The sequence below is a fragment of the Pavona decussata genome, unplaced genomic scaffold (assembly GCF_977016875.1).
Source record: "Pavona decussata unplaced genomic scaffold, jaPavDecu1.1 SCAFFOLD_114, whole genome shotgun sequence".
Taxonomy (NCBI): domain Eukaryota; kingdom Metazoa; phylum Cnidaria; class Anthozoa; order Scleractinia; family Agariciidae; genus Pavona; species Pavona decussata.
In genome coordinates, this window is record NW_028145528.1 from 1,637,511 (window position 1) to 1,778,707 (window position 141,197).

General features: G+C 39.0%; 11 protein-coding genes and 2 pseudogenes across 17 annotated transcripts in view; 3 read left to right on the forward strand and 10 right to left on the reverse strand.

Annotated features, from left to right (window-relative positions):
• Window positions 1–2,838: 2,838 nt before the first annotated feature.
• LOC146470107 (uncharacterized) lies at window positions 2,839–4,390 on the reverse strand (annotated as a pseudogene).
• A 5,291-nt stretch (window positions 4,391–9,681) lies between these two features.
• On the reverse strand, window positions 9,682–10,189 carry LOC146470108 (uncharacterized; annotated as a pseudogene).
• A 2,209-nt stretch (window positions 10,190–12,398) lies between these two features.
• Window positions 12,399–22,624, reverse strand: LOC146470109 (uncharacterized). Its single transcript, XM_085122184.1, has 4 exons — window positions 22,507–22,624; window positions 22,087–22,376; window positions 15,006–15,255; window positions 12,399–14,224 (listed from the first exon to the last, which is right to left on the reverse strand). The coding sequence occupies exons 2-4, from the start codon at window positions 22,374–22,376 to the stop codon at window positions 14,039–14,041; spliced, it is 726 nt and encodes a 241-aa protein (XP_084978310.1). The 5' UTR covers window positions 22,507–22,624; the 3' UTR covers window positions 12,399–14,038.
• A 13,935-nt stretch (window positions 22,625–36,559) lies between these two features.
• Window positions 36,560–48,028, reverse strand: LOC146470110 (uncharacterized). Its single transcript, XM_085122185.1, has 7 exons — window positions 47,891–48,028; window positions 47,389–47,672; window positions 43,786–44,032; window positions 42,515–42,797; window positions 39,694–39,824; window positions 38,156–38,339; window positions 36,560–36,797 (listed from the first exon to the last, which is right to left on the reverse strand). Exons 2-7 carry the CDS (start codon window positions 47,670–47,672, stop codon window positions 36,748–36,750), a joined length of 1,179 nt encoding a protein of 392 aa, XP_084978311.1. The 5' UTR covers window positions 47,891–48,028; the 3' UTR covers window positions 36,560–36,747.
• Window positions 48,029–53,478: 5,450 nt separating this feature from the next.
• Window positions 53,479–56,890, reverse strand: LOC146470111 (uncharacterized). The gene is made up of 3 exons (XM_085122187.1): window positions 56,703–56,890; window positions 54,982–55,251; window positions 53,479–54,517 (listed from the first exon to the last, which is right to left on the reverse strand). The coding sequence occupies exons 1-3, from the start codon at window positions 56,752–56,754 to the stop codon at window positions 54,180–54,182; spliced, it is 660 nt and encodes a 219-aa protein (XP_084978313.1). The 5' UTR covers window positions 56,755–56,890; the 3' UTR covers window positions 53,479–54,179.
• Window positions 56,891–58,689: 1,799 nt separating this feature from the next.
• Window positions 58,690–62,155, reverse strand: LOC146470112 (uncharacterized). The gene is made up of 3 exons (XM_085122186.1): window positions 61,854–62,155; window positions 59,989–60,264; window positions 58,690–59,610 (listed from the first exon to the last, which is right to left on the reverse strand). The coding sequence occupies exons 1-3, from the start codon at window positions 61,906–61,908 to the stop codon at window positions 59,270–59,272; spliced, it is 672 nt and encodes a 223-aa protein (XP_084978312.1). The 5' UTR covers window positions 61,909–62,155; the 3' UTR covers window positions 58,690–59,269.
• A 2,373-nt stretch (window positions 62,156–64,528) lies between these two features.
• Window positions 64,529–67,561, forward strand: LOC146470113 (uncharacterized). Its single transcript, XM_085122044.1, has 2 exons — window positions 64,529–64,727; window positions 67,101–67,561. The coding sequence occupies exons 1-2, from the start codon at window positions 64,679–64,681 to the stop codon at window positions 67,472–67,474; spliced, it is 423 nt and encodes a 140-aa protein (XP_084978170.1). The 5' UTR covers window positions 64,529–64,678; the 3' UTR covers window positions 67,475–67,561.
• A 315-nt stretch (window positions 67,562–67,876) lies between these two features.
• On the reverse strand, window positions 67,877–73,190 carry LOC146470114 (plasminogen-like). The gene is made up of 8 exons (XM_085121963.1): window positions 73,101–73,190; window positions 72,010–72,141; window positions 71,284–71,525; window positions 70,462–70,561; window positions 70,224–70,301; window positions 69,840–70,035; window positions 69,214–69,363; window positions 67,877–68,379 (listed from the first exon to the last, which is right to left on the reverse strand). The coding sequence occupies exons 1-8, from the start codon at window positions 73,162–73,164 to the stop codon at window positions 67,980–67,982; spliced, it is 1,362 nt and encodes a 453-aa protein (XP_084978089.1). The 5' UTR covers window positions 73,165–73,190; the 3' UTR covers window positions 67,877–67,979.
• Window positions 73,191–74,125: 935 nt separating this feature from the next.
• Window positions 74,126–77,006, reverse strand: LOC146470115 (filamin-B-like). The gene is made up of 2 exons (XM_085121991.1): window positions 76,827–77,006; window positions 74,126–75,371 (listed from the first exon to the last, which is right to left on the reverse strand). Exons 1-2 carry the CDS (start codon window positions 76,854–76,856, stop codon window positions 74,910–74,912), a joined length of 492 nt encoding a protein of 163 aa, XP_084978117.1. The 5' UTR covers window positions 76,857–77,006; the 3' UTR covers window positions 74,126–74,909.
• A 718-nt stretch (window positions 77,007–77,724) lies between these two features.
• Window positions 77,725–91,995, reverse strand: LOC146470116 (endothelin-converting enzyme homolog). The gene is made up of 16 exons (XM_085122188.1): window positions 90,736–91,995; window positions 89,684–89,746; window positions 88,906–89,109; window positions 88,331–88,455; window positions 87,358–87,580; window positions 86,608–86,706; window positions 86,316–86,393; window positions 86,003–86,106; window positions 85,391–85,449; window positions 84,874–84,925; window positions 84,202–84,269; window positions 83,804–83,928; window positions 82,565–82,630; window positions 81,986–82,081; window positions 81,564–81,640; window positions 77,725–80,609 (listed from the first exon to the last, which is right to left on the reverse strand). Exons 1-16 carry the CDS (start codon window positions 91,555–91,557, stop codon window positions 80,510–80,512), a joined length of 2,361 nt encoding a protein of 786 aa, XP_084978314.1. The 5' UTR covers window positions 91,558–91,995; the 3' UTR covers window positions 77,725–80,509.
• A 2,497-nt stretch (window positions 91,996–94,492) lies between these two features.
• On the forward strand, window positions 94,493–97,755 carry LOC146470117 (uncharacterized). Of its 3 annotated transcripts, none has more exons than XM_085121967.1 (5): window positions 94,493–94,626; window positions 95,130–95,215; window positions 95,635–95,750; window positions 96,468–96,603; window positions 96,684–97,755. In XM_085121967.1, the coding sequence occupies exons 1-4, from the start codon at window positions 94,542–94,544 to the stop codon at window positions 96,499–96,501; spliced, it is 321 nt and encodes a 106-aa protein (XP_084978093.1). In that variant the 5' UTR covers window positions 94,493–94,541; the 3' UTR covers window positions 96,502–96,603; window positions 96,684–97,755. The 3 variants fall into 3 exon arrangements, with proteins under 3 accessions (XP_084978093.1, XP_084978094.1, XP_084978092.1); XM_085121968.1 differs by having other exon boundaries at window positions 97,409–97,755; XM_085121966.1 differs by lacking the exons at window positions 94,493–94,626; window positions 95,130–95,215; window positions 95,635–95,750; window positions 96,684–97,755 and adding an exon at window positions 95,902–96,362 and having other exon boundaries at window positions 96,468–96,598.
• Window positions 97,756–103,218: 5,463 nt separating this feature from the next.
• Window positions 103,219–122,708, forward strand: LOC146470118 (leucine-rich repeat-containing protein 71-like). 4 transcript variants are annotated; one of them, XM_085122205.1, is made up of 17 exons: window positions 103,219–103,410; window positions 111,340–111,501; window positions 112,390–112,569; window positions 113,058–113,133; window positions 113,852–113,929; window positions 114,185–114,253; window positions 114,859–115,006; window positions 115,759–115,842; window positions 115,970–116,047; window positions 116,135–116,208; window positions 116,732–116,792; window positions 118,735–118,771; window positions 118,996–119,090; window positions 120,010–120,121; window positions 120,646–120,758; window positions 121,853–121,975; window positions 122,381–122,708. In XM_085122205.1, exons 1-17 carry the CDS (start codon window positions 103,272–103,274, stop codon window positions 122,390–122,392), a joined length of 1,641 nt encoding a protein of 546 aa, XP_084978331.1. In that variant the 5' UTR covers window positions 103,219–103,271; the 3' UTR covers window positions 122,393–122,708. The 4 variants fall into 4 exon arrangements, with proteins under 4 accessions (XP_084978331.1, XP_084978332.1, XP_084978333.1 ...); XM_085122206.1 differs by having other exon boundaries at window positions 112,393–112,569; XM_085122207.1 differs by lacking the exon at window positions 103,219–103,410 and adding an exon at window positions 104,132–104,371.
• A 265-nt stretch (window positions 122,709–122,973) lies between these two features.
• LOC146470119 (methanethiol oxidase-like) overlaps window positions 122,974–141,197 on the reverse strand; it is a 31,259-nt gene continuing 13,035 nt past the window's right edge. The window contains exons 1-11 of one of the 2 annotated variants that reach the window (XM_085122209.1): window positions 134,748–134,816; window positions 131,558–131,721; window positions 130,015–130,085; window positions 129,592–129,706; window positions 128,547–128,667; window positions 127,689–127,868; window positions 127,057–127,235; window positions 126,315–126,393; window positions 125,277–125,398; window positions 124,506–124,717; window positions 122,974–123,423 (exon numbers count right to left, since the gene is read on the reverse strand). In XM_085122209.1, coding sequence (XP_084978335.1) covers window positions 123,237–123,423; window positions 124,506–124,717; window positions 125,277–125,398; window positions 126,315–126,393; window positions 127,057–127,235; window positions 127,689–127,868; window positions 128,547–128,667; window positions 129,592–129,706; window positions 130,015–130,085; window positions 131,558–131,721; window positions 134,748–134,760 — 1,443 coding nt within the window. In that variant the 5' untranslated portion in view covers window positions 134,761–134,816 and the 3' untranslated portion in view covers window positions 122,974–123,236. Of the gene's footprint in view, window positions 123,424–124,505; window positions 124,718–125,276; window positions 125,399–126,314; window positions 126,394–127,056; window positions 127,236–127,688; window positions 127,869–128,546; window positions 128,668–129,591; window positions 129,707–130,014; window positions 130,086–131,557; window positions 131,722–134,747; window positions 134,817–141,197 lie in introns of those variants that run through there. The other variant, XM_085122210.1, reaches the window with a different exon arrangement.

The following is a 141,197-nucleotide window of genomic DNA, read 5'->3' on the forward strand; positions in this document are numbered from 1 at the left end:
CTTTGTACACAGTGAGATGAACTTTGGTCTCCATATGGGTCTTAAAATGGAGAATGCAACCTGTGCCTTCCTGCAACTGGCCTCAACATCTCCCTCAGTGCCACCAGAGGTGGCGATAAAGCTTCCGAAGTATGTGAAGGCTTAGTTCGTTGGTGCATAGACTTGGATGATGGTAGTGTTCTGACGCTTAGACTCAAACCTAGCAGAGATAATCCGCTCAGAGATTGGCTCCCACTCTTTCAAACTCTTTTCGGCCTCCTTTGACAGGATCAATTCCACACCCTTCTCGTGTGGTGCATCATCACCTGCCAGACCAGAGTAAAGCACCGTCTCTCCAGTCGTCAAATGGACCTTCTCGGCCCCTGTCCATCTTGGTTTGCTAACTCCCAGGATAGCAAGCCTCAACCTCTTTATTTCCTTGGCAACTTGGTTCGTACATTCCATGTCCTGATTCAGGTACGGTACTTGGGGGACAATAGCTTCGGCCTTGACAGCATCATAGGTTTCCCCCTGGCGGTCCTGACACAGTTCACTTCACAAAATAATACTGAATAACAATATTTCAAGTTGTGACCAACATAGAATTAGATTCTTTAAAATATGTTTAAATTAAATGTCTGTTCATGATCAAACCAGTATCACGTTTTCTCACATCATACAGTTTTGAGTTGCAACAAGACAATTGGACAGACAAATATTATTTTTCAAGTACAATCATTAAACAAATCTATCTGGGTAACGAAAATCTGCCCTCAGATGGTCAGCATAAAAATGGGTTTTGAGTACCAATTGGCATGTTTGGTATATCGCACATAAATGGTTTAGTTTTCTTTGCTAAAGAAATCACTCGACATTTTTTCTTGATGCCCTCAGAGCAATCTCATCTTTGGACAAAGGCACTTTGAGTTTGTGTAGTTTTGACGAGGAGAAAAGAAAAATGTAGGTGGCACTTCCCCCTTTGTTTAAGAAATTATTAAGCTCATGTGTTTTCTACTAACCTTTCTGCCAATTTACTGCGTCTTTGAATTCTAAACTTAGGATTCGACATGAAGTTGTGGAGATTTATAGAAAGCCGATCGTTGATCGTAGCTGAATTCTAGCGATTATAAGTACGAAAATCTAATAGAGAAGCTTCAAGGCCGATTGCTTTTATTCCAGTCTTCACCGGGGACAAAAAAAATCGTCCCAGGTCTCGATTGTCCTCCGCTTTCAACTGAGTCAGTTACAGAAGATGAACTCGACAGCTAGATAGCCTGACTTGGTTGATGTGCTTGTTCAGTATTAGTAACTTTGCAAGGATCACTTGCTGGAGCTTTGCTTGCGTAGAGGTCATTGACCAATAAAAATGTCGGACACAGGCTTTTCTCCATCGACCAACTGCCTCCATACCTTTCTCCTTTTTTTCTTTTTTTCATTTTTGCACAAGCTATTCATAAGTCCAAAAAACACCTTAACAGTACTTATACAAAGAAAAAAAAATCAATATTGCTTACACGATAAACACGCAACTATACAATAAAATGCAAGAGAGTATCTAATTACATTAAGTTAATTGTAAAAAAAAACTATTTCCGTTCAACTAATATTGAACAACAGGGAGCAGCTCTTCCATTTCGTGTTATGAACTTCTAACTTTTTATTCTGTTTAGCTATGGAAAGCTCTAATTTGTGGGTTATTTTTATCTTGGCTTTGAATAACGAAAGGGATGGTTTTATATTAAGATTTCGGCATTGAAAAATTACTTGCTTACAAAGGATGACAATACGATTTATTAAAAGGAAATCTTTTCTAAAAAATCGAAATGTTTTATTACTAGCGCTTAAATTATAAAGGTAAAATAATTTTAAGCCATTCCATCACTGAAAGCCAAAAACTGGAGGTAATTTCACAGTGAATAAATAAATGCTCAAGGGATTCCTCAAACTTTCCACAGAATGTACACATAGATGAGGAAACCGTACCCATTTTGTAAAGGGTTTTATTAGTGAAAACAATTCTGTGCAATAATTTATACTGGAATTCTCTGGTTTTGGTGTCAACAGTTACGCTTCTAGGAAGAAGATAAATTTCTTGCCACGGCAAATCAGTTGTTGGAAACCACCCTTCACATTTGAATTTTGGTGTTGGGATAGTCTCGACGTTCTTCACAAGATCCCAATATAGCACCCTCGAAGAAGTAGGAAAAACAACGTCTTTAGAATCGTGGGTATAAGTATGTGCCATTTGTAACTGTTGTTTTAAAATAGTTTTCCATTCTAATGGAATAGCCCTTGCAAAACAAATTCCTAGCTTTCTGGCAAGTTCTGGAAGTTTCTAGAAATTTCTAGAATGTGACAGCTTTATTCCAGAATCAAATTCCAGCTTTTTTCCAGAAAGATTTTTTTCTAGTTTTTGCAAGTTTTGGACTCTGTCAAAATCTGGAAATAGCTGGAATTTGACACATATACCAGTTGCTGCAAGACATTGACAGTTTATTCCAGGCTTGATTTCTTGCAGGAAACGGGAGTATACCAGAAACAGTTTACAGCTCATTGAGATTTAACAGAAATGAAAGAAATTTCCAGTATATTCCATTTTTTTCAGATATTAGAACTAAAAGAACTGAGTTAAGCTGTCAGCTTGCTATGTATTTAAGAAGTTCTTTATTACAACTAAGAAAAGTTACAATTTATATGTGACTGTATGATTACAGTCACATTTTAACTTTAGCAAAGCATTTGATAATTTTTTCTTGTTCCTATTAGAGTTATTTATAGTGGTGTACACTGATCATTGATTGTATTAATATCCTACAGATAATAACAGTTTACTTACTTTTTCAATACATTCAAGCAATTTCACCGGCAATGGCCACAAAAATTTGGAGCCCTAGCCACACATATGTGGTTTGGGTTGACAGAAAGGTAAAGGATTTTCTCAAGGATACAGTCCACTTCCACAACAGAGTCTCTCCTCTTCACCTGCAATCCTGGGTAGATGCTTTGGCTTATCATTCACAAAGAAAGGATTCTCAAAATCTAAAACAATTCGTAAAACTACAGCAAACACAGTTTTTAAGTCTCTTTCAAACAAAAAGTATTCAACAAAGGCCATGTAGTTTCCTCCATTGTGCTCTATAAGGACTGCAAAACCACAATGTTTTTTCATTCTTTCATAGATCCCTGAATATATGACATGCCCATTCACGATCACACGCTTAGATGTTAGGAAAACTGGTCTATCAGAGTAATTTCTATCAAGCAGTAACGATGCCTGTTCATAGATCTCATTGTTTACTGTCCATTTTGTAAGGGCTCCAGCAACCTGACAATTTGCTGCACTCTTCACATTCCGGAGGCTTCTCACACCAGAAAGCATTTACTTCACAAAAAATTGTATGTTCTTCTCAGAAATTAAATGACATTTGGTTCGAAGGGAATTTTGAGCATACAGCATCCAAATAAGTTGGCGACACTGATTTCCTGTCCCATGAACACTCTCTAGTAGGGCTCTATCTAAATCTTCAAAAGGAAAACATAACCAGGCCCAAATTGGTCCCCATGCTTGTACATAAGTTACTAAACGGGCTCCAACATTATGCACATTTAGACTGCAGTTGTTATCATCATAAAGAGTTTGGTGATTCTCGTAAAATTTCAATAACATATCTCTAGCCAAAGCTAGTAAATCTGGTGTTATATTTTCTCCAAGTAATATGTAAATGCCTTCTACTAGGCAAGCAAAATGTTCCAAGTACTATTGAGGTAAAATGGCAATGAGGCATGGGACAGAATAATGGGGCAGCCATGCTTGTAGTTCAGATGCCTTGAAATAAGCACGGCTTGTTTCTAGTTGCCTTGGAAGTCTTTGTATAAAATCAGGTGGTCTCATCTCTTTCAGTCTTTTATCAATAGCTTTTGTCTTGTGTCCAATGAACCAAGGTTTTTGTGCTTTGTTGAAGACAACCATAGGTTAAGAAGTTGCTTTGTTACACCCAGTAACACGCCGTGCATATAGTCTGGAACAATTCCAAGTACCAAGTCAAACCAGGGAAGCTTTGTCAATGGTGTTACATCATGGAAACCTTTCACTACTTCTTAATGGAGCAGGTGGATCTTTGAATGGATAGCTACGTACATGGCCTTTTCCTTGCTTCGGGACAAGACCCTCTTCACATGTAATACAACCATTGACACCATTATGATGACTCATGTACATAAGATATGCCTTACCCTGTAAGTCAGTACTACCCAGTGAAAGCATACGTTTTGGATGGCATTTGTTTGTGATAGTAAAACCTTCGTACTTAAGTCGGATGAGGTCATCTGTGAATATTTCAAAAAAGGTGGAAAACCTTGGTTTTCCTTTCCCTTGCCATAATCTCCAAAGTATCATGTTCTTCTTTGCAAATCGTTTCTCTGGGGGAAGTTCATTAATGGCAAGAAAAACAGGCCAAATATTTACCTTTGAGGATTTGTATAAAGGTATGCCATCTGTATTAAAAAGTAAAGTTAAATTGTCCTCTTTGGTGAGAAATTTTCCACTTTCCTTGTGCTTCTTGTACAATGTCTCTGATACTTGAAGAACAGTTTGGTGTGTTTTTGTATTGCTCTTCTTACATCCCGTTCGGTGAGAAATCAAGGACTTTCAAGGTCCAAAAACCAGTTTCAACTACTTTAAAGAACTTGAAATCGGACTCCTGAAATTCACGGGTTTTCAAGACGTGTACGAACCCGGATACTGATCTCAAAAACATAATTACATAGTGAACAGTGCAGGGTAACTCTAACAAGTGAGCGATTCTGTACTTGCTGCACATATAACAAATAAAGATGCTATCCTCGGTAGGAATCGAATAAGGTGACATTGTCTCCCCACATACTGTAGTGACACAATTATCATGAAATCACTATAAAACCTAATCGCGTTTTAATGCTGGCAGGTTAAGAAGTTCACAATACCAACTGCATTTGTGCCTTTGAGTGAAATTGTTTATCGCAGCGTTTCTTGTTATTTATTGCCAGTACAAAAAGAAATTCCTCGTTTGATTTGAGTTCCCTTGAAGCAATTTCTGGGTCAAGAAGGAAATAATCACACCCCTGAATGTCAACTACCATGATTCCCTTGTTTGACCTTTCAAAGGAATAATGGGCTAGACATTCAGCCTTTCTACAGACAGGACTGCTGGTGTCCCCACAAATGTTCCCATTGTTGTTGGTGTGCTTTACAAAGGAACCTTCAACATACTCCTCCACAGTAACATACTCATTAGCGTCAAGCTTACCCCAAAACATTTTGTATCTGAGGGTTTCTCCAAACAACGCAAGATTTATATCTCTGCTTTGTAATTCTTGTCTCAACACGCTTTATGAATATTTTCTATCGTTAGCTCTTCATATTCGTATGGCACGAATTCCCGTGCACCAACTCTTGAATACATTTGAGCTTTACCCGACACCTCCGCGCTTAGTTGCTGTATAATTAAAGTGTCGTTCTCCTGACTCCAAGAAACAGCCGTATCCTTCTTCTTACCTGTTCCCTTTTCGACCCTTTTCTCTTTCATCTTGGCCTTAAACTTTCTCCAGTCCACCATCTTGTTGCACGAGGCCTACTTCTAAGTTTGGCCACGTGATCTCAAGTACTTACATTATAACTTGTGAAGCTGATGTTGCATTATGTATAGAGACTGCTTTAATAAATTACCATCTACTTAAATAAACAACCACACAGAATTATTAAAATTTATGTGACAAACAGGGTTATAAATCGCCGGCTTTGGTTTTTATCGCTCACCTGTAGCCGGGGTTACGTGGGCTGTGGCGGCAGCAGTGTGTGTGCCCTGTGGATCTGACAAAGCAGGGAAAAAACGATACTAAGGTTCTTAAAAAATACGGACAAAACAAATAGCAGTTTCACTGCCTTAACTTAAACTGCAAGACATCAATCTATTAAAAGTGGTGATTTTGGTCATGTGAAGTTCTGACTTTCAATCACGGCATTCGAGAAGAAATCACTGGTCATCTCAAAAAACAATTTCATGACAACGAAAACGGCTCACTAAACAATCAAACTTAAACACCAAGGTTGTGGAGTATGATAAAAGAAATTGATTGGCGATACTTCAAATATTGGTTGAAACGTATGGATTTTAATGGATTATTAACATTTGGTGCGTCGCATATCGTCGTGTATCAAAACTCAATCAAAACAACCTTGTTGGAAAAGGAAATTCATTCTTATTTCATATTTGCACCTAAGGCGTAGATCTCACTTACCAGTTTCCATTGAAGAAATACATAGTAAAATGTTCTCCGCGCATTCGCGAAGGGTTTCTCTTGCATCACGACTGTGATTCGGTGTTTGCACCATTACTACAGAATTTATAAAACAGCAGGCCGCACGACGGGAAATCGCGGGAAGGACGCAAATGACATGCCCGGTATCGGAAACCGCTGTTTTCTGTTCTGCAGGCCTATGCTCACATTAAAGGTGTACGTCTCCTTATTAAAGGTGTACCTCGTCACATTTAAGGTGTACGTCTCCTTATTAAAGGTGTACCTCGTCACATTAAAGGTGTTCGACTCCTTATTAAAGGTGTAGCAGTTCGATTTGTCCTACTTGCCGCGCCATAAGTGATAACGTACATGTCTCTTTTGCTTGAAGTCGTCGAGACATCGACCCCCGAAATACCCGCGAGTCAGGAGTTGTTCACATTAGGATTAGTGGTTTGTGGTAGCCCCTGTGTCATTTTTTTTTTTTTTTAATATTTGGAGCAAGAAATATTTAATTTTTTAATATTTGGAGCTCGGCGGACTCATGGCAGACTGTGAGTGGTGACCGGGAACTGCAGTCAGCCTGAAGGCGACAAAAGTACCAGGCAGAAATCGTTGAAATCGGCTCTGAAGACAACGAAAAGGTGAGCAAAATGTAACGTTTCACTACGCTATTCGCCAAAGCTATTTTAACGAAATTCCGGATATTATTGTTATTATTATTATTATTATTATTACTATTATTATTATTATTATTATTATTATTATTATTATTATTATTAATTAGGAAAGTAAAAGCTAACGATATAATGTTCCGACGTTTCAGCGACGTCATGACGCCATTATATCGTTAGTTTTTACTTGCCTTTGTATTTCTAAAGCATTATTAATTATAATCATTATTATTGTTATTATTATTATTATTATTATTATTATTATTATTATTATTTTATGAAATTCTCAGCCTCGGATAATGCATTTTGAGCGTTCTGATTGGTTCACTAAATCCCGGTTATCAGCTCATATACCGTAGTTTGACCTTATATGGAAAACGATTGCCCCAGGTGTCGCTAAGCTAAATTTTGTTTTTCGGCAGGAAGCGAAAGTTACTTCGGAAAAATGGAGAAAAAAAAAAGAAAAGAAAGAAATACCAGACAGTGCCATCTCAATGTAACAACAATAAAAGCCACAAAGTTCGGTACGACACTATTTAATGGTACGTATCTTTGAAGATTCCTTTAAAATCAGACAAATTGCACGGTTTTACGATTTAGATCACATAACAACAACAATAACAACCCGTTGCCTTCAAAAATTTCAGGATGGCTTGCAAATCCTGGCGGTAAGAGGTTAAAACTGATCGAAGAAACTTTTTTTTTCCTTCTTAAGAAGAGCTTTATGCCTGCCTTTATGTTTCTGCGCATTTACGAGGACTTCAGTTACAAAAGTTCACCTATGAAATCCGTACGAGCGGCGGCCATGATGTTCGTTTCCGTCGCTCGGCACCACTCAGCAAAACATTTGCACAAATGTGCACAGCTCTAACGCTTCTGGATAAGCTTGAAGTTTAAAAACTTGCACTGAATGCTTGTCTCAGTGAGGTTGTACCTCGTACACTTGGACTTGCCTTAAGTGTTTCAAAGCGTCTGCGAGGAATTCAGTTCAGCATAAAGAAAAGCTGTCCTTGATCCCTTCCTTCGCTCGGCGCCACACAGCAAAACATTTGCTCAAATGTGCAGAACTATTACGCTTCTCGATTAGCTAGAACTTCAAAAGCACTTCTCAAACTCATCAATAATTCATGGCGAGAAAATAAAGGAAATCACTACCGTGAAGGAGGTTTGGAAATGTGATCTTAATTATCATAAAATTTTGTGAACTTTTGCTTCGAATTTCTCCAAGAATTATCAATAGTTTGAGAAGCTATATCAAACACTCGAAAGAGTGTTTCCTCCTATTTCCAAACACCTCGAAGTTGGTTAATAAAAACTCGGCTGCTCCTCGTTTTTCCAACCTACTTCTCAGTGTTTGGAAATCGGAGGAAACACTCTTCCTCGTGTTTGATCTATTACTTGAATGCTTGTCTCAGAAAGGTTGTAACTCGTGCACTTGAACGTTTCTTGAATTTGAGATGTCCGGCTGTGTCCGATCTACTTCGCTTTCGATTTTTCATTTAACTCCGTTCGCAAAGAGCTGCACGTGTCATGTGATCATTACGTTGTCGCTTTGGTCGGAAGTTGCCTCAACATCCGGTCGTTTTAATTTGAAGGAAAGTTTTACTTAAAATAAAATTCAGTAAACTGTAACAGAAATATCCAAACGCGGAGAAATATTTAATAAAACAATTATTCCAACCACGCTTGTTGGATATGATCATGAGATTGGTTATAGCCAACTCAGCGCTTCGCGCCTTGTTGGCTATTTACCGCCCCACAGGAATAATTTTCATCTAGTTTCTGTTACATTCTAAAGAGCGAAATATTTAACTTTAATTTTAGTATTGCTGTGCGCACGGTTATAGTTTTAGTACTTCTTAAACTTTTAAACTTTAATATATTGAATACTTTATATAGTGTCCCCAATAAGTTTTTTTAGCTAAATACCGTTGACACTTAAATAAAGTTATTCATTCTTTTATTTATAATTCGTTCCTTAAAATACTTTTGAACATCAACTTTCTTCTTTGCAAACTTTTGAATGCAGAGGCATTAGGTCGAAATATCTACCAATAAATTGGTCCTTTTTCATAGTACAGCCTTGCAATCAGTTTGCAATTTACCGTTCATAACTGACTTTACCGTTACCAGCTAAAGTCAGTCGAGGTTAGAGAAAAATCTCTTTTTAAAATTAAAAAGCGATTTACTGCTAAGGTAACATTCCCTGTTCAACACCGAAGTCTCATGATCATTTTATGCATTAATATGCAAGTACTGAGAATGTTAGATTTCAGTGAAAGTCTTTTGTGTGTCGAGTTAACGGCTCTCTTCAGAACGAATCTCAGTACAGATAAAAGTATAAACATTACACCATACTAAAAGTAGCCTGTTCCAGGCGTTCAGATAGTGGGAAGAAGTGCGAAGAGAAAAAGCGAGAAAAAGACAGGGAGGTGGGAGAAGAGGTAGTCTCGTTTTTATTCGCGCCGTTCTCCTATACATCAGTCACTTCGCACCCGTTTCCCCACCACCTGAACGCCTGGAACAGTTTATACCAATAGCTTTGCAAGATTTGTATCCACTTGTTGAGGTATTAAACTCCTGCAGTTTCATACGGGCACTTAAGTAACAGAAAGTTCAGTTACCAGAAAACGTAAGCTGCGTAACTGGCGGTTTTGTTGGCGCGCGATGCTGAATTCTCGAGCTGCGAAGCTGGGAATCGAAACTTTGCCTTTGCGCGAACAATAATACCAGCTAGGGAGGCAACAGAAAACGTTTATCTTAGAATAAACCGTGTCGTTCTCCGTCCTGATAAACTAATTTCCGGCAGTCTTATCGGGAGGGATACTTCTCCCTCATCCTCTGCAGTTGGTGGTGCAGTTTCATTCTCATTGTCATCATCGTCACCATATTCCCCATTAGCAATTCGACAGAGCCTGTTATCCTCCTCTATTGTTAAAATGATGTCTGATCCATCGGAAGAAAAGTCGAGTACTCGGGTTAGAATGCACTTGGGGGAATTCCCATTACAGACATCACCGGAGGTGTATGTTACTGAATTACTTGCAGGGCGTTCTTCTGTAAGCGTAGTTAGCCCCTGTAGGCATGTCGTGGTCTGCTCGCATTCCTTTGAAATAGCATTCCACGCCCAAAGTTGTCATACTTTCGAAACAGATCCTGTCCAGAAGGTGACTATGCCCAATCTCCGTTAGCGTGTTGGTAAGGCTGGTCAGCAATTCTAGCACTATGAGGAAGGACTTTCGGGTGCATCGAGGTATGGTCATGTCGGGACCATTGGTATTCCGCTTGTCCGAAGTCTATCGGTAATAAACAGCCTGCTATGCTTTGGGGAGAATAGTTAGCTCATAATTTCTGATCACGATAGAAACAGACAGATATAGCTGCTCGAAGTTTTAGATTTCTGTTTCACACGTTCTGATCTATTCAAAACCACGCCGCCAAAATATTTCCATCACAAAGTCACAAACACATAATTTATAGACGTACGTGCCTTTCCGGCTCATGCTTTTTCTTGTGCTTTCCCAAGCTGGCAAAGATTGATAACGATCGATTGAGATAAAAATTCAAAGTGATCTCTCGAGATCTCTGATTTCGACTGATTGAATCTGGACTGAATGAAAAAGACACTACTTGCAACATGTGATTCTTTGAGTAACACTAATGACATGTGCTTGAAAGAAGCCAGTAACTGCAACCACTGCGACTACTGATACTTCGGCCAAGAATAAGGATACTTTATATTATTATTCTTTGAAGTTACCTGAAATCCAAAAATTAGTTCCAACGCGCGCAAACAGGAAAAGAATCTAAACCTCCGACTTCAAAAGCGCAACAGGGAAAAAGGTCGAAAGGCCCGGTCGAAAGGGTGTCTGATAAAGACCGTTGTTATATACCTAGACTTTCACTCAACAAAACGAGCGCTGTGATTGGTTGATTCTTGGTCACGTGCCCCGATCAAATACAAATGTTTCCCGACCGGGATACAATTCCGCAGTTGTTGCCCTCTTAGTTGTTTGTTTTGCTGTAATTGTTGAAGGGAAAGTCTAAATATATAACAAAGCACTTACTGTATGGTCCCTCGGGAAACTAGTAAGTTTTGTTTTCCCTCAAGTCCTGAAACAGTAATATGAATCACTCCCTGGGATTCTGTCACGTCATTATAATGTGACCATTGTTTCAAATTGATACCCGATATGTCACAATGACAAGGGATGTTCCTGCGAGTGAAACACGCCAGCGTGAACATGCCTGTTGCGCGTCCTCGCGACATGAGATTTTCACGCAAAAGTCGCTAAAGGAAAAGAAAAGGACCTGGAACCATCACAACAGACTGGATTCCAGCAACCTGGATTCTGGATTACAATGGTTGGATTCTGGATTCCATTAGCTGGATTCCGGATTTCACAGACCAAAATTACCTGGATTCCGGATTCCGGATTACCTTGCATGGGGCGATATTTAACATCTCATATCCAGCATGCGCTCATGCAATAATTGTTAAATATCTCAGCAAAAAAGAAATCGTAATACTCGCGAACTATTTTACACAGACCATAACCAGCGTTTTTCTTCCACTCAAAAAGGCCGTAAAATACACATGGGCCTCTCCAGGCATTTTGTCCAATAAAATTACCCTCTTCCAGAAATTGGAATATCCTCCCAAGTTTTCGGTGACATTCACGGAAAAGATTTCGAATTTCCTGAGTTTTAATATCCTCCTGTACCGTAGTTTTTTCATGTTTCCCTGATATTTTTCCGAATATCTCTCCAGATTCGCGGAGGAATTTCCTGTGAAACAGGCCCTTTATCTTGGGCACCTAAGGGTTGCAATCCCCCCTGCGCGTAAATGTATTTATCGATGTTATATTTTCAAGGGAACGTGTTTAATGAATAGTACACAATACCCGTCGACAATTTGACAAGGACACGACAAGGGATATGAATGAAACGCTTCTTTCCCTACAATGTCAAAATGGCTGAAAAAGAGAGAAAAATACAGCCGACAGCGGTACCTCTGGACGCTTTGCTGAAGCATTGTACTACGACGATGCACCACGAGATTTTGGCCCGCGGTTCGCTTTTGCCAGCTGGAGATGGTTCCAGGCTGCTTTCCTATACCTTGTCCCCAGTGAGGGAGAGAAAAGTCGGCCCTTAGACCATATGAAACAGATCCCTTTCGTTGGCACCTCAGTTCCACCTTACTGACTTAAGCTGAGATTCATCCATGTATATATATGACAGTGTAGTCATTTTGTTTTCCATGTGGTACGTTTTAAGATTTGAGCATGCGCACGGGCTAAAACAATATAATGGCAGAAGGATGACTCGTGGTCAAACGACCTGTAGACCTTGCTTGCTGGCTAGTTGAGAGACATCAGACTTACAGCTGGCTGGGGTTTTCATTTGTTAAAAGTCTTGTTCGCTGGCAGTGATGAGCGGGTATTTTTTCCCAGGAACGGTAAAATAGATAGATAGGTAGATAGATATCTTTATTCAAACACGGCATTTTATCAAATTGTAATACAAGAAATATTAAAATTTCTTTTACATAAAATCCATATATAGATTAGGTAAGTTTTACACTGGTTAAGAAATTACGAACTATTCGGACGATTGTTGATGACGATAGTGACAAATAACTTCAGTTTACTCTTAAATCTATCCAGGGATTTTTCTTCCTTAGGAGCATTTGGAGGATTGTTCCAAACTTTTGCACCCGTCAACGCAAGACTATTTTTGAAATAGTTCTATTTTTAGAAAACTCAAAGTTCATCCTAGAAGAACGTAGTAAAATGGTAACCAAGATTGACATAGGGACACTCAGCTCGTGTTTAGTGCAACATACGATTAATTTTCTCTAAAAGTGTCGTTGGGTACTCCTGATTTTAGTCTTCCATTGTTATTCCTCTGGAACGTGTCAACATTAAATTTCTGACCGATAGCCAATCTGTCCGGTGTTCACTACTAATTTTCTTCCCAGCAAAAATCGGTTTACAGTTTACAGCTTAAAGCTGGCCAAATTAGCCTGAGTAATAACAAGTCGTTTCGCGGTACTACGACTGCGTCTGCCCACTAAAGTGATGTCCGAGTAAGAACTGCAGAAATTCCGTAATGATGACCTAATCTCTTTCCAGATCTGGGTAGTGAGTCTGATTGGTTGAGACAAATTTTTCTGCAGCGCTCGTTTATTGTCGTTTGCGGTTTTCAAGATCACGAATAGGAGATCGGCCACGGGTTTCTGCTGTTTAATCGATGATTCTTCGGATTAAACGAAGTTTGGAATAAACGCAAAACGACGGCTCTTTACTCAGGCTATTCGCCAATTTGGTATTTTAAATAGAAACACGAGTTACATCAAGAAAGCAAACCTGTTCGTCGTCGTATCCATTCGGCTATTTTTCGCTCGATGAGCCCTTCCGGAAGAACACTTTCATGGACTTGCTCAAAATAAAATAATCAGACGCGGATTAATCTCAGTGATGGACTATAATGCCTAATTAAAAACAGTACCCTGGGTACCTAAGGTCGATGTAATAGCGGCGAACAAGAATCACACAAGAAAAATCTCTGCCACCCAAGAGTGAGAAAACTCAGGTTTGCTGGTTAATTTTTGAATAAAACAGAATGCCTGTTGAGGTTGCTCCAGAGTGCGTTCCCCGAAAGTAGATTGCTGATATTTTGGGGAATGCTTTGAAATATTTGCTCGATAGACAAAGATCATGAACAGTAGATTCAGTTTACTGCAGTAAAGGCCTTTGAGAAGTCGTTTTAGGTTTAACACATTCCGTTTTATTAAACACGCGTTTCAATATTATAAAGCATCTAAAGACGAAAATAAAAAGGATGGTACATTGAAAAATCAACGTCGTCATCAGTCTCCCAGTAGCTGAGGTTGAGAGCTCAGTGGTCGTGTCTTGTTGAATTATATGTCATTCTTATTTCATTTGCGGGCTAAAAATTTTCCTGCTTCTTTAGCATGTATTATATCATATTGTTTTTGCATTTTCCGCTGTCTAGGTTAATATGTGCGACGATTAATTTTAACTGCCATCAAAATCAGTTTCCCCTGTGTCCAGTCTGATAAAAAACTCTGCCTGATCATCATCACCTCTTTAACGGCCATCTTTGGAAAGTTTGCTTACAAACTCGCCTTTCTTAATTTCTAGGCGACTGTTTTCTTTATTGTAGTTCACACGGCAGCACTTGAAGAGAATTGGACCCCATTCGTTCCTGGTCAACACCCCAGGATCCTTGTTATGACCCGAAATCCCGGCAAACAGCGGTTTACACGCTCCTCTCTGCAGATCAAGAAAGTTAAACTTTTTGTTAGGCGGGTTGGCGTGTGTGCGTGTGTTTTTTTTTTATTGGGGGGGGGGGGGGGGGTAAGAAGGACAGGGTGATTACGGTGCTACTTTCAGAATTGTTAGCAGACAATTAAAATTTCGTCGAATACTGTTTTTCTAAGCTCTTTCCAAATTAGTGAAGAACTCAGCAAAAACGGCGATTTTATATTTAATCTCATAACAGTGTATCAATACTGCCGCCATCACTTGTGAACAGTTTCGGTAGAATGAAACAGCGTGGGTGATAGGCCTGCCCTGTTGATCTTGAAGAACGCGTAATACATTTAGGTCAGGCGCATTATACGCCTTCAGAGGATAAACACAGAACCTCGAAGGTATTAATTAGAAAGCCTGAGCACAACAACAGCAGTCAAGGAATTGATAACATGTAGAGGTTTTGATAACATACAGGGTTTTAGACGGAATCTGTTAAATTATGCCCAATCAAAAGATCCCTTAGGTGGTAATTATGCATGCATCTTTGGTTATTGCAGTGAAGGCTCATCAGCATACCTTGGACTCTAAACCCCATGTGCGCGCTGTTACTAGGGACTGGAAAACAGTCAGTCAAGGCACGTGTGAGAATATAAAGAGTGATAAACTTATGTTCCAAAGGAAAAATGCAATCGAATACAGGAACCTATAAAACAAATCCCCCAGGATTGGCCAGAAACTGCAAGGTTTCGAATGAACACATAATATGAAGCAAGATCACGTAATAGGGTGAAGTTAATACCTGTTGCTTCCTTCCACCTTTCAACTCGCACCTCTCGCTGTAAATCACCGATGTCATAAGGAGTAGTTGCTCATCTTGAAGGCGTTTCATCTTGTTACGGTCCAGGACTGTGTTAGCCAGTATGTCGCAGAGATCTGGTTCTGAAATGTATTCCTGGCGTAGCTTACCGAGCAGCAGGTAACCGGTGTTGTCGTCCTTTTGCAGCAGTCCCTCTGCACATTCCGCGACATCCCCATCAATGCTCGTATGACTGGGTAAAAAAAATAATTAGGGACTTGGAGAAATCGAGATAAAGTTAGTCAAAATATTGCATATTTTGGGTGCTTGGACAGATTTTCAGTTTGCTACGTAATTTCACAACCTTGAGCCTTTGTTGCTTCTCAGCAGTTTAGAATCTAGGTGTTCCATCTTCCTTCTTCGTTTGCGGGAAGCCTGAAGCGAAAGACCTGCTGTGCACACGAAGCCTGAGTTTGGTAACGTCACCGCTAACAAAACGTTCTCAAAAAGTTCTCAAGAAATTATCCTACTAAAGCACCTCCCCGGGCTGAAATGTAGTTGTTTCTTATTTCTTGTACACTTAGAATAGTCCGTGTTTTAGGCAGAGAGTACCATCATAACACCATGGGACAAATACAGATGGATGGGTGGATTCATTGATTCATTGATTGACTGACTGACTAACTGACTGACTGACTGACTGATTGACTGACAGACTGTTTGATTGAATGATTGATTGATAATACCCAATACCCAATAAATAATACCCAATAAATTTCAATAAAAGCTCAGATTCCATTAATGCCTCAATCGTTCAGCGAAGGATTCTGAGCTTTTATTGAAATTTATTGAGTATTTACCAGACTACCTTTCGGCATTGTCGCGTACGCTTTTACGCTTTTTTGGACCACCTTTGTCGAAACAGCTGTGTATAACGTGAACAAACGCAGACCGTGCAATGATCGTTGCCCGGAGTTGGGTTGCCCGGAGGGCAACGCATTTTCCTCGGAAAGCACGAGGCACGAAGTCCCGAGTAAAACATTCACTCAAGCCAACCTTTCGTAACCTTGCGTGCCCACAGTCCTTTGGTCCGTGGTACATGCAAGTAAACATAGATGAAACCGTACCAGCCTACGAACGAAACAAGATCGTTGGATATAGAAGGATATGGAAGCAGAAAACGGATACAAATCAGAAGGATTTCATTTAGGTAATCTTAATTGTACAAATTAGGTAAAGACGTTTTGGAATTAACAAGGTGAGATGTGTCTTGTATGATCGAATAAAATTCCCCTTGACCCTGTGCCACTCGTGATACTCTAAAATACAATCATCAATTATCAGATAATATATATATTTAGCCAAGCCTAAAAGCGGACCCCCACAATAGAAGTCTGCTTATTGTATGAACGTAATAACCTTATGAGTTCGTCATCAATTCTGCAGTTATATAGTACATTTTTAATGCTTATGCAGCTAACTGCTCATCAACAATGACAATGTAAAACAGAGGGATGCTGATTTGTTGTAAAAGAGGGCAGTTTTTCGTAATTTTCCTTTCAGCGAGGGCAAAATTACTTACTCCTGATTGGTCGAGCGGCGAAAATACTCGCTCCTGATTGGCTGAGCACGACAGTTTTACATTTTGTTGGTTTGTGCATTTTGTGTCCAAAAAAAAAAGTTCTTTGAGGTTCTTTCGAAGTTCGACTCTTTAAGCCGGGTTCTTTGTACCAAAAATACATGGAAATCAAGTGCCGCAGCTAGGAAGGAAATTCCTACAGGTTAATTTTGGTGTCTCTCACAAGAAACAGCAAAAGATTATTTGTGTCAAAAGCTAAAGACTTGGATCAGATTGATTTTATTTTGTTTGGTTGAGAAACTGAAGTCAGTCATGGCGTCCAAGTGCTTTCAACGAATGATAACCGAGCATGAAAGTGTCCTTTTGATGGGAGGAAGGAGCAGAAAGAAATTACTCCGCAAGTTCCTTCTTTGGATCCATCGTGCTATTTTTATCGATCTATGTTCGTGTGATTTCCAAGCGGTAGGAAGCTTCACAGCGCAGGTGAACAATTAATTGATGTCTAACATTTGATTTATCATTGTTAGTTTGCTCCCGAATTAACTTGTATTCTCTCTTAATTACATGTGTATAATGGGAACTGTTCTCGTCGGTTTTGTTTGTTTTGTACGCTACGAAAAAATTAAATAATTTGTTGGTTTGCTTGCGCCTTTGATGAGTGATTTACTGACTGTTTTACGAAGTTCCTTGATAGTTTTAGGAACATTTTGCCCCCTGTGTTATAAAAGCGGAATTTAAATGGACTCAAAATGATATTTTCTGTTTTTATTATTGTTTTTAGTTTTCAAGATGATCGAGACAAAACGGTTTGTGGACAGCTAACGCGCGCTACCGGCACTATCACTGTCTAGTAAATTTTGCTTATCAAGAAGGCCGTACGCTATAAACCTCAGAGAAAATGGATACACTAACCAAAAAACACACTTCAAATATATCTTTGAGTAATAAATGAAAAAAGCACCGTGATAATTTATAGCAATAAGTACAGAAATAAACTAAACAACGATCTTTGAAAAATTAACAAAAAACAAGCGAATGAATGTTTTGCGTAAACTTTGTTTTGATGAAAATGAAATCACACTTTAATTTTACATTCGCTTTTAACGTTCTTTGAAAAGACTTTCAGTGAAAATTACTCACATCTTAAACGTTCCGGTTATATCCTACTGTTTAAGTATTTTTGTTTGTTCTCTGTCAAGATTGTCAGAAATAAATGCTAAAATTAGAAATATATGAGAGAAAAACTTGTCAGTAGTTTATGCCAACGATACAATGTTGGGTGACGTGTGTTTGACTGACTATTTTAGCTCAGAATCAAATTTTTTTAAATGAAGCAAAATGGGATGAGATTAGAAAATAAAACTCCAAGGGAAATAACGAACATGGACCGAAAAATGAGCTCAAAAGGCTGCTCTGAGGTTAAACAAGTTGTAGTGTCAACACTACAGAAAAAAATATCTTGCAAAAACAGCAAAGTTTTGTCAACAAAATCACATGGATATACTCGCCTCTTTGGAGAATAACCAGTCCTTTTATTCGATTGCTGATTTTTTCGTTCGTTTACAACGTTAAGTTTCACTTCAAGAGGAAAAATCCATCGCATCTTAATTTCATTTCATCGCACCGGATTAGAGTAAAATAATTTCTCTTCAAGATTCGGCCGCTGTTTATGAAGTGCCGCCTCTAAAAGCTGCTTAAAGAATCGATTTGTTTCTCCCGCCGCGATCCGCCTTGCTCTTTCTCCCGCTGTTTGACGGCAAAATTGGACAAGATCAGAAAATAAAACTCCAAGGGAAATAATCAATTGCAACATGGACCGAAAAAATGAGCTCAAAATACTGTTCTGAAGTTAGCAGTATTAGCTTAAGCTCAAAGTGCCCATAACGGAATTTTTTTTATTTTCTCATCTGAATCTTTACATTACGCGAAGAACTTAACGTCCGCGAAAATTATTTCGATTTGCATGAAACGCGACTTTTTTATGAATTTTACAAATCTTTAAAATCCTAATTTATTGCGGTCCACCCGCCCCGCTGATGAGAATGCCGACGGGCTCACAATAGGGCCACGTGGCATGGTCTGTGACGTACATTTAGGAACTCTCGTGTCTATGCACTCACTTGACCTTCAGTAAAGTACATTCGCGGCAGGAAGAAAATCGTCAGATTCACCGGTAGGAAGGAAAAACTTAGCTCCAAATAAGTATATTCCATGGCAGAAAACTTATCTGACACGGAAAGTGAGCAAACCGCTGAGGACGAATTTGAAAGCGTCGAAGTCGAGGCGATAGATGGCGTACACGAAACAAGTAATACGTGTGAAGATGATGATACACTCGAACCGTACGCGGACGAGCCGATAGCAGACGAAGAATAGCTAAAAAGATATCGCAAGGAAGAAGAGGAGAAGCGACGACTCGAGGAAGATTTAACGAAACGCTTGGAGAATAGAGTGCGTGTTAGTAGATGGTAAAGTTCTCACCTTGCATTTTGCATACGCGCTCTTCATTATCATCTGTCAAAACTATGGCCAAGTACTCACATACATTCGAACGAATTATTTTCCATGTAGATGTACTTGTGGTAACTGTAGCCGTGATCTGCTAGCAAATATCAGCGAGTGCTACTGCTGCAAGGAACTCGAAGGCAATTGGGAAGCGCTGACTAGGGACATTGTTCTCGCGTAACTACAGGAAGGACATGTGTTGAACTGTGATATTCTCTAAAATTTCGGCCGTAAATTTAATTGCAGGATGGAAGTTGTTAGCTTGTCCAGTGAACAGGTTAATCTCCCTTTTGTCACTGTCCCACAGTTTACGAAATCCATTGTATCTTTTAGGCGCATACGTCTTGCGAAATGTTCGAAGTCTAACAAGAGTTGGCGTCTGATGTAAATATATATTCGCGTCTGTCACCGGTGTCGGGAACAAATTTGAGCCCTTTAGAAATAACGCTAACAGGCTGTCGCTAAGTTGTTTGTGTCTCAATCCGTTTTTTAGCCAATTTTTTTCTGCGCTCTTTGCGCTTGTTATTTGTTTTGTGCCCTTTTTTATTTTGAGCCCCCGTTGTGGTGGTTAGGTTTTCAGAGATAACGCTGTTATACTTTTCAACATTTTTATTGTTTGCAGGATTCTGCAACACATGTGTGTACAATATTTGTTTGAGCTCGTTGAATTCTTGCTGCAGTTTATCTACCTTATCTACATCGTGGTTTACAATGTTTTCTGTGTTCGCCGAGTGCGACTGTTCTCGCATCGATCTATTTACATAAGTGGTAGCACTTGTGCTACTATTTTTTGAGAGCTTGGTCTCAACGAAACTTCGCGGATCTCACGATCTACGAGAATATATACCAAAACAATTACCCCATATTTTATAAAACTTGCGACTGAGTTAACAGTGAGGTCAAAATATAAACCTCAGAAGGTTACAACGCTTAGAATGTCACAAGCCGGTGTGAATATTCAGCATCAAAAGCTTACCATTCGCTTTTCCCTGCTCCTCTCTTGGTCTTCGTCTTCCCTTCGCCTAGCTGTTTTAAAGGATAAACACAAACGCGATGTCATCCTACTTCCGTTCACGTTTTAAGTTTAAACCTGAATTCATCAGCCTTGTGAAATCCTCGTCATTAAAGTGCATCGAGCACAAGGACGAGGTCTTTCCAGGCGTGCGTCCACATCTTCCTCCGCTCCAGCATAAAATCGATCCATTTCTTTCGCCTCCTCAGTCTTTGCGGGCATGTGGTGCCAAAGAAAGGAATCCTGTGCATGCTTATTCCATTCGCTTCGTCTTTGATGTTTCCACATCTCCCTTCAACACATCTCTGGGGCACCCAACGACAATTTTCATTCAGATCCTTTGAAACGTTATTTTAGGCGATCTGGAGTGGCTTTAAAGCTCTATAGGTTCATTTTAGGCAGCGCTATAATATTTTTATCTGTTCGGTCATTCTAGGGAACTTGAGTCTTTTCGAAATTAGTAGGGCATTTTTGTCCATTTCCCGAAAACCTTAGGTCTTATTTCCTTTCCGAAAATTTTAGCTAACCTTTTTTCGGTACCCGAAACAACATTTTGATCAATCCGAAAACACTCGGCCTTAAATTTCCCATATCACGAAAGTTCGTGGTGAAAATTCCCTTTAGAAAATTGTAGGAGATTAAGGGCCTTCCGAACAGATAATTTACCGAAACGATCCGTTGGGTGCCCCTGACATCTTTCCGGCATTTCCGAGAAACGTGCAGAAATACCGCGACTTGTTTTCAGTGAGATCCAGAGAAAGGCTAAAGTCACGTGTTCCTGAATCTACGTCACAGCTCTTGCTAAACCGAGATGAGACTAATGCGAATGGTGGGCCAAAATGGCGGCAAATTTGAACGTCTTATAAAATTTATAAAAATTCGTGTTTTATGCAAATCGAAAAATTTTTTCACTGAAGTTCTTAGGGTGCTGTTTAGATTCAGATACGAAAATAAAAAAAATTCCGATATGGGCACTTTAAGTTAAACGGCGTGTCAAAACTGCAAGAAAACAATATCTTGCAAACCAGCAAACTAGCAAAGTTTTGTCAACAAAATTGCATGAATGTACTCGCCTCTTCTGAGAATAACCAGTCCCTTTATTCCATTGGTGATTTTTTCGTTCGTTTTACAACTAAGTGAGCGAAACGTTTCACCTCAAGAGGAAAAATCCAACGTTTCGTCGCGCCGGATCGAAGTAAAATGATTTCACTTCCAGATTCTGATGATGTGCCAGTCGATTTGTTTCTCCCGCCGCTAGTTGCCTTGCTCTTTCTCCTGCTGTTGGTCACATATAAAAATTGACTTTGTATCTTGTCGTCTTCAAAATTATTTTTTTTGTTTTGTTTTTTTCTCGAACGCAGTTGGCGATGCAACTTCCCGCCAAACAAACGCGGCCGGCAGCGCAGTTGGCCATGCTTTTTTCCGCCGAAAAACAACCCGGGTTACAGCACATACGCTCATTTATGTAAGCCAATGTGAAATGAGACACTCAAACCCTGTGCCGCAACACGGGGTTTTTTCGGCACCCTTTCCTGTTCTTTCTCTCTTTGTTCGTCACTCATGTTTCGCCTTTTTGCTACCGCTCTCAATCGCTCTCTTTGACGTCGAACTTCGCTTCTTCGTTACCTGTTTTCTCGATCTCTTTCTTTGCGTTACATGATTGTAGACTTATTCATAAATTGAGTTTGTGTTTTGTCGTACACGTCGTCTTCAAAAATTTTTTTTTTCTCAAACGCAGTTGGCCATGCATTTTCCCGCCGAAAAAAACCCTGATTTGCAGCACAAGGTTTGAGTGTCTCATTTCACGTTGGCTTACATGGAGTAACGTACGTACGGGCGGTCGGTCAGACGGAAGTGACGTCATACCCAAACCAAAATTTCTCGCACTGATGGGTTTACCAAAATCTGTTAGCTATGGGGCTCCGCCGCGCGCGCCTACGGCGCGCGCGCGAGCTCTGCTACAAATTGCTTGCACAATAAACTCTTACCAAGATGCCGGTGTGCTCTTTCCTTTTTCATGTACTTCCTCTTGGATTATCTTTGATTTCAGGTCTTCAAGATACGCCTCTTTGTTTTCGCTGTCTACGTATTTTTCCAGCTCGCAAAGAGTTATCATTTGCTTTTTTGAAAAGGGACGTTTCCAAACTGAACGGGCTCGTTCGATTACCAGAGCCATAGGTTTTGTTGTTGTCATTTCACTGTGTAACACCGGCAAGTATCTGTCATTGTCGAAGTTCTCCCGAGCAAACCTACGAAGTAGCTCCACCATCGACGTCATCTATTAAAAAGAAATAACGAAGAAAAACATACGGGATATTAAGTGAATTTTCCAGCCCATCGTGTATATGTAATAGCCAAACGTTACAAAATGTCACTGTGTAAACGCAGAAAGCTCTTCATGTACTAACCTTGACAGTTATTCTTTTTTCTCCAGCCGATCAACCAGGAAAGATTAAATGTTCGAGCGACAGTATGGACCCTAAAACGGTGATCAATCTTATGGCCCAATATATATAAATATATAAGACTGTATGAGAGGAACTGGAAAATGAAACTTTTCATATGGTGATTTTGTTTCCATACAGTCGGCAACTTGCCATTTTTATAAGCTTTATAAAATAGTTTCGTTAAGTTGCCATTGGTCAAATTTGTCTCGTGATGTTTCCTAAGTTAAAGTTAATAGTAAATAAAGAAGAAAAGGTAAGAAGCAATAACATCCTGTCGCGAACAGTTAGTTCTCGGGAACGAAATATATATACATATTGTTTTAACCATTTAACCAACTTTTTCCAGAACTAAATAAATTTAATAAATAAATGTTTCCAGAACTGTCATTACCTTAAAATCGTGGGCTTGTGTTAGTTCAAATACCTTGTCTCAGAATTTTTGGTGGACTAACTTTGAGTATTCTTATTTTCGGAGGGGGCGCATATAGGGGATTTTACGGGATAATGACATTTTCATTTTATTTATGTCAGTGATGTAAAAATTCGTTCATATTTACTTGTTTATCTGAGCGATGGCCGAATAGAAGTGAAACACAAAATTTTACTCGAATGCTATGATGGAAAATCGCAGGCGTTTAGAATGAAACAATTTTGCTCAGACAGAATCGGAATTTTTTAGAAAGATCACTCGTAGCAGCCTGAAACGACGAGAAGATGTATTCAGAAACCTTTGCCAGTTTTCTTGCGAACTAGGTAGGATATCCTCGTTCACTGGGTAAATTTGTCATAGGTCAGACAAGCGATTTAGATCCACAGCTGCAACACAAGACATCGTTATCGCCTTCCCTTCCCCTAAATAGAAGCGTACTTTATGATAAATGATGTACGTGCGTTCAATTGTTTTCATCAGCTCATTCGCTCAGTACAGAAAAGATAAAAGCTCGCCAGTTGTAGATGGTAAAATCATCTACTTAAACGCCATTTAACGTACTAACTTTATCATCTATAGCACAACTATTGTAATGTTATTATAATGTATCTATTATCTTGGGTATTCTTTATTACACACAGCGTTCAGTTTAAGCTAGCTCATTCCCTTGAAAAGTTAAAGGTTTTCCTTCCCTAACACCTGCAAGTTATTCAATTGCAAGTACATGACGTTAACGTTGTTTTGGATTCTCTGTTGGAGTAAACTACATGGTAATGCAAAATTATGACTTGAGTTTTGGTTTTCAAGATCATTGCTGAAGAGTAGGTGTTATTTTTAGAAAGCAAGAATCATTCGAAACCGAACTATTTGTTTCTTGTTGCAGGACCCGCGCAGCGGGAGGGGCTTTATTGTGCTCAAAAAAAGTAAGTAATCTATTTGCCTGCAAATAAAATGTTGATGACTCCTACTCACATATTCTACTTAATTTTTAGCATATTTTTAAAATTAAACTAGGATGAGTAGGGTCTAAACAATTGAGCAATAATCACAAGACTATCTAGAAAGTTCATTGGGTAATAGTCACGAATTGGTTGGAAAAGTACTTAGCCTCGATTTCACATAATACGTGGGCGTATTATGTCTTGTCTCCAGACCTGACGGGCTCTGCGCGTTCACAACCCAGTTTTTGGATTTCTTCCGAGCTTCTATCCTTCCTCAATCAGAGTTGAGTGGATCTTTCTTGTTTGTCTTAGTTACCTATGTCTACTCAAACTCAAGTTCTTATCTTGGGCCACTCCTTTGTCCGTCGTTTTGAAGCATCCCTGTCCAAGGGTTTGGACAGAATGGTTATGACAGAATGATTTGGACAGAATTAATACATTTGACTTTCATGTAGTTGTGTGCTTAAGACCCGACAGTTGTTTCAGAGATAGGCTCAAATGACCCATGCCCTCAGTAAGGACGTCAAAGCTGAGATTGCGGGCTCTAAGATAGAGACCCCCTGTACAGGTTTGACATACTAAATCTACCGTGAAATTAATTGTGATATGTCAAACCATTAGCCGTGCTACCCGTCCGTTGGACACCCCCTTTCCGTGTGGCCTTTCTTAACACGTACCGCAGCGTGGTTCTGGAGACGGTACCTTTTGCTGAGTTTTGGTGCCACAAGGGATTTCGTAAGCCAAATATTCCAGTACTATGTAGAGATGGGGTTCAGCTCGGTAGAATCTGCCAGTCCGCCATTATGGCTAAAGACTTGCTCGAGTTTCAACTTGACATCGTCTTATCAAACTTCGATTAAGCAACATACTGGAAAAGTCCCAATATGAGGATCACGCTGGAAAAGAAAAACAAAGCTTTTTCTACAATGATGGAACGGAGAAAAAACACTTTTGTTGGAAAGTCGAGCAAAAGCTACGATGAACGTGACAAATGGGGTTAATAAAATGACTTCATCAAGGTACGACGATGGCGCTGCATGTAAACACACTACGTAAATAGTAGTAATGAGCAAAGCGCTTGAACAAAAAGCAACTAAGCGTCATGGGAGAGGCACTGGGCAGCTCATGTGTGTCCTAAGCTGGCCGTAAACACCAGTAATTCTGGAAGCACACTTGTTTCCACAGGTTGGGCAGACAAATGTTTAAGCAATGGAACTTCCAGAAAAATTTGGAGCATGGCTCTCTTCCCTTCGCGCTTGCAACTCCTCACGATGTTTGTGTACTACTGGGTTTCATTCCGTGATTAATTGAAGAGCGCTACTTTGCACAGTCATAGGCAGGTTTTTCGCAGTCCTCTAAACTTATGCCACACCTTTGTCGGAGACTCTTCAAGTTATCCTTGTAGCACTTGTACTGGCCACCAAAAAGTCTCTTTCCATTAATTTAATCATAATAGCGGAGCTCCCGCGCGCGCCGCAAGGCGCGCGCGAGCGGAGCCCCATAGCTAAGAGATTTTGGTAAACCCATCAGTGCGAGAAATTTTGGTTTGGTTATGACGTCACTTCCGTCCGACCGACCGTCCGACCGACCGTACGCATGCTACTCCATGTAAGCCAATATGAAATTAGAGACTCAAACCCTGTGCTGCAGTCCGTTTTTTTACGGCGGGAAGTTGCATCACCAACTGCGTTTTAGAAAGAAATAATAAAAATGATAATTTTGACAGACTACAAAGTCAATTTTTGTGACCAACAGAGGGAGAAAGAGCAATACGACTAGCGGCGGGAGAAACAAATTGGCTGCCATATCATCAGAATCTTGAAGTGAAATCACTTTACTCCGAGCCGGCTCGACGAAACGTTGGATTTTTCCTCTCGAAGTGAAACGTTTCGCTCACTTAACGTTGTAGAAGGAACTAAAAAAAATTGGCAATGGAATAAAAGGACTGCTTGATCTGAGAAGAGGTGAGTATATTCATGTGATTTTGTTGACAAAATTTTGCTGGATTGCTATCGTGCAAGATCTTGTTTTCTTGCAGTGTTGAGACGCCGTTTAATTTAAACTTAAGCTTAATATTGCTGACTTCAGAGCAGTCTTTTGAACTCATTTTTTTTTTTCGGTCCACGTTCATTGTTTCCCTTGGTGTTTTATTTTCTAATCTCCTCCAAATTTTACTTTCCAACAGCGGGAGAAAGAGTAAGACGACTCGCGGCGGGAACCTACATGAAGGTGGCACTGATCATAAACAGCAGGCGCCGTGAGTCTTGAAGGGAAGACCCTAGAACTTAGCGGAACGGTGGAAAGGCAGAAAATCACCCCAAATCCTAAAACACGGAACGGGTAAGGGTTAGGTTTAAGGTTATAGTATATTTGGGGTGATTTCCGCCGTTCCCTGTCTTAGGATTTGGTTGGGGTGATTTTCCACCATTCCTCCGTTCCACCATTCCGGCTTTTAGGGTTGCCGATCTTAAAGTGAATCATTTTACTCCGATCCGGCGCGACGAAGCGTTGGATTTTTCCTCTTGAAGTGAAACGTTTCGCTCACTTAACGCTGTAAAACGAACGAAAAAATCAGCAATAGAATAAAAGGACTGGTTATTCTCAGAAAAGGCAAGTACATGTATATTCATGTGATTTTGTAGATAAAACTTTGCCGGTTTGCGGCTGTTTTGCAATAAATTGATTTCTTGCAGTGTTGACCTGCTAACTTCAGAGTCCTTTGAGCTCATTTGTTCGGTTCATATTCATTGTTTCGACCCCTTGGCGTTTTATTTTCTAATCTGGTCCAATTTTGCCTTCCAACAGCGGGAAAAAGAGCAAGGCGAATAGCGGCGGAGGAGGACTCTTTTACAAGCGGCACATAAACAGCGGATCTTAAAACAGAAATCATTTTACTCTGATCCGCGAAGAAACGTTGGATTTTTCCTCTTGAAGTGAAACGTTTCGCTCACTTAACGTTGTAAAACGAACGAAAAAATCAACAATGGAATAAAAGGACTGGTTATTTCCAAAGAGGCGAGTATATTTAAGCTTAAATGTGATTTTGTTGACAAAACTTTGCTGACTTTTGCAAGATATTTTTGTCATCAATCGATGACAATCGATGCCAATTAATCGATTGATATTGATAATTGATGAACAATCGATGCACAGGTTTTTTGTGATTATTGATTTCATCGATTATCAATTTTTTCGATTATCAACGCCAATCGATCAGTTGACATCGATTGGTTCTCATTTTTGATGTGTTTTATTTTCAGTCAAGATTTACAAAAAGAATCTGAGTCCAAACTGTGGCCTATAGTTCTCTTGTGACCGGTGGTAACTGTGTTTCGGACAGAGGCTGTACATGTTGTGTTGTTGGCTTTTTCCCCCGCAGCTCTAACTAAGTTTCTCGATATGATCTCTTTCTTTCCGGCTTTTACTATACGGCTCACTCATTTAAGCCTGCATGCAGTAAACTTTATCCATTTTTTTACCCTGTTTACTTTATGCACCTTTGTTATGGCAAAGAAGTAATAAAATGATTACTGAAGCCTATTCACGTTAATTCTGGTTTATTTTATTACAATTCAGTATAATTACATCACCCACCATTCAGAGCTCACTCGTCTCCAGTCACATTTGCATACAAACAATCCGGTGAACGAATTCAAATCTGAAACATTTGTGCATTCTGCGAGAGCGTATGCGTACATGCTGGAACGTGTGGAATACCGAAAATTTTTTTTAACACAAATCGATGACAATCGATGAGTTGCGACCGCTTTTGTGTGATTATCGATTGGTCATTGATTGGCCGATGCCAATCGATGCCAATTAACTAACAAGGCATCTATTGTCATCGATTGATTGATTGATTTTCCAATCATCGGTTTCATCGATTGTTCAAGCCCTGATTGTGGTCAGTGAAACAAACGTCTCGTAACACTTTTTTATCCTTAGCATAAACTACTGACAAGTTTTTCTCGCATATATTTCTAATTTCTGACAAACTTCACAGAGAATAAACACAAATACTTTAAAGGATAGGATATTTCTTTTCAAAAAACGTTAAAAGCGAATGTAAAATTAAGTCTTAGTCAAAAGTGTGACCTCATTTTCATCATGCATCATAACATCAAGCGTACGCAAAATTTGTTCGCTTGTTTGTGCAAATTTTTGAAGATCGTCGTTTAGTTTATCTCTGTTCTGATTGTTATGAATAATTTATCACAGTTTGTTTTTTTTCCATTTATTACTCCAGGATACATGTATATTTTAAGTCTGTTTCATGGTTAGTGTAGCCTTTTTCTCGGAGGTTTATGTACAGCTTTTTGTTGATAAACAAAATTTGCCTAAGACAGTGACAGTTCGCCTCGATCATCTTTAAAACTAAAAAGAATAATAACAACAAAAAAATACTTTGAGCGTGCAGAGAACTATCAAAAAGTCTCGATAAATAGCCAATCCCGTCCTGAATATTTACCTACAGTGTACATAATGTTTTGATATTTTTTTTGTACCCCCCACTCATATCCATGTAGCTTAGAATGTAAGTTCTGTTGAAATGGGTTTTTAGGTTTGAAGAGGATACCTTACTACCTTAATATACCTTATAGTATAGCAGATAGTATTTTTATTTGCATGAGGCCGAATAGAATTAAGGTTTAATTTTCAAGCGGTAGGGGTATTTTGCAGAATACCGAACGTTGAATCTATGGAAGTCCACCTTTAATGCAATGGCTGCCATAACAACAAATTAAAGCTAACCACCTGAATAATCAGTACTTAGCCCTAAACAGAAATAGAAAAGTGCTTAGACCTTGATAACTTTGTTTGTTGCTTAATAGGTGTCTCGCGTTCAAGCGACGTAGAGCGTACGGTTGAAACTGTGGATACCTAACCCCCACATCAAATTAATTAAAGCTTACAGAGCCGGCTTATTAAACTATACCAAGAATTTTGAAATAAAATGAATTGTCGAATTTTTAGCGCTGTTTTCTCAAATCAATTTTTTCACTTGTAGGGGGCACTTTAAAGAGCTAAAACTCAAATGGAATTTGTTTGTTTACCTTCAATTTTGGACAGTAGCTAGTTTAACATATAAGGAACAAAGACTTGTCGCGAATTTTTTCTTTTAAATAATATTTTTTCTCCGAGCGATTTTTATACGATCACTTCACATTTGTTTAATCGTATTAAGAAAATGTTCTGTAACTTTTCACTGCAATTGAATATCACAGAACGCAGACATTTTGTTATTTGCGCTTTGGGTCCGGAAACTGAGGAGCAAATTCAATTAGCGAAAATTCACTTGACTTGTAGCCTTTAAGAGGTGATTCGGACGCTCGCATTTAGAGGTGGCAAACAATTCGACAATTCATTTAATTTCAAAATTCTTGATATAGTTTGATAGCCAGCTCTATAAGCTTTAATTTGATATAAGGATTTACATATCTACAGTTTAAACTGGACGTGGACATCGCTTGGACGCGAGAGACCTCTAAAGGTATACAGTAACCTTAATGCTAAACTGTTATAGGTGTGTAAAATGCGACATTCAGCGTTCGGCATTCTGCAAAATACCCCTTCCAGTTAAGCGACTAACAATATTGGGGGTCTAAGCACTTTTCTATACTATATAGGGTTAAGCGATTTACCAATAATTATTGACTGCAAAGTGTGTCCACTTCTAGTGCTGCACTTTTTATTTGCCGGCAATGGTAAAAGTTCACACTCACTATCATCATTCTCACTCTCACTCAGCATCTCCTTAGTTTCACTGCACCATGTTTCACCCACAACAACAGTGTCGTCTCCACCCTTTTTTATCATTATCATCAGATGTGGGTTTGTTAGCTTGTAAAAGACACTGGCCTGGCACTTCCATTGTCACTAATGTCTGCCCCCTTTGCTTCTTGTAGATGACTGGTTATTAGTACATTATCTTTTAATTTTTTCAATTTTTTTATTGTATAGAAGGGAATGTTTTTTCAAGTGAGTGACAAGTTAAAAAAACAAGATATTTTAACCCTCCAGATAGTAGTAACTCTTCCTAATTGTTATCCTCGTTCTCTGTTTCATTGCTTCTCAATGGTCGCTTGACTTCGCAAATCTTTGGAAAATGGAGATGTCTAGGTATATTTTCACTAGCTCCTCAGAAACCACAAACTAAGGTAGAAGAAAAGTCTGCAGTTTCTTTCGCTGTGTTCAGCTTTCCTTCATATAAGGAATTAGGCATAAAGTCATCAACAGTACTGGTCATGCTGTTCCAGCTTAAGATAAGTAGCCGGAGATTCAAAGACATTTTAATTTGTACCTTAACTTCTCTTCATCCAGGGAAGGGCATGGAATTCTGTCCATCATGGAGCCAGCCAACCATTTTCACATGAAGCGCACTGCTGCTCTTCCTTAACTTGCAGGTGTCTTTGACAAATTCCATGTATAACTCTAGCCACAAACTTTTGCAAAATAATGATTATAGCCATGTTTTTTTGAACTTTCAGATGCCTTCAAGTAATCATGATTAGCTGGGTCCTGTTGAAAAAAAAAACCCGCCTCCTCCTCCCTCTCTGTTACAAATGCACTTATGTAATCTGACAACAGGTGCATGGTCAATGTGCAACGCTATGTCATGAGCAACCCTCCATGCATTTCTTTCCATTCTTTATCTTCGTAATTTCATAGTGAGCTGGTCACAGTCGTCTTCTAAATTTCTATGTCTGATTTGTCATGAAATCTGAAATGGCATCTGGGCCAACTCCAGAATTAGTCCTTTTCAGCCAGCTTTCCCCTAGCCACTGCTTTCACGTGCTTGATGAATCCTGATGCGGTAATCAGACTTGCAAATTCTGGACAATTCGGCATCTCGGAACCTGACCTCATCAAACAGTAGCATTATCCAAAACGTGAACTTAGGGAAAATTTTAAAAATCATCATAGGCCCACATCTGCATAAATTATGAACCCTCACTCAGGAGTGTTTTAAGATTTGCCACTGCCTGGGCACAAAAGCCATGCACAGAGGGTGTAACCTTTACTGGAAGGTTTAGATCTTGTGTTTTAGCTGTAGCAAAAAATAAATTGATGTAAGCTTTTTATTTACCATCACAGATCATGACAGATGTGATAAAAACACAGTATGGCTCATGAATCATTGTGTTAATGGCAGTTCTTGTTGAGGCAGTTCATTGTAAATTATCCATTCTTGCGTGAACGTTTCTGACTGTGCACTTTTCCCATCAAGGGATAGGTCCAGTTGTATATTAAATTTTTTACCTTTTGATAAATGTTGATGTGATGGCAGGAGCCAATGAATGGGCACTGGCTGAGTATATAAAATTTTTCTTCAGCCGTAAAGATTTTAATTAGTTGGCCTGATGCAGGGCTATTGCTCTAGCATGTTGTGTACAACAGAGATTGGCTACTGGTTATCTGAGCCTACAATAGCTGTGTTTATAAGCAACAGTCAGCACTGTCACTCAATCATTCTTATAACTACAGTCAACTCTCTCGTAAGCGACCACCCTTGGTGCACGACAAAGTGGTCGCTTACGGGAAAGATCAACAAAATAAGCGTAATTTTACCTTAGCAGCTAAATTAGGCAAATAGAAACTAATTTATTTGATTTTTTCACATTTATTCTTCTGATAAAACTTTGTATAACATTTAGGAACAGATCTGTCCCGTTTACCTACAGATCTAATTATAGCCATCTTCTCTGTCTGTAAACTGTTATCATCTGTCAGCAGTCCGGGGTAGCATCATTAAAAATTGAACTTTTGTCACTTCTAAGTAATGATTTACTAACGATCATATGTGATTATGTTAGGTGGTTGCTTACCGGAAACAGAAAACAAAAGAATATGTATAATTTCTGGCCTAAAAAGTGGTCGCGGTCTCTATACAAATTGAGTGGTGGTCCCTTACAAGAGAGCTCTTGAAACAGTATTTAACTGAGAAACAAAACGGTTGTCTACGAAGTGGTTGCTTACGGGCGGTGGTCGCTTACGAGAAGTGGTCGGTATGAGAGAGTTGACTGTATTGACTAAATTGATAGAGGCTACAGAAATATGCTGAACAAGGGGCATTCCCTGTATACTTTACAGTGCAACGAACTCAACTGGGGCCACCCAACATTGATCAGCCACTCACAGGTCAAGTTTACAACAAAGGAGTCTGGCTTTGGTAGTTGATAAACCAATAAAAAACGAGAACATTTCTTTAAATTTCAAAGTGTCTGTCTTATCGGTGGCCTCGGTTGAGTTTGTTGCACTGTAAGACAAAACCTTACCTTACCATTAGTTATATATATATATATATTTTTTACAAAGCCTGAATATCAGCTGTTTCCCATCTCTCACCAATCATCTAGAGAGGAGATGACTGATATTCAGTGATTTAACAGACAAAAGGTCAAACTTCTTATCAGCCATCTCTTTTAATTGAAAGAAAAATTTAAAACTTGGTAGTGGGTATTGAATTATGAAATATGTACAGTTATTTATTTTTACAGTGCAATCTCAGTTATTTGAACTCTCAATGTTTTTCAGCACTCCCTATTCTTTGCACAAATAGTTGTTAATTCTCTTGAATTTGCTTCAGTCAGTTTTTTGCCTCCTATTTTTTGAACAAAATTTATTTTCCCTAGGAAGTTAAAAAAAATTTGGTACTTCCACTGCAGCGATTGTCACATAACATTATTATGAAAATGTTAATATGCCAAGTAAATTGTTTTCTTTTACACTCCAAGGATAATTCTCTGATTTCTCAGTTGTATAGTTAGTACTGCACAGCACAAAATTTCATTATCCCTTAATTGTTTTGTTATTTCCAACTTTACTCCAAGTTAACTCTCATGTAGCAAAGTGTAGAAAAACTGCTGGGGATAACCAGCTCCCATAACTGCCTGATGGATTTTTTTGGTAAAGATTTTGACAGGGACGGTTAAGGATTTATACACAATTGTTATTTGATTCTATGTCGAACAATTTCCTAAATAAATTTAATTTAAAACCAGATACAAATGACTATGGACTGAAAAAAAAAAATTCCGTTGATTAATTAGACTTACGACATTTATTGCATTCAACATACAAAGAACGCACTCCTTACACAGATTGGAGTTGAGATTGTATGGGAGAACCAAAGTTGATTGCAGTGAATGAAAGGATATTGGGACATATATCTGGCACCCCTGTAGATTTTGCAGGGGCAGATGATATCATTACCAAATTGGCAAAGGAGAGAACCTACGCTAGGATTGAGGTTATCAAACGTACTCTCTGATCCAGTTTTGATTATTACTAGTTTCCATATATACAAAGTAGCAAAAGGAATTCACAAGTGATTGTTGTTTTGACTTTACAATATCAAGAATATTAAGAGGCAGCCAATTACTGCTGTAGATTCTCTGAGCAAAACAGTATCACTTTGCACTCTCAAAACAAAGGAACTAATGTGATTGACAGGAAGTTATGAAAGGTTCATGTTTTCCTTTCCCTACCGAAACAAATGGGAAAATTATATACTGCATTCTTAGATTAAGTTAAGAGCAAGAAAGACATCTTGACTCTCTTGTAAATCAATATCAGTTGCATGGAACTGAGCACTTGGTTTGAGTAATTATACAAAAACCAAAATAAACAACTTTAAGTGTACAAGAATATAGCTATCAACCTGGGAATAACAGAAATTTTTAAAAATGAGCTTTTCAATCTAATTTATTGAATTAATGAGCTACAAGTGCAGTAAGAAAATATGAAAATGGCACAAAGCTAATTTTACTTGAAGAAATATCTCTCCTGTATTCAAACATCTCCAATGTGCATCTCCCTCAAACAGAACGTAAACATAAAAAAATCACTCAATTTGACTAGAAACAGGTGAAATTTTTAATATTTTGTAAATCCCTAGCTATAACTTATAATGACTCGTTTTTCAATTGTTCCACAGTGTACTAGTTTGCAACGATCTCCTAGTATTAGTAGACCACATGAATTGATATAACAACACTGGCCTACTATATTCCGTTTTAGCTTGCAATTTTAATATTATCTTGATTAAAGATTTCTTTTAGAAAATTGCTCCCTCGTCAGAAAAAAAAACCCACTACAAACAGTTTAAAGGTGTGTATGCATACATAAATATTTGAAGTTATCTTACCTCCTTAATTAACAGAGCTGTCGGACCTTTCGCCTTCCCCCGACACAACAAAACCCCTTCTAGTTTTGACATTTATCGCACTAAAAGTTTTCCTTCAAATCTGCTGTTAAAAGGGAACATTTCCACACAGTCGCGCAGGAAAAATAAGACGAGGCGTAGGAAAAATTCGATCGCTTCCAAACCTGAAAACTTATGCAAAAATTAAAAAGATCCTTTCTTTTCTTATCCACCATCCTAATACAGGAAGATATCTGAAGTAACTGCTATTTTTATCCTGTTTTATCCAAATCTCTAGAACGAAACAATTCGCCTCTTCGCTCGTTCTCAGGTAGGTACTTCATATATGGTATTATTAATAATTACCATATATGAAGTACCTACCATATCCAGCGCCAGTTCCGCTGGATAAGGGTAATACGGGCTCGGAGAACGAGATTGCCGCCATTTTTTAAATGCTGGATCTGGGTACTAGGAGTCTAGGATCAGGAATCGGAAGACCTTAGATAACATAGTCTCCTTTGCAGCCGTCATTAGTGTCGTCACGCTACGCTCCGTGGGGAGGAGCGTTGCGTGACGACCCTAATAACGGCTGCGAAGGAGACTAGCTATAGATAACAAGGACTGGAACCAGATTTCAGAGCCTAGTGCTTTTCACGAAAACGTGGGTTTGGTGGGGGTGCCCATTCTCGCGGGCTCACAAACCTGGTTCCAGTACTTGTTATTTAAGGATTATTTAAGGATTTTCCTAGGAATCTCATTCCCATTCAAAAACGCGCGTGGGCTCTGAGGACGAGATTGGGGTACAAGCGCAAAGATCAACCAATCACCAACCCTTGCTCGGTGAAAGGAAAATTAAGAAAAAATGCCCTCTGTTCCAACAAATCAGGAGCCGATGATCATGGGCTCCTGGTATTACATTGTTGATGGGGAGTTTGCTGCATATGCATTAAAAATATATATAACTTTAGTTTAGAAAGGATGAGGAACTACGTCCATACGATAAGCAGATTTCTATAAATGCTAGCAAAAAAATTGGAGCTCCGCTTTTAGGCTTGGCTAAATATATATATTACAGTATCTACTCTGGCAATTAACCTTCAATTTGGAAAAAAATGCCATAGGTTGGGAAAGCGGTTTAGAATTGCTGTTGCTTAATTATCTCTGCAAAACGCAGTTTTTTGGATTCCACTACCCCTTGCTGATGTCTGCTTTTCCTACATAATCATAAGCGGTGCAAAAATTCCTCTGTGTTAGGAGGTGGTCTATTGGGAAGCCTCGGATCCTAGTCTTCTGAAATAAGCCACCGATGACGTGTGTGTAGCGCATAAAATTGAAAGGCACGTGGCCATTCATTGCCATGTGGCTTTCTTTGGCAATAGAGAGATGAACTGGAATAAGATGGGAAATAGATTATCTGAACCTATGAATTTTGCTGAGTGAATTTTTGAAAATATACCTAAAGAAGAAAAGGGCATGTTGAGACTTTCTACATTGAACGCTTCTGCTCAGTTGTCAAAAAGAAGACTTGCATAATGGTTTATAATGAGAATACAAGGTCAAGGGAGTGTTACGAAAAAGAGCACATCTTTCTTACTTTGGAATGAGACGTCAGATTGACACGCATCTTTACCTCAGAGCTAACAAAGAAACAAAGGAAATGAGTGCGGTAATGCGCTAATTTTCTCAAATCTCACTCAAAATCAGGGCACCCTCTTAAACAAAGCCTCACAACGTTAAATCGAGTGTCCACCTTTATACAGGATCAGTCCTGGCTAAATCGAGTCGTGAATTGGATCTAGACAAACATCTGGTTGACATTCTCAGTCAATTGTCAAGGGAAAATCACACAGTATGGTACTTTTGAATTATCAGGTCACCGGCATAACATCCCTATAGCCTTTGAAACTCGTGCTTTTTAAAGAGAAAGTTTTTCTAATGTTGCTCCTGTTCAACATTGTACTTAACGTTCAGGACATGGACAATTAACATTGAAAAGGGATGAGTTATGCCGCCGTGTGCAGGCTCTGCGCACAAGGAACCAATCAGAATGGAGCATTTTGTTAAGACTGATCCAAAAATTTCTCTGCTCTTCCGCAGTGGATTCTAATGGAGCACTGTCAGGCTTATCTTTATTTCGAATCCAACAAATTTGCACTGTCAATTCAAAAGATCTGGGACCGATTCGGTAAGTAAAATGCAGGGTTGTTTTGAGGGCTTATTTGGCCAAAATAGCCTAATCTCAAGGGCTGAAATGAGCCCGAGAAATGAAATGAGACCCAGAATGGGCTGAAATGATCTTTGATAGCGACATTTTGGCCCAGATTGGGACCACAATGGCCCTAAAAGGGGTAGAATCAGCCTGTAGGTCACCACGTCTAGATTGGCACTTTGGGTTGAAAGAGATCTTTTGAATTGATAGTGTGCACGAGTTACCGCGCCTTGTAGGTTCATTTCACCAACGTTTGCTTCAGATGTGTTATCAAATTAACAATATCATAGCTAAATAAATTATAGACGAACAGTTTTATTTTTTCCTTTCGATGACAAGTAATATTCATTCTCAAGTTTAAGTTTAAAATTCAATCAGATAGTTTCAACAGTTTTTTTTTGTTTCGCACAAAAGGGTCCAAAAGCTGAAATAGACGGTCGACTACTATTAGTTCTTCAATCCAGCAGAATCCTTGTCAGTTGTTCTCGCCAGCCAACAGTTCAGTTAACTGTTCAGAAGGCAAATCTGTTGAGTAAATGGCCAACAAATTAGTTCTTCAGCAAGTAAGTATCAAATGTATCTTAACAATTTTGATTAGGAACTTCCCCTTGGTCTATTGAAAATGCAGTTACGCGAATCTTATTATTATTATTATTATTATTATTATTATTATTATTATTATTATTATTATTATTATTATTATTATTATTATTTTCAATTTTCATTTTACTTTTTTTTGTCTCTGATTTGTGCAGATAATCGATGTCTTGTATAGGGTACTGCTATGGATGACAACCCTGTGTGGAAACTTAAGAAAAACCGCGGAAGGAAGAGTTTTGATGTTAACAAGTAAGTTGTAAAAAATGGGTGCACCATAACAGTAAAAAGATCTTCTTGCAATATCCAGCTTAATTTAAGGCGAGGCAAGGCAAATAAATAGATAATTCCAGTATTGAAGTTTATTGGTAAATATAAGCTAAACATACGATACGATACGATCGGAACCACTCTATTGTTGTGCTTACTGCTCCATGATATTCTAGTTTTCTAAGTAAAATCTCGAATTCAAGTTATTCAAATAGATGCGGTTTCGCCGTTTACACGACAAATAAAACCGTCCCGTTTTGAAAACGCTCTACTTTTGTCAGCGTTTTCAAATCGACCCGGTTTCGGTTACGCTCTCGACCGGCGTTGTGTAAACGGAAGGTGTAACCGTATCGAAAGCGATGCGGTTACAAATGAAACCGCGTTCGTGTAAACGCTGCCCGTGGGAATCATCACCGTTGTCTTCAAAACTACCACTCGCGTTAGAACTGAAATCAGAGCCATATTCGGTAGAAGTAGGGGAAGAACTTGAGCATTTCGACTTCTTTTTCTCGATTTTCGATGCCGCCAAGATGATACTGAGATGCCGCTACGAGAGGAAAGTCGCTGCACAAAACTTGACGGATCAAGTAGATGCTGTTTGAGTAATGGCAGACGCATTTTACGTACTTTCAGGAAGCCTTTTTAAGGTTATACTTTTGTCGGGTTGATCTGAATTACATTTTTTGCAATTTAAGGTTTAGATATTATCTTGAAACCCAAAAATCTCGTTAAAAGCATTTTTGATTTTCGTCGCAGTAGCACTTGAGGAAAGACATAAAAAGATTGTGTATTCAAAGACCAAAGTTTGTTATCAGTGTGTCGAATTATAAAACAATTATCCTACACAATCGTGCGGAATATCGCCTGATTTTAGCCACCAATTAAATAAATCACATTGAACAACGAGCTCCGAGTCGAAAATTAAACGATTTTCAGTTATTTAATATGTTGAAAATAAAGGATTACTAAAAACAAGAATAATGATGTCAAAACTGGGCATGCACGTTCTAACTTACCATCAAGCACCTTAAAGGCAATTCCATATCCCTGAATCTGTTCTTTCGTAAGACATGTTAGATCCAGAGTCTTTTGGCCCGCATACGAAACAACAAAGATGCTTTTCAGAAATTTGCAGTCATCGTTGGTCAGCGGTTCATCAAGCGATAACTTCTGATTATCGCTCATTAATGATCGTTCAAACTGCGAATAGACGGAAGTGTGGATTATAATCTAAAAGAGCTAATCCTACAAGTTCGAACCGATCTTAAGCAAAACGATTATCTTTGAATAATTAGGACGGGAAAGGTCGCCACTGATTTTCACAATTTGATAATTTTAGTCCCATTTCCCCTTTATCACGAAAATTTAAAAATTTTGATGTACATCAGCTAACACAGAACAATTGACACTACTGGGTAGAGAACCTTAAAGGTAATAAAAAGGCCAATTTTGAGGGTATCGTCTTTTAAAAGAGGGAAGATTTAGATCCGTTAGGTGTGAAAATTTTATAGATGTTTGTACGGAAACGAGTAAGTGTTGCCCGTTTTCATACATACGTTGAAAAACATCCTGAATTTACATACTTATATCTTCGCTATTTTAAGGATGGTACCTACTTTTGTTATTGCGCATACGTTCCGCCCATCTCGAGATACTCGGGTTTCCTATGGGTGATGCCTACTTATACAGGGATATTTTTGCGCGTTTTAAAACTGTGCGGAGAAAGCAGAACTTAGCAAGTAACCATGCATTTTTCAGAGATACTTAATTTTCAATTGGGAAAAAATGCCATAGATTGCTTTGTATTTTAGCGCTTTTTAGAATTATTGTTGCTTAATTATCTCTAAAAATACGTTGCTCCCCCAATTAACTTTATAGATTCCAGTAGCCCTTGTTAATATATGTGCTTTTCCCGCATAGTCATAAACTGTTCAAAAATACCTCTGTACTGGTAGGCACCGTCCTTGAAGACTCTGAAACTTGGCCTTTTTATCGATTTTACAGGTCATGGGATGATGATGGTCAGTGAGAAGAACATGCACATTGATCATGATCAGAGGTAACTGGTACAATAATACACCAATGAATAGTCCCGTTACGGATTCACCAAAAACGCTGGACAAAAAGACAAAAGACGCATTTATATAGGGTCATCCTCAATCTGAAGTAGAATATTCACAAATACCAGTGAGAAGATGAACTTTTCACAACTCTGTCTATTGTTTTATTTTAGGATTTAGCACTTTCCTACTAACATTTGTGAATATTTTGCTTCAAGTTTATCCAGCGGTCTTGGTGAATTCGAAACTGGACTATTTGAACCATCCAAGCTGGCGGCATGACGTGGGTGAGTTTGTTTTTTAAAATCCCCATCCGCCAAGCAACGCCTCTTTTAAGCCCTCCTAAGCCTTGTTCAGTTCACAAGACCACTACTAATTTTAAGGGCCAATATACCAACTGCCACTGGTTGCAAATTTAGGAAACGATCATAAATATGGTAGCAAGTCAAAGTTTTACGAATTTTTGTCTTGACGTTATAGTGCACGTGACTTACCCATCGCAAATATTTCCTGACGCGAGCTTTTCGTCGCTCTTGACTGTTCTCAGTCATCAAAACTTCGTTCTTTATAATTTCCAGTCTCTCAAGGTCTTCCTCTAGGAGATCTAAGTCCTCCTCTAGAAGATCTAAGTAAAAAAAGAAAACAAGTATCAGGCTGTCCATGTTACGACTTGTCGAGCTTCTATTAATCGGTTGCCCTCGGGGAATTGCTAAGTGGCCGCCTGATAGAGGTTCGTCGAAAATAAGCGTTGGGCGTAGTAGAACCTTAGTTTAATTTAATAACAACTGCAAATAGCAAATGGAGAATAAAGAGAACTATAATGCACAAAATAGTCTACAACGCTACTCCGGAAACAGACGTGTAAGTATATTTAATGTTGTTCTTAAACTACCCGAGGAAGGTTAAAGGACATCTTTTTGCAAAAGAACGTTTAAAGCGTTCCGTACGAAGAGAAAGTAAGATGCAATTATGTCCACGTTCTCGCAAGCATTGTGAACCTTGTACCGACAGGAGATAACGCAGGTAGTTGGCGGAATCACTGGTCATCTGTTCAGTAGACCTGCACCACTCAAAAGCTCAATTACCACTGGACCCTGAAAACCTGCAGCTACATTATTTTTAGGGCTTGGAACGTGGTGTTGTTGGAATAATTGTGATAGAATTTTTTAAGCCTGGTGAGTAAACGAGAATGATGTATTATTCAGTAAGTGACACAGGCATACTCGGAAAAAAATCCGAGTGCTCCTATCAGGAGTCGAACCTAAGACCTTCTGATTACTAGTTCGGATGTTCTACCACTGAGCTACAGGAGACTCCTGGGAGCTAAGGCCAGTAAACTAGGTTCATGGGACAAACATCCCGCATACTGCTAGGATTGGAGTGTCATGTGTGGCATATGCGCGATGGAATAAATGTGATGGAATATTTTAAGCCTGGTAAAAAATGATAATGATGTATTATTCAGAAAATTCGACTCCTGACAGTAGCACTTTCCGAGTATACCTGTGTCACTCACTGAATGATACATCATTCTCATTTATTCACCAGGCTTAAAATATTCCATCCACATTTATTCCATCGCGCATATGCCACACATGACATTACAATCCTAGCAGTATACAGGATGTTTGTCCCATAAACCTAGTTTAATAAGCCTTGGCTCCCACGAGTCTCTTGTAGCTCAGTGGCAGAGCATCCGAACTAGTTATCGGAAGGTCTTAGGTTCGACTCCTGATAGGAGCACTCGGATTTTTTTTCGAGTATGCCTGTGTCACTTACTGAATAATACATCATTCTCATTGTGTTGTTGTTCGTTCTTTTATCCTTTCGACCGCCATACAAGACGTCGCCTATCCCTAACATGAATTAAATCCTTAATGCCTATAAACTTGTATTACCGTGGTTAAATGTACGTTTACAAAACCTCTCTATCCGATAGAGATATATATGTACCCTCGTTGGCACGAACCTAGACTTCGCATAAATCGCGACATGGTCTCGAAACAATTAGTTGGCTGTTGCTTACAGTGTGCAAGGCCCGTTTAAACGGTTTCAACATTTGTCTCAACATGCGTTCAACACAGTTGTCGAACCAAATGTCGGGGCGTTTAAACAGGTCGTTCAACATTGTTAAAAGCGTAAAAAAATGTTGAAAGCTTTTTGAGAGTGTGTTGAATCAATTTTAAATTGGTTTAAACTTTAATTCAACACCGATTCAACATTTTTTTTGTTCTTGAAAATATTCAATGACGTTGAAACCGTTTGAACACTCCGTTCATCCAACATTCGCCCAACGTCCGTTCAACTTTTGTTGAACGAATGTTGAGCAAATGTTGAAACCGCTTAAACGGTCCTTTACGTACCCCCGAAATGTATAATCTCGAATAGCCTTACAAACTGTATCAAGTCAAAGTGATCGTCCCATATACTAGGATCCCTATATCTGGCATAGCTTCCGGAAGGGGCTTAACTTCCTTGACCTGTACGTCCTCTTACAACCAACTTTCTCGTCTTGATTAAATTTTAATTTTAAAGTGTCATCCTGTTTTCTCTGAACCTGATTCACAGTGCTTTGAACTTCACTTATGGATGTATCAATGTCATTTTCTTTAACTGGAAGACTGAGCCCAAAGTCGTCTGCGAACTTAATTAGCAGATTCACGGTCATGATATCATTCACCATGACAGAAAACCAAAACAGGGCCAAGACAGTACCCTGAAGCACGTCTTTGTTGATATGAACAAGCTCCATAGACACTTGTTCACAACCATTCTTTTGCCTCCTGTTTAATGGGTTATTAGGCAATGGATGATAATATAAGGAATAATATCAAGAGACTTCAGCTTGTTAAACTCTATCTGATGGAAGACAGAATCAAAGGCCTTGCTGAGGAAAAAGACCGTACTCTCACCAAATTCCGCACCTTTGTACTACCATTGTAACCATGTTCACCGTCTAAAACCCCCATGTAAATATCGGCAGAGACCTACGGCGCGGCATCAAACGGCAGCTAGTGTTTCAGAATACGTCGATGTTTCTTGAGACTGAGGCTGTTCTATTAACTTTTTTACCAATTGAGGGGCTTCGGTACGACGCGTTTGTTGCAGGCTGCAACAAACATCATACCGTTCTTTAAAATAACAAGGTTAACAGCACAAAATTTTTCAGTTTTTAAAATATTATACTCCTTTTTTATCGCGTTTTACACTTGAGCCAACAAGAAATTCGCCCTATTGTCAACGAGAGCATCTCCCTCCGAGAGAATAATAATCGCTTTACGGTCTAGCAATTGTTTTAGAATCTTTAGCTCTAACCTGAAAAATCATTTTCGTCTGGATCTGGAGCGAGGAAAGTCCCTGGATCATGCTCGCTTCCGTGGGCATATTTGGAATGTTTATCTTCTATTTCCTCTTTATTAATTTCAAGCCGATTGATCTCTTTATTGTAGTGAATATAGCAGTACTTGAAGAGAATTGGACCCCATACGGCTCTGGTCAACACCCCTGGAGGAATGATCGTCTCCTTGTAAAGACCCGTAAGGTTTTGTTTTAAAATCCTGTTAATCTGCGGTGCCTCCACAACTTCAGAACATTCCCTCTGCAGATCAAAATAGTCACGTTGTGAAATCTCTCACGTTAGGGTTGGGGGGAGGGGGATGGTGGAAGGTAAAAAAAGACGGCTATTTTACATTTCAGTATCTTCGGGTAGCCATAACGATGTCCCAATACTGCCGACTCCGCATATGTTCTGTCATTCACTAGAATGAAACAACTTGACTTGGATCGCAGGCGTGCTCTTTTAATCTCAGAGAACTCATAATTGATGTCAGGCGCATAAGAATTCTTCAGAAAATAAACACGGAACCTCAGAAACTTGCGATGGGAGAGTAAAGGTACCAATTAGAAAGAGTGAGCACAACAACAGTCCTCAGACGGATGGAATTGGCAAAGTTACTTAAAAATACAAGAAATTAAAAAACATATCTTCCAGGTTTTTGGACAGACGCTGTTAAAATGTGCCCAGTTAAAATATCATTGAGGTGGTTGCTATGCAACATGTTTGGTATTTGTCAGTAAAGTTGGAATTATTAAAAATTGAGTCATCGGATAACGCAGTTTCAGAGTTTCAATTGGTTGAGCGAGGTATATGAGCCATTTTACCATGCCCCACAAATATGACTAAGAGTACGCCACAAGGGGAAAAGAAAATATCACCAAATCAGCAAGATTTAGCTATTTTTAGTGGTTGTTTTTAATCCCAATTATTCCATTCGCGCTTGTCGGATACGAGATTGTTAGAGCCAACTCGGTGCTGCGCGCATCGTTGGCTATCTATCACCTTGTATCCGACGGCGCTCGGCGTATAATTGTTCAGTATCTGTAAGCCACACGTGAACGCGGTTGCCACTGTAGAACAGTCCGTCAAGGGAATGCTTGTGAGTGCACAAAGAGGGATAAACTGATGGTCCAAAGAAAAAAGTAACGAAATGGAAGAAGCCACAAGACGCATCTCCCAGGATTGGTCAGAACCTGCAAATCTCCAAAGGAATACACGACATCAAGCAACATCAGTTTGACTGTTTTACCTGCAGTTTCCTTTCACCTTTGAGCTCACACTTCTCGCTGTAAATCACCGATGTTATAAGAAGCAGTTGTTCACCTTCAAGACGTTTCATCTTGTTAGTGTCCAGGACTGTGTTGGCCAGGATGTTGCGGAGAGCTTGGTCTGAAATATATTCCTTGCGTAGTTTACCAAGTAGCAGCTGCCCCATCTCATCCTCCATCTCCACTGTTACCTTTGAATCTTCCCCGACATCCTCAACTCTCTTATGACTGGGTTAAAGAAAATAATTAGGGACTTGAAGGCATCAAGATAATGTCAATGAAACTGTTTACTTGCTCGGTAAGATTTTCATTTTGCGGCCAAGATGTGACGAAATTCTTGCTTTACGTGCACGCCTGCTGCCATCACTACAAAACCCACTAATTTTGCGGGATAAACCATTTGTTTCTATCTAGCGACAAAGAATCTAGGTGTTCTATCTCGCGTCGTCGTCTGCGTAATGCTTTAAGCAAGTGACTTGCCGTGCAGATGAGGCCTACAGGGCTTAAATAAGCTGAGAACGCCCGGAAACTAGGCTGAGTAGTGAATGCTCGGTCAATCGAAGTCTCCTTCTGGGATAATATAAAAAAAATCCTCACATATTATCCTAAAAAGGTATCCAGCTGGGAACTCATCAAAATTGTCTGGAAAGGGCTTCAGACTAAAATGTAGGGTAGGGCACTCCAAGGAATTTTTGTTGGGGGTGTGTAGCTCGGTTCCCTAAACCCTGACGCCTTTTCAGACCAAACTACAATCTTGTACCCAGAGTCCTCAGGCTCTTTGGCCAGCGGTTGGTCGCCAGGAGAATCGAAAAAAAAATTAATTTTTTGAATGGCTGTTCCGTAACGGTTTGCATTGTTTTACCGCAGAAAATCTACGGTAATAAAATTTCAGTTCCCTAGAGACTTTCGTGCTGACCAACCGCTGGCCAAAGAGCTTGAGGAATCTGGTTACGAGTCTGTCCAAACTATGTAATATTTCGGAACCCTCTTTCAGACCTGGCCTCTAAAATTCCTACCCACCCAGACCCGGTTTCTAGAATCCATACCCGTTTTCAGACTTTCAGACTTCAATGGTTAAAATCAATACTTTATACTAACGAATTTTCGTAGCAGCAGAGTAGGTATTAAGAGCCGTTGTCTGAGAAAACCGGGCAGACGTCACGGATGGGGGTCGGCCGATTTCCTTCCTTTTTTAGCTGTTTTCTACTTTCGGTCAGTGATGTTGAAAAGTAATATTTTTATATTCAAACATCTTATAGTTTACGAGATCCGACCACCCCCCCCCCCCCAAAAAAAAAAAAAAAAAAAAAAAATTGGCCGTTACGGACGAGAAATCCGGTAAAATTCAAATGCTTAACTTCGGTAACGGCGGCGTTGACAAATTACTCGCCACTCAAATTCTACCAACTTCGAGAATCTCTCATTCGGATAGTGTTTCTCTGATTCTAAGTCATCTCAAACTTTCTAGATACGTTTATTACCTCAAGAGAGGAAAAAAAATGATTTGCACGTAGTAAAACTCAAAAGATAAGTCATGTATGTTTATTAACTTTTCGTAAGATCGTTTTCTCAAAAAGGCGGAGGTTTATGGTAAAAGAAAATAGTTCTAAGAAATAATTATCATCCCCTTAACACGAATAACGAAACGGAAGTTTGGGACCTACAAAATCAGAAGCGCTTTCAACCTCAGTTGATTTCAGGTGCATTTTATCCGTAATTTAACCGTAAAACAAGAAGCTTTTTTCAGCTTATACTCGGGCCATATTTGACTGCATGGTGCGTAAGCCTACAATCTTTTTGCAGTGATCGCCTCCAGCATCGCTAATTCCCCCAAATAGATAGATGCAGAGACATAGTGAGGCAATAAGTAACCACCAGATAAAATTGCATTTCTTGCAGTCAGAATGAAATACAGGAGAAAACGACATTTGTCATACGTATGCTTTTTATAATCCCCGGGCTTTAATCCTTACGTTTTCACCTTTCGTTTACAGACAGAAACCATTTGTACGGTCCTGATATGTATGTGACGCCGGTTCAATGACGGATCGTAATTTCTGGTATGATCTAGAGTAAAGTTACGCATCACGCGTACGTTATCCTTGTACGTTTTTCAATGTTTCGCTGTTTATATTTTTTAAATGAAATTCAGGGGAAAGCATTTGTTATTCACCTTTCATTTGAAGACAGAAACCGTTTCTACATTGATTGTTTTTTCTATAGTAAACGTGAGACATCTTTATCTATCTTGGTCCCCGGGGTCATAGACTGACTAGTGGCCAAATTTTCGGTTAAGCAAAACTAACCTCCAGGGACTAAAAAAAGCTAACTAAGTAAAAAGGGATAAAAACCTTTCGAATTTTCAAAGTGCTAGTAATGAAAATATGAAATATAAATAATGGAAAGTTAAAAGATGCACAAACGACACTATAAAAATAGACATATAAACAGATTAAGTTTCTTCGCGTCTGTTCATCGCATAAATTTTAAGAGTCTTCGCCTAGGAAATAGAAAATGCCTCTCTAGGTAAGCGAATGCCGTTTCTGTTAAAGTTGATAAATTCTAGAGGAATAAATCTTATTTGTAGTCATTTATGTCTTGTATCTGCTATCCTTACGTCACGTGGTGAACTTCAGACTCGGCGCCTCACGGCGGGGATGCACAATCTGCGAGCCAGCGAGGCATGTGAGGCATGCGAGACAGACGTGTGAGGCACTCAGGTTAGCCTAAAAAACACTGCGGTTAGCCTAAAGAGCACTCCGGTTAGCCTAAATAGCGCTCAGGTTAGCTTAAATAGCTCCCCGGTTAGCTTAACGGTTAGCCTCGCATGTTTTGTTCATGCCTCGCACGTCTGTTTATCTTTTGAATCTTATTACGTGCAAATCATTTTTCCTCTCTTGAGGTAATAAACGTATCGAGAAAGTCTCAGATGACTTAGAATCAGAGAAAACTATCCAAATAAGAGATTCTCGAAGTTGGTAGAATTTGAGTGGCGAGTAATTTGTCAACGCCGGCGTTACCGAAGTTAAGCATTTGAATTTTACCGGATTTCTCGTCCATAACGGCCAATTTTTTTTTTTTGGGGGGGGGGGGAGGGGGACGGTCGGATCTCGAAAATTATAAGGTGTTTGAATATAAAAATATTGCCTTTCAACATCACTGACCGAAAGTAGAAAACAGCTAAAAAATGAAGGAAATCGGCCGACCCCCATCCGTGACGTCTGCCCGGTTTTCTCAGATAACGGCTCTTAAACATTTTAAAATAACGACACAACGTTTAATTTTGGAAGACATGTTGTGGATACTACTGTATCCATCGTAACTTCAAGGATGTTGAGTGAAAAAATTGGTAGAGATCTTGAACTGACAATGGATACTGAAGTATCCGAAACAGGTCTTCCAAACTCAAACGTCGCTAATATTCAAATAACATAGTAAACAGAAAGTAGTAAATGGAGAGAGAGTCTCAATAGCTTAAACATCCTAACGCTGTGCATCATGGCATGAGGCATGGCCTCAATTCCTGTGAAAAACTCAACTTCTGTTTATCGCATGTATAAATTGTTTACAAAATAAATGCTTACCTAGTTGTCGATGTAGGTGGTCCTTTTTCAAATACCTCCTCTTGAATTATTTTTGATTGCACGGCTTCAAGATACGTCTCTTTATTTTCGTGCACTACGTACTTTTCCAGCCCGTCAAGGAGTATAATTTCCTGTGTAGAAAAGGGACGTTTCCAAATTGAACGAGGTCGTTTGCTCACAAGAGCCAAAGGTTTTGTTGTCTTCGTTTCACCATACAACACCGGCGAGTATTTGTCGTCGACGAAGTTCTCCCGGGCAAACGTACGAAGCACCTCTCCGAACATCTAAAAAAAATATCGCGAAGAAAAACATATCGAATATGAAATGAATCTTTCAGACCATCATTAACCATGACTCGAGATTAGAGGTCGTTTAAGCCAAAAGAAGAAAAAAGCTCCTAAATGAAAGACTCTAAATATCCAATATCAGAAGCTCCAAGACTGATACTGTATCAAAGCGGAAGTACCCTAAGTCACAAGATCGTAAATCGTGATGTACTAACCTTGTTATTTGAATTTCCTCGGCCAACCAACAGCGAAAATGTTGTAGATTGAATGTTCTATGAACAGTTTAGGAACTTAAAACCGTGATCACTCTAATGGCCCAGTGTATATATAATTGCATGACAGGAATTGGAAAATGAAAGTTTCCATATCATGACTTTATCGTCATACATTCGGCGTCTACCCATAAGCCATGAAATACTTTCGTTTGCTTGCCATTGATCAAATGGGTCACATAACGTAATTGACACCAATTTCACCAATTAAAACGTACGAGTAAATAAACAAGAAAACGCAAGAAAAAATCGCCTCCTGTCACGGAGCACTTGGATCTCGGCAGCAAAATAAAGTTTTACCATTCAACTTCCTGCTTCCAGAACTGGTATTACCTTTACATTTTGAATGTAAACCGTCGGCTTTTGCCAGTCCAAGTGAGTTGCTTCTGAAATTTTGATGGCTTGGTATTGGGATGGGCTTATTTATCGGTAATTTACAGAATAATTATATTTCAGTCATAGAAAAATTTCCACATATTTACTTGTTTATCTCAAAGACGGCTGAGTGTAAATGCTACACAAAATTTTACTTGCATATTATCATGGAAAAATCTGGGTGTTTGGAATAAACCCACTGTGTTCGAAGGGAACATTTTTTCACTGGTAGTAACCGGAAGCGACGAGATGATGTATTCGCAAACCTGTCCGTTTCTTACAAACCTTTTAGGATATGTTCATTTTTTGAACGAATTTGTCAAAGGTGCAGCACCACAGGACATCGTGAACGTCTTCGCCTTCCCTTAATGTAAGCGGAGTTTCAAGATTAATTTTACACGTGCATTCTATCCATTTTATCATTTGATCGCTGAGGCAAGGAGATCATTAGTTATAGTTACTTACTTTAAAGCCATTTAAAGGGCTAACTTCACAACTTCGTCACTTTTTTGGTTATTGCAATGTATTTCAGTAGTGTATCATCTTAGGTATTCTTTTTATACACACAATGCCCTGTTTACGTTGGCTATGGTAAATGAGATACTCAGCTTAAACATTAAATAAATATTTAACTTCATTGAAAAGTAAAGGCTTTTCTGTCTCAAGGCTCCCAAGATATTTCATACACATGACATTGTTTTGGTTTCTTTGCAGGAGTGAATTGGGTCATAATGCAAAATCTGAGGTTTGATCTGAAGTTTGGTTTTCAAAGTCATTTCTGAAGAGTCAGTGTTTCTTTTTTTTTTTTAATGCGAAGAACATTCGAAACCGAAATGTGTATGTGTTTGTTGTTGTTGTTATATATTCTCTGCACATGACGTTTTCGTGGAAGCCGCACCTTAATACAAAATTTTGATTTGAGTTTTAGTTTTCAAGATCATGTTTGAAGAGTCGGTATTATTTTTAGAAAGCAAGGAACATTCGAAACCGAAGTATGTGTGTGCTTTTTTTGTAACTTTTTCCATGTAGATGACTTTGTTTCGGTTTCCTCGCCGGAAGGAACTCCATCAATACTGAAAAATTTTGAGCAAGGGCTATTTTTTGAAGAGTCAGCACTATTTTCAGAATACAAGGCATAATCAAAACCGACACAGGTGCGTGGTCTCTTTGATGAAACAGTCAGTAAAGGCCCATTTAAACGGTTTTAACATTTGCTTCAACATGCGTTCAACACTTTGTTGAACCAAATCGGGGGCGTTTGAACAGCTCGTTCAACATTGTTGTAGGCGCAAAAAAAATGTTGAAAGCTTGTTGAAAGTGTGTTGAATCAAATTTAAATTGGTATAAACTTTCATTCAACATCGCTTCTTTTGTTCTTGAAAATGTTGATTGGCGTTGAAGCTGTTTGAACCTCCAACATTTGCCCAACATCCGTTCAACTTTTGTTGAGGGAATGATGGTCAAATGTTGAAACCGTTTAAATGAGCCTTAAGGAATATTCTTACAGAGTGAATCAGCTCTATTTTTACATAGGATCACTGTAAAGATCTGTTATATGAAAAGAACAAAGCAAGTAACCGTGCAAGAGCAATGTTCATAGTCACAGTTAGATATTGCTTTTATACGTTTTCCTTGTTTTTTTTCCCTTGTTCCCGTCATGTCCTGACCACGCAAAAATAGGCACCTGAGAGATGCATGTGTCTTGTGATTTTACGCAAGATGCAGGTGGTTTTCCAGGACCTCGGATGATGGAGAATGTCGACATGTAACTAATCCCTTCTATCTGGGGCCCCCTGAAAAGAATGGACTGGTAAAAAAAGCCTTCCCAGAAGCCTCCTGCTGGTAGCTATTGTTAATGTATGAATGCGAATGTATGCTGATTGAAAGGGATGCCCAGGGTGGTTGAGATACATTGTCTTTGTCACAGTGTCGGTGGAGTGAAAAAGGACTCTTGTCCCAATCGACATCAATCCTCATTCCCTTACATACCGACCCACAAATGAGATAAAACCAGTCACAAGGGACTGCTAACTGATTAACAAGGTGTAACAGACAAGGCCAACGTCGCCGCTTAATGGCGCGATCATGTAAGTAGGACATGGCGTTAATTACGGCTACCAGGAGCCTACCAGCAATTCGTCTGAAGTTTGAACCATGACCAGCAGACCGGCGCCTCATCCAATGGGCAGTCGTAATGTGTTTTAGGTAATTCGGTTGGTAGTATTTAGGAAATTACGTCTAATCCAACAGGACCAGGATTTACCTCTCTCATTTACCGAGATTTTCATTGAGGTTGTAATTGCTTTGAAGAATCACAAATGAGCCTCATAGTAATGGATATTTAAACCTGACATTTTTCAGAGTTCTATTGACAACATTTTCTTTGGCAGAGAGCCTATAGCTCCCCTGCATAACCATTTTGGGTTATAAGCTTCCTCATTTTTGAAACGTCCTTTCTAAAGTAAGAGCCACATCTTTCTGTGTGTTTGTCCGAAAATAACTTATTGATAGTCAGTCTAATCCTGAATGGTAAAATCTTAAAAACATTGCGCACCAATCTTTGTAAAAGTACATGAGGACATAAATCTGAAAATGCAGCAAGCAAATAACCCGTTTTCTCCAGATTGCTTGAACAGAAAAGTCGATGAATGAAAGAACACAGGGAAAGGGACTGCGAAACATTTTGCTCACATTGACAGTGGTTTGCTTCTAAGAGTGAAACACGTTCAGTGATTGCCCCGTAAGGAATTTTAAAGCTCATCATATGGAACAAAATTGTGCGATTTTTTTCCCTCACTTTTCACGATGAGAGTATTCCATTAATGAAACGATTTTGAAGGATATCTACAATGTTCTTGGGACAGTCAGACGTTTATTGGTTTTTCCTTTTCATTGTCATCTTTTGATCCGTATGTTTTCGTCAACGGAAACAAAAAGTACCGCCTTGAACTTTTGAGCGTGGATGATGGATGGTGGATGGATCACCTTTATTCAAACACGATGAAATGTTAAAGCTTAACAGCTGGTGGAGTCGTATAAAATCGAACCTCTGTAAGAGGTCGAGTGTTGTATATATCGGATGTTAAAACGTGGTATCACCAGCGAGTCCGATGTTCGGAGAGGAGGTCTACCAGCCCTCCTCACTCCTCACTATAGTAACCCCTTCATAAAGATATGGGTAACTTGTTTTGAAATGCGTGTGAGAAAGCAGCCGCCATTCTGTTTCAATTTAGGATTTCGAAGCGACGAATGACAAAACTCTTTTCTCTGTGATCCCTCAAGCGGATGCTTTGATTGGCCTGTCCGCTGGCGACGCAGTCAATTGTTTAACATTTCGGCAGTTCAAATCTTTGGGACATTCAGGTGTTACATCTTCGGAAGTTAACGGCGATCACTTTACTGTCTCTTGAAAAGCAGCACGACATTAAGGTGCTGGGGTCGCTTTGTATCCGAACACTTTAAGTTGCAACATAATTTACCAGGCAAAACACTCCAAAAAGTGTTCCTGGAAACACCCATATTTCACTAATTTCGGTCATAAATCACAGAGGAAAAAGTGTAAGGAAGACAGTTGAGAGAAAGCAACACGGATTTGATCCCGGAAAAGGTGTAGCGAAGACGAACATCAGGTGTGTCATCACGTCAAAACATGCTCTTATTCGCCGCCCACCAATTTGAGTTTCGTGGGACCCCATTGGGACGAGGTTTAGGAGAAAGAGAAAACAAAACTAGAGGCCCGTTAGGTGGTGCAGAGGGATTCCACTTTCAAAACTATTATTACTCCTTATAAAAGTAGCTTTAGCGTTTTGTGCAGGTCAGAACTATCAAAAGTTGAGTTCCAGAGTGAAAACCTGAAATATCATGTTTTTGACCCGTTGACATAGGCAACTAAAGCATTTGCAAAAAGGAAGGCTGGAAAAAATTCAGACTTGACGGGAGTCTAAGCCTGTTTTCAAGTTTATCCCGCCAGCACTGGTATCGCAGAGGTCATGGGTTTCATTGCTGTTCAAGGGTGAATTTTTACAGGCCATCTTTTCGCAATTACTGAAGTTGCGATGGTCTTTCATGTTTTTAAATCTTTCATCCGCGGTTCAAATAATTCATACCTAATATATTCACTCCAGTTTATTTATTTATCCTCTTCGAGTTTGTTGCGAACTCACACGATGATTAACTCCTGGTAGGCTTGATCGCTCAGTTGGAAGAGCACTGGCCAGAGATCATGGGTTAGACTCCCGTCCAAGGCCGGAAGTTTTTTTCAGGCTTTCTTTTGGCAACAACTGCTCACGTTGTATACGTAGCCTCGATGGTCTTCCGTGTTTTTCTGTTCCTATAGCTACCCCCAATACCCTTAATTTGCGCGGGCGTAAAATTGGCGAAAATCGTTCAAATTGGTCGGCTTGTTTACTAAGGGTGCTTTCCATTTTTCAGAGCTGGCTGGCCAAACTGGTTGTTCCGCAGACTTTAAAAGGCACTATTTTCGAGAACTGATGCGATGTTAGTCCTTCGAGCTCCTTCAAAATGGCGCAAACCATTTCCAAAATGTGCATTTTGAAGAGCCTTTACAGCTAACCCGTCAAAATTCATCGTTCCATTTTCGAACTGATTGGCCAAGCTGGTCAGTTTTGACAAATGGAGCGCACCTCAATTCGTGAGCATTTTGTATCACATTGGAGTTGCTTCAAAATATTCATAGTATTCACGGATCATCTAAAGCGATGTCACAGTGAGCTACAACATAGGTTTTTCGCATGTTTTTTTTTCACGTACCTTACTGACCAATGATGAAATGGTTGGTGTTAAAATGTGTAAAGCCATCATAAAGTAGGATGACTTTATTCTTGAGGAGTGTAAATACGTCTTGTTCTCCTTCATACAAATCCGTGGCTAAATTTTTAGCAAAGTTAACTCTATAGTTATTAGACCCCAAGTAAATAAGCAAACGTTTTTCAGACCCTGATAAAGATTAGTGTTGTCCAGCCGAAATATTGGGCAATTATATTAAGATACCAGCTGTTCGATCAGCCTTGTATCTATCAAGTTGTTTATTTAGTCGGTTGCTGATCCCGATCTACACGAAGATCTAGAACTCGAAGAATTGCTCCCGTTTGTAGAAATGGCCCTTGTTAAGTTTATAAAGTCACTGAAATAATGTGTTGATTTTTTTTGAAGAATTTTATTTAAAGGAATTCCTCTTTATTAAAGTAACAATGTAACAAGCATTTGCTTAGTCTATAAAAGCAATGTAGTGAAGATGTGGGTATGCGAGTATTAGCTTAAACTGACCAGAATTAATACATTTTCTGGTCTGCTTTAATGTTGATTCCGTCGGGGGTGGGAGGGGGGAGTGTACTCCCCTATATGGGTTTTATAGGTATGTGCGGTACCAAAGGGTATAGATTTTGACCATTTTAGCCTAAATTAGGGTAACGATGATCTGAAATTGAGTGTGGTTTTCGCGAGTGAAATGGGGTTGGAACCCCTTCATAACTCCTGCTCACATGTTTACCGCTTTCACCTCGGTCTCTCAAAACATTTAGCTCAAGCTTCTTGTATATCAGTGGTAGCGGGTGGATTTCCATGGTCTCAAATAGGGTAAGGAAACCACATATTTTAGTGTAAAATAGGGTATTTCTTTGAAAACGTGCGCCACAAACACCCACCCATTTGTTTTTTCGGGAAGTATCCTCCCGGTTGTTGACTCGTAAAAACGATAGAAAAACGCAATAAGCTATACACTACCAAAAAGCCGCTTATCAGTTTACTGATATAAATGTTATCGAAGTTATATAATTGAGTCAAAATCAAACAAAACTACTGCACTACGTTACATACAGAATTACAGGTGTCTGTTTCACTATGGACGAACAACAGCAAAAACAGCGCATGCCAACAGGATGAAAGCGCTGACCATTACATTTGAGCCCGCGTTACACATGTCACCTTCGCAACAGCTCATGTGGCAACTTTCGTCGTCAGGGCAAGTCTTGTAGAACAGGTTGTTTTTCTTGGATTCGCACAAACTCTTTCTGGCACATCCCTTGCTGTAAGTCTTCACCTTCACATTGGGATCTTTGTATGTTACTTCAGTCGTTAGTTTGAAGCAGCGGTCTTGGCCTACACCACAGGTTTTCAGCTGGGCAGTTTCACAGCCGTCCATTGACGTACATTCATAACACTGAAAGGGCTTGTAATCTGGAAAGCGATACCAAGGAATTACTGATTTTCTTAATGTTAAAGTTTGAGGAAAAGGTTACAACGATTTAATGATTATATGATTCTGTTCAACTGCCCCATAGTAGTGCTCTAACATCACAGTTTGGACATACTCCCAGGCTTATCATTTAATTAAATGAATACTATAGGGCAGCACTTCCCAGCATTGCCTGTTGTTTTTTCATTTCTTTAATTTACTTCTAGCAATTTGCACATTTTACGACACTTCTTTACCAAAGGCAAAGTCCTTTTCTAATCCGAATTGAACAAACCAAAAGTCCATAAAGACAACAGCTGAACTCTAGTTTCCCTAGCGTTAAGCGAAAAGAAACATTACTACTTACACTTGGATGGAACACAAGGTCATCGCAGCTTTACTTGCCTTGTACAGGGGAAATAAAATTCCTATTTGCTAGAAATGCTCTGGAATCTTCTGTACTCACCTTTCGGATAGGGTTGGACGCAATGGTCAGAGCCACAGCAAGTTGCATTACAGGAGACTCCTGGGTTGTCTTTCATGTACTTCCAGCAGACAGAACGGGCAGCTTGGCAGTCGATTTCATTCGCACAACCAAAGAAAAACTGCATGCCAGATGCACTGTTCATGACTATGGAAGAGCAGCTATCGTGTCCGCTAGGGCAATTGTCTGTCGTCGCTCCGCCATGGCACTGCTGCAAATCTCCCGAGCATCTATAACACTGGAGAGAAGACCCTGTAGTATGAAGAGAGAAGGGAAAAAAAACTTACATGAATTCACATTTCCAATCAATTGAACAAAGCGTTGCAGCTTCTAACTTATGGCGTTATGAATGAATTATCAAGGCTTGCCGGCGATCGCCTTCCGGTAAAAGTTGCTGATGATCTTTATCAATGAGGCTGCTCTCGACGCCAAAATAATTTGAAGACCAGTGGTCGAAGAACATTTTCAGTTGTAAGTTCAACGCTTCGGAACTCTCACGTGAACATGCAATGTTAGGCACTCATCTTCAATAAGCTCTTCAAGGCCTCTTTTAAAGGATGGCCTTTTCCACTTTGTAGACAAACTAATTTATCTAGACGAGCACATTTTCTACAACATTACTGGTTTATTTATTTATTTATTTATTTATTTGACTCTATATACACTACTGTAATGCCTTCGGACTTTTAAGAATCTGGCCCTAGAAAAATGTACACGGCTTGTGTTTGGGGTAGATTAGTCCTATTGTTTCGTAAACAAAACTGACTCCAATTACAAATTGGAGTCAAGTGAACAAAAATTTATTTCATGTTAGCGGATTTTTCTTTTAATTCGTTACTGAAATATTGAAATATTCTTTTGATAGATTTTTGGTTTATCAGTGTATTCAAATAGCTCCGCAGCTCGAGCGCTAAAGCCGAGAACGGAGGCCATATATGGTGGGTGATTTAAACGAGGTTTGGGGTGTTTCGTCATGGACCCCCCTCCCTAATAGAAGGCAAGGAATTACTCTTTAAAAAGCAAGGAATCTACAACTTTAACTCCACCTAAATCTCTGTGCTTTAACCGGTAGTTATCTTGGAATTATTTTGCTGCCTTGGAGAGAGAGTAGCCGTCTCGCTACAATAATGTGCAAATTCAAAGTCACAAATAGTCGTTTCACTCGATATTTCCAGTTCCAACTCGCTTACTCGGTACCAGAACCGGCGCTGAAACCCTTGTGGAAATCTAATGCAAAGGAAGGGGAAATTTTCAAATCATCCTTGACGCTTAATCGTACGTTGTTGTCATTATTGCTTTTCATTGCCGCGGGTATTGCAAAAATAAACCAACGTTTCTCTTCTTTAATACCTCTGGCTTCTTTCCAGTGTCTTTTACTTCTTTCAGTTCAAGGTAAGTTACCAAATGCTTTAGTTTGTCCTACTGTGTCAAGCTAAACGCATCCATAGACGAGCACACTCACACAGTAACATACCATTGGCATACCGAGTAGGACTGATTAGGAAACAGAATTAACTTTAAACGATTTGACAGATCAAAATGATGATCATTTAACGAAGAATACAAACTATTTCGTTTTAGAGTTTCTGTATCCAAGAAATGCATTAGTTGAGAATGTGCGTGCGATATGGAACTCATGATCAAACGACCATTGTGTTGCGATAACAATTAAACGTTCAACCAGTTTGTATTGATGTACTCACCAACTTTCACCAAACCAAACAACAGCAAAACGACGAAGATGATTTGCCTCATCGTCTTTAAGATAAATCGGTGTAGTTGAAAGTTACTATATGCTTATAATGTGCGAAATCGTCGTAACACTGAACACGGTCGAAACCAACCACCGCTCGCTAATTATTCGTGGTCTCGCTCTGTTAATGCCTCGGTATGCTTGACGTTGTTGTGCTCCAAGTCAGGGTTCCGCTTGATTAGCTATGACGAAGCATAAACACTCGACAATGGCGTTGTTTTTTTCCCTCCGACGTAAGAATGGCCACGATTCGTGACGGGAAGAAAATGTTGTTATTCAGGCTAACAAAACATTAAAAAACAGAACAAGAGGAAACTACTGCTCAATAGTGTGGCCACTTTAGTTGTTCATCCGCAAACTCGAATGGCTACTATTTAGGGTATGTTTTACATAGTGAGAAATAAGAGGGATTTGGAGTATAGCTTTCCACTGAATGGTCATTCTTTCCACAGTCCGAAACTTTAGGATCACCTTTTGTACCAAAAAATAGCACCCAAGTTGAGTACTACTCGATAGCTTTCATATGAATGTTTTAATCCACGGACAGAAAGTTTGATCATTCTCCTCGCGAATCAAAAGTTTACTTGAGAGTAAAAGATTAATCGACTATTTGTACGTGACCTATACTTCTCGTAGATTTCTAGAAATTTTTCGATTTGATCCCAATAGTCACATACACCGCAACGTAACCAATATCGTAAAGCCTTATCAGTGGTGACCAAACAGGATGCACTTGAGCAGGATAATCGTCAGGTGTTCTCTGAAGTAAAAATACTTTGCATGACTTGTCCCCTATCAACAAGTATAAATTAGGCCAAGAAGGGGCTAATATCCTGTCTGGAATAGCATACGGTATGCTATGTAGTAAAAGTACTGACATGTTCCGCCTAAATCAGCACTTAGGTTTGGTTTGGTTTCCTTGATGTATGCTCTGCAGTTAAAGTACTGTAAATGAACTGTATAAGGATCAAAAGCAAGAGATAGTTTGTTGGCCATTTAACAACTGGATGCTTTTGTGGGTTTCAGGAAAAGGCTGTGGTTTCAGCAAAAGAAGCTCACAGCTCAAAGGTTGAGGGTATATAAAATCTACCTTGGGGCGAATGAAGACAAGTACCCTAGCTTTGCTCCATGAAATTGTTTACGGAAACTTACGATACGACTTTGAGTCTCATTTACAACTTGTCAGTTACTTTCTGCATTTTTTAAAACGCTAAAAGAAATGGATCGCAACTTGACAAAACTGAGGCAATGTTTTCAAGCTCTTCCCCTGTGTCTTGGAAAAGTGATTCAAAAGTGATGGTTATTTCACCTTTTTTAAAAAAAAAAAAAACATTCGATGTATTCCCCCTTGTTTCTAGGAGCATTTCTTGTTTTCAAAAAAAAAAAAAAGTACTAACTTTTAATTTGGGGCCATTTTACACCCAAACACGTAGAAACCCAAATGCAGTATGCCCTTTAACGCGACACAATTGTTGTCGTAGTTGTGTCGCATGCGACGAAACTACTTTTTACTGTCTAAATCGGCCCTTACAATGGCAAGGAAATCTGCAAGTCGAGGCTGATTCGCGTGGAATGAGAGCACCCTACTGACCCATGAAGTCTTCCCTTGGTTTCTAGTATCTCTACAGAACAAATACCCTTTTTACTCGTAAAAATAGCCAGACTCCAGGACCTTTGGCTCTTAGAAAGGGAACACTGCTTATGTAAGTAAACACCCCGAAGCGTTTGTTATTTGTAACCCTGAGTGGTTTCTATCTGAGAAAAATCCAGAATAATTGTTAGCTGTTATTATCACTTGACCCAGCTGGACACGAGTGTCCTTGCAGCTCATTGGTTGAGCCAATCGACCGTGGTGAGGAAGGACATGGGTTCTATTCCCGTCAGAGAAGTCAGAAACATTTTTGTGATTTCGTGTTATTGACAAAGTAAAGATGGACTGTGAGCATGACAACGGTTTATTATCAAATGACGGAAAAACGCAACAGCAATTACATCGTAGTTACTTATGAAAATTATATGGAGGCTAAAGTTCTAAATACAAGTTATATTCAACTTTCCCTGTTGCTGAATAGCTAGACCGGCGGACAACGTAAAACTACATTCAAATTACACAACAGCTTTATTATGAATACCACTACTTCATTGATCAGGTAAACTGTGCACTAAATGGCCCTCTTTTTTTTCAACTTCAGAAATAACATAAATGAAAGCTAAGGATACAGATAAAATGAAATGCGTATAGCTTCGAGGTCGCACTCGTTTTTGAGACGGGATCAGGGGTGCCATTTTGGGAAAAAATTATGATGGCGAAACTGATTAGAATTGGTTGTTTTATCAGACAATTAATCAAATTTCATTAAAGAGCAGTTTAACTTTCAACTCTGAACTATCTGCTGAAGCTGTGATTGCTTAGATCGCTCAGTGGTCATCTATAATACAGCCAATTCTATGCTGGTACTCTTTTTACAATACTAGACTTGTGCTGTTATTGGTTACGTGATACCACAAAGCATTCCGTTACATGTTAAGAAAAGCTAGAATTGTGCATGCGGACAGCAATATGGCGCTGACAAAGGAAAACGAGCCAGCGTTACACAGGTCTCCTTGACAACAATTCATGTCGCAAGTACTCCCACTAGAGCTGCACGCCTGCCCGAAAAGGTCCTTCGTTTTCTCGCAGGCGTCGTCTGCTCGGCATCCCTTTCTGTACACCATGATTTTGTGGTCTCCAATCGTCAGCTCGGTTTTGAACTTGGCGCATCTGTTTTCATCTTTGGTGCAGGGCATTGCTACGCTATTTTGCACACAGTGGTCCATTGAGGTAGCACTTTGGCACACATAGCACTTCAGTCTCTTATCTGTGAATTATTACAGAGTGGAAGAGTAAGGTTAAACCAGTCCAACTCTACAGTAATACCGTAAAGATTTATGGCCATCACCCGGCTTTTTTTCTGACTATGAAACAACTACGACTAAAGAGTAACGCTGAATGGCTCCCCTGGAATTAATTCTAGCACATTGTTATCTAAGCATTAAATGTGTTATAATGGAACGATTCGAGGTTGGATTCGATTAAAGCAAACATTACAAAAAGTTATGTCTTAGATCTAGTAACACCGAGCGGCAGAAATCTAGGCTACCTCGCTGCCACCAATTTCAGATTGTCTGTATGTTTCATGGGCTCTAGCTCGAAATCCTCATGAATGTCAATTTAAATTCAAGTGACTGAGTAGTACCTTCGGCTGGAGGGTTATTACACAAGGCTGAGCCGCAACACGTGGCATGGCAGCTTGCCCGAGCAGTGCCACCCTCGACTGTTTTACAGGATTTGACACCGGTAGAGCAGTCGTTTTCAGTTGCGCATCCATACAGCCTTTCTTCCTTGCCATCCCTTTTCACTGTCATGGCTGAGCATCTGTCTTGTCCATCTGAACAAACCTGGATGTTAGCAGTTTTATTGTTACAGTCATCTTCGTCTCCCCAGCACTGGCGGCACTCTAAGGCCGATACACCTGTAAATAAAAGCATTCTTTGGTTAGGCGGTTAAAAATCCTAAAACAAATCCATTAAAACCTAAGAAGTAAGTTTTCTAGCAGTCCTTTCCAGTGGAGCTTTTAGTCCGGGATTTCAGTATGCTGCGATACTGTACAGAGGTGTTTTGAACTGTTGAATTTACAGGTGAAATCCTAAAATTGACTATTCCAAGCCGTACTTTCCCGTGGTACTGAATATTACGCTATCCCAGGTGGCTATCGCTTTGGAGTTTACGGATGAAGTCCTACAATGTGACCAATCGAATATGTCACTTTTCTCTGATTCTGTATTAGTTATAGCTAGCTATTTTAATCAATGAATGGAGCCTAAATGTGATCCCTTTTAAGAAGGATACAAAAAAAGCATTTTTTCAGTGTTAAACCTCTTCAAGTGGGTGTTTAATAAAAAACAAAGTTGCTCCTGTTTCCTTAGTTATCAACCTGTAGTGTCTACATTTGCTATTACACCACCCCTGACCAGTGTTCTTGTCACAGTTTGTTTTGCTTAATTTTTGTCTTATTTGAAGCATCTGAAAAATCTTTAAGTTGATTATTCGTGTAACAGATTTATGCAGGGCAAAAAAGCCAAAATATTTCCCGTTATTCCTTTTTGACAGAAACGTATCTTGATGCGTTTTTTAAGTTACGCAGGCGGATCACTGTTGCTTAAGCAAAACAGAGGTGGTTTAAAGCAAAAAGAAGGTGGAAGAAATATCAAGTAAATATCATCATGTTTGTTTTTGTTTTATTGTTTGAGGTTTGAGGCTCGGTCATGCAAAAAGGTATGTTGTCAAGCTGGTACGCAATTGTTCTTCAAGATGAAGAGAAAGATTTAATTTTTGCCTTGCAATTTCCCTTCAGAGATGATTGGTGTTTGTATAAAGCACTTTTTCCTTGTAAGAACGCTTTCACGAAAAGCGTTGCTAGATTGCGTTCAAATCCATGCCATATTTCACGCACGACTTCCGTCCTGGCTTTTCTACTGTTGATATAACAGCAAGCCAACTTTGCAACGAGAAAAGCCATTTTCAAAAGAAAACGCTTATTGTGATGGTATATCAAGTGATAATTGTTCCTCTATGCCTCTAACTGGCTATACCAGTGAGTAAGCCTGAAGCTAAAACCAGGTGAAAAGGCTGATCCGATAGTCTGTTGTTTTTGGTTAAGTTCCGTTGAGCTCTCGCAACTTCTATTCACAAAAAGAGTCGAAAACATGTTTAAAAACATTATTCGATTTTAGTAAATCTAACCCCCAGCTCCTGCATGACAAATGGTGAAACCGTCGGAAAAACGAATTTACAAATATCTTCATGGTATGTCGTATTTATTGAACTCGCAATCCGCGTATTACTCAATTGAGAATGCTTCCATAACTTAAAAGGATTTAAACTAGAGACGCTGGTGTTCTATCAAAGGTACATACACATCTAACGGTTCATGACAGACTATTTGGGGACACCTATTCTCACAAAAGCAAGTCTCTTACTATTACCTTTACACGACGAGCCTACATGGAACAATATAAGAACTACAAGAATTCATTTGTTGTTTATATGACACTGCCTTACCCAGATTTGCGCAGTAAGCCAGCATCAAGACCACAGCGAAAACTTTGGTCGCCATCTTGAGGTTATCTGAATGGAACTCGAAGAGATGGCCTTATGGAAGTTGTGAAGACCCTGTGAAGGCACGTAAAATTAAAACCTTTTTCCGTAAAGGTATTTGTATCTACGCCGGCTCGTACAATCCGTGACGCAGAGTAAATTCACACTCATTGATTATTCAGAATGGATTTGAATACTCAATATCCATCTCAATCGTATTGTTGTTGCTCACGTCCGTACATTGCGCACTGACACCTTACAAAGCCACGTCATGAGGGTCAACAGGATGCTTTTGCCATCAATCTTCAAGTTAATTATTGTTAAAGGCGCTTGAACTATTTTCACACTACGTACACAAATAACAACAAAGCAAATGCAGGTTTGGTTTTTGGTTTAATTGCACATTAAATCAACATTAGTGATATGATCATGACATAACGGAGTGACGTGAAGCATTGATCCATGATCATCGCATGACAATAATTATTCGGTTTTCTTAATTACAACTCGAACCTATTAGTGGCTTCAAGGCAGGCATGCTTGCACTAAAAATAGGAGAAAAGAAAAGCAGAAGAAGGGGTCACCCTTGAAATTAGAAAAAAAGTGAATTCATTGGAAATTGTTAACTTCTAAATTTTTACATATGGTGGGAACTTTTAGTTCTTTTTTTTTTTAGTTTTCACTAGCCCTGATTAGTATTCGAAGTGTGAAATTCTATAGCGTATAAGCCAGAGGTACGTAACCACAATAATACTTCAAACATTTCCGCTTTTTGTTTTCTTTCTGCCCAGTTGAAACGTCGACTTGTACATGTGCAGAACCTTATGAAAATTGGGGAAAATGATAGCTTTTGCTCATTTACATGAGGTTCTGCTCATGTAAAGTTCGACGTTTGAACAGGGTCTTCACTTTATTGAATTTCTGAACTTTTTTGTTGGACTTACAAATTACACCGCTAAATTCTCACATCGACAACTCAGCCCCCTCCCCCTTATCAATGTTGGTCCGTAACTGAAAGAAAAAAAGCTGATCCGACATTCAAAGCAACACTGAGTGGGGGTGGGGGGGGGGGGGGGGAGGAGGAGGGGGAAATGAAGGTTTACTACTCTTAAGAGAGATTGAAATGTACGCGCACAGTTCAAATTTTTCTAAAGACCCTTTTGTCCAAGATAACAGCAGCAGAATATGACTAGCCATTCAGGAGAGTCCATGACAGCGTGGATTTGATATGATTATTGCAGTGGGTAGCTCGGCAGTCGGGACAAGAAAACATGGCTGTTTTGATTAGAGAGCTAAAAGCAATTGCTTAAAGAGTTGAGACACTCTCTTTTGTTGGGTAATTTTTAGACACTCACCATTGTATTACTTGATTCCTCTCCCCTTCCTTCACCCTTATCAGTGTTGAACATAAATCTCAATGACATTCAACCAAACAAGCGTCAACATTGAAAGGGAGGGATGGGGGGGGGGGGGGGGTTGAAAAGTATTCCGTTGTTCATTGGCCTTTTAGAGTGCGTCATTTGCAGGAAATAGGTAAAAATTCTGAGAGTATCTCAACCTTATTGCAACTTATTACTTTGAATTAATAGTAATGGAAAGAATTTGTGGTAATGGTAATAATACTTCAAATAGAAGAAAGATCCTAGCAGTTACTACGCAACTTAAGCAGTTGCGAAAAGAAAGCCTGAAAAAATTTCAGGCTTGAACGGGATTCGAACCCATGACCTCTGCGATGCCGGTGCAGTGCTATGCCAACTGAGCTGTCAAGCCAACTGGGAGCTGGTCATATTGTGAGCTCGTAAATATACCCGTGAAGGATGAATAAATAAATGTAAATATATGAAACATATATTTCAAACTGCGGATGAAAGAACAAATAGAAGAAATATCCTCGCAGTTACTACGCAACTTAAGCAGTTGCGAAAAGAAAGCCTGAAAACGGGATTCGTTCAAGCCTGAATTTTTCTCAGGCTTTCTTTTCGCAACTGCTAAGTTGCGTAGTAACTGCAAGGATCTTTCTTCTATTTGATCTTTCATCCGCAGTTCAAAATATCTGTTTCATATATTTACATTTATTTGAAAATAATACTTGTTGGAATGAATGAGCATTTCGGTGGCTGGCTCGGCAGTCGGAACAACCAAGCCCAATAACACCGGAAGACCCTTAGTGAAGGCTCAACTGAGCTAGTTTTATTGTTCCATGTTGATTGATCCGTTTGCTAATTCATACAGCAGATGGACTTCTTGTTATTGAAAGAGACCCTCTGTTTGCAGCTGGAACTGAACTATGGAAAACGCCGGATCAGTCAATGAAAACAAAAAAAACAACAACAACAACAAAACAAAGAAGATAGCTGAATAGCATGTTTATATCTAAAAGTAAAAAGCCGTTTATAACTTCAAATATCTTCTTCTAGAAAGACTACTCTATGACTTTGTCAGTCTCATCATATGGCAGTTTAAAAAAGTCACGTGACCTACTGTTGTAACACGCTTGATCTGTATATATGCCCGTAACATTTTGTACGCTAGGAAAGAGAGAAGGAAAGAAGAAATCGCACTCGATTTAGGTTCGAATGAGTGCATTTTGAAGTTAAACGTAACAAGAAAATAAGGAAGAAAACAAATAGAAAGCGCACTGCAAACACCTTGCAAATTATGCAGATTATTTCCAGCAGACGTTAGCTAAAGTAGCATCTTTGTCGTTAAATTAACAGTTCTTTCTGTCATTCAGAACGTTGAAGCACATAAAAACCCATGGAAGATCGAATCGTATAACTCCAACAGTAATGACAAGAAAGCTCTTCACCTTCTTCTTGATTTTCTTACTGCCGATGTGTAAGTGATCATGGACCTATTTCGTTCTTCATACTTTTCAAACTCCACAGTTTTGAAGCCAGCGATGCTTGCTATATATTAACCTAACGACCTTTTAAGTAGTTGAAGCAGCAATTCACAAAATTAATATCACGACTCAGAGCACAGGTATCAAATTCAAACGAGTCAACGATTTGGAAGTGACGATTAAGTCGCAAAAGTACAATTTGGGTTATGTCAGCGATAATAAGTCTGTACGTTTCCGGTAGAGTTAAAAGTCTGTTTTAGGCTCGATAAAAAAATCTGAATATTTTTGTCGAGCAATCTGTTAATCAGTCGTTGGTTGAATGAAATAGAAAAATGTTTTGCTATGACAAATTGTTTATCAGGCTGGACCTCTCTACAAGCATTGGTAAAGTTTAGTTAGGTCGTTTATTTTACGCAAATGTTTTATGCTGTGACATGCAGTGGTAGTCTTCCTGTCTGTACAGATGGCGTTTGGTCAACGGCTTTCAGTGCGTTGCAAAAAAGTAAAATATCCTTAGCTGTTATAAAAATGGCCATTAACGAAACTCCAAATGGCCTGTTAAACTGCATTAAAGATTTAGCTTCATCTAAACAGATTATTCTCTCTTTCTCCAATGACTATCGTTTACAGAATTTTATCATTAATAAAAGACAAAAGATTGTCTTTTTCTGCAAGTTGGATCACACAAAACCCGGCTAGCGGATTTAGTTTGAATAATCGGGAATGGACATTAGAGCTTGACTTTATATATGAACTCTGGCTTAACAATAGGGCGTTACCGATTGATTGACTGATTGATTGATCGATTGACAAATGGATAGATGGATGGATGGATGGATTATTTTTCGACAAGCTTACTTTTATTATCTGAACATTTAAGTTGTCCTCGCTGTCTAAAATCAAACTATAATGAGGCGGTCTTACAGTAAAGCACAACATGGGATAGCACAGCATGTCATGGCATGACATGACATGACATGACATGACATGATATGACATGGCATGGCATGGCGTGGCACAGCATAGCATAGCATAGCATAACATAGCATAGCATAGCATAGCATAGCATAGCATAGCATAGCATAGCATAGCATAGCATAGCATAGAATAGCATAGAATAGCATAGCATAACATAACATAGCAAAACATAGCAAAGCATAGCATAGAATAGCATAGCATAGCATAACATAGCATAGCATAGCATAACATAGCATAGCATAGAATAGCATAGCATAGCATAGCATAACATAGCATAGCATAGCATAACATAGCATAGCATAGCAGAGCATGGTATAGCATAGCACAGAATAGCATAGCATAGCATAGAATAGCATAACATAGCATAGAATAGCTTAGCATAGCACGGCATAGTTTAGCATAGCATGACATGGTATGACATAGCATGGTATAGCATAGTACAGCATAGCTGATAGCATGGCAAAGCACAGCATGGGATGGCACAGAATGGCATAGTTCGGAACGGCATGGCATGGCATGCTATAGCAGAGCAGAGCATAGCATTGCATTGCATTGCATTACATAACATAGCATATAGCATAGCATAGTAGGGCATAGCATGACATGGGATAGAATAGCACAGCATAGTAAAGCATAGCATAGCAGCAATGCATGGCATGGCATGGCAGAGCATAGTACAACATAGCATGGCGTGGCATAGCATAGCACTGCATGGCGTGGCATAGCATGACAGAATAGCATAGCACAACATAGGATAGCATAGCATGAGTAAAGTATAACATAGCATGGCACGGCGTGGCGAGGTTTGTCATGGCATAGCACAACATAACATAGCTTGGCGTAGGACGGCATGGCAAGGCGTGAAATGGCATAGAATTGCATAGCACAACATAGGATAGCATAGTACAGCGTACGTGACACTGCATAGCACAGTATAACAGGGCATAGAATAACATGGCATATATAGCATAGGATGGCACGGCATTACATGTAATAACATGGCATGGCATGGTATTGCATGGCATAGCGTAACATAATAGTTAATTCAGGAAGCAACAACCAGTTAAAAATAACTTCCTTAGAGGGTAAATCGTGAGGCTATACCTGTACAAAAACGTGTTGGTTGTTTTTTCATTTCATAGCGTAACAGAACACAACATAACCTTTATTAAATAGAAGAAAAGGTTCTCGCAGTTATATAACCTTTATTTCGAGGATTTACTGTGATTTTAGCCTGTAACGTATAGATTTGGCCTTAGATTAAAAAATCTTCCATCATTAAAATTCCTCAAAGGAGGCATTCAATTTAGATCCAGAAAATTGATGAGTTTTGCTTTTGTCATTGCTGTTGTTTTTGTAATGTATAAAATGTTTTCTCTTACCTTCAGCCGCCAATCTGAGGAAGGCGCACGACTGGTTTTGCTACAAATGCTATGGTAATAACGAGGAGTGCAGCCTAGCGGCTATGCACTCAGACATAGAAAAATACGCCGTCAAATGTAACCGAAAGTACGGATGTTTAACAAAAATCATTCAACAGGATAAAAGACGACTGATTGAAAAACGTTGTTCAACTGTAACGGCTTGCATGAAGATTAAGAAGCACTGCGACGAAAGTAAGCGGTCTAGAGGAGGCCGTCGTGAGAAGAAGCTATGCGAAGCTTTCTGTTGTGAAGGTTACATGTGTAACCTGGGTACCAGGTTCTCTCCTGTTTATTTTGTGACAGCGCTGGGATTGCTGGGGTTCGCTGCCTCGACTTAACGGTGGAAATTAATGTGTCAGGACAACAGCTGAGTCCGGGACAATGTGAAAGAAGATGTTGGATAGCTCACAGAAATAATTTGTTCAGAACAGATGTAATAATAATAATAATAATAATAATAATAATAATAATGATGATGATGATGATGATGATGATGATGATGATGATGATGATGATGATGATGATGATGATGATGATGATGATGATGATAATAATAATAATCTTTATTATGCTTTTATGTTACCTGGTACGTGTAACCGAGTAATGTGCAATGGAAAGAACTCGAGGAAGATAGAAAATGTCTTAATCGTTGTAATCTGTACATTCTTCGAATAAAAACAGGTAATTACAGAAGCACTTTCGTTAACTGCAAATAACGAAAAAGCAATGATAACCCTCAATCACTTTTCACTCCCTTTTATTATATTAGCCAATATTTCCAATAATCTGCATCATTCATTATTTTCCAGTAAACAGCGGCGGAGTAATCATACAAACGGTCACTTATTTATTGTTTTCCATCTCCTTGTTCAGCCAGCCCAAAACATATTTCACTTTAGCGTAAACGCCGTACTTGTTAGGCCTGGCGCAGCCCTTACCCCAGCTTGTCACCCCCTGAAGGTAATACCTCCCGCCAGTCTCACACACCATTGGTCCCCCACTATCCCCCTGACAGGAGTCAATGCCGCCCCTGTCCAAACCTGCGCAGATCATAGAGTCGTGGATGCGTCCAAGGTAAACCCATTCACAGCGATTTCGCCCAACAATTGGTACTGAAGCTTGTTGAAGCACGTTTGGACTGGAGCCGCCGACAGAATGCGATCTTCCCCAGCCGGTGATCCAACATTTCTTGTCCTCAGCTGGAACCGGAACAGAGTCAGGAAGACATACCAGGTTTACGAACCTAACAAGTGAAAACGAAATGCAAGTGTGTAGTATACTGAGTGGCAGAGTAACGTACAAACAAACACTACAATATACTGTTATGCTCTCCACGAGTTAAATGCAAGAGATATTACCTTTAAAGTACTAATTAAAACTAACGAGACTAATTTTTTATGCTGCTCTTTTGTCCACCACCAAGAAGAATGGATTATGAATAAGGTTGTAAAGTCTCCCTTAATTGTTTGCTCCCATGTTTTATCATCAAGTGGAAGAAAGAAGTACGCACAAACTCGTCTTCTTGCATTTGTATCGGCAGGGAGAGAAAATGACACACAAACCACACGTGTCCACGGCGATTTCAAAATATTTAAGCCGCTTCTTTTTTCGTCGCTAAGGAGAAATGATGACGGACGAAGAATTGGAAGCAGTTGTCCTTTTAACTTCCACTTAATACTTCTGAGATTTGCGTTGTCTCTTTTCTTTTTTCATCAGTTAGGAGAAAGATGACCCATAGAGCGGTGACATTTCCATGATGATTAAAAAATATTTGTACTTTTCAAGTTTCACTTAATGCAAATAAGATTTTGGCTGCTTGTTCGTTCGTCTTTTAATCATCAAGATTACTTTGTAAGGAGCGATACACATGGCAAAAGGAGGTAAGAAGATTTCTTTTATGATTGAAGATGCAGAGTGATCTACCAAGCTCGGCACGAGTCTTCCGTTACCTTGGCAAATAGAGTCGGGTGTGTACCAAGTCATAAGTCTTTCACTCCTGGGGGAATCTTTTTCTCACTTGTAGTTCCAAGCACGTGACAAACTGAATGGGATTTATTTAGATACTGAAGGGACTTACTTGTTAAGCACTGCCGGCCTGTCCAGTTTGAGTAGAGCAATATCATGGCTCATCCCAATAGGTTTGTGGTATAACGGGTGCATGATTATCTTGGTTACGGTGAAGTCCTGTTCTACGCCCACAACTTCTTTTCTTTTGTGAGCGCCAAGTCTTCAGAGAAAACAAAAAGACATTATGTCGTTGGGGCTTAATCACCTGAAGTAGCAACACCCGTATCCAATCAAACCGAACTGATGGAAGGGGAACGACCAAATAAATAACAGATCCTTGTGTCCCAGAGTGTGGTTAGGTGGGTTGGTTGTTTGTAACACGAAATCGCACTTATTATTTATTTATTTTTTTTTACATAATTCATAATGAAATGTAGCATGTACTGCATTCGATTTTGTTTTATTACTGTACTTGGTCGTTTTGCTGAAACTTAGAGAACGTCAAGAGAAACCTGCCGGCAGCTTCTATTTCAATTTCGTTTCCAGGTATGAAAGACCTGACCCTTAAATCTTTTTCCTTAAAAACTTGATTAATATAATGCCAAACATAGAAAGTTGTTCCCCATGACTTTCTCCAGCGGCTGTGTTAACTAACTTCAGTCAAAATGAGATTTGTATTATAAAAACTACTCTCACCGAACGTAAATGGAATCTGGCGAAGAACCTTTCACACAGTGACTTGCGGTAACCAACCATTGAGGAGCAACCAGTGAACCTCCACAGAACACGTAGCCATTGGGAGATGACGTCAACATCCCCTGCCAGGGCCAGTCTCCAGGGGACGAGTCCACACCACCGACAATTCTAGTAGAAGGACGAACGCCACATTTACCTTCAAGATAACACTTAGTGAGAGCAACAAAGTGCCGAAGTATCTCCCAAAGTCATGCAAAGGCCAAACGTTTGTGTTCATGGGACGAGGTAAGCAAAGGTGAGGTGGTGAACTGCCTGTCAGGCTAAAGTTTAGTGTCCTAGGTCCACATGTAGCCACCTGAAAGGGTTTATTGACTAATTACTTACCTGCTACTGGGGAAAGGGGCGTCTGTGGGGGTGGTGGTGCGGCCGTGCTTCCCCGTGGTGGTAATGGTGCAGCTGTTGCTGAAATTAGTCAAAAGTACGTACAACAAAAATCAAAGAATTCCTTGCACTGAAATCTAATTTGTTCTAAGCCACTTTTACACCGTTTAAGCACCGTGGTAGTTTTACGGGAAATACAATTATAAATGGAAAATTAATCAAAATGGTAAAAGGCACCTACTTCTACCACCACCCACTCCTCCCTCACAGGTTTCAATCTTCACCTCATCGATCGCTATGTCCGAAAGGTAGCCGCTACCAACAATGCCCTCAAAAACAATCTGTGGCACAAAACCAGACAAATTAAGATGTGAAAATTAAAGGTGAATTTGAGATGGCCCTTAACCCCTTCCTTCAATTTTTTAAACTTTGCACAACGTTGTACCTGAACTATAACTGAACTACAGTTCCATAATAAAAAAAATGGCGGTAATCGAAAATAACCACTTTAAAAGCTAAAATTACGGGTGTTTCTACGTTTAATACTGTTGCTATGGTAATCTATTATTTCAAGAAAAACGATAACTTGTCCACCAATGATTAGGCATTTGTTTGATACTGTTATTTTTGCATCAACTGATAAACATTTGTAGAATTGAACCTTAAGTTCCGGAAAGTGCTTAAAACCGGTGCTAGCCATTGTTTGGTCTTTCCCAACAAGTCCCAACTTCATAAAGAAAATATTTCTCAGAAGTTATGCAGTTTGTTGAAGATCAAGAGCAGAACAGTACCTTGAGTACAACTGACTACATAGTGCGAGAGGTCCCGTACCAAGAGAAGCGGATCAAATTCATTAACAAAAGGCACGGTCAACAGGCCATATAAGGTCATTTTTAATGAATGTCGTAAGCGGCGTAAACACTGACTTAAAAGTGCAGGAGGCAGATTCAAAATTTTCGATTACTTCTGGTATTAGTGGGGTAATTTGAATCTTTGGTGACAAAGAAGGTATGACATCTTTTCCCCGGGGGAGGGGGTGAGAGTTACCCTATATCATTCTTACCGAAGAAACACGCAGGTCATAAGTGATTTCGGCCTCCTGCCAATCGTTTCCCTGATTGCCGTTTTTCATGAAAGCCTGTTCCCCATTTATGAGCACACGAAGTGTCCCCATATGGTTGTGCCTCCCTCGCATACTGTAGAAGAAGGACATGCATAGCTTCCCATGAAGTGAAGCAGGATTTATTTCTAACTTGGCATTGTCGCCTTTCCTTCTCCTGGATGCCTCTATGTACATGTAATATCCTGTTGGAAAAGACAATTAAACGATAAGACATGTATCAGAAGAGTGAATACCAGATGAGTGTACAAAAGGTCCGCTTCCTCTCACGGTGATTTTCTTTCGATACGTGTACAGTCGAAAGAGCACATGCACAGCTTATCATATGTTGCAAATTAAATTTCCAAACTTTTTATATCTCTCCAACAATACCATTCTCCACATAAGCAGCAGGATTCCTTACAAATATTTTTGAGTGAATTAGAGTTTAATTATCTCCATGTAAAGATGTTGAAGTAGTTCTTTCAGACTAAAGTCTATAAATTCCACGATTCTCTGAACAGACGAGATGAAAAGTCTAATGAGAAGCATCACACTGATTTGTAAATTCCCAAATCCACCACAACAAAATCAATAATATTTTGAAATAAGAGCTAGCCTCAACTCAAAGAGGGTAAATTTTACCAGTTAGGAATTAGAATACATCAATTGACGCAGCAGTACTTATACCTGTTCCGCTCACATCAGACTGAGGTCCTGTTCCCCCGGAAGGAGTTGGCCCTTTCTTCCTGATCCAGTCAAACTTGTCATCTTTTCGCTGGACAAATTGGCATTGACTGCGGTCAAAATTGCAGTAGAAACCTAAGAGATATATCTTCCATGTTAGGAAAGTACGACAGACAATTAGAGAAAACATTTTTCGAAGTAAAAGCTATTTATATCGCTTGTATTGAACGGCATCTTGGCTGAGGAATGTATCATATTGCCTGAAAGAAGCGTCTGGGCGCTTATTCCAAATGTTGTGTTCAGTTTTTCGCTTTCCAATAACAATAACCTGACTTGAATTTGTCCATGGCAGCAAAATGGGTAAATTAAACGACATCTCGCCTTCCTTTCATTTACGAGGGGTTTGGGTTATTTCGTTTAAAGGGGGAGCACTTATTTAAGAGAGGCGCTCAATCGAGGAAAAACGGTTTTGGGATAGTTGAAATTCCACGTCAGTCTAAATTACTCCGCAAGCGATCTTTGCGCTTGTTTGAGAGGAGTTCCCTCTCACAGATCCTCCTTTCCCTTGTATTCACTGAACTGAATGCTTGGGTGAAATACAAAGAGGGGAGTCTGAATGTAAGTTTTTGCTAAGTGAAAGTCGTACGTAAAGCCAATATTTATGGAACGAGAGGGTCTAAACTTTTGCCGCCAAATCATTAACGCGCTAAGAAATTTGTTGAGTTTCTATTCGTGTCTCTCACTGTGCAATGGTGGCAGAACATGAACTGTGCAAACACCAAGGCTCTTTCTAATTTTCAGCATCACATTTAGCATCACATTGCGACAAATTGCAACGATAACGAGATCATCTAGAGGGATGGTTTTCACCAACTAACCACAAAAGCAGGAGCCTTAGCATACATAGCCTCTATTCAACTACTGGGACTGAAGAAGACTAAAAAGCTCTATATATATCCTTGTGCTTGCGCTTACATTTTTAGAGCTCTTTATGAACTCCGTCTTGTATTGGCATCGTTAGGTGGTGAAAACTAAGGCCCCTTCTCCGTACAAACCTTTTCTATTTAACAAACCTACGAGATGAAAGATCTTACCGTTGATGAAGTTGACAAGCCCCGCTATAAGTGTGGAAAGAAGAGCGAGCTTCATGATTATCATTTTTTGAAGAGGAGGAGCGCATTTAGTAAACGCACCAATTCAGGATGAGCGTAGTATACCATCCACCTTGCATCTGATAAAATAGTGTGAATCTTGTATTTGCTGAGCGTTGATGTGAACAAATATACAGGTGATCGAAATGGTCTTAAACGTTTACAACTTAACAAACAAGCAAAATGACTTTTCTAGCCACTTTTTCCGTACCTTCATCACTTAACGAAAGAGCAGTGAAAATCTGTTAGATGAACGTTTTTTTAAGAATGTTATTATTCTAGAAATCACAATGAGAAAGTTGCACGTTGTTTTTCAAAGATGATGATTTTTAAATGGGTATTCTAAATTTTCCTTAAACAACTGCTAAGAAAAAGTCTCTCAGCTTTACAGGTGTAAGAATTTACTAAAGAAAATGTTCAGAGACTCTTCACTTTTTCATTTCAAATGTTGATACATCTTTTCTACAGCTGTCATGAAAACTTCAAGCCCACAATCGTTTAAACAGAGCCCATGTCTTTTACCCATACCGGCGAAATAGAAATTATCCAAATTGATAAATTTAGCCACTGGAAATGGATAAAACAGTTAATTCACTTTTTTGATAACCATGATCATCTTTGCAAAGTAACTGGGGTAACTAGGCTGGTCAGTAACTCGTTCCCAATCTTCTTCCTTCTGCCTTTTGTACGAGGTTGCGTGAAACGACAATGATCGCTAGGATGGTAGCGCAAAGAGCCTTCCTTCGATTGGTTTCGTACCTACTTCTCCGTTTGTATGGAATCCGAAAACCTTTTTTGATTGGTTTTTAGAATATTAAAGTTTCATCACTTTTGCTGATCATCAAAACCTTAAAAATGTAACCTAAATGCTTTCGTCTGTTCTCTTTATTTATAAACCAAGGCACAAGAAAGGAAGATGAACAGTACAACAGCAATTAACTTTAGTTTAATTTGTTTATGTTGCAAAACAATATTAAAAAGCGGCAAACCCTACAGCGCAGATTCTATAACACTACACGGAACACAAACAAAGATGGAGAGCGCCTATCTTAACGGTTACGAAGGTGCCTATCAGAAATTTGAAGGAGAAAAATTGACGTAACAAAAACCTGTTTGTGGGTGCGGGCCAACTTTAATTTTTCCACTCAGATACAACAAAATCAAACCGTTTAACTCACATTTTTACACCATCACTTATCAGCAATTAAGTTAATTCGCCAATGTATCAGATAAGTCCTATTTATGCAAGCCACTGTCGTAATCTATTCCTTATTTGGATCTTACTTGACAATAAAGGCACCCAATAAGCTATAAATTGGAATGGAAAACGAATACCGCGTGAGAAACCAAAACAACGTAGTTTTCAGAGGGAAGCGGGGAGAAATAATTGACTGTCTGGTCAAGAGGGTTGTCTGTTAGCGGAGTTTTGACTGCACGTAGAATCAAGAGACAAATAATATGTAAACACACAATCTAGCCATTTTTAATTCATAGACCAAGGGTAAAGCTTCCGTAAAGTTTAAATGCTTAGATTCTTATATAACATCAATATCGAGCGAAGTGAATAAGGCCATGTTGTCCTATAAATAAATTGTCAGATTCGGCAGTGCTTTATTTAACTCATTCGGATAATCCAAAGGTAAAACAAAATTATTATTTTGTCCCAGGTACTGTTATATTGTATTCACTGTTTCAACTTATCCTTTGCAGTTCCTGTCCTTACAACCGGGAATCCAAACCAAGCATGTGTTTTTAAACTCTGTTACCCCTCTGTCGCCTTGACGACTTGACGTCATCTCTAAGTTTCCACACGTCATCTTTCTTTGCCGTCTCTTCCGGTATTACGCTGACTTTCAACGCCTCACTCTTAACAACCTTCACAACAAACGGACTTCCGGCCACGTGACTTCCCTTCCACGTGACAGCCACGTGATATTCACCTTCGTCCTTAGGATAGTAGCATACACTATGAAGATTTTCTCCCAAGCATTCGTATTCTACAGGAATTGGGTCCGTGAGATGAACGAGACTGTTGTTTTCGCTTTTGATCATCCGAGTGATCTGAAGCTCTAAGAAGAGAAGGTCTGGGCCCGAAGTTCGCAGGATAAACTTTGCTGGCTCGCCGACCACTGCTAAAGTTAAGCCCTCTCCGCTGACCGAACATTGGGCGGCCTCGTGTTTATCTCTCGCTCCACGGTTGGCGCCGAAACATTGCTGAGAGAACAAGAGAAGGTAATAAATTTTGTGAAACTGAGTTGCAAATCATCGAATGGGTAACGTTTAGCGGAAGTTCCCAAAAGCTCATAGGGTAGACCAACCTAATGATAAACCCAATACGTCCCAAATACAAGTTGCGATTCGTGACTTCGGCCTTTTTGATTTACAGACCTGCAGTCGTACAAATTACTCACGAAGAGAACAGTGTACGGAAGGGAACAGAAGGTGAAAAAATTAAACAAAGGGTTAGGGAGCAAAATCTTTGTAGTTATAAATTAAGAAAAATTTTAAACATCGAAAAAGACATTTCCACAAGAAATTGCTGTTCGACACTTTCATTTATATAGCATTGCACAATTCATGATTTCATCAACAGACCAGAAGTCGGAAGCGGCACTTTGTACAGCATAAAACACCTGCAGCAAAACTTGTACGGCTTAACAGTTTTCATTTTGATGGTGTCACTTAGGATTTCATATACAGCCCAAATGTCAGACCCGGCCCTGGATTTTGTACAGATGAACAGCAAAACGTACAAAAACTGCTCAATAGCTTTTATGTGAATGATCAAAGTTAAGGATTTCATCCACAAACTCGAAATTTAGAAAAAGCCCTGCACAGTGAACGCTGACGACTCAAAGTTCTAGCCTAGAAGGATAATACTTAGGTTGGCCAAACGGTCCTGTAAACCTTCTTTGAGTTCGGCTATGTTTTAACATGGTTTAATTTCCCCCTAAACACCTGCCACACGGCTCTAACTACAAATTTCTCGTAAAGGGTAGCCCATCAATTCAATTAGTGAAATATTCTTATCGATACTTTGATAACCGCGACTGCCTAAAGTTGAATCATATCCTCACAAATCACTTTTTAAATTTATTTCTTGGGTTAGAAGAAAAGGTTACTTTCTGTTCCAGTTCTCCCAAATTTAATTCGTATGCCAAAATATCGAAGTATTTGATGTCAATTTGCTTCTGAATAGCACCCCAATATGAATTCATAACTGTGTGCTACATTTCCGAATTGCCTTTCCTTACCAAATAAGTTTTCTATTGCCACAGGCTATTTCAAAAATTCAAGAATACGTTAAAGGTGTGAAGCAAAATGTCAAGAAATAGATGTAAAGCTTAAACCGAAAACCTACTATCAAAAACGGCCTTTGCGCTACTCATTAAAAGGCAAATTATTTATACATGTAAACAAACCATGCCTAGTTACAATTTGTAATATAAACTTTAAGACATAAGTCAGCGAATTTGTCAACGCATCAGAGCCATTGAGGGTGAGATTTCTACACATTGTTTACCCATGTTTGAGTTTGCACGATGCAGTTTAACACGCTAGTTAAAGGAAACGCAAATGTATCCAATCCTCGGCGATTTTTGCTGAAGTAAGAATAATTTACGCTGTTCTGTATTCAAAAGAAAAAAATTACAAATGTTTTCTTCTTACCACAGGCATAAATTTGCACGCAAAAGCCATTGCCGTGATGAGATGTCAAGACAATCTATTTTACAACACTCGTAGCCTCATCGATTGTTCAGCAGAATCCGATGTTGGCAGCTTGCGAATAGCGAATTATAATTCTCGTGAAAACACATTTAGATATAATGTAAATATGCGTTGCGGACTTTGAAAAGTTCCGAACCGAAAGCAATTTTTAAAAGCTGTCAAATTAAAATTGATTAGTGAATACAATTTTGTGGGTGTGTTTCAAAGATTAAAATTTATGTATTCGGAGTTTTTGATTGGGCAATAACAAAAAAAAAATTGTTTTACGATTTGGTCTGTGGCTAAATCATCATCTTCACTGCATTAAAACAATGTCAATATGGAAAAAAAAGAGGGCAAGCATGATCAAAAAAGTTAAAAATTCTATGTTACTGTTATATCAATCGTTCTATTTTCGAAATCTAAAACGCGTCTAGAATCTTCAGCGTTTTCAGCGTTTGCTATTGGTTCGTGTACACATTGCAAACATCTGGCTAGGGAAATTTTTATCTTAAGAGCCGATTATTGAATTTTCAAGATTTGGATGTTCACATTTGATCAAATATGATGACTGAATGTTTTTTCAGTTTAAATAAACCAGACAGACAACAGTGGCTCGTGGAAAATATTTTCGAACAGAAAAAACGTCGTTGGTTATAATTGACTGGTAAGAAAAGTAAATATTCAATACCTCGGCTATTTTTACTTCTGGCGATATAATTTTCCCTGAGGCTAATTATTATCGCGGTCAAGAAATGATTTTTTCTTGATCCAGTTATGAGGAGGAGAAAAATGTCCTGAAAAACCAATAGAGAGTACAAAAAGGAATAATGTACAGGACACAACTGTCGAGTAAAACACTCCAAAATTAAAAAAAAAATGGAAGCGCTTATAGAAGTATTTATTATATTAAATTAGAGTACTGTATTAAGTAAGGGCAAGGAATTTGCCAGAATAAGAATACTACAGCATCAATTATGTTCTGTTGGCTGTAAGTAATACAGAGCATGCTGAGAAACAGATAATATTTTTTATCGAAAGCCAATATCGCAATTAAAATTGAAAGCTCTTCTAGAAATTGATAAAAGTTTTGTAAACACCTATGAAGATTAAAATAAATTGGTTTTGCTGGTGCCTTGGTAAGGTAAAAAACCAAAACAAGTGTCAAACCAATTATAGAAAATCCCATAAAAAGTTTATATCGAGTAATTAATTCATAGCCAAGCAGATAAAGTTCGCGTCAGAATTCAATCTACACGTTAAAAGCGAGCGACAGGAGGTCAGTTGAAGCGCTATGTAGTTTAATGTTTTGATCAGATCAGTTTTGCCGATTGGTCAAGGATAGTTTGTGTGAGAGCACGTGACATAATTCTCGCGTTACTTTACGGTTTAAGTGCACCTATCAATGTAAAGCCGGAGGGGACTCTGGGCAGATGTAAGGCATTTAATCTATTTTTTATCCCCACCCTAGGGCATTCGACTGTGGAATTTATAATCAGTATGGATACAAAGTAGACTTAATCACCCGAAACGAATGTTAACATTGATAGGTTGTTTTATGCGTTGCAAAACATATTTTCACGTTTTTTTCTATTTCAGTTTATCGTCCATACCAAAGCCTTGTTGGATGCTGATGAAAAAGGTCAAGACTGACAAAGCAGATTTGGGGCCCAGAAACTGGTAAATTTGCTAGGGTCCATGGTCCATGGGCCCCGCACACGCACACACAGTAAAAACTAGGAATCAGCAAGCTTTAAACTGATGAAAGCGATAGGTCTGGCGGATGAAAATCTCTGGGCCGCTAGTGCAACCAATCAGAGTGCACGATTCAATTCAACTGGCCCACTCGTGGAACAGAAAAATGCCCCTTTCAGTCCTGGTACTCCAGTCTAATGAATCGAAGCTTAAAAACAAGGTGCCTTGGATCGGAAAGGACATAACCTTAAAGGTTACTACTCGGGCACCGTTCCCTGGAACAGGCGCTGCACAGGAATTTATTGATGTCTTCTTATTTTACTCTTCCAACAGGCTCCTAGTTAACAAAAAATACGAAATAGATCAATGGTTAAGCATCGTGATGCCTATGACTAGAAAAAGGTGACCATATTGTTTGAAAAAAGTTCCTTTCAGAACCTGAACGAAGTCCTCCCCACGGATTCTAGGGGCAAGGACATGTTCTGGCACCTGAGATACTAGACAAAACCGACGATGAAACAGTAAAGAATTCCTGTTCTCTGAAAAGTTCGAAGTACGCAAAGGAAGCAGTTGAACCTAAAAGAACAAATACAAAAAGAAGCGATGGAAGATAACGCGATGTAATTTTATTCTGGAATCGTTCTTCAGGATAAGGGAATGAATATGCACTTTTTATCCATCACCAATTGAATACAAATTTCTGTAATTTATTTTGTACCGTAAACTAAGCTTGCTAGAATTCATTTATTTAGTTTATTATTGTTAACATTGTTAGTCAGTCAGTCTTTATATCTTTAACGTTGGGAGATCCTTTACTCATGGTTAACCTCTGGGTCTCCCATTCAATTTATTCCTCGTGGTCCTTGAATAAGAGAATTATCATTTCTTTCTTTCTTTCTTTCTTTCTTTCTTTCTTTCTTTCTTTCTTTCTTTCTTTCTTTCTTTCTTTCTTTCTTTCTTTCTTCAGTTTAAGACAGTGTCAGAGCCCCGTTCTAACCCCCTTACTCATGTACTTTTGTTTCATCTTCGCTGTTTTAGAAGACACAAGGCTCTCAAACTAGGCCTGTTTACTAATTTTAAGGCCCTCTTTACTGCAATGTCAATAGATGCTTATTACTTGACCTACATCAAATTTTGAAATTAAAGTGATGAAGGTCTATAATTTAACCTAAATGTTACAATAGTATAGGATACCCTTTAGCGCTGTGGAAAGGCGACAGTTTTCTCTTTTCTTCGTCTTTCTATTTATTTTCATAGTTTTAATTCTATGAATGCATACTTTGTATCGCTGTCAGTTATATAAATACTTAAACTTAAAAATAAGCTCCTTGCAATTAATTTATAAGGATTGTCTGAAAATTTTAAAAAGCATTTTCATCATCCTACTCACTGGTTACACTGTTTAGTGAAACGTGTGGTCCTATACCGTTATTAGTCACTCAACCTTTTATATAAATTATGTTTTGTTATTTCTATCTGCGGTTCATTCTCATACACAGAGATTTCAGGCTCTGAGAACTCGAGATTGTCTGAGTTTGTGTCAATCTCCTACTCAGAGTCCTCTGGGGTTTTGGTCAGCGGACGGTCTCCTGGCGACCGCCCGCTGACCAAAAAAAACAAAAGGAATCTGGGTACGAGATTGAGTTGTGTTGGAAGAGTAAAAGTTAAGAAGAGTAACCGTATGCCTACAAAATGAGCCAGTGTTTGCTACGAGATTTTCGTGAGAGGATTGGAAGACCCGCGGAAAATGCGAACATATAATGAAACGGTCGAAAATTAATTGATCGAAAAAGTCGCCAAGTAGCAATGGGCTTAGAACGGTTTCACTGTTAGCCAAGAATCAGCACAGCACTTTCGTTTTTTCCTAAATCCGTTGCTATAGAACTTTACGTTATTGAGAGAGCAGGAAGAACTGAAAAGATGTTTGCATGTCAGTTTAACTGTTGCCGTCACCAGACTTGACATTTGTGGACAGGGTTCATTGTACTGTTTATAGGACAGTGAAACGCGTCAGCGAATTCCTTTGAATTGGCAACTGCTGCCAGAACTCTGAAAAAAACAAAACAAAAACAATAGAACTTTATTTAGAAAAGATCCTCCCCTATTTTCGCAGTTTCAACGATCTTTTAACAAACACAACCACATAAAATCTAACATGAAACTTCGGACGTTTTACGCGAGCTGTTAACGACGCCGACTGTTAAACGTTATAACGTCTGATCTTCAATTGTGACTTTTCATGTGTTATAATGAATGCTAATCTCTTCTCTTTTTTTAAATGAAGTAAAAATAAATTTGTCCCAGTTTCGTATGCAGACGTTTGTCTTCGAAGAGTGAGAAGGTCTGGGTATGGGATTGAATTTGTCCAACAAAGTAACGTTACACTTATGTCACATTATGTTGCAGCAGGTGACCACATGCATGCAGTGCAAAGATGGTACTGAGCATACGAGCTCTGAGTTTATGATACTGTTTCACCCTTTTTTTATTGATACGTTGTTTACGTACTCTTTTCAAGAGCCACGGAGGCTCTTGCTCTTATAACGTCTAAAAAACCTCTAATGCTAAATATTTAGACACTTCAAGCTAAGGAGGAGATTTGTGGTCGCCATTTGCTATTGAGGATTTTGAGTTAGAACAAAACGACACGCAATTTCAAGTATTCATTGAAAACAACCTTACGCTGAGGACTTAACTTAATACACCAGGGCCCAGTTGTTCAAAGCCCGATTAAGCTAACCCTGGATTAACGTGACTTTGATTCGAGTTTAATTACTAAACAATAATGATTCTTCCAAAAGATTTTTGGCCCTCAGTGTTGACTTAGACCTTTCTTCACCCTTAGGTTGAGATTAACCTTTAAACTATTTTTAACGAGCTAGATAAAAAACCTTGGTCAACTTTTAATCGTAGATTAGCGTTAATTGGGTTTCGAACAACCCGGCCCAGGTCCATAATTCCTTGCGTTTATATTTCTCGTCTCAGGCCCCGCCGTTCACTCACCTGACTTTCTCAGGACTGTGCACATCCGTAAGCAAAGCATGCTGGGCACGCCCGTCTGAAGTGGCTGAGCACCATACCTGGAATACGGAAAAGAACGTGTAAGTAATATGACTTGGTTTCGAACGTCAAATTTAATTCAGTCGAATTTAAAGCGAATTTAACTATTGCCAGCTGTTTTAGGATTCAATCCAGAACAAGTTAATCAAAATGTAGTTATAATTTAAACGGCAGTAGTACGGCTTTGTCTCAAACGCGGTGCCAAATTCGAATGTAATGCAATCGCGATACATTCTGGTCGGCAAGGCGGTACCACTCTTCTAATTGTAACCGGAAGGAAACATCATGCCATGCACAAAATACGTGACTTCATTAGACTCCAAAAAGAATATTGGCTGTTCTTACAAACCACAGGGGAAAATTACCTGCGCAAATCCAAGGAAGAACAGTTGTTCAGGCGTGAAGTTCAATCCCGGAAGTTTTAACTCTCTGCTGTTTTTCTTGACCCAAGTCTGGTACGCCTGTCACAAAGAAAGGAACGTCACAGTTATACAACACTTTCAAGATAAATTAGAATTCCAGTTGAAGCTTTGAAGTAAAAAGAAAGGGTCATGTAAAATGAAACTCTTAATGAACTTCTGAGACTACTTACACCAACGGAGTTTACTTGGGTTTATTTTCCGTTCACAAAAATTCTAAATTATGTTTAAAAGCCGTTTGGTTAAGCAGTACACTAGCCTCTTGGTATCTCGATATCTCGTTATTCCCTTTGCATGCTCCACAAAGCAATTCGAAATGGCTACCTGAACTCCAGCCTTTTTGGAGAAATTTCCCCCTCTTCATGAAAGTAGGTTGCTCTTTCGGGCCATCATTGACAAGAAAACAGCTACAAAGAAACTGCAAAACGAATCCTAAGAAGTCACAGAAGTTGTGATACTGGTGTATGATGTACTTACAGCGTAAGCAAGCTTAAGGCCACCGTTACTGGTGTATGATGTACTTACAGCGTAAGCAAGCTTAAGGCCACCGTTGTCCGCAATATTTTCACCGAGCGTTTGCTTTCCATTGACCTACAATGACGAGGAAAGGAAGAAGAAGAAATTGACGTGACCACAACCTCAGAGCACCGTGTCCAAAGGATTCATAGATTAAGCCAACGAAAGAAATTGTTGAGTTCCGTTTTAGTTATATCGTTTCATTTGCCGATTTTTTTCTTCGTGTAATTGGGGCTCTATGAGTCCACATTTTCTGTCGCTGTATCCTGCAGGTGTATAAATTAAATCTGAAATTAAGCTTAGCCAGTGTTTGAATAGTTTAAAGTGTAATTTAAGAAAGTACCTCCTGAAAGATTTTTTACGTTAAGCTACCCCCTCACCAATTTTTAGCTAGGTTTTTAATTACTTAAACTGATTATCATTTTTAATATTTATTTATGTATTGTAAATATCGTAAATATTGTTTAATATTAATTTATGTATTGTAAAATTGTCACTGAAAAACCCGTATGGGGAGTGTCAATAAAGTATTGTATTGTATTGTATTGTATTGTATTGTATCGTATAAATGAAAGATGACAATACACCTGCATGTGGTCCTTAAGGTTGCCTTAAGGACCAACTAGGTCTGGTTTCTATGGCCGTAAAACCGCCAGAGAGTTTTTTCCACTACCTCCTAACTATCACAGGGATACCACCAACACTTTGCTAGGAGGTTTAGCCGCCGCTTAACTAGTACCCATTATACACTTCGGGGCAGAGTCAACTAAGGACGCTTACAAACTACCACTCTCTAGATCGAAAAATCGGCGCGTTCAAAACTACTGACATCATCTCGCCTCCACTGTAGGCCTTTAAATGGTTTCTATCCGTAATATCCGGAAGCTCGACATAGCATAGTTGGTCCTCCAGATAGACAGACTCTTTACCTAACGATGCAGTGTTTGACCGAGTTTCGCAAAACCAAACCAAAGGAATCGCACCAACCAATCACAGTAGACGTAAACAACGCGGTGAACCAATTAGAACTCGAAAGCATTACCAGTAAATGACGAAATGACGTCAAATGGGATAAAACTCGTCGCGCAAGTTACGATTGGTTTTGGGTTAACTTCTTATACGTTGAGAAAGTGGAGCGAGCTTTTTGTAAGCCATCACAAAGCGAAGTTAGGCAAAACCGAATCAAGCTGGAAATTACTTTCGAAGGATTTGAAAACTTCTCTAAGTTGTGAAGTATGATGATCTTACATTGATCCCAGCAACACTGAAGTTGGCATATTGATTCACCATACATGCAGCATGCTGTTGAAACGCTTCCACTGACTGGTTCTTCCACCAGCTGGCCAGGTTACCATGCTCGTCAAACAGGCGACCTACAAATGGCAAATAAAAGGTCTTTAATTACCGAGTTAACTCTTGGATTCCGAATAATAATGTGTTTTGCTTAGCACTGATCTTCTAGTTTCTGTTAGCCCTCAGTTCTCTCTCTGAGACTACAGTTCGAGTCTTCTCTTAAGTTTTGATTGGTAGCCAAGGAAATTGATATTTGGCGACAAGAGTTTCAAACAAGGCATTTTATTAATGGCTATGATCTACTAAATACTGCAGACGCTCTTTGACTTTTAAGGTGAAACTTAAGAATTTACCTCGATCATCGAATCCATGAGTTAGTTCATGTCCCATTACCACTCCAACAGCTCCATAATTCACAGACCTGGAAAACATTTTGATTTTAAGTTTAAAATAATACCTATGATATTGACTGTTTTATTTAGTGCCCCCATTTAGTGGTTATTTTTTAGCTGCTAGGTTATTGATTAATCGTCAGCTTCGTAACATGCTTCATTTTAAAAGCGTATCCGTTACGCTTTTCATTTCCCTGGTTAAGGTGAAGAATCAAAAGATGGATAATATTCCCATGTTGCTAGCGCTGCTCTCATTCATAAATTTCGTGCGCATATGCTTATTCGAGGGTGGGCGGAAAGCCCTTCAGTTCATTTTTTCCAAATCGTGGACGGGTTGTAGGTGATTAGTAAAGAAATCAATGAGCAACTCCACTGCAGTTCCTTGGACTGCTGGTAATTACTAATGCCATTTGCAGGCGCAGTTTCATCTTAAGGGCAAGGCATTATAGTATCTATGAAACTTAACCAAAACTATGACTTAGTTTCCTTTTTGTCCAGGTGGACCAACAGAGTTTTCATACTTAGGTGCAATTTGATTGGGTACAGACTCGGCGGGAATCGTTTCTACATCGTTGTATACGGATATAGGACGAGAATAAAGTAATAAGGTGCTTATGTTTATCCGGTACTCACTGTGGAAAGTCTGGGTCAAAGAATGGTCGCTGGAGAATCCCGGAAGGAAATGCTGTTTAAATAGAAACATCGTGTATAAATATTAATATCATTTATCAGAAATAAGAATCAAAGCAAAAATAATGGTAGATCTTCATAGCCCATTAAATAGAGACCACAGGACATTCTAAAGCCGGTGCATCCTGTTCACGAAACCGTATTGTCTGTTATGACACTCATATCCTACCGTTTGCTTATAACCTCACAGCCTTGTTTCGTCGTGCGTCAATTTCGCACTTTACGACAAGAACATTAACAGACGTGAAAGGGTTCGATTGGTTAAATAGTGGTTAACCCCAAGTATTTTTTATGAAGAAAAATATGTTTTAACATATGCCAAAAAATGGTTTTACTTCAAAGCTCTTTACAAAAACTTGCCAGAGGCTGCATTGTTTCTTCTGTGCAGAAACGCAGGCACACACGACGACTGCAAATCGAGGTATCAAGGTAAAATCCAACAGATTTAAGGACAACAAACCTATATAGTTGTTAGGAGAGTTGTAATAAGCGTTGACGTCAGCTGGAGTCATGTGCCATCTGAGAAAAAAAAACAAAGGTTTCAACTTGTCAAGTGGGTTAGTAGGAATATTGTATATCATCTTTAATGTATTTATGTTGTTGTATTTCTTGTTAATGGCAAAATAAATGAATGAATCAATGAATGAATGAACGAACGAACGAACGAACGAACGAACGAACGAACGAATGAATGAATGAATGAATGAATGAATGAATGAATGAATGAATGAATGAATGAATGAATGAACGAATGATTGAATGGATGAATGGTTTTGCATTCATTGCGACATGGCTGGAAGTGTCGGTATTTTTTTGTAACAGTACTTTCTATTAATAACACATGACGGTGTACAATATGGTTCTTGGCTTTGAAATGTCGGACATTCTGGGAGGAAAAACAGAATTGCTTGATCAACGTTTGCTATGGATCTTCAAACCAAAACTGAAAAACGCTGCTAAGCCTAATATCGATGCCTCTACATCAGTTTGCATTTATCAACGAGATGATTGGCTGTTTAATTCCCATCATCACGAAACTGATTCAGAAAGCTTAGACTCAAAGTATACTTACTCTTGTCTGTCGACTGGCTTTCCTCTTCTGTTCATGGACTTATTGTGGAAAAACCTCCTGGCTTCCAAGTAATTTTCAAAACTGTTTTCAGGTCCAATTGTTAGCTAGCAAAGCAAGATGAAAAAATTGGTTGATTGGAGGAAACAGCTCAGTAGAAGCAATGTTTACACTAATGTAGTAAGAAACGAAATTTCGTCCGTTCTTAAATCTGGATCAATGCTTGAAAACTGTGGTGTTTCTAAACCTTGTCTTTGTAACAAGTTTTACCAAAGTGTACCAATTTTGTATTACGTAGTTCCATGAAGATACTCACGTTTTCGTAGTATTTGTCGAGCTTCTCCAAATCCTCGATCCACTTTGGGTAACCTATCATGTCGAAGGTGGCAGTGACCTGGAGAAACAAACACATAATTGTTTAGTGTACCAATAAACGAACCGTTTTGCCCCCACTTCGGTCTCTTGTTTCCTTATCACGTCCTATGTTGAGATCCGAAGGCGGCATGTCACTTCGTTGCATTTATAAACTTTTTGTAGTAGTAGCATCAAGTTGTTTGGTACGTGCAAACAGCAAGTGCTTACAGCAAAATTTTACTTAGTCTGTTCACCTTGCTTAAGGCCTTGGCTTTAGTTTCTTCGTCCATCCATTTCACCTGTGGCAAGTTTGCTATGAACGCCTTCTTAATCCCAGCTATCATATCTTCCGCCTGAACGAACAAAAAAATACATTAAGTGTGGCGCTGTTTATTATGCTTTATAAGACTAGGTGGTTCCAAATTTAGAGACTGTGGATGAAGTTCTAGACTGGTTTCTATTTAAATGAAAGCTATTAAGCAGTATTTTTTTCTGTTATGGTGTTTATTCTTATTGCTTCCAAAGTTTGACCGCCAGAATAAAAGGGTTTGGAGACATACATAACAGAAATTTAATCTAATAGTTCGCGATAAGGACGAGTGATACGCACAATGCTGGGTGGTTCCAGTTTTTGAGACTGTGGGTGAAGTCCTATAGTGTGTCCATTTATATTGAAGCCTTATTGAGCAGTACTTTTCTGTCCCATTGTTATTGTTTATCAAGCTTGACCGTGAGAGTAAAAGAGTTTGTAGACATGCATAACAAATAGTTCGTGATAAGGACGAGTGATATGCACAATGCTGGGTTGCTCCAGTTTTTGAACCTGTGGGTGAAGTCCTATAGTGTGTCCATTTATATTGAAACCGTATTGAGCAGTACTTTTCTGTCACATTGTTATTGTTTATTAAGCTTGACCGTGAGAGTAAAAGGGTTTAGAGAAAATCAAATTTACTATAGAAAAATAAAGTAATAGTTCTTAATTGCCAAAAGCGAGTGTTACACACCTCTTCCTTGGTGTTCCTACCGGATCTTTCCTTGATGTACAGATACCCGGTAGCAAACCCCATGACTGAGTTTGTTTTGGTGACGCAAGTCTTCCAGGGTGGGGCACCCCCCTCCACACCCTTCTCTACCTTCAGCAGCTCCAGTGAGGCATCACGGAAAGGTTTGGAAAGTTCACTGATCAGTGGTTTTATTAGGTGCCACACCATATAGTTTGCGAGGATTCTGTGAATCGCAAACATCTCCATGTTATTATTGAAGTAAGAAGATGCAATCGTTGATCAAAGTTCAAAGGCCACGAGAGCACGAGTACTTGAAACAGTGATCGATACGAGTCGAGGTTTTCCTTTAGGTCATATCACCACTTTCTGTCAGTATATAATTTAAAATTTTACCTTTTCTTTCTGGTAAATAAAAGAGGCAATAAATAGATAAATAAATAAATAAATAAATAAATAAATAAATAGATAAATAAATAAATAAATAAATAAATGAATAAATAAATACAAATAAATAAATAAAGTAAACAAATGAATAATAATAGGTCAAATTATAGGTGTGGATTAGGAAAATGGATAGTAACAACGAGAAATCGTCTTGCTTGTCTTTTCCTTCCTTTTAATTCTTTTTTTCTTTATTCTGTTAACGTTTTCTTTCCTTTCACACTAATGTCGCCTTCATGCTCTCGAAAGACTGTTGGTGTTCATGTTACTAGTATAAATACACAAATGGATAGTTTTGAAAGGAACGTTAGCAGTTGTCCACTTTGTGAGCCATTCCTTTATAAGTCCACTTTAAATTAAATTAACTCTTCGAAAGCAGACATTTCTTATCAGTAAAAAAACCCTATATTATGGGTGAAGAAGTGCACCGAAAGGCTTACAAAACAGCTTGAAAGTAATAGCGTGATTTTGACAAGTGTCACCTTTTCTTTCCTCAGTCCGACATAGCTTTAGTTACGTTTTATAATGTTACCTTCGATCCGTCGTGATCACAAGGTTGGACATGTTTTTCAAATATTCTGGAGTGTAAACAACCACGTGCTCCTCGTGACTAACTGGACTGCTAAACATCGCATTCATGTAATCCAACCACGAAATCTAAAGTAAAGTGATTCGAGAATGAGAGATGAGATGAGTGGAAAGAAAATTTCACTGTAACATGAACTTAAACTGTTTACGACGATTCCTACTTTTGTCAATATCCTTCACTCTAACTCTGGGGATCTCTTTATCTGATTCATTCCTCGGGCTTCGCTTTAGCTTTTTTTTTTTTTTTATAGAATGCTGTCTTCATTTTAGGATGTTTTTGTAGGCGTTAGAGGAAAGCGAAAACGGTAAAACGACAAAGTAACCAGTTATTTTATGGAAAAGTATTGGAAAATAATGGTCAACTTTGTCTTGGCCGTTCATTACGAGTCTTAAAAAATCCTGCTTCGTTAAATCGTCCTGACTAAGCACAGAGAAAAACGTTAATGCATGAAGAACAGCATGGATAATTTTCTTTTTGATCTCGGGACAATCATGGATGTTTAAAAGTCATCCTCTTACCGCAGGTGCCAGTTGTTGCAGTTCTGCTACCGTCATCTTGTGGTAAATCTCCTCCATGTTTCTTAGGCGCTCTTTTGGTTCATAAATCTCTGCCAACTTCTTTTCAAATTGAAACACTTCCTCCATCTGGTGTCGTGTTGTATTGATCTCCCCGCCCAAGAGTGTGCCTACTTTTACCATGAATTCCTTGTACGCTTGCAGGACCTACATACGAGAAAATGTTCAGCATAATCTCGAACCCAGATCTCCCACACTCAATTTTAGTCATAAAATCGACTGAGATCTGGGTACCAGGTTATGCTGAAGCTCCTGACTTTTCCAGGCCTTACGCTTTGTAGGTGAGACTTTTTGTAGCCCGCTTGTGGCTCCAAGCAGCCCTGCACCTTTTGGGGTGGCGGGAGAGGCTTTTGTAGGCCACCTGTGGCCCTCAGTACTCCAAGACATTTTGGTGCCGACTTACTTTCGGGAAAGGGAGCGGAAGACTCTTGTAAGCGGCCGTGCACCTTTGGCTCGAGTCTTTTCCAGCTATGAACTGTGGGACTGGAGTAACAGGGCTGGGGTGCAAAGCAAAACTAGTGGATCCTGGATTGAAATATGTTTCAGAATTTTAAAAATCCCGGTCTCATTTACTTTGACTTTAAGGCCGCTGGAAATTGGGGCCGACCCCTTCTCTAGATTTACCACTGGGTAACCATTTTATTGCATTGAGAGGAAAGAGAAAGTGTGAAAGTATAAATACACACGGGTCCTTTTTTACTGAATGGTACATTATATTTACCTTGTCTGAATCATTCCTGAAGTAATAATCTCGGTCAGATAACGTGATGCCTGCTTGTTGGACCTATCAGAGAAATAAAACTCATTTGAGAGACTTTTATCAAGCTTCAAGATTCCAAAGCATTCTCAATCAGGAACGGGTAGCGCCGAGGGTAGGTTGACACTTTTTCGAGTATCAAGAAAGGAAAGGCGACAAATCAGAAGCACAAAAGAAGAATTCTGCTAGAAAAATGATCTAATAAAGCAATTTCGGGACAAAGAATTAATGTGCATGAATGTCGCCGACCGGATTCCAACCCATGACTTTCCGCATGTACACCGGTCGAGTCTCCCTGTAGGTTAGGGAAAAACGTTTCTGTTCAGTAAGGGGTAAATCATTTGGTTTCTGTCGATGCGCGCACTGTTTTTCAATGGTTTTGTAATTAGCATGCTGCAAACTCTCGTTAAACTTGCCACAAGTCGACCATCGGGTGTTTGAGAATATGGGAAGATAATATTAGAAGGCACTCATTGTTAAATAAAGTCTCTCTCTTGTTGGCGAACGATGTGTAGCTTTTCAGTGGTTGGTCGCATAACCAGCTCTAGGTACGATCATTTCTTCCAAATCCATGAGGTGGTTATCCTGCGCGAGGTAGGCGCCTTTGCCTGGAAAAGGCGTGTGCCTCACAGCCTAGGAGGTGGCCGCTTGCGAGAGCTTCTCTAATCAGGCCTAATATACATGTAGATCTAATTACATTTCCTTGCCTGCCTGTATGTAAACCTTTAAATTGCAAACTTTTTTGTTGCTTTAGAACCATTGTAAAATTTACTTGCTATAGTAATTCTCGTTTTATTTTGACATCATTTTTGTAACATCAGATGCAAATTAAAATGCAATGTATGAACAGTCATACCCTGCACGGGATTGCAACTAAGATGAATGGGATTAGCCTAATGTCCCATAAACTAGCAAGCTCTTTATTCCTCCCCCAAATTCTGCCGCACCGAAATGATCTGAACCTAATTAGTCCTTCTACTTATATTCACGGTATTTGAGAAACACGTGAACCTTACCTGTATAATATTCTGGCTTGAATTGCGGTCATCAGCACTGACAAACATGTAAAACAGAGGCATACTTTTTAACTTGTGAATCCTGCTAAGAGCCTGTTCAAAATTCCACGACTCTGGAGACCAAGTTCCTACTTGTGAAGCGTTGTCGTTAATAGCCCACGAACCAACAAACTTTATGAGTTGCTTGAGGGGTTCAGCGCCGCGCTTTTCAAGAACACTTTTGTTCATGCAAGCTGAGAAGTAATTCTTTACTTTGGTGAAAACCGCTGCAGTTTCATTAAAATCCAAGTGGGTATGTTCGAAAATCTTCTTTAGGATCAAGAGATTGTTGTCTGAAACTTGGTGAAATGCAGTCCACTTTGAACGACCCGGCGGAATCAAGCTACTCCTGAACCAGTTTCCACAGGCGTAACTATAAAAATCATCGCACGGGTCGACTTTTTTATCCACATGATTCAAAATACTAAACGCTGCAGCCACGCAGCCTGAACTCTGGCAGATATCGGTACCATAACTGCTACTGCTGAATACTAATGGTAAATGATACTGTTTAAATATAAGAACAAAAGCTAAAGACAGAGTTATTATGATGAAGATTATTAGCGCTAATGTTAAAGCTCTTTCTAAAGAAGTCCAGTAAGCCCGATGCTTTCGTTTCGCGGTGGCGTAGTCTCGTTCGAGTTGAGCCAGCCATTCATCGTCACTTTCGTCGCTAGCTGTGTGTAAAGCTTTCTTTAGTTCCCCAGCGTGATTGTTTGGCTCGCCATATTCAAACTGGCGAAGTTTTGACCATCGTATGTCCGTGGACCATGTCGAAACCATATTGAACTATTCTTGAGTTTCCACTACTAAAGACCCAATGTAATTTAAAGTTGAACGGTTTTCGCAAAGCAGAAATACTTCCGGGACTCTTTTAGAACATAAATCTTGTTTTCTAGAGGAAGTCACTGATTCGAAGATCAAGCAAAGCTTTCTTTGACAACACAGGCGCTCAGCTGAAGAATGACGCAACTTTCCTCGCGAGAAAAATGATAAGATCAGCTCCGTCTACAGGAAAAGCTCCACGGTCTTCCTCTTTTAGTTTAAAACATATTTCTACATAGCGAAAACCTTCTCTGGACTGTTCCTTTTATCTGCCTTTTTGTAGACCATTGTATAACATGCAAAACGGTGATTGGTCAAAAATGTGAAACATGAAATATTGTTTAGGTGACAGTCACAGTTAGTACCAGCACAACGGCAGGTCATCTATTGAGAGTAGGTTCACCATGTATTAAAAAAAATCGATGAATCACAAAGACCAAACAGAACTTTAAATTTACGCGTCAAGAACCTTTTAATATTGTTTAAAATTAAGACAAAAAATGGCTGAAAACCTCTCGAGAGTACGGAAAAGTGTCAATAGATTTAATTTTCTTTTGTTTATTTGTCACCTAATTTTGTTTTGTGCTCCGTTGTACTTATTTTTGTTTCTTAAAGATTAGCTGGGTTTATTTTGTAAAATTTCGAGACACTCCTTGGCCGATGGTAATAAAAAAGTTACCTGCATGGTTGCGACTAAAGTTTTTCAAATGTTTCATGTTATTCAAATCGACTAATATGTATAGCTAGGAAGTCATGTCATTTCACATTTTTGTTTTTAAAATCGTTTGCGATTCGCTATTTTCCGCATTAATTTCTTCCCTCTTTTGCTTCTTTGCTGCGGCTCCAATTTGACGTCTTTACAAGTGGATCAGTCTAGTCAAGTCAAGTTTTTTCACTTTTTTTTACAACACAAATGATATATCAAGATTTATACTAAATGTAATGCTTAACACGAAATAAAACTATAGGGCTTATAATAGTAGGCTTCCTCATAAAAACCAATAAAAATAACTATAAAGTTATTAATGGGAACCGATAGAAGGCACAAGTAATCGAAAATACGTACATACAAGGAAATGGATAGGTATTACATTGAAGAAATTACAAAATTAAAAGAGTATAATAATTTACAATAGAGTTCACAGCTCTATCAGGTTGTCTCAGAAAAAGAAATACGTTTTGGGTTTCGTGAATGTTTCCTTTCGTTATGGCAACGAATCCTAAACTATTCCTTGTTGAAGGCAGCCGGAAGGAAGTTATACTGAAATGAATTTACCCCTCTCTGGCTTGTTAGTACAATCGATGATAAACAGGAAGCCATGGAGCAAGGATCAAAGCACATGACTTGGAAAATGAAGTTTACTTTATCTTTGATTGTTGTTGTTGTTGTTCTTTCTATATAGCGTTGATACAACAAATATTTTTTTATTATTAAAGAGAAGCACTTAAATCAAGTGACACACTTGGATACCAACCCACCTGACCCACGGCCTGGCCAGTGCCTTACGCATGCGCACAGCCATACACCCGGGCAGTGGCAGCCATGGACAGATGTTTCGGCCTTCTTTGGCTTCATCAGCATGGCACAGCCGTCGGACAGCGATAGGACCCGAGATCCCTATTTTTACTGCCTTTTTTTCTTTTAAGAGTATCTTAACTTTGACTCCATACCAAGAGACTATGAGGTAAGAGAGCGAATCCCTGTGCCCCATGATAATTATTTTCAATCTTTTTTTTAGTTCGCGCCATGCTATTTTGGAAAATTACAATCCGCCATTGAGTTTAAAATTAGATGACGTCTATCTAACTGACCAATAAGATGTCGACATTAAAATAGCAACGCAAACAAAAATAGATTGAAAAAAATTTTCATAGGAAGAGGGGCATGTATGGGGGATTCGCTCTCTTACCTCATAGTCTCTTGTCCATACCTAAACGTGAAAAAAATATTATTCCTTTTCAATAAAAATGATCAATACGCTACTCGTAAGATATTACTTATTGAGGCAGCACAAGTTATGTAGTCTACGTGTAATTACCACACGTCCATCCGTGGAATGGGGGGCAAACTTTTTTATTTTCCCTGTACAAATATAGCGGCACAAAGATTCCTGTGGAGTTTCCGGCGACAACTTGATTTTCTCCCCACTAGCACAAAGTGTATTCAACAATTATCCTGCTAAATCGCGCGGTATATCGCCTGATACTTAGCCGTCTAAACCATACGCCGAGCTGGCTAAAATCAGGGCACATTCCGCAAGATTGAGCAGGATAATACATCAATTATTCAACACATTGATAACAAAGCACAGTTTTATTGCAGAAAAGCTGGAGACGATCTTTATTCAGTTTTACCACTTTTCTCCCCGACATACCAAATTACGTATATCGCAGGATATCTGTTGACTACGGACGACGAATATTCAGTGCACTTTGACCATATTTGGGCGGTCACAATGTATTGAACAATAATGCCTGCATATTCACAATGTTTGATAATGAGATACTGACACCACAGCATACTCAAAGAAGTCCTTACAAAACACCTCTCACCAACAAGAACGGGACTAGAACGCTTTTAAAACTCAATAACATTCTAAGTCTCTTGCGTGCGCAAACGCGGAACCTAAAGACCCGTGCAATTTCAACAACTTTCAAAACATCCTTCGTACCTGCAATTTTCTATACTAATTTTTTGTTAGAAGACGATTAATGTGTGGAAACACAAGTTTGCCACTCGTAGACATTTGTGAACAATAGTTTGCAAACTTTAATTTGTTCTGCTCGCGAAGACGGTTCGATTCCTGCTGAAACTTCAAAACGAGTCGTAACGCGCGCACTCTACGTCATATAAAGTCCTATTATGACGTCAATATTCAATTTGCTCTTTTTCGCGGAACAGATCAGCTGTCTTTTTCGTGTAAGAAGCAAAAATTCTCATTATGAGAGAGAAGGTGTTGGTATTGATTACCGGGATAGCAGTTTTCTTTCTGCTTTCGGTTTACACTCTTAGAGCTAAACGAGAAGGTAAGATACGTTCATCGTTTCTTTATTTATGACTTTAGTTTTTGTCGCACTCGACGTGTTCATCCCCGAATCTAAGAGAAGCTTCATTTTATATCAAAAAAGTTTACTATTCTCAACAAATCATGCTCGTTTTCATTTCTATTTCAAAACGAAAAGAAAAAATCATGCCCCTATATCAGCAAGAACGTCAGTAACGAACAGTAAATTTTTAAAAACTTAATTTACTTTTTTGTCCAGAAACCAAACAAGTTTCCGTTGCCATGGTAGTTACGAAGGGTGTTCTTCACGCGCGCGTGCAGTCATTTCAATTTTCTTTAGAAAAGTTTTTTAGCGCGCGCTAAGACGGTTAAGTCGAAATTTATTTACTCAAATTTCGACAAGTATTTAGTTTAAAAAGGATTTGCCTTTTAAGCAATGAAACTATTACATATTGTATTGTTAAAACAGCGAGTTAATATTTGAAGCACTGCGCATCACATGACATTGATAACTCACTTTTGCAGGGTTTGAGTTTGCGGTTGAGAAGAAAGATTTCATCTTTAACGACTTTGAACATGACACCAGCATTGCCGGCGGATGGGCTGGAAGGGTGAGTATTTTTTTTCTACGCTAAACATCAACAAGTTGATTTTGGAAAATATCTAGAAACTAAAACTTGCAACACTGTGTGAGACATTGCGCAACGCTGCAGAAACTTGATGCTATTTTTTCTGTAATTTGCAACTCAACACCGATGCGGGACAAGTTGCAGAGAAAATTGCCTCATCTAACAGCGCTCTTAGATTTTTGAATGTGGACACCAATCTCTTTCTAAAAGCTGCGTTACTTTTTCTCAGCGCAAAGGAAGCTTGACTTAAAACACGCCTGCATCAATCTTTCGAAAAGTATAGTTCAAAAAAACTACGCGATGAGTAGTTACGGCACGTTAAATGCTACCAAGAAGTGAACACCATTCTGTACTAAACCTGACCATAGTTTTTATTTGTTAACATTCTTTTCTCGTTACAGGACTACATAGTAACGATGAAGATCAACTCTCCCGAAAATAAACTGAATCTGAAACTGGTTTTGAAAGACAACAAAACCTCAGGAATCGTAAGTACCAGAAACCCAAACACGGAAAGGTTAGTAATCTAGAGAGTATTTCGTTAGGAGGTACTTCGAAAATCTCGGAATACATGCCACTTAGCCTCGTTTGCTCTCCGATTTCTAAATTTCAGATGAACAACTTTGGAATGTGCGCCACAAATGCAACACGCCCATTGGACAACGGAACTTGCAAGGCCCGTCCCCAAGAGTATACATGGCATGCCAAACAACCACAGTGACGGTGGCAAACTGGGCAAGGAACGGAGCAACGTGGACTTGGAATGTGATTTACAATGTGACACTGGCGATGTTTGATAAGGTCTACTGTGGGGTGACATTTGTAGCTGACTGGTGCTGTGCAAGAGTAAAGTGGCTGACTGAGAAGGTTTACAGTGGAGCGGCATTTGTGATTGACTGGTGCTACGGAAGAATAAAGTGGTTGGCTTGTAAAGTTTACGGTGGACTGACATGTGCGATGAATTGGTCCTGGATCAAAATGAAATGGCTGATTGAAGAGGCATGGGACAGAGCGATGTGGATGGCCAGCAGGATCTGGGACGGAGTGTCGTGGCTGGGCGGTGAAATTTGGTAGATTGTTACGTGGCTTGGAAATTTCATTGCAAACTTTTACGCTGTATACCTGGAAAGTAAGCTAATTCTCTACTGCCATGTACTGTTTGCTCTGACGTCAATTTACACTGCGCATGCCTTGTAGTTGCGAAATTGTAACTTTCAAGTTTATCTTCTTATAGATCACGTGACAGATGTCAAGAAATTCCTTACTAAGTTGACCAGAGAAGATGGCTTTATTTTAATGATTGGTATTTTTATTCGAAGCGTCTCTTTCCTGTTGATAGTACGGGCTTTGAAAGGCTATCGACAAAGAAGGTGAGTTGTATTGTGACGAATCTGTATATCCTGTAGAAAAACAACAACAACAACAACAACTTTGTTTTTTGTGTTCCCAGGGATCGGTGGCATAACGTTATTAGGGTAGGGAGGAAGGAAGTGGGGACTGTCCATACATTTCGAAGGATTTTCTTGCGCACTCTTTGTATTTCCTATAATATTTGCGCCAGAAAAAATCTATCGGGATGCAGAGAACCACTGTAGAAGCCTACCACTTGTCCCCAGTAGCTTTATTCATCCGTAGCCCTGCTCTTATGTCAATTCAGTAATTAATTGAGTGCTACAAGTTGTTGGCTGGGACATTTGTCTCTTACGTATGTTATCTGAACAGCGCGCAAGACAAACAGGAAAGTAGGCTTTGGAAAAGACGCAAAACTACTTCAAGGCCGGAGCACTTTGTTAACCTGTTTACCATCGTATTTAATCTACATATTGTCCTGAGATGACGTCGATAACCATTTTATTAAGATTTAACACTCCGACTACCAAGCTTTTCCTGTGATAATTGATGGATCAGAGAATTAACTCTATAGTGTATGTTAAAGTGCAAAGTGAATTAATGAAAATCCTACTGTAAGCGTTATCCCTAGTAAGGATGTCGCAGACCGCACGAGGCACAGAAAAAAATGTTTGACCTCGGCAGGAATCGAACCCACAACCTCCGGATTTGATCTTCCGGTGCTATACCGATTGAGCTGCGAGGAGAGATGGAGGCAAGTCGTGGGTGATTATGGTGGTAACTGGTCCTGGTCAGATATTTTATTGTGTAATTTTGTTCTTGCAGGCAAGCTTGGTTAGAAAGAGAAGCAGCCGAGGCTGCTGCTGCTGCAGCCGCTGCCGAGAGAAAAAGGAAACGTGCTTCAATAATTAACCAAAAAAACCGACACAAAAAGAACCCATGGAAATAAACATTTTTGTCATGCTACTGCTGCCAATAATGTCTGTTTTGTAACTTTTTTTCTCACAGTTTATACTTTTTGTGCTTTACGTCCGTTGTACTGAGTTATTGTCATTGCTGTAATTAAAAAAAAATATTTTCTTTCAGTTTGTAACTCGAGCTGAGTTTTGGTTGGGTAAATATCATAAAATGTTGTAAGATCGATTTCTATGAAGAAGCAAACTTAATCTTGGTCAAACCTACTTACCTTTACATAAGAGCGATTCAACGTTCAAACGTTACATTTCTGCCTATATGGATAAATATCAAATTCAGCAGTACAAAATGATTCAAATACCAAACTTCTGCAAGACGACTGTATCACAGTCACTTTTTGCGCACTTGCTGAGCTAGGGAGGGGGGCGAGGTAACGAAAGCACGTATACCCAAAAGGTGCAATGGGTTGAACGCATGCACGCCCCAGTACCACTCTCCAATTCGCACACGTCACTGACCTTGTATTCCACCTGATCGCGCATTGTACTGGTGGGAACAGAACTCATACGAAAGAAAAGCGTCCAAACATTTAAAAGCGCATAGAGGTATGGGCCTGTCTCAAACAAGCGCCTTCTCTTGGCATTCTTGATCTCCCAGAATGGAAATAACGCCCCAGAAGTTATGGTCTGAAATTTTTTGTGGAGATGATTTCGACCATGGAACGGCTGAACGGTACTGGAGAACGTAGCTTTTAGCTAATTGAGACGCATTCTCCTTCCCATAAATGTACCTAAGAAATAATAAGTCATACCAAGTTACAGTGCTATCAAACAGTGTACACCCACAATTAACAGTACAAACCTATCTATCAATCCGCAAGACTTACATACGGAGAGTTCTGGCTTGTGTTCCGTTCAGTTTTACAGTTTTAACTTTGTCACCAAGCTCACCAACCGCAGTTTTTTTTCAAACGATCTTTCGTAACCTCCACTGTGCAGGAATTTCAAGCCCAGGGACGCTGGGGGTTTGAATTCGTAGAGGGAGGAGTGAGTCGCTCAACCCGCGGTAACTCGCGAAGCGCGTGCAGGAACTAGGAAGCGTGGACTCTAACGGGCGTCTCTCCCCAGTCTCACTCAACATAACATGAGACAGGGTATACCCCAAACCAGCTCAGGTCAAAAAATAAGGCCCAATAAGGACTGTGTTGCAGCTAAGCAAAAAAACCCTGCAGTCGGACAAACCGAAGAACGAGATCGAAGATTCAAGGACAGAAGAATGAGACGTTTTCCTGCTGACTGAACACATGTAATCAAGAGAGGATGATCCTTTCTTGATGTAATTTATTCCGGCTGTCGGACGCAAATGAAGCACTTATGTTTGTGCAATTCCAGTGATCCGGTGGCTTGTTTGGACGAAAAAACATGGAAATCCAAAGATATATCTTCGGTGCGTCAATCAGACTACATATCAAAGCCTCGCTTACGATTTCATGACATCTTACTCCACCTTTAAACTCAACCCCCTGTATGAAGTTATGAGCTGGAAAATGACGCCAGAAAGCAGACATTTTGTTTGTTCGCCAGTAAATTGGTCAGTAAAGTGGTCTCATACTTTAAACGGGTGATTGTTTAAATTTCTGTGCAAGTGGAATGCTGAATGGCCGCCAGCCGCGAAAAAAAGGGCATTTCATCATTATATGCCCGTCGTGGTGCATTTTAGGGTTCAATTTACGACACAGTAAAAAAGGGGATCTGACCTAAATTGAAAAGGGGCGGAATTTTGATCAAAACTGGTCCCCTCCCCCTCGTGACAGTCCCCCACCCAGGAGGGAGGGGTCAACTTCGGCTTTTCGCAATCAGATTGCTTGTCCGGATGATACGGGCCATCGTGACGTCACTTCCTTTAAAACCCGGGAAGTTTGAATGATTGATAAACTACAAACTCGCCAAATTTTTTTCTTGGATGATCAGTCAAATAATTCTACGCAAGGCCATCAAAGAATCATTGCTATGATTTAACCTATTACCATAATACATGAAAACGGCATCATCGCTCAGGAGGTTAATATTTCAAGTATGAAAATACGCAAAAGTTTGACACTGGTTGATAGCAAATGCAAGAAAACAGTGACGGCCTGCGCATCTTTGAAGAAAGATAACTTGAGAATCCAAAATAATTTAACAAGGAGGGAAAAGTGAGATCTTACTGTGGTTAAGAGCTTTGGATTGGCCATTAAAAACAATTATTTAACAACTTGATAAAAATGATCAATGGGTTTAAACGCATTTTTCCGGTACTGTCTGGTCGAGCGCTCGCGAAAAGAAAGGCGAAAACATTTTTTCTCAAGCTATCGGAAAAGCTACGTTGCAAATAACCGTTTAGTACTAAGTAATTTGCCAGTTGGTAATTGTTAATGGGCAATGGGGTTTGCTTTTTTTGTTTAATTATCTCACAAAAACAGGAAAATATGACAAGACTTTCCTTGCGAGGCCGAGCGGCTGACGCCAGCTTCAAGGCAAAATAGTCCAAACATTCTGTATCTAAACATCAAAATTCTAGGGGCAATGCACAAGTTTTTCTCTCACAGATTTGGAATACATAAGGAAAATTCAATTACTCTCTGGACTAGTACTTAAGTTTAACTCAACTTCAACTCTTTCATCATCTTACTAATGTAAATCAACTGAAACACAGCATTTATCGTCTCCTTGCTCATTTGTTTTGTGGATCATTTCAGTTGATAAGTTTATTTCTATGACAAGATGTCTCCTTATCAGAGCTCTAGAGATAGCTGAAGATATTGTGAATATGTTCAGCCAGAAAACTGAGTCAGGAGTTGCCGATTTGGTGTGAAATTTCGAGAAATTTCTCGCAAAAACTAATGACCAGTTCAAAAGAAAGTCGGTTTCCTCGGGCGTCCGCATATTTTGCAAGCTTTTTCAAAATTCTAGGTTGCTCAGCAAAAGTCTTCTTTACAAAGGTTAAATGGCATGGGTAAATTAAAATAAACTCCTTTGAATCATCATTTTGTATCTATCAATTATTTTAATAATGTTACAGGCAAATTCTATAACTTCAGGTCAAGTTTCAGCAATAAACACAAACTTATAATTTTCACTGTTTTTTCACTCGGCGAAACAAACGTACTGATCATTTTTACATTTGAATATAACCTACTAATCTCAACTGGAACGATTGCACTAAGATTTGACCTCGTCTCGAGCCAAATGTCAGTTTCACCAGTACTTTGTGTAATTAATAAGATGTAATTTTTCTGGCGCGGACAATCTCAGCTTTTCCGATCAGCGCAAGTACACGTAACTCTTCACTGCAATATTTTCAGCATAATTCATGGTTGAAAATAAATGAACACTTACCTATATCAAGAAAAGAAGATTAAAAGTCTACTCAGCAAGAAAACAAACCCCATCCGGAGCCTGGCTGGAAAAAAAAGTCGTTTGATGCAACAAAATCACCAGCGCCATTTTCGAAACTGCACAAAATCCCGCGCTTCACAGGAAGTGACGTCACGATGGCCCGTATCATCCGGACAGCCGAGCCCACGAGTTGACCTCTCCCTCCTGCTCCTGCCAGGAGGGAGGGGTCAACTTCGGCTTTTCGCAATCGGATTGCTTGTCCGGATGATGCGGGCCATCGTGACGTCACTTCCTGTAAAACCCGGGGAGTTTGAATGATTGATAAACTACAACCTCGCCAAATTTTTTTCTTTGGATGATCAGTCAAATAATTCTACGCCAGGCCATCATATAATCATAGCTATGTATTAACCTATTACCATAATACATGAAAACAGCATCATCGCTCATGAAGTTAATATTTCAAGCATGAAAACACGCAAAAGTTTGACACTGGTTGATAGCAAATGCGACAAAACAGTGACGGCCTGCGCCTCTTTGAAGAAAGATAACTTGAGAATCCAAAAGAATTTAACAAGGAGGGAAAAGTGAGATCTTACTGTGGTTAAGAGCTTTCGATTGGCCATTAAAAACAATTATCTTACAACTTAACAAAAATGATCAGTGGGTTTAAACGCATTTCTCAGGTACTGTCTGGCCGAGCGCTCGCGAAAAGAAAGGCGAAAACACTTTTTTCTCCAGCTATCGGAAAAGCTACGTTGCAAAGAACCCTTCAGTACTAAGTAATTTGCCAGTTGGTAATTGTGAATGGGCAATGGGGTTTACTTTTTTTTGCTTAATTATCTCACAAAAACAGGAAAATATGACAAGACTTTTCTTGCGAGGCCGAGCGGCTGACGCCAGCTTCAAGGCAAAATAGTCCAAACATTCTGTATCTAAACATCAAAATTTTTCTCACCGGTTTGGAATACATAAGGAGGGTTCAATTAATCACTGGACTAGTACTTAAGTTTAACTCAACTTCAACTCTTTCATCATCTTACTTATGTAAATCAACTGAAACACAGTATTTATCGTCTCCTTGCTCATTTGTTTTGTGGATCATAAGTTTATTTCTATGACAAGATGTCTCCGTATTAGAGATCTAGAGAAAGCTGAAGATATTGTGAATATGTTTGGGCAGAAAACTGAGTCAGGAGTACACGATTTGGTGTGAAATTTCGAGAAATTTCTCGCAAAAAGTAATTATTAGTTCAAAAGAAAGTCCGTTTCCTCGGGCGTCCGCATATTTTGCAAGCTTTTTCAAAATTCTAGGTTGCTCAGCAAAAGTCTTCGTTACAAAGGTTAAATGGCATGGGTAAATTAAAATAAACTCCTTTGAATCATCTTTTTGTATCTATCAATTATTTTAATAATGTTAGAGGCAAATTCTATAACTTCAGGTCAAGTTTCAGCAATAAACACAAACTTATAATTTTCACTGTTTTTCACTCGGCGAAACAAACGCACTGATCATTTTTACAGTTGAACATAACCTACTAATCTCAACTGGTACGTTTTCACGAAGATTTGACCTCATCCCGAGCCAAATGTCAGTTTCACCAGTACTTTGTATAATTAAGAAGATGTAATTTTTCTGGCGCGGACAATCTCAGCTTTTCCGATCAGCGCAAGTACACGTAACTCTTCACTGCAATAATTTCAGCATAATTAATGGGTTGAAAATAAATGAACACTTACCTATATCGAGAAAAGAAGATTAAAAATCTATTCAGCAAGAAAACCAACCCCATCCGGAGCCTGGCTGGAAAAAAAAGTCGTTTGATGCAACAAAATCACCAGCGCCATTTTCGAAACTGTACAAAATCCCGCGCTTCACAGGAAGTGACGTCACGGTGGCCCGTATCATCCGGACAGCCGAGCCCACGAGTTGACCTCTCCCTCCTGCTCCTGCCCCCACCTTTCACGCGGGAAACACACAGCGGCAAAATGAGTGCGCATGCTCCGGGGATTTGTGATTCAATCGTGAATCGATTACGAATGCTCCACTTCAATCGCCAAATTCACACCTGTTACCAAAATATTTTTTTTGTTGAATAAGATATGTGATGGAGCAAGTTCGAAGGAACCTTTCCTGAAAGCGGCAACCTTAGCTATTTTGATTTGGGCTTATCCACGCGAAATGAGAACAAGCAATTGAAATTTTAAAAAAGCCGCCATTTTGCCGAGTAAGATTGCTCACGCGTGACGAGCATGCGCACTCATTTGACCGCTGTGTGCGCGGGAAATAGTTGAAGAGACCGCTGTCATAACTTACTGCAGTGCTCAGTTGCCATGGTGACTGTCAGTGGTAATCAACATGGCGGCGAATTACAGCTGAGTTTCGAGCTAAGAAAATGGCCAAGAAAACAGTAGCCGAGAAGGCGGAAAAGGCAGACAAAACCGACAAATCAAGCACATCTGGCGAGAAAGGAGCAGGAGATAAAACTCCTGTGGAAAATGCGAAGGAAAACGATGAACAACCAGTTGAACTGGGTAAGGCTTGTAGATTTAGCTTTAAACTTTCGGTTATAAAATCTTCTCTAAATTTGGACTTGTTTTCGTTTAATCTGGGCGATCGTCAGCTCTGTACACCAGATCGTTTATTTCATTTACATCTCTAAATGACTACAGTTGTATAATACTTTCCAAGTCTAATGTGTGTTTTCTGTTTACCGATAAACAAAGGCCATCTATTTACGACGTGACGGCTTTGTAGCGCAATTGGCAACCGTGGGCCCAAAATTATGCTCGCTCTGGGAGAACTGAATAAACAGCTGACGAAATATCATCTAGATGATGGAGAAAATGTCTTATATAGTTGTCGTCTTAAATGTTTTGTCCTGTTGTTCCATGGCCCTTTGAACTGGACTGCAGTCGCTAATTTAATTTGTGTGGCATATTGTTGATGGATGCAATAAGTTCCCGCCGTTCATTGAAATATATTGGACCATCGTCTCGTGAACGTTTCAAAAACAATAAATTTCTCAGCTTAATTGCATTTTTTTGACGGTTTCTTCTATTGAAAATACCGCGTTCATTTCTCAGTCAAATTGAACAATCGCTGTAATTTCCTACTGAGTAAATTGTATTGTCATTTCCTATGTTTGTTTGAAAGCGGCTAATGTGATCATTGGTTTTCATTTCTTTGCCCATGTCATGTTTTTGATCATTGTTGACTTTCTGCTCGAGACAAAAAAGGCCTTTTTTTTTAAATGTAAATCATTCAAAACGTACTTGGGTAGTTAGGGACACGGATTGAGCTGTGGGGTCACTCGTGCCGTTTTTGAAGCGTGCTAATACAAGTGTGAGGAGCACACAATGTTTGCCACGCTTCGTTCTGTTTCGCGGATGAAGCGCGCGCTTAAGAAACCTGACCGAGGAGATGGCGGACGACTTTCAATTGCCTTGGAAATCGAGGAAGAAGATTACTTGAGTACGTTTATGTGGTATGGAGGTATGCTAATTTTGTTGATAAGTGTGCAATTCGTTAGAGGTTTTGGATAAGTCACGCGACGAAGTGTCATTATTAGCCAGCGAAATGCAGATGTCTGCACGATCTTCTTAATTTTCACAAGGTTAGAACCTTTAGCATTGGGGTAATTTCAGTAAATGTAGCTTGCGTGAGCTTTAATTTGAAATGCTTTCAATCCTATTTACTTGTTGAGTAAGTATAATATATATTTTCAAAACTGTGTAGTGTTGTAAGAAGAACTCCTCTCAGGTACCAGTTTATTGGTCTATTTTTAAGATCTGCATATACAAGGAGGAGGTCATAAGCATGTACATATAAATTTAACATTTAGTAATTTTGATAGATTCTATCTCACTTTGTGAGGGATTTCAAGTGATCTTATGGGGTGTAGGAAAACTGAATGGTACGAAAGTGTTTACAGATCTGTCTGTTTTTAAATACAAATATTATACACCATGCAGTCCCTTATTATTTCTCTGCAGCTGCATCTAGGGGCTGTGTGTGGGTGGGTTTCTTCAATAATAGCATGTTATTTAAAATGCAATATCCTTTAATTTTTTCCATTATGCTGTAGCTCGCAGTTGTGATTGAGCTTTTTTCATGTGCCTCTCTGTATTACACGTAACTCACGTCTGTCCCTTAGTATTGCAGTTCAAAGGTTGCCTAGCTACCTCAAATATGGGAGTCAGAAGTTATGTAGTGTAAGCAGTGGTTACTTGCTCCCCAGGTACATTAGGGACCTTATCAACGGCAACGGCAACAGCAATGCCGCAAAATGATAGGTTCAATGAGGAAAAACAATCACTCATCACATGCATGCAAACTTTTGGTATGTTTTGATCTTTGCCGTCGTCGGCAAAACAACAATGTGAATAACAAAATCCGAGGTTTGTGAAGAACGTGAGCACACGTCATGGTGAATTTTTCATTCTCTAATTTTTAGATTGAACATCACGCCTATCAATTTGGTTCCTGGGTAGTTTGCCGTTTTTGTACAAGTTGAATGGGCACTGCAGGAAGTATCACAAGTAAAATGAAGCAATATTTTTCAAGTGATGTTTTCATTTTCATCGCTGTGTGTGAAGAAGGCCAAATTATTAGACCAAAAGAAGTCTCAATTGAACAGGATAAACGTAGACCCAAAACAGTTGAATGACTGAGGACATGTCACCCCAAAGTCCCTCTTTTCTCTGAGTGTAGTATAACAGATTAAAATGTTTAGAGCAGAGCTGTGAGATAATTCAGGTTTTCAAGCATCTGTCACAAATCTGAGGCAGATTGCAGTCTTTGTTTAAAAGTGGGGAACATGTTTCCAAATCTCAAACAGGAAGATAAAACTTGTCTCTAAATTAAAGTGAAGGTGTTATAGGTGGCTAATTTTCCACTGTTTCAGAAATTTTACATGCACCCAGATGTTAATTTAACTATTGCATAAGCTTAATGCAAACTATGTAAATAACATAAAGAAGAGTTGTAGATGTATGAAAGTCTTGTGTAAATGCATTAGCACCGCTCAACTCATTATGTTTACTTTAAGCAGGTTGCACACACATTATCTCCAGTTTTATTTATGCATACATAAATTAGCTACTTAAATTCATGTCTGTACTCGACAATAGAAAACCACCTTTATACTGCTTTGCAAACAAAATATTGCAAGTGTAATAAATTATTCACCTAATTATTCAGAAAAATCACGAACCCTTTAAAAGAAAATTTCTAACCCAAAGAAGTCCTCAGTTCACTACTTTCAACTCAAAAGAGTCCTTTGCACCTCCCCATCAGGTTGTAGCTGATATTCTGTTATTATTCAACACATTGTAACACTGCCCAAATATCGACCGAGTTTCCTTGTTATCAATGTGTTGAATAATAAAACAATCAATTATTATCCTGCTCAATCTTGCAGCCTACAGCCTCATCAGCTAAGTATCAGGCGATATTCTGCACAATTTTGCATTATTAATTAACTTAGAGTTATAGAAAGATGAGTGGAGACATTTGGGAGAATGAGCTGTAGGCGGTGTTGTGTTTCCACCACCGTTTTGGTTCTCCCAAACTTCTTTTAAAATTTTGTAGAAACACAGAAAATATTTTCAGTTGTTGGAGGAGGGGTTTCCTCTTTCCTGTGAGCTTCAAAATGAATAAGACCAATTAGGTATGTGTGGCCTCAGTAGGTATGGTTTAAGGATGCTGCCTACTTTTGTTACTGCGCATATGTTCTGCACATCTCGAGATACTCCGGCTTCCTATGGTTGCTGCCTTCTAATGCAGGGATATTTTTGCTCGGTTTAAAACAATGTGGAGAAAAAAGAGCTTAGCAAGTGCTCTTGGTATCCAAAAAATGCATACACAGAATGAGTGTCTTGAAACTTCAGACTTTGAAAACACAGACCTCAGACCCCAGACCCCTCGAAAACACAGACCTTGAAAACTCAGACCTCTCAAAAATGCAGATCTCGAAAACACAGACCCCTCGAAAATTTAGATGGTGTATTCTGGTCACTTAATCACCACAGGTTAGAAAGTTAATAAGGACTATTTATAAATTTCGACAGAATTGGCTTCTGGTTCCCCACAAATTAATATAACAATAAATATTATTACAATGCGACGCGCCTTATTGGGTCACCCAACAAACTTTTTTTTTTGCAAGTTAGGCATAAAATACAAAACGACATGTTTTCAATAAATGCTTTGTTGTGTCACTTGCCTGTTGGACTTTGCAAGGAGGCATGACCGTTAATCAAATTCGCGTATCCTGACTGGCTAACTTGTACAAAAAAGTTTGTTGGGTGGAAACGGTAAGGTGCGTCGCACTGTGATACCTATCCAGGAAAATAATCCTTTTCATAACAGGCCATCCTTACCCACACATGTCTGTAAAGTTCTCTACAGCTAATTTTCTTTACTGAGCTCCCATAACTGCAAAATATATTCCTACAGGTGCAACTCCATGCAAAAACTTTTAGCTCCATCCCAAATGTCTACATATTTCAATACAACTCTGTCAAGTTTTGTCTTTCTTGGTTCTTAAAGATACTGCAGACTTTGTGTCTAAGTATGTGAGATTTAACCAGTGTCTTATTAACGCCTGATGATAGTCTTGTTTGCCTCTTTTCACTTTTTGTCATCAAATACGAACTATTAAACTAATTTATCTGAACTCGAAAACTTCATAATCATACCCTTGTTTTTCTACATGTGTGCTGTGGCAGTTGGAGAGGCCAAAATGTGAGGTACAGAGGGGTATAGAATGATAAAATCCGAGACCCACCGAGACGTCGAGACCTTCATTTAAAATCCGAGACCGAGACTTAACTACTTTTTCTAAAACTGAGCCCGAGACGTCGCGATGCAAACGTGTTTTTTACTAACACTGCCGAAAAGCATAGTACGGCAATTTACGAGCAGAATTAGCTAGAATTTATCCAAGCGTACATGTTTCACAGAAGCTGCAGAAGGTATTGCGATGTTAAGCCGTTGTTTTAGGATGGTTTATTCAGAGTTAATTTTCGCTTGGTTTGCGAGACTCCGAGATTCAAATTTCAAAATGCGAGATTTCGAGACCTGTTTTATTTTTTACGAGCTCGAGATTCTGAGACTCCAGCTTGAGACGCCGAAATTTCGAGACTCGCCGAAAATTTGCCGAGATCCATTATTTTTCAAGGACCATTCTATACCCCTACAGGCGTTAAGTTACACTTGGGGAAGAAAAATACATGAGTGCCTGTGCCAATGTGCTGGTATGCTCCAGTTAAACCCAGAGTACACTGATTACTAAGAAACTGTCTATATTTTACTCAGTCTTCTCATAACATTGATTATTAGATTATCACCTTCCCAGCCAAAATAACAGTCCCTTGGTCTTGTAGTGTCACTCCCTAAATCTTCCATCCTCCAAGTGGATTCCAATCTCAAATAAGTCCATTGCAATGATTATTCCATAATTATTTCCATTTGTTGATTTTCATCAGTGAAGCATGCTCTAATAAGAAATGAAGGGGCCTGTGGAAAAAAGATGCAAGTCATGATTTGGCCTTGGAAAATTATGCCACTTTTTCTAAATTCGCTTCAGGTTGGCATACAGACCCGTATTTATGTTGTGATTTAAGGGCTTGAATTTGCCCAATTAGCTTATGACTCAGGCCTTGAAATGATTTAATATTTTCATCTCTCGTTAATGTGTAACAAGTCTGTATTAGCCAAAGTAGAGCATATTTGAAGAAATGTGGATAATTTTTAAATGCCACTTCATCTCTTGCACTTTTTCCCAGAAGGTCCTACAAGTATGTGGTTCACATATGTATGAGTGAGTCAATCTTAATCCACAAATTGAACAGTTAATGTTCAATGGTGCTGGAATGGTAATCTAGTGCATCAAACACTTACCAGTAATTGGCACCGGCAGCAATGATAATTAAGGCCCGATTTTTTGCTCAATGAATTCACAATTAACCTTTGTTTTCTGGCAAAATGGCGTATATATTTTACTTAAATCCTTATAATCCTCTTTAATACCTTCTCCTGTCATTTAGTTTTAATGCAAGTATCAGAAAATATTTGAATCTTTCTCATTAAGCAGGAACTTATCACATTCAACAAAAACAAAGAAAATGTGTTTTATGTAAATTTGGTTTCCTTCTTTTGTTTGGTGAATTGAATGTGCAACACTTAGTTTTATGTCATGAATGAATAATATTAATGTTTATTCAGAAACCTAGATGTTACTTTAATTAGATAGCAGAGATGTTTTTAATTAAGGGGTGGATGAAAATTAGTTTTAAGCAACTTACTTATTTGGTTGTCAGTGTAGTGTGTAACAATTAAGTTGCTCCCAGTTTTACTGAGCAAGGCAAATCTGTTTGGAAACCTGGCCTGTACAATTCGAGACAAATACTGTATAAATGGAAAGTTTGTCACCTGAATTTGTTGTTATAATGGGCTATTTAAGGTCATGATAAAGAGCTGGGATTGTTTGTTTGTTTGTTTGTTGGTAACAAAGAACTGTGTGATTGTGCTCATTTAAATTATAAAATATATCACATGAAATTGTGTACAAGAAACGTCAGACCCTTAGAACTGTGTGTATTCATTTTATGGAGGTCATAACAGAAATTGCAGAAACGGAAACAAGTTCTTCTGAAAATGGTGATTTTCATTTTGAAGATATTTGATTTGTTTTCTTTAAATTTGCTCACGCATCTGCCACTGCCTGTGAAAGTTATGACTGAAGAATTAATTAAGTCATAGCTAAAACTTTGACAATTTCAGTAATACTTGTGTGTTGTTGCTTTAAGCTTGGAATGTGTATTGGGAGCTTTAATCTGAAAGAACATATTGTGCGTGGAATTATGTAGAAAATAGAATGTGTGTAGAATGTGTTATCTATGATGATATCTACTTTGAAGTCCAACTGTTTATGCACCTTAACTTGAAAATTAATGTTGTGGAACAAGAATTTATAAGCCGTGTGTTCCTGACCCTCTTGACCTGACTTTCATGTGATATAAGCCTTATTGATTGGTTTGCTTGCAGTTATCAAGTTGGCTTGATAATGTTTGTTTTGACACAAAAGGAAATGATCCATATGTTGTCACTGAGATTTAAGAACTTTTGAGCTTTGGTCAGATTGGATTGATCGATTCTAAAAAGGATCAGGGTTAAGCATTTATTCACAGCAGGAGGCTGACTGAAATGACTAATTAACTATAGCGGATGCTATATGCTCCAGTTGTTTTTGCTTAATCATACACTGCTCAACTCACTAGACACCTTCAGAACAGGCTCTAGAAGCTGTTGTTTGGAACTTTACTTCTTCTTTGTGTTGCTCAACATTATTTAGAGTCATAGGAAACCCACTTACCGGTACTAATAATTCAGTATTCCTTAAAGAACATGCCTGTCAGATTTGTAAAAGGTTTGTTTTATAATTTATAAACTTTGATGAAAATCGTTAGTGTTTAAAAATATGTTACATACTTGATTAGTAGCTCATGCAACTGATAATAATATTTATTATTAGACTTAGTAATATCGGTTTTGTTTAGCTGATTTTATAGCAGGGCCACTCAAACCTCTTTGAGAAGCACACAAGGTGATATTGACACTGGTAGCCTTAAAGTCTGTTCCAGAGCAATACTTTTAAAGTATTTTATCACTGTGTCCAACATTTAACGATGTTTAAAGGTTGTTTAAGTTTCTCTAATTCTGAAGTAGTGCATGCAGGTTCTAGTTTTGTCAAACTTCTTCTAGTGTCTCATCATTTCCAAATTTTTACTATTAACTTCTGGGTTCTGTATCCAGCATGTCAAACACTACAAGGAATCAAGTCTTCTTACTGTGATATTTATGTATTGATGTACCGGTATATTATTTTATTCTTCTCAAACTCATTAACAATTCACATCTTCAACCACTAATTACTTGTCAGCTTCAGGATGTATACCACATCATGTGTATACTTTGAGATATTGTGGTACACCCAATGAAAAAAAGTATACCACCGACTGATCTCCACCATGAAACAATAATAGCACTTGGATGCTTTCATCAGAAATTTCCCCGTTGAAACACGCAAACTCATTGATTATTCCTCATGGATGGGATATTGCTTTCTCATCAATCTCTTTAAGTGTTTTGTTTGGTTTCTCTAAAATGAAAACCAAAATCTAAGTTTTGTGTCAGGAGACAGTAGGACAGGGTCGGAGCTGGGGACAGGTTATAATATAGCTGGCAAGTGACAGCAACAACTGATTGATGCCGGGGCCTTATTTACACAAACAGGAAAGACTGATCGATTCCTTGACAAGTTGCCAGACTGAATGTATTCAATGCCATTGTAAAATTGTTATAATTAGAGAAAGACAAATTATGCAGAGTAAATCTTGACTTAAAACAGTTCCTCTAGTGTCTAGTCTAATATATAGTTACATTTTCTCAATTTTCAGAGCCTTACACACCAACAGGCAACTTTGATGTAGATTTCTGTGAGTTATGCACAAGAGCGGGTTTTTCCACCATGCAAGTGGTGCCACGGCCCCATCGCCCACCCACGCCTAGTGTCATACCACAGGACAGCACCCCGGTGGGAAAGCAGGACAAGAAAGATGGTAGGGTATTTATCTGTAATCATCGATCTTTAATCCTGTTTTCCCTGAATTTGCTTACTACTTGTTGGTGTCTGTTTTCATTGGTATGTATGGTGTTTCGATGCAAGAATTTTGAGCCTCAGTGTTTACTGATGGGTGTGAAAAATTGCCTGTCATTTTGCTAAGTTATTACCAGAGCTGCCAACCGGGTTGTGGAGATCTGAAATCTGGAGATTTTTTCTTTTGTGTCAATCCACCATCATCAACCCACTAGCCCCTCCCCTCAATAGACCACCCCTTCCCCTCCAGAAAAAAAAAGAGAAAATAAAATAAAATAAATAAATAGGAATTTCAGTGGAATCCACGGAGTGGCTCTTCTCTCCACTGTTTCCAGGTCGAATTGGAATTTGGAAGTGTTGGTTTTTGTGGAGGGAGGAAAACCGGAGTACCCAGAGAAAAACCCTCGGAGCAGGGACGAGAACCAACAACAAACTCAATCCACATATGATGCCGAGACTGGGAATCGAACCCGGGCCACATTGGTGGGAGGCGATTGCTCTCACCACTGCGCCATCCCTGCTCCCACGAGATTGACTACAAAAGATTGACTTTCAAACGTCTGCAACAGATAGGGTGAAAGATGCATTAAAATGTACCCAGGAACTGTAACACGGACTTAGAAAAAAATATTTTTGTTTTGTTTTCTAGAAAATATTTGAGTTTAAAATCTTAGCGTAATTATTATTGTAATAAGGGAAAGATCAAGCAGCCTTTTATTCGGGACATTTGGTGACCTGTATGAGAGGCCAGGAAGTTTGGTTAGTGTATGGGAGTGTTGGCATAGAAATTATTATATTAAGCTTTAAAAACCATGCATATTTTGTTTTTAATACTTTGCTCTCTCTAAAGCAGAGAAAAAAGATGACAGTAGCAAGACTGAGGAGGCCGGGACAGTCTCTGGAGGTGAAAGTGAGGAACCGCCGACAACTTATACTGTCAAAGAAAAATATCATTACTTCAAACCAAGAGTCGAGGTTGAAACTGAAGAGGAGGGAAATAAATCTCATGTCAAGGAAATTTATATTCGGGGTAAGCTGCTGCGTTTATTTTTATATTGCTTGGTATACCATTTGAATGGAAAAAGAGAAACAAAAATGAGCAAGCAACTGACTACAGGCTACAGCTACAATATTTTGGGGTATATACTTGAGAGTAGTTTTCAAGGATGAGGTGTCAAGATGTAACCATCCATTTAAGAGAATAGTGGGAAACTTTCAAGCCAGTTCAAGACAAAAAGAGTGCTTGAAAAGGATACCCTCAAATGAGTATTATATTAAGGTTACTATGCCAACTACCCTTCCCCTATCATCACCCTTAGTATAATTTGTTACATTTTTTGCAACATTCATCTATAACTTTATTTGGCCTGGAAATTTTGTTTTGGCTTTGATTTGTTAAACTGAATGTGACATTTATGCACAAGTGATTGTTTTGTTTATTTATTTAATTTCTATTGTTTGGTGTGGAGTACCGGTATATAGTAATTTTTATAGTCTGTTCCCTTTGGTAAATTTTAGGATGGAAAATAGATGAAAGAATTTTGAATATCCTGACCGTAACTTTGCCTCCATTGGAGAAGTTAACTACTATTGAGTGAGTTAAATTTAATAATTATAAGTAATAAGTAATTCTTGATTTAGCATTATGTGCACCTGTTACCTGAGGAGGAAGGGTGGATAGCAGGCTCATGGAAGTATATGCGGGAACTACATGTACATCCGAAAAGATGAAACGATACCCAAGAGTATTAGCAGAATCTTGTCTTGTGGCCAATTGGCCTGAACTAGTTTCAAGCCTAAGAGATATTGTGCAGTTCCAGAAAATATCCATATCTACCCAATGGAAGGTCATCAGAAATTCCTAGGGGGAGGGGTCTTAAAAGTCGAAATTTTAGAAGCAAGGTACCTATGAGAGCAAACCTGGAATTTCCTGGTTGGGGAGTGGGGGGGGGGGGGGGGAGTTGGTTGTGTGGTGGTGCAAAACAAAAAACCTGTGGGCGGAGTATAGATATTTTCTGGAACTGCACATTGATTAATCCTAATTTGTCAATTAAATCCTGTCATTTTTGTTTTCAACCTAATCCCTTAAAACTGTACTTGATAAACCTGTTAACTTAATGTTGATAACTTGTAAGTGGCACCAAATCACAAATTTTAGGTTCCTAATGAGGTGTGTTGAATGGATCGATTCTGTTGAAATTTTCAAGTGCTCTGATCATGCACTCACAATGTTTGGCTAGGGATGGGATGAATTTGCCAAAAGAGATGGCAGACGTTCAACTAATAAATAATTTATATTTTTCTCTGACTAGTTTTTGGAATACTGGACTTCAAGACAATAGCTTGAACACATTAGCCACTCAAATCATCACACATCTTCCCAGCCTCAGGTATGCATTGGTCGTATTGTTATCATAATCAGAGGATGTTATTTGCTGGTGTTTCGTGATGGTTGTTTGCAAGGCCAAAGTACCATGTAAAAAAATTATATTAATATTTCGTTATGTGGATAATTGCTGACTAAATTTGATTGAAACTGCATAGAATGATGAAAAAAGTTTGAGTAAAAATTTGTAAATTACGGCATTGTGTTTCTATGTATTTCAGTATCTGACTTTGTTGTAAAATTTTCATTTTTTTTATAGATCACTTAGTCTTGATAATAACCCTGTCACTCTTCAGAGATATGGAGTATTTCTTGGTGAGGAAAGCACGTAAGTATTTTTTCCCCTTAACTCTTCTGAAACTTAATTAACTCAGATATTTTTATAACATAACATTTCAGAGTGCATAAAATATTATACAACAAATTACCAATGCAAGTATTAATCCAGCTAGAGGTTGACATGAACCTTTTCATCAAGACCTAGGGTACAGTTCAAAAGACAAATAAATGTACAAGGATAGGTTAAAAATAACTGAAGTGTATAGAAATACATGTATCCAAACATTCTGCTCAACAAAAGAAATCTAAGGTTGCATGTATTCAATTGACCTTACCCAGAATAAGAATAAGGGGAACAGCTTTTAAATTTCTCTTTTTCAGTAATTTGGAAAGCCTTAATTTTCTGCAAACTTTCACTGACACATACATGTAATTTAGAGTCAATATTTTGTACTCTAGTAACTCCTAAAATCTTGTATGAGGGATTTCCTGTCATTGTTGTATGTATTCCTATTCTGGAATATAGGGTCAATTGAATGCACCCACAGTTGAATTATTTGGAATTATTTATTGAATCATTTAGACTTGTTGGCCTGATGTAAATAGGGTATATTATTATTTAAGTCTTTTGTTTCTTGTATCAAATGTTAATAGAATACAGAACCTTTCCTTGAGAAACTGCTATGTAAATGACATGGGAGCAAAGATGATTGGACGAGCACTGACAGCCAACAAATCACTGATAACATTAAATCTGTGTTACAACAAAATCACATGTGAGGGAGCTGCATTGATAGCAAAGGTACTTAAAATACATTTTGTCCACATTTTATTAGTTTCATGTTTGCTCACTGAGTCAGCAGAGCTGCTTTTCTCTGGAGATCTGAAATTATCTGGTGGTTTTAATTCTCAGTCATGTGTGCTACCTCCTCCCCCAGTTAATCAAACTACTTGGTGACCCCTCTCTCCCAGAAAATTACCAAAATTTGATTCCCCCCTTGCACCCCCACTATCCTGCAAATGTTTAAATGAATTTTCGTGTGTAAATTACATTTAATGCTTTCAAAACCTATTGATAAACCCCGGTGATAAAGAAACCAATGGGAGAAACATCAAGTCCTTTAAAGATGGCAAATTCAATCTTGCACATTGTTTCAACATTGAACTGGGTTGAATTAACTGTCTGCAATCGCTGATCATATTTGTAAATAAAATGTAAACACTTTGTTTGTAGTGGAAGTACACTTAAAGCTCAGGCATTCCAGATCATAAACAAATTATCAATAAATAAAATGTTTTCGTTGTTGATCATTGAATCATTATGCAGTTCCAGAAAAATATCTGTACTCCCCCCCCCCTTGCATGGAAGGTTTTTTCTTTTGCACCCCCTATCCTCCCAGGAAATTCCTGTTTTGCATCATACTTTGCTTCTAAAATTTTGGCTTTTAACACCCCCCCTCCCCTCCCCCTAGGAATTTCCAATGACCTGGGGTGGGTATGGATTTTTTCTGGTTCACTCTGACTTCTTTCTAATGTAGTGATTTTTTTTTTCAGGGATTAAGAATGAATAGAACCCTGTTGTCTCTCAACCTTGGAAGCAATCTTATTGGTGACCATGGGGCATCAAAATTAGCAGAGGTTAGGAAACTGGTTCGACTCCTGATAGGAGCACTTGGATTTTTTTCCAAGTATGCCTGTGTCATTTACTGATTAAATACAGCATTCTTAAGTGTTAATAAAAATAATCTGGAAAATCATTTTTTAGGTTCTTTCCAGCTTTGCTCTTTCCCATGAGGAAGTGGTAGCAAGAAGACTCCTTATTTCCAAGAAAACACCAGAAGAAGTAGGTTGCTTTAAATCTTCTTGCCTTACTTCTCTCTTGGAAGTTGAATTGTTCTTTAATATCACAATTTCCTCTATAATAATATAGACAGGAAGTCCATCCAGGAATTTAAATGCCCCAACTGGAGGGTCAAAAGACAGGCCAGCCAGCGTCCGCAGTGGGTGAGTTGTATGAACAAAGTTTAATTTTCATACTTGTTCTGCATGGTAGTTCCTTGATAATGTTCTTGTTTTCCCTGTACTTTAATTATCATTTATTATTTATTTATAATATCATAATCTTTCACTGGCCCGTCCAGATTAGCTTGGCTATTTGCAGGCCAGTCCAATGTATCAATGTACCATGTATAAATCAAAGAACAAAGTTGTTGTTGTTTAAAAATTGTTAGTGGCTCAGGACTTTAAAATTATTCTGTTGGGAGTTACTGGGACCAGTGAAGACTAAAAAAACATAGTGCCACTGTGATTTCATGCTCTACGTCGTGTCTATGACACATCTGTGGGTCACAGTGCTTTGTGTATTTTCTCTTGACAGCTCTATTTTTTTAGGACTGACTCTTAAAAGCCTTAAGTAGACCTTTCTATTTTCTCGTAAGATCATCAACCATGTGAGTATTTAATTATTGTGGGTGACAAGGATTGACTACAGATATTTAAGCGTTTAATTTGTTTGTTTTGGTTTTAGTACACACGTTTCCAAGGAAGACAAGAAAAGCAGAGAAAAGAAAGATACTCAGAAGAAGAAGGTAACGACCATAAAAACTTACTCTGTCCTTTCTTTTTACTTGTCCTCGTGACAATTTGAAGCGAAATGTCAAGGCCGAGCTTGAGAGTGAGATTAATAGAAAAAGCCTGGGTAGAAAAGTTAGTGATAACAGGCCAAGGATGTTACCCTTTCTGTCGTTCACATCTATTTCGTTTCAGTCCTCATGATCCTTATTTGTAATCTACACTGTAATAGCAGAGAACTGTCACCAAAGTGTAACTGCTCTCTAATATACCATCACATTTATTCCACTGCGCATATGCCACCCATTGACATTCAAATCATAGTAGTATACAGGATGTTTGTCCCATGAACCTAGTTTAATGGTCTTAGCTCCCAAGAGTCTCCTGTAGCTCAGTGCTAGAGCATCCGAACTACAGGGAACTAGTAATCGGAACTTCTTAGGTTTGACTCCTGGTCAGAGCATTCAGATTTTTCTTTTTCCGAGTTTGCCTGTGTCACTCAGTGAATAATACACCATACGCCAATTTTCCATGTTAATAAGTACTGTCAGTAATACCGGTTGGTAGATAGCATGTTTCAAGCTTCATATCATGATTGGAGGGTGAAGGAAAATACACACGTACATTGCTTCCAGCAAAAAGGAGAGGGTACTCTTTCCTGCCTACGCCATTACGTTTCCTTTGCTGTATACTTGCTGAAGTGGTCCTAGAACACTCCAGCTGATTAATAATTATCCTTTTCTGTCTCGTGCTAGCTTCTTTTTTCTCATTTAATAGTTCTCTTGTCAGGGGTCACGAGCCGCAGTACACTTTGCAGCAATGACTAAAACTGTTGTTAGTAACCGCGATGAAAAATTAACAATACCACATAACCTGTTAACAGAAGCACAAATTATGATCCTTATTATCATTTGTGATTACACTTGCACTGACATTTGTTAACATTGGCATCAACATTATTTGTACCATCACTGCATTATTGTAGACGTTAACATTAACACTGGTATGACATGGCCATAAACCTTAACAACGCAACATTAGAAAGGCTTCTAAGATCTTTAACTGCTGTTTTCAAAAGAAAATTTGCAATAGTAATTTAAAAAAAAACCAGTGTCTTCTTTGAGTTCCCAGTCTGAAATATCAAGTCGTTGGCAATTTTTTTGTGGCGCCCTTTTAAATCGGACAAAAACGTATCTACATGGCGATTGAGGAACTTACCATAAATGATCCAATGCATGTCCACGGCAGGTATTTTGAAATAAATGCCTTCAAAAAATGATCACTAAGGGAAAAGAAAGTGTAATCTAAGAAAATAAATACATTCCCACATCGGGCTGAAGTCGAAAAAAAAGAAAAAAAGAAAATTAAGCTGTGTAACCTGTTTTAATAAAAGTATTTAGCTTGATCACTTACATGTAGGTTGATACTGTAATAAATCGTAATTTCTCTTTATCTTGCTTGAGAAAATGGTGCCTCTCTATAATAAATGCATCACTAGAATAGTTAAGAAGGTTGTTTCCCGCATTTCCACATAATTTAATGGCCTGTTAAAAGGCAAATTTGTAAGCTACACTGAGTTTGATCTGTTCCGATTGTTTAGCTGAAAATAAAACTTGCCAACATTTTAAAGGGAACGGAATCATGTTCTCGAATTTACGAGCTGCTGTTCGCTTTCCGAAAATGGTATACGTAGCCGTTCTTTTTCTGCACTTTAAACAACGTATTTGCCCCTCCCAAAACAAAAGGGTTTAGTTATCCAGCTTTGCGAAAGTTTGAAGTGACCTGTCACTAAAGATAATGGACCAGTTTTTCTTCACAATTTAATCCGAATTTCTGAGGCAGGTTAATGTCTTTCTGAACAGATTAGATTCACCGTAACAAACCATTGGTTGACCCTGAACTGACGTTGTTGTTGTTGTAGTCTTAACAATTCTCTCCTGAAATTTTTTTATTTTTCAGGAAAACAAAAAGCAAGAAACAGAAAAAGCCAAGAAAAGTAAGGATATGCTTTGTGTCAATTTTTTTACATAGATTGCAAGAGACTTCTTTCTTTTGTTATTTTGGGCGCAAGGTTTTCTTTCCAGCTTTTTTTAGTATCTGCCCCCCAACACCAGTACTCAATGGTCCGTCTCTAATTGGGAATGACTGAGTGACTATGAGGAGCAGGTTGACATAATACTTGTATATTGTTACAACAAGTTATCTTTGTTTTATTTGCAGTTGCTTCAACAGAAGCTGTCAACAAGAGTCAGGGTAAAGGAAAGAAAGTCAACACAACAAAAGGAGACAAGAAATTACAGCAACCCGAGCAAGAGGTGACTATGTGACCATGTTTAAGTAGCCGCTCGTTGTTTTCAGTTTCTCAGAAAAATTGAGTAGTTTTGCGTTAATTAACATCGAAGGTCAGAATTATTTTGCACTATTCTCATCTGTGTTCTAAGTTTTTCAAGAAAACATAAACGCGAATCTCATGTTTGCCATTGCTGTAAATGCGATTTTAAATCTCTGTATTGTCACTGCACACAGAACGTTTCTGTATGGATACCTTGGGTAGCTTCATGAACTGTGATTTACCATAATTTCTGGCGTGAAACATGGAATGGCTGTTTTATTCCGCGTTAAACATGACTTAGTAGCTTTGAGCCGCGATTTGTAACAAATAATTCCTTGAAGTGAAAATTGAGTTTATAATTCGTTTTAAACTGTAATTTAGTAACCAGCAGTGAGCGTAAAAAGATCAACTGGATTTCATGTGAAATGATCGTTTTATTTTCGGAATGAGGGTACTGGTCTTGTAACTTGCATGTTACACTTGCAGTCTAATTCCTAGCCTCTCTGTCATGTTGTTAATTCACGTCCTGTCTCTATCTACCCATGTGTATAAATGGCTACCACTGTAACGTTACCTGAAAAATGCTAGTAGTAACCTTGTAAGGGCCAAGTGTCCTCTCTCTACAGGGGGTGGGAGTGGGGGAAGTAGTAGTACTCCTTGTTGCATCAGGGGGGGAGGGAGGGGTATGTGGTAACACCCCTATTCTGCATCAGGGTGGGGGTGGGGTAAGTAGCAATAATCCCAGTTGCATCATGCTGAGTATCCTGTGTACTAGCATTCCATCCAGGGGGAAGTAGTCACTCTCCCAGTTCCTTCATGCTACAGAAAGCGGTTAAGTTTCAGCGATGACCCCGGCCTGTACATGAGTACAACTTTAATTTCTGTGTTTGCTTTCCTTGTAGCAACCAGAAGTTGTGGAGTTCCCTAATCCTTTACTGGAAATTCCTCTGAAGGAAGAAAGTGGTGAAATTGTTATTCCTGGAAACAGAGCTCTGATCAACCTCAACCTTTCCAGTAAGCAGTTCTTCAGTGTTGTTGCTTTATTTTTTGTCAGCATAAAAAAAAGTTTTCTTTGTTATCTAACTTGGAGTGATCTTTCTCACATATATTAATAATTCATGAGAGAAAACAAAGGAATTCACTACCTAATGAAGGAGGTTTGGAAATATGATCTTAATTATCATAGAATTTGGTGAACTTTTTAATTTCTCCAGGAATTGTCAATGGTTTGAGAGGCCATATCAAACATCCAAATGAGTGTTTCAACTGATTTCCAAACACCTCGAAGTTAGTAAAAAGAAACCTTATTTTCTCAGCCTACTTCTCAGTGTTTGGAAATCGGATCAAGAATTGGTCACTTTTTTTTCGTTAATCCATTATTATCTTCGTTCATTTTTTCTTATTTATTAGTAAGGTGACTAGAGGAATCAAGGAATGCGTGGTTAAATTAATGTATTTGTTACTCTATAAACACATAACTAGAAGCCCCTGGATTTTAAACTGCGATAAACATACTGTTTTATCTTTCACGTTACTAGGGAATCGTGTGGGTGTGACTGGAGTAGAAGCTTTTCTTATTTCCATACAAAGACAGGCAGAGGTTTCTTCCTCGGCTGGTAAACCAACAGGACTCATGAGGTTTTCACTAAGTGTAAGTAACTCAACAGAGCAACGAGTCCAGGCTCTGTGAAGCTCAGTTCTTTTCAACACCATATAGGTTCTAGATATTTTAAAGCGTAGTTGATATTTAATCCTGGAGAAGGGTTAACTAATTTGAATTCGAATAAGAGGAGCTACCTACAAATTTCCAGGATGGGGCGGGCGGGCACTCTCTTCTTTTGCCTCACAGAGACACGCCGTTAGATGGCACATGGTTTTCAAGGTCTTGAAAAATGAGTTTACAATTTCAGCAATTATTGTCGTTCAGAATTGGTTCGAGTTTATCACAAACAAATGTTGTACAGTGTAAATAGAAATCACTTATAACGCTATCCTTTGACTGCGTTAGACAGGGTCACAAAATACGGAATTCTGTGTTAACCTCTCAAAGGGGAAGTATCATGGGGTTTTTCACATCTTTTGTTAAAAATGATGAAATAAGACCTTCAATCAGCTGCCAAATAATTCTAGAATGACAAGAGGAAAGAAGTCAACTCAATTCTTGAAAGGAACAACTCGTGATCTGTTCTAGCGCAAAAATGCGAGAACTTGAAAACATTAGCCTAACTTTTTTCAAGTTTCAATCCATACCGGCCTACTCTGTCTCTAGCCAGAGGCACTAATTCACAGTTTTATTTCACTCGGGTGATAATTTATAACAAACTTGACAATTGTTTCGTTGTTTCTGCTGATAGACAAACATTTTTGGGTTTTGAAATGACAGCAAATTTGCGTGAGACATAATCTAATGTCTCCTCACAGTACTACATATGGAATGTCTTGAGTTCAATCAAGGTTTTCGAATTTGTACCACGAGAAATATACGAAGAACACTCAAGAGGTTGTGCATATTGATATGGATGCTAAAAGGGTTAAATAAATCGAAGGGTTTTCTCTGGCGCAGGGTCAGAATTTACAGGGTACAGCGGCATCTCCCCCCCCCCCCCCCCCAGGTTTCAGTCGAGTATCTCCGGCTGGTGGTGGGGATCCACAACGTGGATTTGATAAGTAAGCCACTTCCATACTGAACGATGAACTTTACCCATCAAATCGTCAAGCTAACACTCTGGTTTTCTCATATTGCAGAGAAATCAATTTTCACCCGAGAACCCTTCATATCAGCGGTTAATGGAGCTGATGCAGACACGTGATCCGTTTTATAAACCACCACAACCAAGCCCTGTAGATGAAACAGGAGCCTCAACAAAGGTGGGTACAACGCTATAGAAAACTCACTTTACTTTATAGTAATTTTTGGCATAAAACAAAAGCCTGTTGTAAAGCACGCAAGGAAGTGACCAACCTCGTTCTCATGACGTTTCCCTTGTAAATCGGAAAAGCCCTGGGAACGAGTTGGCAAGTGACGTGATGAAGAAAGAAGTAGAATGATGTATTATTCAGTGAAAGAACTACTTAGAGAAAAAGACTGATCTGCGGCTCGTGTTTCACCCTACACTTCTCGTTTCTCTCTTGGGTGTTAACAGAGCTAAGCATGGTTTCAGGCTTTTTTGCATTTTTTACGGAGCTCATTAATCTTGTCACATGCCGGTCTAACACCTGAAACAAGGCAATTCTGATACAATTTCTCAATTTTTTTCCCGTTTTGGTTTCTAGGACGAGGCGTGATTGTTGCGGTTGAAAGGAAACTGTGAACGGTTAGGAATTGTGCGGGACTTGAAGAACGAAGAAAACATAGTTCATCAATACATTTGTGTTAGGTCTTGATGATAAACAAAAAAGAATTGTGACCTTCTAAGCACCATTGGAATTTTCAATTTGTTTTTGAAGCTTATTGAACTTTTTTGGGCAAAACTATTTATACATAATATCAATGAATTAAATGTTTAACGATGTCCTGCCCATTCGTTGGATGTTATTTTGTGTAAAAAACAATTTTGTGTCATTGTAATATGTTAATTGTAAATAAAACACTGTTAAGTTGTTTGTTTGTTGGTAGATTGTATTTTCTTTCCAGGCTTTGTGCAGCACAGAAAATGATATCACGAACTAAACTACGCGACCAGCGATCATTTTGCACCTTTCTGATGTTCTTTCAGAACACTTCTTTATCCATTCCTTTCTACTCAGACTTGTTGAGAGGGAAACTGGATACTAGTTTTTCTCCTATCTTTCCCTCGCGCCCCGTACTAGTTTCCAGTCTTTCTTCAACCAGAATTGAGAAACGGAAGAATAAATGCAAGGATGGGTGACCTTTACTCCATTTTCAATTTTATTTATCCCTTGCTTGGCATGCATTTTTATTATCTGGACACATTTGTAGCATAATCCGAAATAACGTCAGTAATCTAAGTCTTCTGACATGAGAATCGTGCAGATTTTTATTTGTGAAGCTTTCATTTAAATCGGCAAGTTTTGAGTTACTCATGGTTTAAACCATTTGTGATTATTTAGGCGATTTTGTTCGTAACTGTGAAAGATGATTAGGTCGTCCGTCATTCCAAGGCTCCGGTTACATTTTTGCTAGTTTGGTTTCTGACAGCCAGATGTCCGAAGAGCAGTCTCCCCCCGGATATCTGACCTCGTGAGCGAGGCATGGACCGTCAGGCTCGTCTCCAAAATCCACGCAGAAATCAGGATTCAATTTTAGACCGCCATTCACTGAATCAACATCCACCTGAAGCAACATGGCGCCTTTCCTAAAAGAAAACGACCCATTTCAATGGTTTTCATCGGCAGGAAAAAGCATTCTGATTTGTCCGGAATCTGACCGTAAAGTCTCACTCTCGTTTAAACCTACCCCTAACAGTGATCAGCATCAAATTTCTCCCTGCAATTTCAATACTTATTCAACCCCTGAGGTCATGAGAATAAAGGATATGATAGGTGAATTTTCTGGATTTTTCCCCAGCACTTTAATGGGAAAAGCATGGGGACAAGATAGGAGAATTTGTTCTTTGATGTTAGGGGCTATAGGGTTAATTAAACAAAGTTGATTTTGCCATACCTGTCGCTACGACGAACTGTTCACGAATTGATCTGACTGATTTATATTTTGAAATAGCTAAACTGACAAAGGGCCATGTTAAAAACCTGTTTTGCGTTGAGTGGAAACCGTTTCTAGGACAACCTACAATAGCCATTTTCACGGTTAATTTTTCTCATTTGCATTACAATGTTATCCAACGTGGATGCGAGGCAATTTCAGGCTAAAACTACAAAATAGCCCGAAATTGCCTCGCATACATGCTAGATTTCATTGTAATTCAAATGAGCAGAGTTAACCGTGAAAAGGGCTATTCTGACGGAACTTCCACAGAAGTTGCACCAGAATTTATGGTTGTACTTGCTTTTCGTCTCTTTAGTCGCAGGCACTGGATAGAGATGGGCATATTCGTAAAATAAGCATAAAATAATAATTTGAATTCACTTGTTCAGTTCGCATTGCGAAATATTGGTCTTAAGAGACGGCTAGGTCAATAAACTTGCAAAAAAGAATTTGACAAATAAACTTTCCGAAAAGAACTTGAAAATAAGCGAAAAAAATCCGACGTTTCGAAGTCATCACGACCTCATTTTGAAGGTTGTAAAAATGACTTCGAAACGTCGGATTCTTTCGCTTATTTTCAGTATTAATTTGTCTTTCAAAAATACTCTCTTATTAAAAAGAACTCGACGAACCAAACAAGTTCAATGACATCTATGTGTTCAACAAACGGGCAAAATTCTTAAGCCGTCAATAGATCCAAAAATCCATAAAGGAGATTGTTACGGTGCTTACTTGGACAGATTAGGGTAAAACTGATTGTCCCACACGCTGTACAGTGATGTTGTGACGTAAAGCCGTTTTCCATCCAAACTGAGCTGAATCATCTGCGGTCCTCCCTCCACTCGCTTCCCCTTCACGTAACAGGGCGGAGGCTGTCCACTCAGTTCAGAATCTCCTGTAACCTTCACTGGACCATCACTGACGATACTACCACCAATAAACAGCTGGAAGACAATATATACAACAAAAAAGTCCCTTTATAACTCGCTTCGTAAGTCTGCCACGCTATTAAAAGACCGAAAGCGCAGTTTGAAAGCCGAACCAAATATGAAGCTGGCGTTTAGGTGACAGCACCCTAAGGATAGGACCACCAAGTCTGACTTTTTTCAGGCTTTCATATGAATGTCATCAATGCACTTCCATTATATTATCGTTTCTCTATTTTGAGGGGGGGGGGGGGGGGAGGGCTCTGGCTAATCCCTTGCTCTTTTCCGTTTTAGTTACTCCCGTCGTCTAGGAAATTCTCGAAAGGTGTTATGGACTTTTTTAGATTGCACAGGACTACAGGGGGGCTGGACATTCCGGCATATAAAGCATTAGTTGCGAAAACAAAATAGTCGGGAAAAAAATTCCCCATCCCTCTCCCACCCGGGAGGATACATAAGAGGGCGAAAAGGAACAAAAAAATATTTGGGCTCCAGCTCCCACTCAAGTTCCTTTTTACTCCATCTCCACGAAGGAATTCGATTTTTGCACGTTATGTATTCTTATGGCAATGATTACGTGTCCGACAAGCTTTGGGTGCTTGGGGTCGGTGACGTCATATTGCCTAAGGTCACCATGTAGCCAGTTACTGAAATACAGGAACTTGTCATCCAATGAAATCAGGATATCTGTTATGAGACCTGAAATTGAGAGGAGAGCGATATCAGACATGATATACAAGCTGACAAAATTTTACTACAGTCTAAACTTGCGTGAAATATTAACTGTTTTTGTATATAACAAAAGGAACCGGAACTTTCAAGCTCAGTTGCCATCCGTAAAATGACAACGATGACCACGACAATCAGCATTTACAGTTTTGGATAATCTGATTGGTTCTTTAATCAAGGTATACGACACAATATACCATCACTACCTTATTAGGACTATGGCACTTTTCGTGACTAGCATATCATCGTACAGTTATTTCACGCAATCTTATGGATCGTCCATGACCTCAGAGCGAACACCACGACGAGTTTAAAGGAACAATGTCACCTGTTTCTGGCTTTACTTTGAATCGCTATATTTGTATAAAAAAACTATATTTGTATCAATTTTATGGAAAACACACAACACTTTTTAGCTTTGAAGACATTTTTTAGTGATTAGTACTGCCTGATTCCTTGCAATGACAGGAGCAACCGCTGAAACACCTCTTTCAAACTGTTATGTGTTTCCTTAAAATTTTTACTTGTCTCCTGCTTTCCAGACCTTTCGACAATATTTTTTATCAATGAAAACGTTAAAATAAATGGCTCAGTTTTTTTTAGAAATTTCTCTACTTGTATACTTGGAGGCTAGGGTGAAAATAGGTTGCAAAAATGAATTTCTTTAAGTTCTTCCCATCTTCACTAGAAAAACGCCATTACAATGCCGGATTGTGCTTTGTTGTTCCTTTTAGATATCACTTGATAATTTCTTCCCGGGTCTCTACGGACAATTTTATGCTTAAACAATGGTGCTTTGTCAAATCTTTGAAGCAATCTGACCAAAACACACATTCTTCTTTAAAAAACAACTTGATTTCGCCGAATAATTGTAATTAATGCCTACCTGGCATTTCCGGTAGAGCCCAGCCCTCCACCTTCTTGGGTGGGACCTTGATTACTGTCTCAGAACCCCAAGTACCAGTCTGCAAAAGATAAGCACGTGGAGTTGAGACAAGTGGATAATAAGTAGAAAATTGACGAAGTGTGCTTTGTGATTGCAGAACGACTAGTAAGGGTGTAAATGCTTTTAATTCAAATATTTTTCATGGAATCACAACAGAATGAAATCTTCCAACTCAGGGCCATAACGGATCTCATGCTGGTTTGCTACAAGAAGCTATCCCTAAATTGGATACTTGATATCGGCGATAAAAAACTGAAAATCGATTAAACGAGGCTACGATTTGCCGCTTCACACCATGAAGGTCTCCTTAGCTTTCCTCGATCCATCTATAGCTTAATGCATTCATGATAGGGAAAAGAAAATGAACATTTCTGATAAACTATAACGCACTTGATAAGAAGCAAAATACGAGAAAAAATCAAAACGGAGCTACACGTGTATCCGCTTGACAAATGAAACGTTTCAATTTTATAGGTGGATGGCGCAGAAGCAAAGGCTCCATTGCACACCTTCAGAAAAGGCTTGAAAATTAATTAAAAACACTCAAAACACCTCACAATCCAGCATAAACAAAGTTTAGTTGCACATCACACCCGGGGTGAATTGACGAAAAGGGATAATGCCCCGCTTCTTTCGCCCCAGCCTTATGTCTTTCTAAGATCGCAGTAGTTTTCTCGTTTACCTCGTTTCTGAAGAACCTAACAATGGTACTGCTCAGCGCACATCCCGTGAATCCTTGCGGTTGGTTAGGATCGTGCAGGAATCTAATCTCAAGGGGAATGGTACCGACTCCTAGGTCGATTGTCTGCTGCAGGGTTCGTGCTGTCCAGTCCCACACGAACAAGCGTGACCCGTATTTCCCTACAAAAACAGACATGCGTAGAAAGAACAGATTACCCTTGTACTTGTGAAAGGTTTCTTTCTTTACGGCTTGTTAAACCTTCCTGTTCTGAAGTCAAACCTTGGATAATTTTACTACCTAGAGCGTTGAATCAATAAACAAATTTTGTAATTTTCTTTCCCGAACTCGATTAGCTTTTTACGTTCTTGCCATTTTTCTTTTACTTTATTTCAAATTACACTTCTTTGTGTCGGTCCAAGTTACCTGGCGTCGTTTTTTCTTGCGGTCACTACGTTTCGAGTCACGTGGTTTGATTCAAAGTCGTTGTCCCGGACACGTAACGGAAATGAGTTGACCTTAGCCTTCCACGCCAAACCACGCATAAAGGTCATATTCAAGCATAATTAATGCAATCAACAGAAATATTACGTTTAATATCCAAGTATAGTCTTAAGGTTATGAAGCGCTGTTACCTGACATTACGTCTTCCACTTTAAACCCTTTTGTGAGAGCATTGGGCTCGCCCCACTCCGTGCTGATCATCACATTAAAACGAGGCTGGTACCAGAAGTCGTACCCCATCGGGGCGGGGAGCCCAGATTCCCAACGGCCTTTGACATCAAACGTCTTACCATCCAGTATAATAAAGCCTCCTAAAACAGAAAATTGATCCAGAGCTTGTAATAGTTGGCAACATTTTTACCCATTGTATATAACTTTTCGTAAGTCATACATTAAGGCTGGATGGTTATTTACAAGTTCATGAATAATTAATCGTCAATGCGCGCCATTATGCCCGCTGTAATACGACAGTTGCACTTTATTACTTCTTAAGTTCGAACTTGCTGGAGACAGAGAGAGCTAGTAGATGTATGTTATTATAGATTTTCCATCAACTGAAATTAATTTTTGTGTATGAAAAAAGCGGTGGAGTTTGACTTTCACAAGAGATCCTCTCACTGAACCGAGGATCAGGGAAAATTGACAGTTACAGCCGAGCCTGGTTGCTTACAAGAGGTGGTCACACTGGGACCTCCTGGTATTCTCACAGACCCCATAGGCATTTGACCTCGATAACTCTTTACACCCGAAGTCTGGATGAAATACTCCATATGTATCTCGACTAAAATTTAATGCGCTTCAGTAACAGTTTATCAGACTTGAAGATTTGGGACGTAAAGAACCACACTCAATACAAGGATGTGGTCAACTTTGCGTGATTTGTTTGACAGGCTTTCGAGTGAACCAGGACTCCATCTATATATAACAGCCAGAAGTCAATGGGAATTTGCCCAGTGATGAAAGAAGACAAAAAGCACTGATAAACTAACCTTCTCCTTCTCCGTTAGGTTTTCCAAGAGAGCTTATCATCACCTCTCCATTAGCCAGGCAATGAGTGGTGTGAAGATACCCAAGTCCAGTCTTCTGGGCAACCTCTTCTGGCGAGATAATCTGCCCCAAAGTAAAGGGGTACACAAATATTTAAAGCTAAATCCCGTATAACATTAGGACACGCTTTAATAAACGCCCAGGGGGTTGCACGTTGTTTTGGAAATGACCATGACTGTTACTTGCCAATTAAATTTGGATGGCAACTAATCTTGAGTTAGACTTAGAGGGGTTTTCAGTGAGTGCCGAAAGTAATTTGCATTTAGTTTGGTCTTGCTTTGCTATACTCTGTGATTGGTTAACAATACTTGCGCCAATTTCTCAACCAATGAGAAGCAAAACCAAAACCACGACTGGAACTCTAATTGGTTCATATTGCGTTGTCTGCGCCTATTGTGATTGGCCAAAGTAATCACTTTGGTTTTGCCTTCACGAAAACCGCTCTAAACGCACCTGTGTATCTTAGTAACAACTTCAAACATCTTTCATTTGCGCTGTCAAGCCGCATATATTTAAAATCTTGGTTTAACGTAAAAGTTGATTTTTTATTTTAAGAAACACTGCACGAAAAATCTTCTTTGGTGTATCTGGCGATTGAAGATACGGCAATTAAACCTTTGCTGTATCAAGAAGAAATTACAATGTTGCGCATTTATCTACCTCGAGAGGAACTGGCTGTAAACTTGCCGTATATAAAAGCTCTAAACACACAGTCGTCTGATACCCGAAGTGATACACCCCAAAGGGTATGACTTTTAAGCCGTTTAGGTCTGAAAATGGGACGTTTTTTTAACAATTTTGGTGTGAAGTCTGTAAACGGCCCACGTCTAAGAATGGGATGGGATTTGGAGGCTGGGACTGAAAACGGGTATTGAAAATCATGGTGTGAAATAGGGCTAGGGTTTGGAGAACTGGGCGACACAGACGTATTTTACCCCTCCGATCCCATCACAAGTGTAATCCGTCGGCCAGACCGAGTACTGTTACCTTGTGAATCCGTGGGGCTCTTGGATCAGTATCTACATCGAAGATGTAAACTCGACCGGAGATCAACGAAGGCATGATGAGACGATTGCGTTTCTTACTCGAGTCGTCATAACAACTGAAAATGGAAAGCAAATAAAGTGGCTCAGTTCGGGAATGTTGGGACTTCACTGAGTGGGACATGGGAGATTTAGCGTTATTAAAAGCTGTCACTTGGAGACAAGGGACCTGATCTTCGGAGAGAATCTCGAGGATGGGGCAGCTCGATGACCTCACACCCAGATACGTAAGATTCAAAGCATAGCTTTAAAACGGCGAACTGATAAAATACAGGCAAAATCATGAAGCTCGGTCAAATATCAGGTGGAAGTCGAAAATATAAGGTTGTAAATAAACAAACTAAACTGATTTTTTTTTTCAACTGACCTACTGCAGGCGTTCCAGCCACTGTGGTGTAATTCGTCTCCTTTATAAGGAACTGGCAGACGATGAATAACCTACACAGTTCACAGTCACAGAGAAAATTGTTATATTAATGTTTTATGTAATCCTATTTACATTTAATCGCGTATCATACTTTTTTCATTCCACGAACCAGGCCTTGATTCGTGTAATAAGGTAACTAATAACTTTTTGTCTGTGGTTGATATCCTAAAGTGCGCATGGCCATTCAAAAAAGTTTCTTCAGCAAAACTATCTTATTGGTTCTGTTTGTACTATGTCTAAAATTCATTCACTTTATCTCTAGAACAGACCCAAAAGAAAACCACTCGTAAATACATTCAAAGCATTTAATCACAAGTCTCTGCGGGAATCTGTTACGCGCGGACGCAGATACGAAACACACGCCCATCGCGACGTATATGTTAATCAAAACAAATGTCATTTGAAACGCAAAAAAAACAAAAAAACAAACAAACAAACAAACTCGACGGTGGGATATGAAGTGTCTCTAATCAATTCAAAAAATGTTGAAATTCTCTTTAATACGTCTTGGAAGGCATTTTTCCTGAAACAAATACGACGAAGACGACGCTAAGGACAACAGAAACGGCAACGAGAACGCCACTAAACAACTAATGTTTGTTCGTTTGGTTAAAAATGCAGTAAAATACTTTTGTTCTCATTTTCTTTCTTTTTTGCTTTCGTTTATCCACTTTTAGTTTACTCATTCTCGCTTTATGGTCTTTCCGTTTTATGCCCTTGAAATCGGTTACCCTGTAAATTTCTTTCTATCTTAGAGTGAAACCGGCTAGGGAGTGGCGAGCCTGATTCGAATCCCAGACGACTCTCTTATTATGCAAATATGCGCACATAGGAGAAGGTTTTCATTTCGTCTGCCTCTCGCTTCGCGCTCTTTCAAACACAAAGGACAGCGCAAGTGGCGAGCCTCTCCCAAACTTGCTCCAGCGTACTCTGCTCGCTCTGATGACATTACATCATCATGTGTTATTCCAGAAAATATCCATACCCCCCCCCCCCCCATCCCCTTCAACCTCTCTGGAAAATTAACACCTCCCTCCTCCTGGGAATTTCCAATGATCTTCCCTGGAGTGGGTATGGATAATTTCTGCTCGGGCACCTACTGGGGTGTGCCACCTTTACATGACAAAATACTAAAGTTTGGAAACTCGTGTTGGCAAATACAAAATGGGTGTGTGCCAACGTGGCAGCAACAGTTGGAAACATGTTGGCGAACTGCCGCCGACAAATGGCACCAGGCTGTTATATTGCCAACAAAGAGCAGTCTCTTTCTTCTCCTAAGTTCTGTAGTGCGTGTTGTATCTTGTGCGGAGGGAAGCCGTGAGCCACGAGAAAAGTAGGCACAGAGGGAAGGAAGAAGTACTTTTTTTCTCTCTCCCCAATCCTTCCTCGTTCACTTTTCCAATTTGCATAATTTTACTGTCACTTTGCGCATGTGATCTGAGAAAAAAAGTATGACTGCTCACAGCCTATATTCTAGTCTTACCTTCGAGTAACTTGAGGATCGAGGGTCCACATCAACAGTAGCAAGATAGTCTGGTTTATCCACTCCAGTATTGGTACGGATACAGGGCAGGTAGACTATCTGCTCTCGGGGGCCTTTCATGGCGTCCAGGGGTGTGGCATAGCCAGGCCCACAACTACAATGACCTAACATAAAATACACATTAAAGTTTTAAGTGGAAGAATGAACCTAATTCCTAGGGCTTTTTCCCTTGTAAATTAGGAGGTGTGCCCCCTCCCAATTTACAAGAGAAAATTTAGACCCACAACACAACTGTCAACAATGACGTAAAGCAATTGGCTCCTTTTACACTACGAAAAGAGGGCCTGCTCCATGTTACAAACTAATAACCCAGTAAACCATACCAAGAGTTCTTGTCCCTGCCCTATAGGGCAGAGTGCTTTAAGGTATGCTAAAAGGCAAAGTTTTTGTTGTGAATTTTTTTTCCAAACTCAACTGCTCTCATTTTAGGTAAACCCATCTCTTTTGAAGGTCACTGATATTACCATTTTACAAAATAAATAAAAAGTGGATGAAAGGTAGTCGACGGATATTTTGACTGTCAACCAAAATCAGTCCACTCCAGTCCAAAACGTACAGACATGATTACTCAATTGTACGCGACACCTAAAAGTGGATGTGAATTCTCATGAAATCATACCCAAAACAGCACCTATTAAACACTTTAGAAAAAGGGTAGAGACTAAGAAGTGAATGGGCAGAATGCCTCAAAATCAACTGAAGTTGCTCACCCCTGGGAAACTTGTCCCTAGGGGGAAAAAGGGGAGAAAATAAAGGGGCTAGGTCACATGGTGAGCCTGTGCATAAGGTGCAAGGAAATCTGTCAAAATTCTATTGTTTTTCACTGTAATTGATACGAAACAGAGCACTCAAGCAGTTGGAACAACCACTTGCAAAAGCTACATCGGGTGAGATGGTGCTTGTGATGATTACAAAAGAAAGCGATTGCTTTTTAGTAGGTGGTATGTTTTAAACAAGATCACCCAATTTTAATGCTAAACAGAAAATAATCATGACCATTTTAGGTTTTTTAGTGATGGTATTAAAGTTAAAGTGAAGAATCTGCTACTCTTGGTTGACAGAGATCCCAGGGGGGGGGGGGGTGGGGGCCTCCCATATAAAAGTGACGGGGGTGATCATCAGAAATTTTAAAAAGACCCCCTAAAAGGTACCAGAATTCTGTTTTGTGGGCGTGGTCCAAACAATACACTAACATTTATTGACAGTTGACTGACAATTTACTTTCTCTCACATATTTCAGCTCAATACCCTAAAAGGTACAACCATACCTCTGACAGAAATCATTTTACATTTTTAGATTTTTACATCCAAAGGGATACCAAACCACACATTTCAACCCCTAAAAGGTATGACGATCACCCCCATCACTTTTACATGAAAGTCCCTCAATTCAGCTCAAACTATATATATTTTGAATACTTTTCTTTCTCTACTATTCATTTGGAGTTGAAAAGATGAATACCTTCATACACTCTTTGTTCCCTTGAAAACCATACCTGATTTAAGACCATAATGGTCAAAATCTATACCCGTTTTCAGACCAAGATGTCGCAAAAACCAAAGCTCATATAGGGGAGTACCCCTCCTGCCCCGGGGGGATTGTCCCACGAATTGACTTTTTCAGGATTAATAGGCCTTATCACGGTTTTCGACGCCATTTTGACGAGTAGGCAAACAGGCTTGAAATAACAGTGTTTGTATGGAAATCCGATGTCAAATAATTTTCATAAAACATCGCTTCTGAAAAATTCATGAATTGGAAACTTTCGGCACTAGGAAAAGGATTTTAAGGAAATAATTGGAGGGATGTAGCTGTGACAGAAAGCGTCCAGTCGTGTCTTGAAATTTCCATACATTTCCCTGTATTTTTCCCTGCGAACCATTTTTAGTAGCAGTTCACGGCTGGTTCGCCATACAGACAAATGTATGGAAACTTCAAAACACGACTGGACGCTTTCTGTCACAGCTACATCCCTCCAATTTTGTTCTTAAAATCCTTTTCCTAGTGCCAAAAGTTCCTTATTCATGAATTTTTGGGCACCAACATGGCCGCCGGAAACCAGCGAAAACATCTGGAGTTTACCTTGGCTATTTCAAAGCCTTTCTTCTCTCTGCTGAACTTTCACACATTGACATTAACGCTTCTATTACATGTTAGCTGATCAGACCTAAAAAAAGACACGAGGCGAATCGATGTTTTCATGTACGTGACATGTTTAGAGGAGCAATCCTTCTGTCACGCACTGCGCAAAAATCTAAAATTCAAACTGCTCTATTTTCAAAACAAAGAATGCTATCGTGCTGTAAACAAGCAAGCCGATGGAAATTTAGATTTTCTTATATGTGATGAAGAAAAAAACCCAAAATTGTTTTTAGTTATGAATTTCAGTTTTTTATGACGTCACGTGAAAACTAACAATTTGTACTGCGCATCTGGGTGACATGACCTCGTCACGCAATACATAAAACTTGACACCTTTATATACATGTAATTGGAAAACTATAGCGACCGGAAACAAATCTTAGAAACTATACCAAAAACCGACAAAATGTTCTTCTAAGACTGAGAGATTTGTAATGAACAGATTTGGTACAAAGAGACGATAAGCACTCAGTCTAGGTCATATTGCGGCACTCCCTCTTACCAAATTCCATGGCCACGGATACAAGTTGAGACACATCTCAGGTATTAAATGCTAATAAATTTTCTTTTAATTTACCTTCGAACAATCCCGCCATTAATGCAGGGTCAACTGCTGTTTTCTAAAGAAACAGTCTACTAACTACAAGACAATATTGTGCAACGGTGCAATACTTTGTTGTTCTTCGTAATACGATGTGATTTTATATGTCGCTTATATGTTTATTTGTTTACTTAGTTTGCCAGCTACTGTAGCTAGACAAATATATTTTTCTGTTTCCTTTCCCGCCTCGACCGCTTCTTAATATTCTTTATAATATCCTGTATGGTCTTTCGACAGCTTGGAAAGCTTATAATTGAGCTTTTGTAGTCGGTATATTGTCTGGACAAAAGGTATTTGAAAATGACCCGCAAGTTCAGCTCGGTTTTACTTAATTTAACAACCCTCGATGAACGTCAGAAATAACAGCAAAGATAAGAGAAACTCACCTCCACTCGCCATTTTATCTCCGCAAAGCAATCCAGCTAATTTGCGGTCGCGATCGCGGGAGGTTGTGAAATAATAGGTTGAGGTTGATTGGCCCGTGACTCTCTCGGGTTATTTATATCCAACAATGCGCCGACTGTACTGCTGACTCACCGTCATTGTTTCAGCATCACCGGAATATATGAAATTTAATCGGCCTTATCACGGTTTTCAACGCCAGTTTGACGAGTAGGCAAACAAATCTTGAAATATGAACAGTGTTTGTATGGAAATCCGATGTCAAATAATTTTCATCAAACATCGCTTCTGAAAAATTCACAGAGGCATTGATCCAAATAGGCATTGATCCAAATTAATCGCGAATTAAATTCATCCCTCAAAAAGTTTTCGAATACAATTTGGCGTGGCAAAATGACAAAAGTTTCGTGGATTTATTTTCAAATAGGTAGGCCTGCGCGAACGTGTTTAGCGGCTTGCGTGTCGGCAAAAATTTTGCGTGTTTAAAGACTACCTCATTGGTGTTTAGACTCGATCTGTTACCGCCTCGCTACTTATCTGCTGATAATGATAATGAGGTTAGGCTACACAAACACCTACATGCACAATCTTTGCCAAAAGATGGTAGATTTCAGAAAGGAAAAAATCGTCCAAACAAACCGTAACAAGTCTAACAACCATTGCACAAACAGGATTATTGTGCTCCGTGACTTCGCCCAGACGACATAAAAAAAAATACGAATTCGTCTAGCGTCTAATCAAACGGCGACCTAGCGTTAAAAGCTTCCCTTTCATCTCAGCTTATTATTATTATTATTATTATTATTATTATTATTATTATTATTATTATTATTATTATTATTATTATTAGCCTCTCCCCAGGCCTGCTGCGTCTGGTTAACCAATCGAGGGACTGAAGCGGGCGCAAGTTCTTGGCTGAATGCAATGCCTCTCGCAGACAAACGTCTAGCCCTCAACAAGAAAGAGTTCAGAGACTCGCTACGCTTGCGTTATGACTTGCCCTTAGTCGATTTACCAAGTCATTGCATATGTGGGGATAAATTCACCGTTAGTCACGCCCTCTCTTGTAAAATGGGGGGTTTGTGGCGCAGAGACAGGACGGTGTACGGAACTTGTTAACGACATTCATCGACAAGATCTGCAATAATGTCGAAATCGAACCACGCCTTCAACCCCTGGACAACGAGCGATTTAATTTGAGGAGCGCTGTTACAAGTTCTGAGGCAAGGTTGGGCATCAAAGCGGGAGGTTTCTGGGCAAGAGGAGTTACGGCATTTTTTGTTGTTAGAGTTACGCACGTCAACTCCAAGCGTTACCAGAGCAAGCCAACATCGGAAGTGTTCAAAGAGCAAGAAAAAGAGAAGAAGCGCAAGTACCAGCAGCGGGTGTTAGATTGTAGAAATGGGTTCGTTTACGCCTTTAGTGTTTGGAACCAATGGCGGAATGGGAAACGAGTGTCAGCGGTTCTTAAAGCATCTCGCAGACAATATAGCTCATAAAGACACCGAGCCTTATCATGTTGTAATCACTTGGCTCAGGACACAGATCTCGTTTGAACCCTTAAGATCGGTACATGCATGCGTCAGAGGTTCGCGAACGTCGTTTCGTAGCAAGATAGAGCAATCATTAGACTGTGAAATAAATGTCGCCAGTGCGGATATCTGAAATACATGTCTATATGCTTTTATACTTAAGGCTTTTTATGGACACTGGTTTAGCCGTCATTAGTATGATTCGATTGTATGATCTTAATATCTCTGCATAACGGAATTCTTTATTTTATGGAATTTTGAACTCTTATTATTAATTATATCTATTTCCTCTTCTTTTATGTAAGGTTAAGTTACTTCTATTTTTTAGAATTTGTGAATGAATAGTGTTTTGATGAATTGATTGGATTTTTTGTAAGCAGGATGATTGTAAACAGGATTTCAATTGAGGTTTTGTAATAAAAATTTTATTAATATTAAATTATTATTATTATTATTATTATTATTATTATTATTATTATTATTATTATTATTATTATTATTATTATTATTATTATCGAATTGTTTTGCGGATCACCGCAGTGCACTCGTTCCCAGACTCCCGTTTCCCGTTCCCGGTTCCCGGTTCCCGGTTCCCGGTTCTCAGTTTCTCGTTTTAGTAACATCCAGGCCACGGTTGTTCAAAGAGCGGATAATTTTATCCACTGGATAGGTTGCTATGCGGAAAATAAATGTGTGAAAGAATTTCCGTGAAGCCCTATAATTTGTCTTTGGTGACCGTGTTTAATAGAACATTTTGTTTTGGAATAAAGAGTTTTAATCAGGTCATAAAATTTTCCTCCAATTTTGTATTTGAGTAGTTTGTAGAGTAAAACATGGTGCCATATTGAATCAAAAGCCTTTTTAAAATTTACAAAACATGTGTATAGCTTGCCTTTGGTGGTATGAGTGACGTATTTATCAATTAGAGTTCGTAGGGTGAAGATATGATCAGTTGTCCGATGATTTGACAGAAAGCCAATTTGAGCTGGATGTAAAATATTTTGGTCGTGTACATAATTTTTCAGACGGTTATTGAGCACAGCGGAGAAGAGTTTTCCCAGGCAACTGCTTATGCAAATTCCCCTGTAATTTGATGGGTCTTGTTTGTCTCCTGATTTGAATATGGGAGTGATAATACCCTCGCACCAGCTACTGGGGAAAAAACCACTGGCGAGGATGAGGTTAAAGAGTTTGCAAATTGCAGTGGTTAGGTGAGGCGCGCCCGTTTTAAGCATTTCATTTCGTATTCTGTTAGGGCCAGGAGCTTTCCCAGATTTTAGTAATTTAATTGTGGTTTCAATTTCATGTAAAGAGAAAGGGTCGTCTTTCTGTTGATGTAAGGCAGATTTGTTCTTTGTGACAGATTTTTGAAATGGAGACATGGAGGAGGGATTTGGTTCTGAGTGTAAATTCTTAAAATGGTCATAAAGTTTGTCAATGGGCACTTCCAGCACATTGTGGTTATAAGTTTGCTCATTTTCATTGATTGATTTCAAGTAACTCCAAAATTCTTGACTTCCTTTGTGCCTTACTAGTTTTCTTAAATTTAATGAGTTTTTTTAAAATTCTTACGGGCTTTATGATATTCTTGTCTTAGATTTTCGTCAAAAGGGGTTTTATGTTGCTTGTTAGATAGCTTTGTAAAAGTCTTTCTCAGAAGGAAACATTCTTTTGTCAAACCATTTTTTAGAGTAATGTTTTTTGCAACCCTTCTTTGGGCAGATTAGTTTGAGGGATCGTAAAGATATTTCATTTAGTAAATCAGTAAACTGTTTAGTTGCAAGATTGATTCCCTCACAGGTAGAATCGAAATACGTTTTTTCAAAGAATAGTAGACGCGACTAAAATTCATCCAAGTTAAGAGCGTCGAGAAAATTTTGTCTTGAATTGTTATCCCACATGAATTGTTTTGGTAAATTGAAGGTCTCTATTTGTGGTTCTGTATCGGTATTGGCTGGGACAGACAAAGGATTATTAATCCAACAGATTAGTTGAGAGTGGTCAGAAAAAAATTGTTGGTTGTTTTACAATGAAGTTTTTTCAACCAGGTTTAACATGTGGCTGACAATAAAATAATCAACGGTGCTTATTCCTAATGGAGAGTGGTAAGTAATTTTGCCAAAAGAATCACCTTTTGATCTGCCATTTAAAATTCGTAAATCACTGGTTTTGCAAATATCTAGTAAGCTATTACCATGTTCATTTATATGGTGGTTAAAGTTTTTTCGTCTTTTTAAATTCTGGCGAGGCAAAAGGTTATCGCCAGGTACATAGGGGCAGTTGTCACTATCTCTATAATCAAAAGCGCATGCTGTTCTCGCGTTAAAATCACCTGCTAAGATAATATAACCATCTTCGCTTAGTTTGGCGATATGATTTTCAAGATCATGGAAGGTATCTGGGTCAAAATAGGGTGAATTCCGTGGAGGTATATAGATTGCACATATGAAGATGTGTTTGTCGGTATTAAAGAAATTTTTGTCTAGTTTACACCAGATATAATCTGCGTGCGAAGAAATGTGTGAGATGCCTTGTGCTAAGGCTAAGAGAGACAATTGTTATTCTTGAAATACTTGTGCTGTAATGTAAAGAAAAATTCATAGTTTTATACCGTCAATAAACTAGGGAAATTTCTACGGGAACTCTGAAATCTCATTGGTGACATCAAAACTGACATGTAAATTTAAAAACTCCATTCAAATTAAAAAAAAAAAAAAAAAGCCCTTCCCATGAAGCTCAGACCCCATTTACACTACAGAAAAGTTTTGGCACGGCTCGGATAAAAATGGCACGGGTATCAAAAGAAAAAGGTTCGGCTCGGGTAAATTTTGTGGTGTAAATGATTTTGACGTACCAATTTTTATCCCTGCCGAGCCAAAATTTCACCCGTGCTCAGCCCTTGTGTAAAAGGTAGTCCGAGCACGGGTGAAATTGGTACGCCTTCCCAAAATCTCGGCCCGGCTCGGACGAAATGTGTAGTGTAAACGATTGACCGTGCCAAAACCAATTTTTTTCCTGACCAGCCTTCATCACTTTAGTCAGCACCATCTGTTGGAGCATGTGTAGTAATTCCATTCAACACGGCGGACTCGGCGGGCCCTGCAACAAGGAAGTCGCCAAGAAAATCTCGCGATCACTCTTGGAAAGAAAATGAAGTAAAGGAATCCAGTCGCTGTCCGTGAATACTGTTTGTAGCATCTCAAAACATTAAGCTTCGGGTGTCATGGCGGCCGGACGTGTCCACTAGCGCTCCACCAAAATCTCGATTAACATCGCCGACCTCACTTAAAGGGGAAGAAAGTTGAATAGTATACTCGCTTAAAATGATCTTAACTTGAGAAAGTTTAAGAGAAGTTTGGAACAAAAAATTCCAGCCGAACATCCGCAGTAAAATTCGCAAGGAGTTCGACTCTCTCAACGCAAGCGTTCGCAACTTAAACCGAAGATTGGATGAGCTCGAAAAAGCGCAGAACTTTATTTCAACGAAATATGATTCTGTGATGGAAGCAATACAAGCTTTGGAGAAGCAAAACCAAAGTGTAGAAAACCAGATTCATACGATGGAGGAAAACGTAAGTGCTCTGAACAGCAGTGGCTATGATGTCGAAGTGAAACTAGATGAACTTGAACAATATGGACGAAGAAATTGCATTGAAATAACAAGCATACCTATTGTAGTTTTACTGGGGCATATCAGATGATCTTCCTGCAAGTGATACATACCTGTACTTCTTGAAACTTGAGTCCCTTTAATGCGACAAAGATGTTGTCGGGACTGACATTTTAATTGATACGGAAGAGCTCTTCGCTGCTGGAACTTAGATGGCATCTAGAAAGCCGTGTCGAGAAAAACACTGGCAAGTAACATCTTTGCGTGCTTTCACTCAAGACAGCAAGGCTTTCAACGAAAACTTTTGACGGGTGGCCAGCACAATAACCTTAAATTTGGCTTTAATATAAATGGGTATTTGTCCTTGGATATCATCAGATCCTTAAAGCTTATAGTTTGAATCTAGCTTCGTTTTTGGAAGATTGCTTAGTTTTCAGAGGGGATGTTGTGTGCGGACAATTATTTGTGCCAATTTTGCGCCTCGTCAGTTGACTAAAAGAATTTCAATATTATGAAAGGTGTTTGTCATCGTGGTTTAAAATGATAGATGAGTTAGTCGTTTGTCTCACGATTGAGTCACAAGGATGTGGATCGCGACGTTTCGACCGCTATACTGCTGGTCTTCATCGCCTGATGAAGACCAGCAGTATAGCGGTCGAAACGTCGCGATCCACATCCTTGTGACTCAATCGTGAGACAAACGACTAACTCATCTAAAAGAATTTCATTATAGTGATTGGCTGAGAGCAGGTGATCGTTTCCGTGCCTTCCGTCGAGAAGCGCCTCAAGGGAGATTAAAAAAGCAAATAACCTAAAAACAAAAACACAGCCTAAACTAAAGGAGCATCAGATTGGCCAAATATAGGGGTAACTAATACCGTCTGAATGAACGTGGACACAACTAGAGGCTGTAGAGACCGGAGTCGACAACGTCGTTATTTTCGCCAGACAAATAAAGTTGAAAACGAACTTCATTTTTTATTCTCCTGTAAACTTATCAAAATAACTTAATGACATAGCCGAAAAATATACTCTCCACAAACGTCTTGATTCTGTTCCTCTTTAATGGTATCGACCCAGTTATCTGTAGATTAATGGTTGTTTATATTTACGAATGCATAAACTGTAGACAAAATATGTTGTTCCGAAACTTATGTTATGAGTTTTAATAATTTTAGATAGGCAACTAGTCGGGACGAGAACGGGATCTTGTGGCAAACTTTCGCCCACGACTGAAAATCTCTTCCATCCGAGTAGCCCTATCACATGGATAATGTGGGGCTTTGCATTGA

Coding starts and splice junctions, on each gene's coding strand:
- LOC146470113 (XM_085122044.1), top strand. CDS start 64,679: ATGACAAGAAAGCTCTTCACCTTCTTCTTGATTTTCTTACTGCCGATG. Junction 64,728..67,100: donor GATTTTCTTACTGCCGATGT/GTAAGTGATCAT, acceptor TCTTACCTTCAG/CCGCCAATCTGAGGAAGGCG.
- LOC146470112 (XM_085122186.1), bottom strand. CDS start 61,908: ATGGCGACCAAAGTTTTCGCTGTGGTCTTGATGCTGGCTTACTGCGCA. Junction 60,265..61,853: donor GGCTTACTGCGCAAATCTGG/GTAAGGCAGTGT, acceptor TTTTATTTACAG/GTGTATCGGCCTTAGAGTGC. Junction 59,611..59,988: donor TAATAACCCTCCAGCCGAAG/GTACTACTCAGT, acceptor AATAATTCACAG/ATAAGAGACTGAAGTGCTAT.
- LOC146470116 (XM_085122188.1), bottom strand. CDS start 91,557: ATGGTTTCGACATGGTCCACGGACATACGATGGTCAAAACTTCGCCAG. Junction 89,110..89,683: donor TCAGGAATGATTCAGACAAG/GTAAATATAATG, acceptor TCTCGTATGTAG/GTCCTGCAAGCGTACAAGGA. Junction 87,581..88,330: donor GTGATCACGACGGATCGAAG/GTAACATTATAA, acceptor TGCGATTCACAG/AATCCTCGCAAACTATATGG.
- LOC146470109 (XM_085122184.1), bottom strand. CDS start 22,376: ATGACGTCGATGGTGGAGCTACTTCGTAGGTTTGCTCGGGAGAACTTC. Junction 15,256..22,086: donor AAGAGCACACCGGCATCTTG/GTAAGAGTTTAT, acceptor TTTTTTACCCAG/TCATACGAGCATTGATGGGG. Junction 14,225..15,005: donor AAGGTGGAAGGAAGCAACAG/GTATTAACTTCA, acceptor CTTGATCTGCAG/AGAGGAGCGTGTAAACCGCT.
- LOC146470115 (XM_085121991.1), bottom strand. CDS start 76,856: ATGGCTTTTGCGTGCAAATTTATGCCTGTG. Junction 75,372..76,826: donor CGTGCAAATTTATGCCTGTG/GTAAGAAGAAAA, acceptor TTGTTCTCTCAG/CAATGTTTCGGCGCCAACCG.
- LOC146470117 (XM_085121966.1), top strand. CDS start 95,930: ATGGCATGCCAAACAACCACAGTGACGGTGGCAAACTGGGCAAGGAAC.
- LOC146470110 (XM_085122185.1), bottom strand. CDS start 47,672: ATGTTCGGAGAGGTGCTTCGTACGTTTGCCCGGGAGAACTTCGTCGAC. Junction 42,798..43,785: donor AAGGTGAAAGGAAACTGCAG/GTAAAACAGTCA, acceptor TTTGATCTGCAG/AGGGAATGTTCTGAAGTTGT. Junction 38,340..39,693: donor TCAGGAAATATTTGCGATGG/GTAAGTCACGTG, acceptor GTCTATTCGCAG/TTTGAACGATCATTAATGAG.
- LOC146470114 (XM_085121963.1), bottom strand. CDS start 73,164: ATGATAATCATGAAGCTCGCTCTTCTTTCCACACTTATAGCGGGGCTT. Junction 71,526..72,009: donor GTCTGATGTGAGCGGAACAG/GTATAAGTACTG, acceptor CTTTTCCAACAG/GATATTACATGTACATAGAG. Junction 69,364..69,839: donor CCAGATTCCATTTACGTTCG/GTGAGAGTAGTT, acceptor TTTTCTCTGAAG/ACTTGGCGCTCACAAAAGAA.
- LOC146470118 (XM_085122205.1), top strand. CDS start 103,272: ATGGCCAAGAAAACAGTAGCCGAGAAGGCGGAAAAGGCAGACAAAACC. Junction 111,502..112,389: donor AAAGCAGGACAAGAAAGATG/GTAGGGTATTTA, acceptor CTCTCTCTAAAG/CAGAGAAAAAAGATGACAGT. Junction 120,122..120,645: donor GATCAACCTCAACCTTTCCA/GTAAGCAGTTCT, acceptor TCACGTTACTAG/GGAATCGTGTGGGTGTGACT.
- LOC146470111 (XM_085122187.1), bottom strand. CDS start 56,754: ATGAGGCAAATCATCTTCGTCGTTTTGCTGTTGTTTGGTTTGGTGAAA. Junction 55,252..56,702: donor GTTTGGTTTGGTGAAAGTTG/GTGAGTACATCA, acceptor TTCATACTACAG/GGTCTTCTCTCCAGTGTTAT. Junction 54,518..54,981: donor CGTCCAACCCTATCCGAAAG/GTGAGTACAGAA, acceptor ATCGCTTTCCAG/ATTACAAGCCCTTTCAGTGT.